We start from the raw sequence: 140,972 nt of genomic DNA, 5'->3' as shown, positions 1-140,972 counted from the left end.
TGAAATATTGACATGAAACTTTAAAAACAGCAAGCACAGCTCGGCTGCAACATGTCATTATTGTAAAGTTCAAATTTGGGACTGCTAAAGGGTAAGAGACAGCCACCGTAAGACACCTATTACTGAACAGCCTACAACATTTAAAGTATCCAGTCAGCAAATGCACGTGTAAGTATCTGAATAACGTAATTAAAGAGCTCCACAGGCTCTACAGAAATATAAGGAATCTTAATGACAGCGATCTCTATACATTCACCTTCACTTCTGTTTCTTACCACATGTCACACCCCATTATTTCCTGGTAGCCCAGGGAAACACAAGGGACTATTAAACAAACAGGTGCAGAGATTTTTAACTGAACTTCTGCTCACTTTAGAGTTAACTTATACAAAGGCAGCTCAAGTGCATGACCTGTAGATGATGTCCTTTCTAAATGTGTTGCTGTAAAACAGGATTATTGGTATTAACATATTCTCAGCATAAACTTTTTTGTTTAGGAATATAAAATTCCAACTGAAGTTCAAAGAATCATAGAATCACAGAATGGTCTGGACTGGAAGGGTCTTTAAAGCTCATCCAGTTCCAAACCCCCTGCCACACGGAGGGACACCTTTCACTAGAACAGGTTGCTCCAAGCCCCATCCAACCTGGCCTTGAACACTTCCAAGTTCCAAAGTATTTTTTCCAGATTCATTTTGACAGATGGACTATCTAGTAAAGTTTGTACTCCAGTAAATCAAACTGTCTTCCCAAATATATTTTTAAACAAACAAAAAAAGCTGAAATCAGCAATTACTGAATGCGTAGAAACAAACTCGCTGAAGTTACAAACAGGTATATGTGGCCAAAAAAATAGATTTTGCTTTTTAATTAGCTACACAAGGATTTTTACTCGCTGTATATCATTATATAGAGATTTGTATCTTAATTTCATGACTACCAAGATTAGATATAAGGCTACTTTTCTTACTTGACCTGCTTCTCACTTTGTGAAACTCAAGTAGTAAGCAGATGACTTCAAACCTGCAGACTTGAACAAACACAGCACAGTGTCATTCTACGGATCTAAACTGTTTCTAAGGAGAAATGAGAGGGGATCTATTACCTGCCTGAGATGTACATTTCTGAGAAAGGGTGATGGCAAGTATTCCCAAATTTCCCATCCACTCTGCAAGTCTCTCCTCACTGCTCCTGTTAGGACTCTGGTGGTCAACATGAGAGCCTTATGTTGGGAAAACTATGTTTTTGTCAAGCACTCTTGATATGCAAGCACTGGAAAGGCTGGGCACTACCAGGCAAATAAATCACTACACTTACTTTAAACTACAGCACTACAGCAGCCTACGCAAATATTACACTGCAGAAATCTCTTTGCTGAATTATTTCCCAGCTCTCTGAAACACCAGCAGGACTCCATGCACCTAGCACCCCTCCAGAGGAACAAAACCCATGTAAACCTCACCCCGTGGCAAGAATTAGCTTCCACCAACCCAAACCTGCGCAGATGTTACCGCCGGCTGTTCCCTACCAGCCTTCCTCCCATCAACGCAGGCCCCTGGGAAGCAGCAGCAGCAGCACAGGCACTCCAGCACGACAGTTGTACACACCAGAGCTCTGCAGCAGCAGATTCCCGCCCCCCCCCCCCCCCGTAGCCCGCAATGTGCTGAACCAGTGCTGTGGCCGCACCTGGCTTACCTCCCCTAACATCGCTGCCATGGGACACACGCTACACGCCTCAGTTACTACACGCATACAGAAACTGTTGCCAAGCTGTGAGTAGCGTCTCTCCTCCACCCCTTGAAGCTGCAGGGCAAAAACAGCAGAAAAGCAGCAAGCAGGTTTCGGGCTGTGGGCAAGGAAACAGCCCCTGGTGACAAACTACCAGCACTGGCAATAAGCAATTACTCCACACAGCTGTTCCTAGACAGAGGAGTCTCCAAGCTGCAGCAACACTATGAGAAACAGTACAAATTGCTTGCCCTTACAAGTCACTTCGTGTTTTCTTCAGATACACACCCTTTCAAACACCTCTGCAGCAACTGAAATCCTCCCCTAGCAAGCAAAGATTACACTGCCAAAAGCCCTGCCACAGAAGTGAAAGAAACACCAAGCTTACATTTTGGGTCTTCTTTCCTTACAACCAGTCTCAGCCATGTAATGTCTGATGTCACTGGAGTACCAGTATGTGGAAGTACTATGGGAATTGTAGTTTTTTCCTCTGCAGGAGCAGCAAGACAGAGGATCCAGGACTGCACTATGAGCTTTGGGAACTCTCTGCTTCATGCAGAGGCTAGCAAGTACAGACCTACTGCTTTATTTAGCCAGGAAACTCTTCTCAGATGGGAAATCTCTCTGGTTCTATTCCAGGAAAGAAGAAACGCCTGTGGGAGGTTTTGAAATGCACCTTCTCCTCCTTCCCACACAAGAAGTCGTTTCTAAGCAATTACTATGAGGTGGTAACAGGCCTCCAAAACCATTTAAGCTGTCAACTTCCTGATAACCCAGTGAGGAAATGTTAATGGTTCTAAATACACATACAATATATGAATAATTACATTGTATTTAACAGTACAAGAGCTCTTATGACAAGTTTGACATCTCTTGTGATTTTGGTATCTCCACATAAAAATGTTTTTTGTCACTGGTAGTGATGCACCCACCACTATTGTTCCTGTCCCCCCATCAAAAGACCCTCAAGCTGTCCTTTAGCATACACTTAAGTCATTTGAGTTAAACCTAAAAAGACGCTGTTCATCCTGAACAGTAAAATTGCCCCTAAATCCATCTCACGGAATATGAGAAAGCTACAAGTTTTACAGTGGAAATGAGAAAACCTCTTACTCTTAAGTTCTTCAATAACTTAATATAGGCAGGCCACAGGCAAAGGATCCTAAAAGTGAGGGGAAGAAAAAATAAATTACAACTTTCTACAAAGCTTTCCTCCATTGTGGAGGCATTTTCACTAAATCACAGCAGCATCACCTTGCTCTGCAAAGCCCCTTCCCTCACCCCAGTGTAAAGTCTGACAGCAAACTGCACATTCCTTTGGCCTCAGCAAGACAGAGGGAACGGGAGGAAACCCAGACACCACTCCACAAAACCAGTTTAGGCATAAATCATTTGCCCTAGCCAGGGAACAGCATGTAACAGAAAGAACAAGATGACCTTTTCCAAAGGGCTCACCATCTATGTGAAAGCAAAACACTGTACAGGGAAACTGTTGAGAGAACAGTTTGAAGTCAAAATGCAGTGTACATCTTTGCTACCATCCAGCAGAAACTGTCCTCACAACCCTACTCTTGTAAAGCAGCTGGAAGTAGTAGTTAGCTGCACCACTGGACGCCCCCTGAAGATTTCAAGGGTTTCGGCAACACCTATACTGAGAACATTAATATCAACGCACAAATATTTATAAGGGTGTTTTAAACTTGATAACTACAAGTAATTCAGCGTGAAGATGATGCCTGCACACAAGCTCCCAGCAGCAACCCAGCCACAGGAGTGTGAATTCATGCAAGTAATAATACACTTAAACCAGCAGATTGCAGCGATGTTAATAACGCAGCAGAACATCTGCTTATACACTAGACTTAAGTATTAGCAGTCATTCTTCCGCACCCTTCCCCACACCAGGGTAGCTTTTGGGAGGCTTTTTACTGTAACAGGAAATATAAAAACTGTAACAATTAAATCAAGAACTGCTGAAAAGGGGAAGGAAAAAAAAATATCGGGAAATATAAAAACTGTAACAATTAAATCAAGAACTGCTGAAAAGGGGAAGAAAAAAAATAATCGGGAAATGGGAGAAATATGGCAAAAAAAATCCAGAGGAAAAAAAAGCAGCAAAAAAAGGAACCTTTTTCCTGAAACCGAACACTTCAATGTACTCCCCTTCACAGCCTCTGAAAAGGCCTCCTGCCTCACCCTACTGAGACTCCAGGCTATATACTACTTGCTTACTCCACAGGTCTTTTTTGCTCTCTTCCCGTGCACAAACCTCTTATTTTTAGTGTGCCAGGCCCTCTCACGGCTCTGTTAACGCCCCAGCGCCCACAGAAATGACAGCGTACCACAGGCAAGTGTAACACAGCCTTGTACTTTAGCAGACATGTCCTTTATTTCACGGTCCTGCCCTAACAGCAGCCACGGGGGCTCACCCCCACCAGAGCCGCAGCACCTCCTCCGCCCGGTTCCTCCCCTCACAACGTCCGCTCACTCCTCAGCTCCAAAGCTCAGGCCGCAGCCCCAGCCCCGTCCCGGCGGCGGGGCGGCAGCGCTGACGCCTCACCTCCGCCCGGGAAGCCCCGTGAGGCCGAACGGCCAGAGTCACGGCGCGACCCGCCACCATCTTATCCTCCCCCTCCCGCCGTGAGGAGCCAGCACCGCCCCGGCCATTGCAACCCCCCCCCAGCAGCAGCCGACCCGAGCATCCCCTCTATTTCCCATGTGCCCGCCCGCGCGGGGGCGGAGGGGAGTTAAGCGCGCACTCGGTCAACGGCCGTCGGTGGGAGAAACCACTGCGCGGGGGAAAAAGAGGGAGGCTGGATAGGGGAGGGGTGAACCATTGTGAAGCGGGACGGGGGAGCCGGCGTGGGGAGGAGAGTGAGGTGGAGCTGAGGCAGCGCAGGGAAGAGCCGAAAACATAGGCTCAGGATTAGCCTCTCGAAGAGCAGAGCCTCTGTTTTCCAGCTGTATTAACTATTAGACGGGCAGCTGAGCAGGTTACCTGACAGCCCCCCCTTAGCTGCCATGTTCGTCTCGTGCTGAGGAAAGCGCGAAAAGCTGACAGAATTGCACCACAAAACGGTCTTGTTTCCCTCACGGGGTGGCAGAGGGGCTGTGTGTGTTTTATCATAGAATCACAGACTGGTTTGGGTTGGAAGGTACCTTAAAGCTCAGTTCCAACCCCCTGCCAGAGGCAGAGACACCTTCCACTGGACCAGGTTACTCCCAAGCCCCGTCCAACCTGGCCTTTTATTTCTCAATGTTTCCTCCTTCCTACAGCAGCAGGTGTTAAATGTGCTGCTGAGGACATTGCACCCTTCAGCTTACATGGTGAGCGGGTGGGTGGTTGTCCATCCCTTGTTGGCTGGTCAGCAGCGAGTTCCTCACTGTGCTTCACTCAGTCCCAACCTTTGGTGAAGGAGGTTTGCTCTGTTGGGGATCAGGAGCAAGGAAGACACCCCTACAAAATCCACCTTGCACTTATACAGCTGTACCCTGGCCTTCCAGACCAAGCTCACCACATAAAGCCATTGATGATGGCTGGTGGTGAGGAGCTGGTAGTGAGGGAGAATGAAGAATGAATGGATAATGCAGACTGGGGCTGCCCTCTCTGACTTCTGCCACATCCTTTCTCTGAAGTGATCGAGTGCAAATCTGTAACCTGCAGCTGTTAGCAACAGAAAAACCTTTCAAATATGCTAAGAAGGCAAACGTGTGTTTAAAAATGTGTTAAGAAAGCACCAGAAGAGATTCAGGACTTCCCCAGACAGAATAAACATTGTGTTTATTCAGGCTGTACGCATACCAGTACAATACAACTGTTCTGAGGAGACTCTGCACAATGGGAGACAGAGGAAAAGCTGCTCCTGGCAAAGCAGCATCAACGCAAGCTGCACAGTCTTGCCTTTGTCACAGTCCAAGGATCCAGAAAGCACAAAGCACTGCACTGCCATTTATTTTTCCAGCAGAAAGACTTCGTTAACAGTCTTCAACCTGACAAAGGGGTGATAAACAGTGTGAGACCTTTTTCCTGTCAGTAAGCTACTTCAAAAAGTGTTGTGTGGTGTGTCTTCACACAAGGTAGAGTCTCTTTCAGGTCAGTAACAAATTACTGATACAATAAACTTTTAATGCAGTATTTCACAGATTCATTTTACAGCAAGCATGTTTTTAACCAATACAAGCATTTTTCAGAGACAAGCTCCCTTTACAGTGACACTGGAACAGTGGCAGAATGTGCTTCAGATGTTTTTTGTTACAAATGCACATGCAAGCAGGGCTTTTTTTTGTCAGAATGGGGTCCTCCCTCCTGCTAAGCTCTCATCATGCCCTTGCACACACTCACCCTTGGTAACAGGTTTGTTGAAATACAAAAATACATAGGGCTCCTATAAGTTGCTACAAGTTGACAGGTTAGGAGGCACCGAGCTGGTTGGCTGTGAGGAAGCAGAGAGGAACACACGACTGCAGAAACAAGGAAAAGCGTGAAGAGGAACAAGAAGTGGGAGCCAGAAAAATGCAGCACAGAAATCCTGAGGTACTGGGCTGCTCTGAAAACCCACAGGGGATGGTGGATGGAGAATAGCGCAGCTGGAGACAGCAGCAGGGAGCCGTGCTGGGTACAAGGGAAGTGGGAAGCAGCCAGAGAAGTGAATGGGGTGCATATCCTCCCTCAGGAACCCCAGGCTGAGCTGAGAGAAGGTCTGGCATTAACTCTTTCTCCAGAGACCTCATCTTAATGCTGAGGGAAGAAGCAAAGGTGAGATGGGGACAGGCTATCCCTTCCTCAGCTTTGTGGAGGGAGCAAGAAAACCCCTGCCAAAGGCTGCAAGAAAGTTTGGAGGATTTTTCTACAACATGACAGACCAAAGATGGAGATGCCAAAAAAACCAACCCTTCAATTGTTGCTGGCAACTGGTGGGCACATGCTTCTGGTAAGAGGTTATTCTGCTACGCACCAGTACACCAATAGTCACCCCAGGGCATGCACTGGTGCACTGTATTTCTGTAAAGTATCCGTCTCCTCTCCCAAACAGTTTCTTAGGTGAAGGAAGCCTGGCTGACCCAGGCTGCCTGCGCTCCCTCTGCTGGCGTTGAAGCAGGGCATGGGATCAAGAAGTTGGAGAGCTTTCTTACCAGGGAGGACTTAAAATCAAGTTCCCAAATGTGAAGGAGAAGGTATTCGTCTTCCTGAATGCAATTAGTGCACCCTATCCGCAAGTTTAGGAAGAAGCTCAATTTGCAGTGAACACTTCAGCCTGAGTATGTATCTTACATGAGGTATGAGCAGCATGCTCTTCATTAAAAAAAAAAAATAATACCACAGAATGGTTATTTCTAACAGAAAAGTTCAGTGCAATGGCAAACTCCTGCTCCCACTGTCACTTCAGTCTGAATGCACCCCACACCCTACACAGGGCAGAGTCTGACTGAGTGACCAATGGTCTGAAAATTCAGCTGGCATCCAACCCAGCGATACAGCACCCCCTGAATAAATACAAGGTACTCACAGGAAACAGTGTGCTTCCCTGCACGTGCTCTGTGGGTCTCTCCATAGTGCTTAAATTATCCTCCCATCCTCAGGTTTGGGTTCCTGCTGTTTAGTCCCAATTTCAAGAATCCTGTCACACACTCCCCACATCAAACACCACAAACAACGGCTGAAGGCAAACACACCTTCCCAAATGTATCACACAAAATACATTCTCAGGAAGGCAAATGCTGGTTCCTCATTTATTTGCTAGCGGTTTTCGGCCACCACTCAGGTATACTTGCAGTGAGCTTTACTTTACCACCTCCACTATTTAGGTAGAGAGCTTCATTTACATTAGCTAACCTCAGAAGAGCTATACCGAGTTCACCTCCTCCAAAACGAAACTTGCCAGCTGACTTTCCTGATTCAGTTACAATATCAGCACCCTCGGGAATGCTGTCTGTGGGAAGAGGAGCTGGAAACTGGACTGGCAGCAGCCGCTTGCGAATGACACCCACATGGTGGGTCCTGGCTGTCAACTCCTGTCCAATGTAGCAGCCTTTGGTGAAGCTGATGCCATTCATGTAGGCCAGGTTTGATTCCAGTGGGAGGGCAACGCCAGGAGGTAGATCTTTCACACCTTCAGGAATTCCTAGTAAAAGAGTAAAACCAATAGGTAAATTTGGAAAATTCTTCAGTATTTAAGATTCCTGCGGCATGCTTCCTCCATAAGTTATAAAAGCAAGGGGCCCCATAGAAACAATGGATAAATAACTTCCAAAAACTCTGGTGCGGGCCTGAGCAAATCATTAGCCATAAACAGTTAGCAAAGATTCCTCTTTAAACGCAAGCAGAACTGCACTGGAATCTGATTTTATGAAGCATACAGAACCTCAGAAGAATAACAGTGAAAATTCAAAGCACCCAGAATGATGTAGAATCCATCCAAATGAATTAATGCTAAATTTTGCCCACTTGCACCCGCAAAGCGGATTATACAATCGTAGAATGGTTTGGGTTGGAAGGGACCTTAAAGAGCATCCAGTTCTAACCCCACTGCCTTGGGCAGGGACACTTTTCATTAGACCAGGTGGCTCCAAGCCCTGTCTAAACTGGCCTTCAACACTGCCAGGGATGGGGCAGCCACAGCTTCTCTGGGCAACCTCTGCAGGGCCTCACCACCCTCACAGGGAAGAACTTCTTCCTCAGATCTCATCTGAATCTCCCCTCTCTCAGTTTAAAGCTGTGGTTTAGGCTCAGCCGGTAGCTGAGCCCAGGACAAAAGCCATTCCCCCTTGTCCTATTCCTACCTGCCCATGTCAAAAGCCCCTCTCCGTCTTTCTTGTCAGCCCCTTTAGGCACTGGAAGCTGCTCTACGGTCTCCCTGGAGCCTTCTCTTCTCCAGGTTGAGCAAGCCCAGCTCTCTCAGCCTGTCTCTGTAGCAGAGGTGCTCCAGCTCTCAGAGCACCTCCATGGCCTCCTCTGGACCTGCTCCAACAGCTTCCAGTGCTGCAGCACACACTGCCGGGTCATGGTGACCTTCTTGTCACCCAACACCAAGTCCTTCTCCTCAGGGCTGCTCTCAATCTAGTCTTCCCTAGCCTGTATTTGTGCTTGGGATTGCCCTGACCCATGTGCAGAACCTTGCATATGGCCTGGTGAATTTCATGAGATTCGCACAGGCCCACCTCTCGAGCCTGCCAAGATCGCTCTTTCAATGTCAATTAAATGTCAGTCCCTCTGTTAATATCAGTAAGAGTTCTTTTCTTCAGAAGAACATAAATTAGACAACTGTTTTTCTTCAAGCTGAAATGTCAAATGTCTGTATAACTAGCCTTTTTTGACCAATGACACAAAGAAATTATATTTTTTTTTTAACCAGGGCTGGACAGAGCCTTTTGCAGCAGTGCAGCAAGACGAGCACTGTCTTTTCAGGAGGCAGCACAAAGGCTAGCCCAGTTTGACCCATTAACAGCTTGCTTTTCCCAACCAGATGGATTCGGGTTTAGCAGAGGATCATCATCTTTCAGTCTGCCTATTGACTTATTATCCAGTCAATTTATTATCTTATTTGCCACTGTCTGCATGTACAGTCAATAGGAGCACTGCGCAGGCACGGGGACTTCCAGAACTGAGCTCCCTCTCAAATCAAGCATACATCCCTCCACCTCCGAGTTAATTCTGTGCAACCATTCATACATTTGTAAGAAAATAAGTTAGTGTTTGCTTCTCCTTCCTTAGCAACAAGGAAAACATAGAAACTGTCCCAAAATAATCAAAATTACTCAAGCCACACAAGTTTTCCTCTAAGAAAATGAATGATCCTGGTTTTCTCTTGCTGTTAGCATTCCTGACTTGCCACCCTAGGAAACTGTACCCAGATTCTGCCACCAGACAGAATTATAACTACCAAATCACTTTTTTTCCCTCAAAGTAGCAAATAATACCTGTGCTTACTAACAAGTTAACACATATAGACCAATGCAGCTTTTATAATTTATTCCTTTGTCTTAGATCAGCATCTGGACTCTCATAATATGAAAGTGTAATAATACATGAAAAAAAATCCCCAAATCCAGTGAAAAATAGATCTTGGCTTTACCTTGTTTATACCTGTGCCTGTGGTAATCCTGAATGTTTCCAACATGACTCCCAGGGATAATCTCTGACAGATTTACTCCTTTCTTTGTGATAACTCTCCAGCCCATGACTTCTGTTCTGGGGTCAGGACTTAAAATTGGAGCCTGGTCTGCACATTTTGCAAGGGAACTGGCAATGTCTCCAGCCTGCTCCCCAGGGATGACAGCCCACAAAGAGAGGTCAAGGCAAGGGGTGATGTTTACTTTCCTCCGGATCTTGTACAGTTTCAGATGTTTTTGTATGGCATCCAGGACGCCACTGTCACACTCCAGCAGGATGTGCGGCTCTTCTTCTGGACTCTCATGAAGCCTAAAAAAAGTAACACTGACAAGGTTAGAAAAACAAACCGCCACAGCAGCGGAAGCCAACATGTTTATCTCAAACCTGGTGCACATCCAGAGGCCTGCGGAGTTTCACCGAAGGCTGCCAGCACACACTCAACTCCCTGTACTAAAATACCTGAACTTTTTCAGCCATCCATTCTTTTCCTAGCAAATACTGCTCTCACTTCTCCTGGGGACAGAAATGAGTCTGACCATGCAGTCTTCCCAAACACTCATGCCTATCTGTGGCGTTCCTCAGGGTGTTCAATATCTTTGTCAGGAGCAATGGACAGTGGGATCAAGCACACTCTCAGCAAGTTTCCAAAGACACAGAGCTGTGTGGTACAGGCAACATGCTGGAGAGAACAGATGTCATCCAGAGGGCCCTGGACAGGCTGGAGAGGTGGGACAGTATGAGTATGAACCTCATGAAGTTCAAGCAGACCAAGTGCAAGGTCCTGCACCTGGGACGGGGTAATCCCAAACACAGATAAAGGCTGCAGGAGGCTGGACTGAGAGCAGCTCTGAGAAGAAGAACTTGGGGTGCTGGTGGATGAGAAGGTCACCATGACCTGGCAGTCTGAACTTGCAGACCAGAAACCAACCATGTCCTGGGCTGCATCCCCAGAGTGTGACCAGCAGGTCAAGGGAGGGGATTCTCCCCCTCTACTGTGCTCTGGTGAGAACTTCCCTCACACTCCTGTGTCTAGTTCTGAGGCCCCCAACATAAGAAGGACATGGAGCTGTTGGAGTGAGTCCAGAGGAGGCCACAAAGATGCTCCGAGGGCTGAAGCACGTCTGCTACGGAGACAGGCTGAGAGAGCTGGGCTTGTTCAGCCTGGAGAAGAGAAGGCTCTGGGGACACCTTAGAGAAGCTCCCAGCACCTAAAGGGGCTGACAAGAAAACTGAGGAGGGGCTTTTGACAAGGGCAGGTAGGGACAGGACAAGGGTGAATGGCTTTAAATGGACAGAGGGGAGATCTTAGGAAGATCTGAGAAAGAAGACCTTCCTGTGAGGGTGGTGGGGCCCTGGCACAGGTTACCCAGAGAAGCTGTGGCTGCCCCATCCCTGCAGTGTTCAAAGCCAGGTTAGGTGGGGCTTGGGGCAGCCTGGTCTAGTGGAAGGTGTCCCTGCCCATGGCAGGCAGGTTGGAATGGATGAGCTTTTAAAAGACTTTTACAGTCCAAACCAGTCTGTCATTCTAAGATCTAAAGCAAGGCAACTTTCAGCAGGAGGAGAAGCTTTGTTCAGCTGTGCTTCCCAGTAGCTGTTCCTTTAACCTGACCCAACAGTTTGCATGACCCTGGTTTCCCACTAATCAACACCACACCTACAGCAGGTGACTATATGGTGCAATTACTATGTGACGTGTCATGCTGCCTTGTCAGTGACTATAGCACCTGTGAGACAGTACAAACTGCTCATTTCAGGTACGTCCCAGACATACCCTCAGATGCTATGCCCAGGGCCTCCCCTGAGGGCTGCCTTAACAATACTGAAATCATTACACTTTTCTGCGCAGGTAACGCACCGAGACCTCTGCTAGTGATTAAAAATACAAGGAGCAAAGGCTTTTTTTGCGCACTAAAGGTAAGCGAGAAACTCTATAGAGGCCGCTGTGTTCCAGTGAGCACGGAGAAGCGCACGGCGTGGCACGCTCCCGTTTCCGTATTAACAGTACGCACCGCCCCCGAGCCCCGCCTCGAAGGGGTGTCGCCCCCCCCCCCCCTTCCCGCCCCTCCGCTTGGTCTCACCTGTAGAGGATGAGGTCATACAGGCAGCGCCCCTGGACATTCAGCGCATGCGCGTACAGCGCGCGCGGCAGGGCCGGCGCGGCGGGGGGGCCATCCCCCACGACCAGCTGCGTGACGTCGTTGGTGAGGAGCCCCTGTAGGAAAACGGCGGTCTCGGCGCCCCGCACGTCCAACAGCGCCCGGCCCAGCGGGAAGCAGGCGGCGGCCCCGGTCCCCCCGCCCCGCCACAACCGGCGCATACCGGGCATGGTCGTTGTTACCGCCGCCGCTCGCGCCCTCACCAACATGGCGGCGGTCAGGCCGAATGCTGTCAGAGGCGCGCGCCGCCGCTAGCTGCCGCCGCCGCCGCCATCTTTTGTGTGTCCGTGAGTAGGGCGCCGCCTGCTGGCGAGCTCCGCCCTCCCCCCACCCCCTCAGCGGCTCCGCCCTCGGCCGCCGGGGTGAGTGGGACTGGGCTTTTGGGGGGTTGGTACTGGGCAACCCCAGCTCTGGGTGCCCTCCCGCTGCGCGGGGTGACTGTAGCACATTCGGGTGCCCCTGCCAGGCAGGGGAGCGCTGCCCCCAGCCATGGAGCGGCTTAAACAGCGCCCAAGTCCCGCGGTTCGTTTTGTGAGCACTGGGGGTCTGCTCAGGCCACCTCTCCCCAGCTCTGCGAATTGCTGCCCACTTAGTCAGACCGTCCCCGCTGAGCCCTTAATACCCTGGAAACCGCGGGCAGGTAGAGTAGTACCTGTGCTCCCCCAGTGAAGTTTTGGCTAACAGGCTGGAAAACGCACCAAAGGTTTCTAGTTTCCACTCCAGTGATGCATTGTTTCTGCTCCTGTAAGATCCATTAGCTGCCCCATCCTTTTTGCGAGGGCAGGTAGTGGTAGGACAAAGGGGAATGGCTTGAAACTGAAAGAGGGGAGATTTAGATTAGATACAAGGATGAAGTTCTTCCCTCTGCGGTGGTGAGGCCTTGGCCAAGGTTGCCCAGAGAAGCTGTGGCTGCCCCATCTCTGGCAGTGGTCAAGGCCAGGTTGGATGGGGCTTGGAGCAAGCTGGTCTAGTGGAAGGTGTCCCTGTCTATGGCAGAGGGGTTGAAACTAGGTGAGTTTTAAGGTTCCTTGAAGCACAAACCATTCTATGATTCTATTTCCCTCTTTTAACACTCTTGGGAAAACTGTCAGTAGCTCTGTTTTACAATAAACAATAAGTGTTTGGCAGTGGGAATATCTACTAAGCAGCACTGCACACAAATAAAATCCCCATGTTATTAGTGTGAGGCAGAAGTTGCTGTTCGCATGCCCCTTGAACATTTGTTAACCCTATGAGAAATGGGGTCTGAAGGGCCTTGGTAGCCCCAGGTTTGGCTGCAGCTCCTTATGCTGGAATTCATCCCACAGTTCAAGAAATGGCCATGAGTCATGCCTGTCATTTGTAATTGCTTTTCTCCAGTTGCCGCAATTTGCTTTAAGGCCATTCTGCTCGTTGCTGCTGTCAGCACCAGCACATGTGCAGCTCTATAGGGAGGGGGCACAGCTGACCCAATATGAACCTTGTGAAAGGAGCCATCGATGTTCACTGAAACAGGCAGAGCTGGTGCCAACCACTGGTGAAACCCCACGGAACCTAAAACCCTGGGTGAAGCTGCTTGGTGTTTTGGGAGCTGCAGATGTGACAGCAGCAGAGCATGATCAGCCAGTTCGCCCTTGGGCAGGACCAGGCTTTCCCTGTGTGCCCCAGCAGTGATAACCTTATCACATATCCCTACGCGTGCAGGGACAGATCTGCTCCCAGTGGTGACAGGCAGTGTGGCCCCAAGTTCAGCACTGGCCCTGCTCAAAGGCAACACTTGTCAGGCAGCTGCACAGGCAGAGCAGGTGGAGAAATAAAGACAGGCAGTGGATGCGATTCGAGGTGACCTTGGCATGTGAACATGCTCTGCCCGGCTGCTAGCAAATGCTGTGAGTGAAAAACAGGGCTGAAGAAACCTGCCTGCCTTTAAACCAGGGCTGAAGATGCAGAGAGCTGATGCCCATTGTGGTGTTTTTCACTCCCTGGATGTGGGAATGTGCCAAGAGTGGGGGCTGCGTGTGTTTTGCTTTTCAGAATTCCAGGAAAAGGGGGAAAGTCAGGACTCTGGAAGCACAGCTGGGCTGAGGCACCATGGTCCTGCACCTGGATCCAGCTTTGGCTCTTCCTTACCTGGTGCCACATCCCACCAAGAGGTGGGGACAGGCAGTGGCCATCCCACAGTCAGCCCTTTGTCATCTCAATGCATGCTCATGCTGACTTTTAACCATCATGCATGTTGTATCAGACCCCACACAGCATATTTGGGAGAATGACAATGGAAAGTAAAGTGAAAATGCGAAGGAAACAGGAAGCCAGTTTGAGCCTTTATATGGTTTTCTACTTTCTACAGCTTTTACACACCTATTTCTGGGTTTTCTTTTAGCACAGAGTTATGGTGCCAGTAAAGTAGTGTTTAAATGCTTCACTGGTCAGAAACTGCAGCTCCACCAGTTTAGTGTATTAAATTAGCTCAGGGAATGATTTAAGAAAAGCCATAGCATGGTCAAGACCTGCAACACTGAATGTCTGGGGGTGTTGTGCCAACCCTCACTCTGTGTCTATCATAACTAAAAGCAGAAGACCTGAAACCTAGTCAGAGGGACAACATGATTCGTAGAGCTTTCCATCAGATTAATTTGGCAGACACTGGGTGATTCTTTCCCTGTCCTCCACATCCATGGCTCAACACTCTTCGGATGCAGTTACAGGGACTTTAAAGCCCTCTAGTGCAGCAGGACCCATCTCCAGTGGGATCAGATCCTTCGACCTTTGCTCATGAGAACAATACTGTCCTTGAGTGATACGCTTCCACTGGACTAATATTGTGGGACTGAGTAATGTCATACCTCTTGCTGCTATCTGTGTTTGGAGCAGAGATTGCATCTGACCTGCTGTGCTTTAGGCAGCCAGCATGGTGTTACACAGACTTGTCTGTTGTGTTTAAAGCTCACAGACATGGTCACAGATCCTCTCCTTCCAGCCTTCTGAAACCACAGTCTCAGCTCAGCAACTGAACAAAAAGGAAAGCCTGATAAAACGAGTCTGTCCTCTCAGTTCTTTTCTCTGCATCTTATGCTTTGAAAGCAGTTGAGGAGCATCAAATGTCCTAGATGCTGAGCCAGACTGACAGAGGCAGGCAGAATTTTGTAAAGTAAATTCTCTGTGATACTCAGTTGAATACTGCCAGAGTCTTTGGTATAAAATATCTGATTTTATACCAGGAAAAAGCCCTCCCATATAGGATTTCCACACCTGAGTGGGCTGGTTTCCTTTGTAGGTGATGGAGATAAAAAGACACTTCAGGAGTCTTCATTTCACGCCAGAGCCTCTGTGTAAGCTGAATCTCATCAGCTACATAGAGGAAAGTGCCCGTTCTTGCCATGGACTCTAAGTAGTCCTGGGGACACCTAATGACAGTGGAGATCAGTCTCTCCTCCGTACCTAAGGCTCTCCACATCATGGTGAGACCATGAAATGTACAGCTCTCCCTTGTTTGACAGCTTGATGAATCATCGCCACCAGCTTCCTCATTTCTAGTGGTGTTTGTTGGAGAAGAGCTGGTGGCACAGGGTGGCAGTGTTACAAGATGCAACGTCCCCGGCTAAGGCTTATCCCAAAGGGAACCTCCTCCAAAATCCCCCCTGGGAATTCTCATCCAGGCATGTGTTCGGGTCAACCAGAAACCCTTCTCACAGCTAAAAAATGGTGGAAAAGGACAAATATTCTCTCCCTGTTCCTCGCCGGTCCCCCGGCAGTTGCACAAGCTGTCATCAGCCTCTTGTTCCATCAGCTTTCCACTCTCTGCTCCCCCACTGCCAGAAACCCTGCTGTGTCTGGGGCTTGCTGGCCTCTGTGGCAGCAGGACAGCCCAAAACTCCCACCTGCAAGGGCTCATCCTTAGCATTTTTTCATCCAAAATTCATCTACACTAGCATAAAGTGGGGATAACTGCTGTCTTTCTGCAGCCAGCCCTGAGGGTTAGCACTCTTAGAATTTGGTCCAGCTTTTTCATGGGGTGCTAAACACAAACTCGCATCCACAAACCCACATCAGCAGTTATTCAACCCTAACCCTGTGCATTAAGTACTCCTGAAGCTACACTCTGGGAGGTCAGTTGCAGGCAGCCAGTAGCCGGGATGTGGGACTGTGGTAAACCATAGTAGTGCTTCTGGCATGGGGTAATATCCCACCATCTTAGAGAGGAAAACATGGATTGTGGCTGGCCTGGGCAATGCAAAGGCCAGTGAAGATAGGGGGGAAATTGCAAGGACAATGGGCTGGAAACAGATGTAAAGCAAAGTAGCAGCTGAGTTTGCAAGGAGTGAGTCCATACACCAAGGGGGCTGTTCTGTGCTAGTGGGGCTGAAAATGAAGGTAAAGCTGTTACTAGCATTTCCCTAGGGGGCGTGATTAGCGGCTAGTGAGATGCTGTTGACAGGAATACTGCCTGCAGCATGGAGCAGCTAATGAAATAGATGAATCTTGAGGTTCCAGAGAGAATGGGACGCTGGAAAGTCAGTGGTATTTTTAGCCTGGCTGTCTAAAGAAATGAGAGGTTTTGCAACTGCTCTGTTCCAAAAATACAGGCTGCTTTTGCCATTCCTCCTTCATACTGAGCATTAGGCTCAAGGGGCCCTGTCACCCTGTTCTCCCTCTGTGGGCACTGTCCGAACCACACTCTCTATCAGCAACAATTTGGAGGTGACCTGGGGACAAGAGGTGAGTCTGCTACTCACTCACTCACTCACTCACTCACTCACTCACTCATTTCCAACCAATGCCAGTCCCCTAAGCCATCAGGACAGGATGGGACTGACCATGGGCTGGGGGCTCAGAGACCTGGAGTGAGCTTGGCTTCAAGGGATGAAGGCTGCTAGTGAGGAAGACTTGCTACAGGGTTTTTTTCCTGCATGACTGTGGCTAGCAGCCACATCAAGCTAAGGTCAGCCACACAGGGATGCTTCTATGTCCGAGTAAGTCTGGTACCAGCCCAGCAGCCAACAGCAAGGGTAAGTTCATGTTATTGCTCAGACTTTGCTGGTCTGAAGGACATCTTGTTGTTTGGCAGTATTTTCCCTTCTTATGTGTGTTTCATGTAGCACTGCCAAGGATGTGACTTATGAGGCTGAAGTGCTTCTGACTATTGACCTTTCTTGTGGACATGGTAGAGTATCCTATTATCTATCTCTTGGTGGGAGCTAGTTCTGCTCATGCCAAAGAAGTTGCAAAGATACAACTTTATCTTTACTATGAGAGTGGTGAGACCCTGGCACAGGTTGCCCTGAGAAGTTGTGGCTGTCCCATCGTGCAGTGTTCAAGGCCATGTTGGACAGGGCTTGACGCAACCTGGTCTGGTGGAAAATGTCCCTGCCTGTGGCAGGGGGTTGGAACTGGATGAGCTTTAAGGCATTCTTCATCCCAAACCATTCTAGGATTCTCTAAGTCTATGATCCTATGAACTGCCAGAGAAACAGAAAAAAACCTGCATGTTCCTGTCCAGAATTTGTTTCCTGAAGACTGTTTGGACAGGGGTTGTGGGTGAACATGCCTGTGATTTAATGGGAAGAGCAAAGACTGAGATTGTTCAGAACTGCATGCTTTCTCACCAGTGCTTTCCCGTTGTTTGCTCAGCTCAAATCAGTTTCTCCAAGGTTCTGCAAAGTTTTCTTGCTTTTGAATGTACAGGCTTTCCTAAGGAGTTTCAGCTCCATGCCTTAAGGAATTGTAGGCAGTGATTCATCAGAGAGACAACACATCCCAAACAACTAGAAGGTCAACTACTCCTTAAGGCAAAAATATTTTGCAGTGATTTATAGCCATATCTGGGAAAATAAAGCTCCTGCATGGTGAAAACAGGCAAATAATAGATTGAGAAGAATTTCTTGTCATCAACTCAGTGCTCTTCTCACAGAAACATCACACTCTTTACATACTGTAACAAAATTAAGTTTTATTCTGTTTTATTAGTAATGGATGTGGAATAGCCAGTTGAAGAGTTGGACTGATGTATCTTTCTCTTTTGAGCAGTGTTTAATATTCTAATACAGTTCAGATGTAACATTTACACTGAAAAATACTTACAGATTCAACCTCATACTCAAAAAATTCCTACTGCAAATACAGTTAGTACAGTAAAAAATGAACAACAACAAAAACAATCCCAGAAACTTTGTAACAGCACAGACTGGTTATGGCCTTGAGTTAAGTTCAAGTATTTCCCAGTGGAATGCAATGCAAGCAACAAGGTAATCTGGCTTTTACATGGGACATTCCTGGCCCTGAATGGTAAGAATAGAAATATAAGTGTGGGCACTTAATCCGACCAAGTTTAGCAAGAGAGTCAACATTTATGATTAGTTCAGCTGCAAAGCTAAACTCCTCTTGTGTGGGAACAAAACTACTATCCTGTGAAGAAAAAAAAGCAAAGCATTAATTATACTACTGGCATTTCTTCTGCCTCCTGTCATCTAATTGAAATTCCTTGAGCTGCCAGTTTAGTTTGTAATGGTTGTGATGGGAATCTTGCTTGTAGTTAGGCATATTTTGCCTATCTTTTTCCTTCCCAAACTGACACAATCAAATAAGGGATCTTTGCTCTTTCCTTGAAAGTAGTCACTTCTGCAGACATTAATTTATGTCTGTCACCTTCATGGCAGTGACTCAATGGAAAGATGCAATACCTGACAGGCTTTAGAGTCCAAGGAGTAAAGGAGGAAGGGGGTAAGTGAGCAACTCGGTATACATAATAATAATAATCCTTTATATTTCTGGGGCTCTCTGATTCATGCTGGCTCCTGTGTATGGCTCAGATGTGATCTGGCAGAACTGAGGTCAGAGGAGTCAGCAGTGTCCCCCAGGCTGGCTGGGACTTTGCAGGAAACTGTTTCTCTCCCAGGCAGCCCACACCACTACAGCAATCCTGCCAGGAATATGCTTCTGTGCTTCTGTCCCTGTCAAAACACTTGGAAAACATGGGGAAGCAAGATTAGCTGTCATTCGGAAAGCATTTTATGCAAAGAAGCATTTCAAGCCTGATAGATGAGCAGGGCTGGCTGGAAGGATGGCTGAGAGAGCAGTTACCCTATCTATCTCCCTGCCCAACGAGTAGGTTGTATTGATTGCCCAAGATTCTGCCCTGGCTCTAGTACTCATCAATATTGCAATTATTGACTCTTACTTTGGAAAACAGTGTGTGCGTATTAAATGTATGGTGACACCAGCCAGGAGGAGGCTGCAAATCTGCTGCAGACCAACAGACCACTCAAAACCCTCTTACTGCGGTATGAAAATAAAAAGGCAGTTTGAAGGATGGCAGGAAGATACTGACTGTACAAGCCCACATCTGAAGAGGGGAGCAATCCCCATGTCTGCAGAAGATGTGGGTTTGGAGAGGACCAGGGTGGCAGATGCATGAATAAAGAGGAGAAGAGTGGGAAGATGTGACCTTGCTGATGGTGGTTCAGAGACACCAAGGAAGACCATGCTAGGAAAGCAGCCCTTGGATAAAAGTTGATGACACTGGAGTTATTTAGCTGACAGCAGACTTGAGGAAGATAAAAACAGCCTTCTAACACCTGAAAGCTTCTGCAGACATTAAAGGCATGAGACATTCTCCATGTCTGCTGAGGAGAGGAGACACGACAGGTTGCAGCAAGGGGGCATCATGTTAGCTATTAAGGAGACATTTGATGGTGCCAAGTTGGCAAGAAGAGCTGTAGTCCTTTCCAGCCCTGTTGCTCTGAATATTTCTGATCCTGCAGTCATGGAGCCCTAGGATCTCCCCTTGAGCACTGGCCAGCTGTATCAGTGGGGCAGGGGATATAGCCCTGGTGTATAAAATAGGTTTAATGAATCCGTCAAGTCTCTGTGACCAGGTTCTGGGGGTTTTGGCTTAAAATCTGCCCCCTGCTTTCCCCATGGTGAGGTGTTGGCCAGGATGAAGCAAGTGCAAGGGAGGCACATGCCTATCCCTCTGTTTGGTGACTTGGTGAATCCACAGGTCAGCAGGAGCTGAGGGGCTGATGTGAGTCATTGGAAAATGCTCATGCCATGGCTGGGGCTAAAGAAAGTTTCACTGTTACGGGCAGGAGCAATCCGAAATCCAGACTCCTGCACAGGACTGGGCCTTACAGCATTGCATGGGAAGGACAAGTTTATCTCGGGCTGTGATACTGCTGCTTATTGGGAAGGAATCTGAAAAACCCAGGCAGCATCCAGCCATCACTCTCTTCAGAGTTTCCATCTTTCCCTTGAGATAAGGACTTTAAATACACACTGTTTCCTATGGGACACACAGCTGGCAGTAAAAGAAGTCACATTGATGTGGAGGACAAGCTTTGTGCGCTGGACAGCTGTAATTATTAAGGAACAAATTTCTACCCAGCAGCACCTCTTCTCTCCTCCCCAGCAGCCCTGGTCTGTGGACCTGCATATATTTGTCTTTATGACAGCAGCACCATCAGCAAACAGCCTCTCCTGCACAGTGCAGCACAGCCCCAGCCCAGAAGGAGCACACATTCCCAAACAAAGAACAAGGACAAACAGCATAGTTGGATATGTTTGTCTCCCCACCACTGTGGTGTGGGCTTTCTGAGCCTTTCATGCAAATTTCATGGCAAGATGGGCCATCCTTGCATGCAGTGGATGTGTATTACTACTGACTGTTGATGCTGGGGGGATGCATTGGTCCTCTTCATGGATGCAGTTTTCCATTTTCAGGGAGAAGATCTGTAGCAGCTGGAGCAGGCAGTACTCCAGGCATTTTATGCCTTCAGCAGGACCAGGAACAAGCCTGAAACTTCCCCAGACTGTTATGCAAAGCCATACTAAATATTTTCAGCTGGATATCTCATAGGATGTTTCTTTGCTTTCTTTTTAAACCTACTTTTTAGCTGCTGGCACTGTACTCTAATGGCATGGCACAGCTCAGCTGAGGTTCCCAGGAGCTGAAGGCGATTCCCAAGTTCTCTGCCTGGTCCCCAGAATGGCCAAAGGGCCCAGCCACCTTCAAAACAGGCATCCTCAGGACTTTCACGGACTGATCTTAAGGACATGAGAAAGATACCCAGTGAGAAGTCATGAAGATCCAATGGATCAGAAATACTGGCATGGAGAACTGCATGAGCCTTTGTGTGGCTGGCACAGCCATGAGGGAACAGCTTGCATAAGGATGGTTCTGTGGGTTTACTTTTTTGCATTAGGTTAGATCTTGGAGGCTTTGCCTGTTTGGGTTCTCCATGGCGGTGAATCAGTCACTGGAATCCTGGGAGGCTGTGAGAGCATCTGCCAAGCCACAGGCATCTTGGGAACATCTCAGGGGTCAGACCAGCTCTGATACATGACAGAATCGGGCAGTTACTGGTTTCAGCCTCTACTATTTGGCAGGAATAAGCACAAGGACATGCTCCTCGTGCTCACGGTGATGATGTTTTCTTTCTATTTTGTGTTACTGGAAGGGAACAAAGCCATAGCCCAGCAGCTGTACAAGACATATGGGATGAAACCACCCTGAAAAAGCATGTCCTTGGCACCAGAAGGAGCCTTGTTGCTCAGCAGCTTGATTTTAACATGCCCCCAGACTCTGTAGATGCATGAAAACCACCCTAAAACCAAGCCAAGCTGAAAAAATCTCCTCATGGACTAGGGAGAAAACTTCTTGCTACTGTCCTGGTCTTGCCCCCACTGAAGCCAGATCACATTGCTAAGGACCCCCAACCAAGTGTGTGAAACCTGCCAGTTCCCCAGGTGAGGCTGGGAGGTAGAAGCCCAAAGGCTGCTCCAGGATGTGAGCAGCCATAGTCCTGGACCAGCTGGGTTTCCCAGGGGAGGTGGAGGGCTGTAAAATTACCAGAGGGTTGATATTACATTTTTATATATATATATATATCTATGTCTATATTCACACACACATGTTCATATGTGGCTGTATATATACGTACATGTATACACACACCATGCATAGACCTGCCATCTGCCACTATTTATAAGGGTTCGATTAAACAGGAAAACAAATTTGCCAACACTGATCTTCCAGTCTCTAGTAAAATTCAGCAAATCAAGAAGTCTAAACCCTTTACGGTTTTGTTTTCCTGGTTGCGTAAAGGCACTTTCTGGTGATGTGAAGCAGCAGTTTGTTAAAAACAATGGAACTGCAACGATTCCCATCACATCCGTAGCAAGTGCTGCACAGGCACCGGTATGACGCTATGTCACTGCTTGCTCCTGCTGTGTAGTGTTTGGTCATTTTGCTTTTTGCTTTGATGCAGAGGAATAAAAGACAAAAACTTTCACGCTGTGCTATACTTTTAGGTCTCCCTGTGTAAGGCAATCACTGTGTTTCTGCCCCATAGCTTGATGTGGGTGCCAGCTTGTGGCTTGCAGCATCCAGCCATGCCTTCATTTCCAGCGATGCCTGCTAGAGCATCTAACAGTTCAGGTGGGACATCAGCTGTAAGTGTGTCATGAAGGTTCATGCAATATGTCAGTTGTTTTTTTTTGCTTATCAAGGGATCAGGAATTAATTTTGATTAAGGATATTTAGTAATTAAACACTGCCTGACCTACAGCACTCTAGCCTTGGCATGGCGAAGAGCTGCTCGCTGCTGGCCTGACTTCTCTTCTGAGCCACCAGCAGCTCCTCTTCCCGTTATAACATGCTGTCCAGTCTCTGAAGGGGGCTCCAGTGGTGACTGAAGGGGTAGGAGATGTCGGGGGGTTGCTGTTTGCTCACTGGAAGTTGCCAGCTGGAGAACGTGTTGGAAAAAGGGAAGAAATGTCTTTTGTTAACACACTGGAAGACAGCACTAAATTGGTCTGAAACTCCTTTTCTCTCTTAACTCTCATATAAAAATTGCGCCTGTGCCCTGTGAAATGAATGCAGTAACCAAAAAACAGAAACAAACCAAAATAAAGCTCCCACTTACACTGCCCTCTCTCTTTTTAGACAAAGCTATATCCAGACTGATGTCTTTCCATCTTTACTGCTTGAGCTTCCTTTCTCCAAGCTGGCCTTGGGTTTAGCACCTTGTTTCTCTTGAGCGATGTTGGCCCTGTTCTGCTCTATCACTGTGCCACCCGAGGCAGGACTGCTGGTTCGAGAAGGTTGTGTGTTGCCCTGGGTGCTGCTGTAGCTCTGAAATGCTATGTCTAACTGCTCCTGGGCCACTCGTAAGTGTTTGTGAAGGGTGGACAAGTCTGCCGGGAGGTTCTCATCTGGGCTGGTGCACTGCTGCTCCTGAGCAACGTTAGCCAAGTTCTGCTCATGAGCCATCAGGCTGTTGGGGATCTTGGTGGACTTCTCTGATTTCACTACCAGGTTGTACTCAGGAGGGCAGGAGATGTTCTTTGGGTAGGCATAATTGTACGGGGGTTGCCTGAAGCTGTTGATTTTCCGGTTGCGAATGGCATCTCGGATGGTCCCAAACCCCAAGTGAAACATCTCACACATGTTCAGCAATAAGCACAGGCAGCTCACCACGTACATCACCAGGAGAAAGATGGTCTTCTCTGTTGGCCGAGACACAAAGCAGTCAACAGTGTGAGGGCAAGGGACTCTGTTGCAAACATAATAGGCTTCTACCTCAAAGCCATAGAGTAAATACTGCCCTATCAAAAAACAAACTTCAAATGAAGCTCTGGTAAGTAGCTGAAAGACATAGATTTTCATCAGTCCTTCTTCTTGGATACGCCTCCTCCCATCATGCTTTTGCTGCTCTTTGCTCTTGGGCTTGGCTTTGGCTTTCTCACGTTCTGCTGTGTCATCAGAGATCATGGGCTCATCTTCATCAGCCTCCATCGCCTCCTCCATGTTGCGCACTGCCTGCCAGTTCAAAGCAAACTGCTTCTTCTTCTTGAATCCCTTGAACTTCTTCTCCTCCTCCGCCGACCGTGCGATCCTGTGGATGGCATAGCCCAGGTACATGACCGAAGGGGTGGATATCATGATGATCTGGAAGACCCAGAACCTGACGTGTGACAGCGGCGCGAAGGCATCATAACAGACATTGTCACAGCCAGGTTGTTTGGTGTTACAGGTGAACTTGCTCTGCTCATCAGAGTAGATGGACTCCCCTCCCACCGCTGTCAGGACAATGCGGAAGACGATGAGCACGGTGAGCCAGACCTTCCCCACAAAGGTGGAGTGATTGTGAATCTCTTCTAGCAGGCGAGTTAGAAAGCTCCAGCTCATGTTGGTCATAAGGGCTATTCAGTTATAACCTGCAAGAAGAGGGGGGAAATAAATAACATAGCTGTTAAGTTAACATCTGTGCTGCAGTCAGTGATACGGCTGTGACACTGGCACATCTGTGACAGATTAAGTAATTTTATCTCAAAGAAGCACCTTTCGCTGCTGTAGCCCATCTCCCTGGAACCTGCAATGGATCATGACATGGGGCTGACCATGAGAGTGCAGCATCAGGGAACGAGCTGTGGCCAGTGTGGGAACATGCTGCACGACTGTAAACAGAGGCAGAGATACCTGCTGGTACTGGATAAACAAAGATGAATAACACAACAAGCCACAGCACCTACTATCTTCACCATTACCAGCTTTGCTGCCTGTTTCAAGATGTTGCTGTTGCTGTAAGAAGGGTTTGGGTGACTGTAAAAGTGAATGCAAGGCACCATGGAAGCCACCTAGGAATGAAAAGGTGGTTAGCTTGTGATAATCTCTTGCCTGCATGCCATGTGCTCAAGCGCCTGAGCTGAAAATGGGAATAGAGGATGCTGTCCACAACACAGAGTTCCACTGCTCAAATATCTTTCATTAGCAAACCCAGAAAAATGCAAAGAATCAGCAAAAGAATGGGAATATTTATGTTTACAGGCCGATGGCCCTTTTAAGTTCCTTTTGAAAAAAATAAAACAAAACAAAACAAATGTTTAATCAAATACAGATTGTTTTAAAAATAAATCTTGAAAAATTTTCAGAGAAAAACATGCATTTATTAGACCTAGAGACAGCTGTGGAGGAAGAGCTTGTAATAACCATTTTGTGTGTAGCTTAACATGCAGTGGGGCCTCAGCCTGGGCTCCTTGGGTAACACCAGGCATCATTAAGGGCAGAAGGCAATTTTACTGCTTGACTGGCAGCAGCCCTGACAGATACCTCGATACCTGGAGCTGGGTAGATTTAGGTTAGATATTAGGAAGTTCTTGCCTGTAAAATTGGTGAGGCCCTGGCACAGGTTGCCCAGAGAAGCTGCGGCTGCCCCATCCCTGGCAGTGTTCAAGGCCAGGTTGGACAAGGCTTGGAGCAACTTGCTCTAGTGGAAGGTGTCCCTGACCATGGCAGGGGGGTGGAATTGGATGAGCTTTAAGGTCCCTTCCAGCCCAAACCAGTCTGTGATTCAATGAGCAATAGGGAAAGCACCCAGACCCAAAGAGCCCTGTGACAGGGAACAGTGGGGCTCTTACCCCAGGACAACAGGGAATGGGCTCATCCTTTCTGCTCCCCTGCATCCCTCCTCTGAATGATGTTCCACCTTGTTAGTGAGTTTACCCACTTTGTTTCCACACAGGTACTTGATAGCAGGCAGTAAATTAGGCATCTGTGTGCCCTATCCCATCTGTGAACTGACACCTACCACTGCACCGAGAACTGCAAAGAGTGTATATGTTGGTGGCAGATGTAGGAACCAAGAACATGAGCATGGACAAGAGCAAGTTAGCACGGGATAGCACATGGCAATGGTGTGTTATGGCTCAGCACAAGCTACTCCCCTGCAGTGCTCCACAAACACGAAGAGGAAGAGGAAGGAACTGTTGTCCATATATTGAAAGAGTATGGACTTCAAACCTACCCCTCTATGCTGGTAAGCATGGCTCAGTGGAGGTAAAATGAGGTACAAGCCTGGTCCTAACCTGGTTTTGCATCTCTTTTATACGGAGACACAAAATTAAGCCCTAGGATCTCCATGGCACAAGCTGGGTTTTAAGCTCATCAGCCACACCAGGTGCAGGGCGGGAGCAGCCACCAGCATCAGCCATGGGCACAGCCCCATGCAGGAGCAAGAAGGGGAAATGTGCCTTGCTCTGTTCTCCATATCAAGCCTTTCTGGAATGCGGTTTTGCTCACGCTGCTTCCCAGGACAGGAGCCAAACAGCCCTGGTTTGCTCAGTGCTTGCCTTCGTGCTGCCCCGGGAGGTAGCAGTGCAGCCCAAGGCTCAAGATGCAGTGAAATTCTTCTGCTGTCAAGGGCTCTCGAGACCAGGCAGATGGAATTTTCTAACTTTGCTATTTCTAGATCAAACAAATCCTCTGCGAACCCAAACCCCCAAGTCTTCACATGCCAGAATGAGACTGTGGGAGTGCTCTGCAGATGGTGTTATTCTTGTCCTGTAGCTGGAGAAACTGAGGCAGGGAGCAAAGAAACAGCTCACTCCAGGCTGGGTAATAACAGCTGTAAGAAGCTGTAATAACAGGCTGTAATAGGCCAGAAGAAGAGGTGGGGAAGTTCTCCTCTCTGCCCTCAACTTACCCTGAAGAACAACAGCCCTCAAAGTTGCTGGGACCAGAAACCCTATCACCTGCACCAAAAGTGATGCCTTGGACCCAATGGTCAGCACAGAAGCACTGCTGCAGATAGGGCAACTCAGCTACTGCAGAAAAATGTGGAAAGCAATCCCCACAGAGCTATTCTTTATTGAGGAAATTGAGGTTACTCAGGGGTGAGATGGGAAAGCATCTCCTCAAAGTGCCTTTTTTGCTTCTTTAAAGTGGATACACTCTAAAGTGTTTAATCCTTCCTCTGATTGGCTTCCCCATTCAGATATGGGCAAATGGGGCAGATATGGGGCGTTAAATGATTTGCAGGATTAATCTGGGCACTCGGCCAAGCTGCAGCTGACAGGGGGCTGGGAAGGGAAGACCCCACTGAGTGCAGCTATGGCCCACTGTGGGGCATGGTGCATCTGTCTGTGGAGCATCCGGGTCCAGCTGAGGCAGGGTTGGGGCTTGGGTTGAGCACACACTGGCCCCAGATTGGCTGGCCACACACCAGCTCCCATCTGCAGCCCCAGCTAGCTGCAAACCCCATGTTGTTCTAAAACGCAAGCTTCAAATGTCCTGTAGAGCAGTTCCTCTATAATTTCAGTGCTCACCTAGTTTGTGAGGTTTGCATCAAGGTTAATTCACCGTTTTGCAAGTGTTACTTAAGGACACAGGGGGGTTGTAACTAGATGATCTTAAGGTCCTTTCCAACTCTGACTATTCCATGATTCTATGACACAATTCCCAAAGCTCAGGCTCACCTCCCAACAGCTATTTGCTGGAGCAGGGGTAGTCTAACCAAGGTAATGAGGGCTTTTGAAGTAAATATTCAAGTTTTGATCTGAGAATAGTCAGGACTGTCAGCAAAGCACCCACATTTTAGAAAGGGGCACCCAATAGCATTGGTTCAAAACACTCACAAACCTCCTGAGTCAAGGAAAAGGAAGAAATTGAAAGAAAAACGCAGAACTGGTAGACAGTTGCTTTGAGAAGACCACCTCTTGTTACCAGCTCCCAGCCCGAGCTGTTGGTCCTGACACTGACCTTGCAGCTCAGCCCTCTATGCACATCTGGATCTGCAGGAACATCTGCAGGAAACAGCCTCAAGCTGTTTCTATGCCCTTAGGAGCCCACTGTTGTCTTTGTGTATGATCACACCTTGATGTTATGCTCTCATGTGTCCACCCACTCTCCTGGCACCGTATTTGAAAGCAAGAACTAAAGGAAACGAGTTAAAAACCCCTCCTGCAACCACTTCAGTTAAACTTGAAGTGCTTTTTTGCAACTTACTATCTAGAAAGACTACTATGAGATTTCAGTGCCATTAATTGCTTGGGGGAAGTTTATTATATTTTGGAAACAATTATAAGGCAACCAAGCTTCCAAGGAAGGATTTGTTCACATTGCTTTTGCTGATGAATAGGATGGTGCTAGGGAAAGATTATATACCTCATCTCCTCAACTATCAAAGCACAAAAAATGGATTTTTGCATCTTCCATGTGCTTGAGACCTAATTCCTCCATGTAGTAGGAAAGTTTCACAGTCCAGCACCCTGGGGAAAAATCCCTGTGTGGGTCTAGAGCAGGTAGGTGGATTAGATTAAGTGGTTTATGTAGCTAAATTATCTGCCAGAGAGATTGCATGAGAGGACCCACCATCCCTCTGGCTTTGAAATCCATTCATTCAGTCCTCTATCTTCACACGTCACCTCCAGTCTAGCTGACATGCAGTGTGTGAAACACACAAGGGGTACAAGTTTCACTTTAAAACAGCTACAAAGGAGGACTTGGACCATTCAACCCACCAGTAACACTTAAAGTACTGAAAACTCTGTAGCCAGGTGCTGGAATGAGCTGTTGGCGCCACATTCTCATCATGGTTACTTCCCAAAACCCACTGATCCCTCTGCGCAATCACAGCCATAACTGTTGGAACTGGTAAAACGTTAAAATCTGAGTCTAACAGAAGCAGAAGAAGGAACAGAATAAACAGAGAAAAACATCTGTGCTAGCTGGATGTCTTTCGTTTCTGAGCAATTCCCACACCCGTGCTTAAATTTCAGGGAAAACAATGGTAGAAACCCGACTTACAGAGACATGGTGCTTCCCGTGGTGGCTTTCCCTCCTGCGCCGGCATTCCTGTGCTGCCAGCCCTCCGCCTTGCCCTAGATAAACTCCTGCTGCCTCGGTCCAGCCATGCTCCAGCGGTTGGAAACCGGAGCTCAAGGGAAGTATTTGACGTGCCGTCAAACTCCGCCTCTGCAGCGGCCAGGCACCCACCGCCGAGGTCCTGCCCCAGCTGCCTGCACCCATACAGCCTGTCCCGCTGCCACTACTGGCCCCCCTTTCCCTCGCCAAGCCATGGGAGAAGGAGAGAAGGTGTTATATGTAAATAGAAATATATATATATCCAGGAAGAATGGGGCACTGGTTTTAAATCCAAACAAGTCACCAGGTCTGGTTTTAGGAACACTGCCTGGAATTTTGCTGCTGAGCTCTTAAGCTGGGTGGAAGTAAATTAATAGCATCAGCTAGTGGCACTGGTAACAGATTTGTAAGACAGAGAGCATGACTAATAGGGAACATGTGGAAAACACATTTTGGCAAAAGTTCCTTGGTTGCTGGGGAAAAATACAGAAAGAGGCAAGGCTCACTGGTGAGGAAAACTGCTCTGAAGCTCCTTCTTTGCTGCAGCTTTCTCTGAAAGAGGTGGTGCACCTCCCTCCAAGCTGGTGCATGGGAGCAGAGAGCAGATGAAGGATGGGGAAAGGTTTTTGAGCACACAGGGAGACTCTTTGGCTTCTTTGAGAAGCAAGAAGAAATAACAAGTATGGGAATGTGCATGAAGCCTAAGGCAAGTAGAGAAGGAAACCTCCATTGTGATGGGCCAAGAATCGCCTTCTCATTCCTGCTCCACCCTTGGAAGCCTTGGCATTGCCAGCCCAGTGAAATCAGGGCTCCAGGTATCTGCTGAGATGAAAATGGAGAGTTGAGGCAGAGTCTCTCCGAGAGACAGTGAGGAGGAGAAGGAAGCAACAGCAGCCAAGAAGTCATGAAAAGGATCAGACTTAACCTTTGAGGGGAGAAAGCATGGGAAGATGGAATCAGCATGGGAAGATGGAATCAAAGCATGGTTTGGGTTGGAAGGGACCTTAAAGACCATCCAATTCCAATCCCCTGCCACAGGCAGGGACACTTTCCACTAGACCAGGCTGCTCCAAGCCCCATCCAACCTGGCCTTGAACACTGCCAGGGATGGGGCAGCCACAGCTTCTCTGGGACAGTTGTGCCCAGAGCCTCACTACCCTCATTACATTTTGATCAAGGGGGTCCTTTGAAACCATATGGTTCACTGTGAGCTTTCATCCCTGGTCCTGACAAAGCAGGATATTCACCCCGCTGTCAGACCTCTGTTTTCCTAAGGACCCCAAAGGGCAACGGAGGGGCAATTCCTGCTCACTGAAGCATCTCACATCAGTGCTCTTGCAAGCAACAGCAGCTCCTGCACTGCTGCATGCTGGTTAACACTTCAGCTATACTGCAGAAAGCTGCTCTGCAAGAGCCAAGGAGTGTGTGAGCCTCTGCTGATGCCAGAGCTTGTCTGGGTAACAGAATTCCGTGACATCTAATGGAGTCTCCCAGGGGGCTGGCATTTCTGGAAATAGTACAGTCATTTTCCTCAAGGTTTTAAGTTACAAACTATATACTTACACACAGTGATAAGTTAATTCACTGTTTGGAAGTACACATCTGTGATAGGGAAGTGGAAAAGCCGCATCAGCTGAGTTAGGTGTAGGGATGAACACACCCTTGGGGATATATGTCACACTAGGGAAATCAGGTTTATTTCAGAGGATTAAGCTTCTAAGGAAGCTAAATTACCACAATCCTTGCTGCATGCATCAACTTAAGCCCACAGCACACCAACAAAGCTTGCACTCTCAAAGAACAGAGGGAGGGAGGGAGTTGGTTTCAGATGAGAGCACCAGGTCTGGAGGAGATTTCTCTTAAGCCTCCATAGAGATTTCCCATTGGCACCCTTCTGAGGGGAAGCAAACATGCAGCAAGCTGAAGCCACATTACCCCTGCATGTTCTGGGGTTAGGTCTGGCCTCCAGCATGCCAGGGCAGTGACCTCCTTGCCCACATGGGTCTTCAAGTCTGCAGTGGGTCACCCTGCGGTCACCTCCACAGGGGCCACTAGGTAGTTCTTGGGTGTGCACCCCCTCAGGCCGGGACCCCATATCTTCAGCACATGTCACACCATATGCTTCTTAAAGACAAGACCTATGAGATCCATCAGACCTGAGGGATGGACACCGAGGTTTCATTCCCATTGAAGAAGTGTGGTGAAACTTCCACCCGCTGCAGCTGGCGCAGGATGGAGCTGCAGAGAAGTAATATTAGTTACTTAAAAATAACTAGCTGAGAACAACTTCCAGGCTCTGCAGGATTGTGGGCAGCAACTTAGAGATAAAAGGCAGCTCAGCATGGTCCCTGTCCCGGTCATGCAGTGTTTCCAGGCCCTTTGCTTTCTAACTGCGTGGGTTATTTATAAACACAGCAATCTGGTCTGGTGGAAGTTTTCTGGGGGCATGTGTGCTCCAGGCAAGCCAAGCAACATCTGCTCCTGCTCCAGCCTCCTGCACAGCAGGTCTGGCCATTGCACATTGTCGGATTGAGTGGTTCCCATCAGCAAACCATCACCCATGGGTCAAACCATCGCCCAGGGAAGGAATCCAGAAGGGTAGATAGAGCCCAACCTATGCATTTTCTCCTGCATGCTTTAGATGGGTTTTCACTGTCCAGACGGCTTGTGTGAATGCTAGAACCTTTGTTGCATGGGTAATAACAGAGGATGGCAGGATCATGCACACAGTTTCTGTTTTCTTGCTCCCAAGGAAGACCCTGGAGTGCAAATAGAGCTTTTCTAAAACAGTAATATGAACCTTTTCACTCCTGACCTACCCATGTCCTCCATTTACTGCTTAGCATTGAGAAAAGGGAATAAAAGATGGCAGAGACAGAGGGGGAATTGATATGCTGAAGCCTTGTATGATTCTGGCTGCTGCTGGGAGTCATGTCTCCAAGTCACCTCTCCACCCAGTCACGACTTGTGTTTTGGATTAGTGATCTATACCTCTCTTAGATGTTCTACTAGAGTAAATAAGTGCTGTCACTAGTGATAATGAGAACTGGTATAATGTCTCCTTGCTATGTCAGTGATGAGTAGCACCCATAGTTATCCACTGTGAACACAGATCTATAAAGCTTTGTACTGTATTGCACCAGCAGTTAATTTTCTTCTCTGATTTTCACCTTTCATATTTAATTCAATCAGTTTGAAAACTAAATGAAATTAAGACACACATCTTTGTTCAAATGGCAAGTCTGCTTTTCAAAACAAGACCCAGGAAGCAATGTCATGCCTGGAGTCTCCAGAGCCTTCAGCAGCCCAGGGACCCAAGCTGTGTCATTGCCCTGGTGATGTGCTGGCTGGGCTTGGGAGTTCTACTGGGACACAGAGCCATGTCTTGTGTACTAAGGTGCTCTGGGACAGGCCAGCACCTTTCAGCAATGTACTGGGATAGGACTTGGGTTTGTGGGTGGAAGGACCATGCCTTGCAATAGCTTCTGTTCCCAGCCACACAAACAACCCATTTCCTCATGAAACAGTATCTGAACCAGCAACACTATTTATGGCTGATGGTATCGAGGCCAACTGTGAATGTCTGGAGGACCCATTCAGGAGCTGTGTTGCAGAGACAGGAGGGACCAGGTGGGAATGGCCACTGTGCTGCTTCACTCAACCACACTGGCCAAGACCCATTCCGGCTTTCTTGTCAGCCCCTTTTTAGGCACTGGAAGCTGCTCTAAGATCTCCCCGGAGCCTTCTCCAGGCTGAACAAGCCCAGCTCTCTCAGCCTGTTTCCTTAGTAGAGGTGCTTCACCCTCGCAGCATCTTCATGGCCTCCTCCTGTTTCACCCAGAGCTTTGGGCATTTTCCAAAATTTGGGATTAATCAGGGCTTGCATCATAAGAACACAGCCAAAACCTTTACTGCCTTAAAAAAAAAAAAAAACAGCAATTCACACGCTGCAGAAAAAGCTGAGCCAGTGCCTGTTGCTAAAATCTGCTTCATCGCAAACCTCTGTGTGGGCTTTTCAGGACAGTGGTGATGACAACCCCAGTGCAAATCTGCCATTTGAATGACAGAGAAACAAGGTCTCTACCTATTCATCATCAAGTTCATTTTTTTCTGCATCCAGCTCTTCTTGTTGGATGAACTCAAGAAGGTTCTGATCTGGATTAGGGTGCTGCGGTTGTTCTCTGGCTTTTGCAAGGAACAAATGGATAAAATCTGGTCTCACACATTTTTCCAAAGCCCGTGGGGATTTTGGCTGCATAATGTAGGGGTGTTTGAAAATGAGGTGAAAGCTGCTTTCTTCATGTACTTTGAAAATGTAAACTCTGGCTCTGAATTGCCATGAAATCTGTCCCACAGTTGTGCCTCAGTTAGCCCAGAAGATAGGTCAGAAAGCAAAAATTCTGCTAGGTTTGCACTGGTTTGTGACTGGAGCAAAAAGCCAATGCTGTTAGCAGAATGAAGGGACAACCATTTCTGTTGAAAAACAGCAAAATGTTTCCTTTGGGTATCATTGACTGACGACTGTGGAAAGATAAAAGCACTTCACTTTGAAGAGGACCAAAAAAAACCCCTGATATGGTTAAATAACAGTAAGATTTCAATTCTCAAGTACAAAAGCACAGAGGAAGCATTTTAAACCTGGGCTGGAGACCAGACGTGGTTTATTCCAGCCCTTCCGAGCTGAACATTTTGCTGTGATGGACACATTCTTGAGATAAATCTCAGTGTTTACAAAACCACACATGTTTTCTGACAGGAACCTTTCTCCTGAAGTTTTCAGGCTGGTGAGATAACACGGGCTGACACCAAAAGGTAGGAAGAGGGGACTCATGGAAAGCCCCGAGGATGTGGCTCAGCAAAGCCCTTTATAGCATTTTTCCCTGTGTCTGTTCCTGCTCCAAAGAAAGCATCTACCTCAATAGTCAGAGGTCAAATCAAGCAATTATTCCCTTCTCTATTTGCTTCCCTTTCCTGAAGTAGCTGGAGAAGCAATGGGAATAAAAGGCCACCTCCAACCGCACCCACTGGGGTTGTCGCTGGTATTAGTGCTACCCATGTCCCCCCTGCAAACCCATCGCAGCATCCCGAGCTCCCATAACAGGAAGCAATAAACTTTCCAGCCCTCATTGCCAGCCATGGCTGGCTGCAGCACAATCCTGTGAAGCCAAGCCAGGCTTGACTTGTTGTAGACCTTCTTGAACTTGTACTAACTATAAAACCCAATGAAAATCAGAGGAAATCCATCCTCTGATGGCAAAAACGGCCATGCAAAAGTTCACGGCACATCACCTCCTGTTGCCCACACGGCCACTCCTCCATCTGCAGTTCACTGACCAGCGGTGCATTAATAAGAGCAGGGGCAGAGGAAAAAGGTCAGGGTGCATGGGAAAGATGCGGGAACAATTGGAAAAAGTCAAGCAGACACATTTTTGGCTGGTCCAGAAAGGTGTGGGGCTTTTTCTTTTTTTCCCTTTTTCCCTAACACCTGTGGATGGACAGTGATGGTGTATTAGGAGGGAGCTTGGAAGAGCCCCAGGGAAAGGGGGCAGGAGAGACGGGAGTGGGAAGAGAGGTTGGGAGCTCAGCCATGGCTTCTGGGCTCCATTCAAGAGCTGCTGGGTGAGGTCCCTGGCTCACTCTGGGAGGACGGGAGGAACATTTTCCCTTATTTTTCAGCTGTGTGAAAACCATATTCATAGTGTCAGTGAGAGGAAGGGCATGGGAGCAGGCAGCAACTCTGTATAGGAATGAACATCTTAGACGCAGCTTGAGGGTACAGACAGACGCCCCACAAAGCAAAGGTAGAGCACTTGTGTCCTCTGGGGATCCACACAAAGAAAGCAGGACATGCTCAGCACCTCCTTTAGGTTTCCTCACCAACCCCTCTTGCAAATACCTGCAAATACAGACAGTTTTGTTTTTTCTTGAGGAAAATATTTCACAACCGTACAGGCAAGCTGCTGACTCTGAGAATTTTCTTTATTTTACTTTCTTTGCAGCAGTTTCAGGGAGAAAAATGATAGTGTCATCTCTGTCATCACATGCCTCATTTAAGACATGGGGACAGCCACTGCAATAGGTGGGACAAATTGTACACACCTGGCCAGGGTGGTGATGTTCAACCAGCCCCATTGCACATAACCCTCAGGGTGGACTCTTGCACCAGGATTTAAATCCTACCAGGTTTATATGGGTTGGAGCAACTCAGGGAGATCCTGCCACTGCCCTTGGCTCTGACTGAAGGGCGCTTTTGCCGCTAGTAGTAAAGGACAGTGCAACCCACCACAAACTATGGCCCCATTTGCCAAAGACTCAGCCCTATAGGTTCAGCCTTGATCCTGGTCTGACATCCACCTTCCCAAATGACAGTGCAATAGGGAAGAAGGCTCTGGATTGCGGATTTAGTGGAAGTTTCTTTCATCCCTGAGTACGGGAGAAGCCCAGCATGAGAACTGGATCCAAAGTTATCTTAATTTCTTTACCACCACAAAAATATCTGTAATTTGCCAACAAAAGTGGAGGTTAAGAGGATTCATGTCTCAACTCTAACAAGGACAGGAGATTACAGTGAACAAGTGCCCCACAAATTGGTGCAGGAACAGGACCCACAAGACGCAGCCCAGGTATCTAAATCAGGTCCATGCTTTACCTGATTCTCAGGATGCTCTGTCCTACAGTCTTGGCCGTACACCATGACCTGCCCTACACTGTTCTTGGGGAAGAATGCATGCCTTACTGCTTTAAACAAAGTGTGGTTTAAGACTATGTGGGGGTGATTTGGAGGAGTTGCTATGCTTGTGAGCAGATTTAAGGTACTTTGTTCTGGGTGCTAAATCCTGCTCTGCATCCTGCTCTACCAAGAACATAATGCTCGTCTCCTAAATCATAATCCAGCACCTCAGCAAGTGGCCTGCATGCAGGACTGAGGTGAAGTTCAGGGAGCAGGACTTGTAAGATAAGACAAAATCTTATCTGAACCAGAATGCCTAAGACACCAAACCTCTCTGCAGATCCCAGCACTCACTGCCATGGCATCTATTTCTCAGTCTTTTGGAGGACTCTCAGGCTTTGGAGGAGCCTCTGACTTGCCAGGTCAGATAGAGCCGTAACAGTGAGGCTACTCCATGGTCCAAGTGTTACGCAAATGGAGAAAAGGGCTGCGGATGACTACTAAACCTCTCCCTCCGCTGCATAAACCCATCCCACTCTCTCCCAGATAAACTCTGTGCTGCAGACCTGCCACCCCAGATCACTAAAACATCCTCCTAAGCTCAGCCCTGGCTATCTGGACACCAGCCTGCCCCTCATGGTAAAAAAATCTAACGTCCCCCAAAGAGAGATCTTGAAGACAAGAAACCAAACACCAAAGCAAAAATATCAGACACTTGGATGTGACTTTATGGCCCAGTTTTCCATTACTAATAAGATTTAAACATAGTTAACTGGGAAGAGAGAGGGACTCGAACATGATAAATAAGGAAACAAATATGCTGGACACGCTCTTGCCAACTGTTCTTTGATAACAGGCAAAGCAGAAAGTAAAGAAAAAAAAGGAAATGTTATAACTACAAGTGCTTTCCTACCCTTCTGGCCGGGTTCCCAGCATGACCAGGGCAGGTCTGCACTCTGCTCACCAAGATATTTCACTACACCAGTATCACCAGTAAATATTTAGATAACCGCTTAGGCAATTACACCCAGAGATAATTACATAGTCACTTTTACGTGCAGAAGAGAGGAGGATGAGTGAGAAATGCTCAGAGGAGTGCCCGGTATCGGGTGAGCAGTACAATACCTTCCCCGGGAGCCCTGGGGACGGGAGCATCAGCAGAGGCTGGCCGGTCTGATCCGAAGGCAAGCGCGGGGCGGGAAAGGAATGGGAGCCTTCCTGGACGTGTTTACATAGGTGGGCCTCCACCCGCTGACACTGGAGAGGTCAGCAGCTCGTGCCTCATATCTGGATGCCAAGAAGGGACACCACGTGTCATTTTGTCCCCAGAGCTCACAGGACTGGAGGAACTGACTCAGTATCCCACCTTTCGCTCTACAGGTAGATTGGGGTGGAGAGGATGCCCTCAGGCTGGTATCCAGGTGGGAACAGAGCCAGTCCCATCTGGTCCTAGACCATGCCGATGCTCAAAACAAAGGTTGACTCTGACATCTGCAGCAACCAAGAGAACCAAGCCCTTGGGCATGTAGTGTGGTGCTGGCAGCACCTTCTCCATCCCCTTCACCACACTGGGCATGAGCATACACCTGCCTGTCTGCTGTGATGGGCATGCAACTGTCCAAAACCTACACCACCACCACCACCAAACCCTACGCAAGCACTGCCCAACTGTACATCAGCACCACCAAACCAAATACCACCAAGCCCCACATGAGTATTACACCATATGCTAACTCCACCAAACCCTACACCACCACCAATCTGTAAACCACCATCACCAATACCTACAGCACCCCTCAACCCATGATGTCTCTAGGTTGGGACCATGAGCCTGAGGGCTTGGCATAGTCCCATCATACCTCATGCATAGGACTAAGGCAGAGACCCCCCAACCTTGTTACATTTCCCCTCCTACCAAAGAACAGATCAAGCTGGTCCCTGCTACCCAGTTGCCTTCACCCCACGTGATGTTGGGGGGAAGGAGGCATGAGATATGGGCTGCAGCCAGGTGCTCTGAGAGGACCCCCATGAGATGGCACCTTCCCCCCTGCAGCTTTGCCATCCCAGCCACAGGACCCACTCTGTGGCCACTGCTGCAGGGGAGCATAATCTCTTACATTCTTGATCCTTGATGAACACACAGGACTGTGCAGATTATCGGTCTCAAAGCGGACAGGCACAGGGAAGCTGTCCCCCAGGAAGCCAGCAGCAGGTTATGTTCCAAAATGCATGCATAAGCTGCTTTGCAATGGGCTGCTCTGGGGAGCGAGCAGCAATTAAAAGCTGGAGAGATGAAAGGGTAATATCAAATCCAGCTGTGAAAACAAAGATAAAAACCCTCTGAGCCTACAACCTCCCTTGGCCAATACGCGGGAAACAACGCGGCAACACTAATTCCTCTCCCCATGTCCATCCAACAGATATTTTTTTATGAATGAGCATGTTGAGGCGGAAGGGGAAGGAAGGGAGATGCAGGAGGAAGAGGTGGACAGCCCTTCCACGCCTGTTACACAGGGGATTCTCTGTAGTTCATGGAGGGGCAGGGCCATGGGTCTGAGCCAACGATGCCTCAGTGCTTGGGGCTGATCCACAACCAAGACAAGCAGGCAGCCACATAAGGTTTTTCTCTTTGCCGATACAACAGACTGGTCCTGAAGGTAGATATCTTCCCAAGAGAGCACCAGGCACATGGGTGCATGGGTGTAGGTTTTGCTAGAGAAGTGAGTGGCTCAGGGGCATGCTACCTGGCTCACACCAAACCCTGCACCACCCACTGGGATGCACTGGGCTCTCACTGTCAGAGCAGGTACCCCTGGCATCACTAGGGCTTGTGTAGGGGTCAAACATCCCCATACAAAGGATCTGTCTGGTTTCCATGCAGGGATGCATGAAGCACCACTGTGAGGCTAGAGTTGCAACACTGAGAATGCTACAGTCACAGTTTAATCTGTAACAATACTAAAATCCGCCCATGACATGGAACAAGCCCTATATCAGTCTCCCAGTCTTCTGCTCACATTTCTTCCATGCTCTCTGCCGGGTTTAGCATCCTCTGCTAATGGGAACATTGCTAAATTTAAAGATGTAAAAAGTATGGGAAATGCCATGGAATGAGGGTGCAAAATCAAAAAAAAAGCCCTGTTCCTCCTTCACTTTGCAATAAATAGCCCTTGGAAATGCCAAGTCAGAGTCTCTGACCTACAAGCAGCTATCAGGACAAACCTAGGTTTGCTGCTAGCCCACTGAGGTTCATCCCCTTTGCTGTGGCTCTGGTGGTGGTCACTGGCTGGGCACCCAGTCCACCATGTTTCAGTATTCCCGGAACGCCCCTGGAAATCTTCTGGAGTGAATAGCTGCAGTGACCTGGCCATTACCAGAAGCTGGAGAAAGAAGATGAAGTTCTGGGAGGCTCTTCTTGAAAATTCACTCTTTCCATTTCCAGTTCTTTCCCTCCCTTCCTCTCCAAGTCATCCTCCCTTTAGCCTCCAGACAGAAATAAATAAGAAACCACAACACCATCTGAGAAAGATTAAGAGGCAACAACTTAAGGAACATGAATCAAAACCCCAGATAACATTCTGCAGTGTTGCTTTAAGATGGATTGGTCTGCACAGAGACAGACAAGGTAGAGCCCTGTGGGCCATGTGTGCAGCCATAAGGAGCTGGAGCCAGGGGAGCAGAGTACCACATCTGACTTGTGGAACACAACTCACTAAGCCATGATTAATATGGAGCCTGTGAGATTCCTTGCATCATCTGAAAGCATATCTTCATCCACCATCTTCTTTCCCTGGCTGCTTTTTGGGCCCATACTGAGCTCAAAGCCTGGGAGCCTTCACGTCAACCCTCTGGAGCCCACATCAGTGCTGCTCAGCCAACTCTCTGCTGTCTCTAGGGTGACTCCAGACAGAAATGAGCAGGACAACCCTATTTCCACTTCTCCCAAAGGCAACAGCACAAGGGCAATAAGTTTTTGCCTTCTGTTGAGCAGTAAGAGTCCTGCAAACCATGAGCCCTGATCACTAGTACCAGACACATCCCTGTGATGGAGGACGTCTGAGACATGACAAGGGAAGAGATTTGCCTGGTAGAAGATAATATCCAAACCAAGCCCAGGAGGTTTCACAGAGGGTCTCTCCCATGGCACTGCTGCCCTGTCCCATGTGGGACTTGACTCCAACCAACTACATCATTGCCTGCTGCTTAGATGTGTCTCTTCCACCTACACCCTCAAAAAAACATCATTGCATTGCTACGCTATGATGCCAGGCTCTGCTTTGCATCCTTCCACACTGCTTTTACCAGTGCTGCTCTCTCCAAAAATGATTAGGCCTTCTCCTAGCACACCTAATATCACATCACACCACTTTTAGGACCGCAGATCCAGATCCCAGACAGCCTTTGATCTGCTGCTGTCCATTCAGAGGCCCTCACTCCATCCCTGTTTCAAAATTTCAGCTGACCAAGTGGGTTTTCTCCTTTGGCTGGGGCTCTTCTTTTCTGCTCTTGATTTAATTGTCCAGATGTAATAGCCAAGAATTTCCACAACCTGGTGGAAAATTCAAGAATCAGTACAGGAGCAAAGCCACCCCTGCCTTGGAGTACAGTGCTTTTGTTTCCTGCCGGCCATCCTCTTTCAGGCACTGAGAGCAAAAACCTCTGTGCCTTTCCAACCACTAAATCACCCTGCTGGACTCATAATGGGGGCAGCTGAACTACACCTAGTTCCACCTATTGAAATGACGGCAGCAGTCCTCATCCTACAGGAACTGACCCCTTTACCATCACTGATGCTGGTGGAAGTGCTGATGACATGTGAACGTTAGCAACCAGTTTTAATTTCTAGTGGTGTTTGCTGAAGTTTGAGCTAATGAAGAGTCAGGGTTGGAGGGGCTTAAGCTCAAGGGACGGGAGAGGGGATACTCAATCCAAGAGTGAAGCCAAGGGCTGCATGGAGGGGGAATTAAACTTTAAGAGTTAGCACTACCAGACTAACCAGGATGCTCTGCATATCAGCATATCTATTCCAGTCATGGAATCATAATATCACAAGTTGGGACCAATAAGGACCATCAAGTCCTTACTCTTTAGTCATCACACTGAAGTCCTGCATTCAAAAAAACAAGTGGTCAGTGGGCTTCACAGGGCCAAGAAATGGGGTCACTACAGAGCAGTGCAGATGCAAAGTCCACACACATACTCAGCCCCATCCTGGCCAGCCTCAAGGAGAAGTCATTGCTCCATCCTGCCACCTCCAGTCTCTGTCCAGAATTCTGTACAACTCCCACTTACGGAGTTTCTGGTGCTTTTACCTGCGATTTGACCAATTTCATCCTCTTTCGTGCCTGTCCACACAACAGCCCCATTAATGCCATGGAAGAGAAGGGGAACAGGAGAGCTTTCAGGCTCTCTGCTGTGCAGTGGAAGGTAAGGTGAAACATGCATCCCTGGACAGATCTGTTTTTGAAAAGCAATTACTGGCAGGGAAGAGACAAATCCCACATTCCTCAGCAAAGGAATCTGGATGATGTCACCTCCTGCCCAGTGGCAGGAGCGTTCCTGCCCGCTGCAGCTCCCTCCAGGCAGCCCCTGCTTTGGCTACAAATATTTTTTTTGGCTTGGGATTTGGAAGCTTCTCATTACAAGGAATAACAGCAGGATGGACTCTCCTACTGTAAGGCTTGTCTCTGTACTAGCACATTAGCACAGGCCACAGGTTAATAGAGGTTCACACAGACCAGCCAAAGTTTTACTGCCAATAGCAGAAGCGGAGGGGGGGGGAGGGGGGGGAGAGGATAGGAATAGGAAATGTGGTGTTTTGTGTGTTTTCGGTTTTTTTTTGATCTGTGCAGTGCAGATTGAGAGAGATCAGAAATCTCTTAAAATAGAAGGCTGCCTGCTCCACTAAATCAGTTTCAACCAAATTTACCATTTTCTAGGCATGTAGACATGCCTCTAATCCTGTGGCTTTCTCTCCCTCCCTTTCTAGTAGGATACATCTAGCAGGATGCACCTAGCAGGATACACCTAATAGGATATACCTGGTACTTTACATAGAATCATAGAACCAACAAGATGGAAAAGGCCTTTGAGATCAAGTCCAACCATTACCCTAGGACTGCAATGACCACAACTAAACCATGTCACTGAGGGCCACATCAACACGGTTTCTGAACACTTCCAGGAATGGTGACTCCACCATCTCCCAGGCAGCCTGTTCCAATGCCTGATCACCCTCTCTGCGGGGAGAGTTCTCCTAATATCCAATCTAAACCTCCCCTGACATGGCTTGAGGCCATTTCCTCTTGTCCTACTGCTTGTCACCTGGGAGAAGAGACCAATTGCACCTTGCTCCATCCTTCTTTCAGGCAGTTGTAGAGAGCGATAAGGTCCCCCCTGAGCCTGCCCTTCTCCAGACTGAACAACCCCAGTTCCCTCAGCAGTTCCTCATCAGACTTGTGCTCCAGACCCTTCACCAGCTTTGTTGCCCTTCTCTGGACCTGCTTCAGCACCTCAATGTCTTTCTTGTAGTGAGGGGCCCAGAACTGAACACAGGATTCAAGGTGAGGCCTCACCAGTGCCCAGCTGATGTACCAGTACATCAACTAGGATGTCTAAAGAAAGGATCTTTCCTAACTAACTGGAATAAAGTGCCCTTTTGCCTGGAAGGGGAGTCCAGTGCATGTTTCTAGGAAGAATGTTGCAGGGGTATGGAGCAATTGTGGAGTGATGTGGAGGCAGGACCATGTGCAGCGTGGTGGCTTCTCCTCAAAAGATCTCCTTATATCCTCCAAGACTGTTTTTAAGGCACTTGGGTGGGATTTAGTCACCTAAATTTGAGTGTTCAGACCTCGTTGGAGCCTGAGCTCAACATCTACCTGCACTCTGAGGGCTGCTCTGGGACAGGGCTCAGTTTCCATCTCTTCTCTCTGCTCCTCTACGTGTCACTAAATGCTCTCAGGAACCAGGAGGCCAGAGCACACCCTGTCCAAAATGTGACAGTATCCTCCTGCAACTCTTCCCCAATAGTTTATGTTTATAACTACTTTTTAAGATATCCATCCCATCAAAAGGTGCTGCTTGCACCCCACTGTTCACCCACTTCTCCTTAGCACCCATGAGGAGGCTGGAGGAGGAAATGTGGACACATTGCTTCATTATGCTCTGAGATAACCCACTGCTGGCATCTGAAGAAGTTTCATACTCTCAGACTTTGACTGCAGGTATAATGTGAGAGGGACAGTCCTGCCCTTTAGTGGAAAACACTGGAGGAGCAGGAGGATGGCCTTTGTGAAACACTTGTGAGCATGGAGTACTCCAAATCCCACAGGTGCTGATAGGATCACACTCAAGTCACTGATTTTGCTAAAACATGAGATGTGCCACTGAAATCCTAGCAATGCCACAGTGAGAGGAGCGATGGGAATAGAAGCCAGCTGCGTTTTTAACACCAGCACAAGGTATTGCCTCATACCTGAGTGCATGGATGTGCTGGTTTGAGTGTTTAAAAAAGCACATTTAAGAAATCGCTTTTGGAGGTTTCTCAAGCTTGGTGCCTCTTGCATCTGCTGACCAGCTTGAGCGTGAGCATGGATGGGAGCCCCAGGCGTCAGTCTGGCTCTGTCAGTGCCAGTCTTCACTGGCATAATGGCTAAACCTGGATGGATCCATGCCATGCTGATGGGTGAAATCATCTCCCCTTCCCCATGGGGACTGCAGGCTGAGCCAGGCAGGAGCCAAGCATTTTGCACAACTTCTGTGCAGCCTGAACCCTAATTCATCCCTTCTCCAACTAGTGCAGGACTTTCACCAGCACTCTGTTGCTTTTAAGCTTTGGTGATAAGAGGTTTCAGTGAATATTTCAAACCGTACCATAAACTACAGCCTGCCAACATAAACACTGTAAAAACACTCCCTATAAATCCTGCATCAGAGCTCACCCTTACTAGAACTATTAGAATGCTATGGAATAGTTAAAAACATGCCATAGGCTGCCCAGGAGGCTCTGGGAGAAAGAGAGATATGCAATGCATGCACCCCCCCCCCCCCACTGCACAGCAGAGCTTCCTCCTCATCCTTCCACCTCGGGATCTCAGGGTGAGCTCCACTCATGGAGCACTCAAGTAAATGAGTCCCACACCCACATGCGTCCTGTCCAGCGCATAAAACCTCGCCTGTGTTTGCCATTAGACACAGTATTTCCTGCAGAAAGCTGCCTGCTTTTCCCTGCCTCTCTTCTGGCCTAGCTGCATCCATCTCTTCCTGTTTTCCAGGGCATCCCTCCCTGCTCTAACAGCTCGGAGTAAGATTATCTTGCAAATCAGCTTCACAAGTGCCCCATGGACCCCCACAGCTCATGCAGACCTTGAGGACTGAAGGAGACTCAAAACCTCCGCATTTGCCACCGGGCTTCCTCTGATCTCCAAGGAGAAACAGCTTCAATCAACCCTAAAGCAACCCAGACATCTGAGAAGAGGGAAGTCTGGAGCAGCCCCCATACAGGGACCAGCCCCAGCTCTGGTCTCTTTGCTGTGGGTCCCACCTGCTGAAGAGATCAGCAGTGCTACAGCATGACTGGCATTAATCATGGGCCATCTCCAAGGCTGGTGCCAAAGGAGAAGGCACAGCGGTCCTTCCTCTCTCTCAAAATGCCAGTCCACAAAGTCCATCTCACCACCCTGGGGATGATGTCCCAGGTCTCCATGCCTCGACTGGGATGGGATGTCTCAAGCTCCACCAAACACCATGTACATCCTGTGTAAACCTCTCGGTCCACTCAACCAGGAGCTGAAGCTATGGCTGACCTTGCCCCTCTGCCCCTGGCCCCGCAGCGTGAAGAATGCTTTGTCCAGGGAGTTTGGAGCCTGAGCATGACCACCTCCTGCAAAGCCTCACCAAGCATGCAACAAAGCCCCATAGAAAGGCAGCCTTCCTCTGGGTGCCTTTAGAGAAGTGGCTACACAGGCACTGAGCAGCTTCTGCCTACCACTGTATAACCCTTCTCTGGCAGCTGGAGCATTGTGTGAGCCAGCAGCCTTCCCCACAGCCCCAGCAAAAATAATAGCTTATGGCATCTTGGATGACACTAAACATGTGGGCAACCAAAACCAGCCCAGGGTGTCCCATATGCAGCCTGTGGAGTCTGTGTGTTGGGGTCAGCACAGGGTGCTGTCCCCAGTGGTCTCCCCTTCCCTGGGGGACCCAACCACAATGGAGAAGCAATGCTATCAAATGAGGTTTTTTCCACAGAAGGGATTGTTTTGCAATGCCTGTGGCATCACGTTTTCTCTCCCTCCTCCCCTCTTCCCCGGCATTGCTTTCTTTTCATTAGCTTCATCTGTTTTGACTTGAAACTCTCCAGACCCACGGCTGGCTCACATCTTCCCTAAAGCCACGAGGTCCTCCTGTCCCACCGATCACAAGAGGAGAGCAAACGGCTGCTCTCGTGCTGCAGAAAGCCCCAGGGGACCTGGCAGTGCTTGCACAGGCCACCGGGTCACCAAAACACTGCCAGAGCGAGCCAGACATCGAGACATCGCCTGCTCTTGCATCATGTCACTAGATAGCAGCTCCTCCCCAGGGCGCTGAGCAGAGAGACGGGCAGGGGGGAGGCAGTGGGGAGCTGCCTGCCCTGGAAAGGAAACGAGGACATTCATTTCTTAGTGAACCTGGTTAACTATTTCTGCCTGGGAGCGCAGAGGAAAGGGCTGGGCAGAGCACTGTGCAATAAATACCATTGTCCCCGGCAGGAAGAAAAGGGCATGATAAAAACGTGCCTGGAGGGATTTGGCTCAAGCTCACATTTGAACCAGCGTCAGGTTTCCAAAGCAGAGGCTTCCGCACGCACGGCAGGGCGTTCTCCAGGCTGAAACAGGTCAGGAATGTCATCTGGGGTCATGGATTAACTGTGCATTGGGCCGGGGGGTCCCATGGACAAGAGATTGAAGCACCCAAAGATACTCAGTGCCAGTCTGAAGCATCATCGCCAGCTTCAGCATCAATGGACAAAGTCATGGGAAAACAGCCCAGAAACACAGCTTGGTCCCCACTGTGGCCAAGCCACTGGGCGGGAACATCACTGTGTTTCTGGCCTGTTTTCCCGTGATTTTGTCCATTTACATCCTGCCAGCAGCCTGCTGGTGGGTTTGCACGTGCCATCTGTGTTTCGCTGCCTTGCTGGCCTCTACCTTGTATTCGAAAGGCACTTTGCATAGAGGAGATGCTTGTAAAGCTCTTTGCCAAACGTGTTTAAGAGGGTATTAAAAAGGGTCAGAAATAACAAAGCAAAGCAGAAACACAGCCTTGGAAGATGCTGAAATCCCTCAGTCCTCGCTATGTTGAAATGGGTCTTGTCTCTGTTGAAATGGTGTGTAAATTCACCCAGAAAATAGAGCCTCATGATCCCAACACAGTCCTGGCCCCCACAGAGTCACCCTTTCACCCCTGGCACTGCCAGTTCCCCTCGCAGCAGAGGCCACTGATGGTGGCATCCCCCAGGGATGATGACTGGGGCCAAGGTGACGGGACCAAGTCTGGGGCTAGTCCCAGTTGAGGGGAGCAGCGGATGGGTAAGAGGTGCAGTGCTGCTGTGTTGGGGGACCTCAGCAGGCTGGAGAAACGGGCTGGTGCGACCCAGGTGAAGTTCAACAGAGCAAAGGCAGAATGGAAAGGTGGCCTCTATGGGGAAAAAGACCCAGGACAGTGGGAATTGGCTGGGGAGCAGCTCTGTAGCAAGGACCAGAGGTCCTGCTGGACAACAATCAGCAGAGCAAAGTTAGAAGTGAAATAGCAATTTACCCCATATGCCTTAATTATTTTATAGAATCATAGAATAGTTACAGTTGGAAAGGACCTTAAGATCATCTAGTTCCAACCCCCCCCCGCCACAGCATGGGACAAGGCTCCTCCTTTTCTACCTGTGTTCCCTGTCCTCTACTGCTACAGCCCAGTGTTGCACTGCTGGAGTGCAGCAACCCACACAAACTCCTTTATTTTCTCTTTTCCTGCCAGCAAGGAGCAGAAACCACTGTGATTTATAGGACCAGGCTCCAAGATCTCCAAGAAACACACCACGTCAAAGGGAGCTTTGCAGCCTTAGAAATGACTCTTGGGCTTGTTGGATGAACCTTGGTGGAAGAGCTCCAAACAAGCTGCAAGTTACGGGTGAGGAGAGTCCTCCGCAGCACTGGGACCTGCAGGAATACTGTGCACGCTGTGTGCTGTGATCCACCTCCACAGTGCATTGCTGAGGAAGGAGGGGTTTCCTTATTACACACACTGAAAAAACTCTCCTGGCATTTCAGTCTTGGACAGCACTCAAGGATTGTCTCAGACACAGCTCTCAGAGCCTGCAGGAGAATACGAGGCGCAGATTCCCCATCAGCGACATACCCCTTCCTCCAGTTCCCACCCGCCCCTGACTCACTTGAGCAGGATTAAACTGGATTTCCTTCCTCTGACTTTCTAAGGAGACTTTGTACAGAGGACGGATTGCCCTCCTGTGGCATTGCAAGGTAACTTGGGTGAAAGAAGCAGCTGCCTGTGGCCTCTTATGACTCAAGGGACTCTTTCCCTCTGTTTGAGATAGGGGGATGTTTGCTCACTCCCTGCCAGGAGAGGACACAGCCCTCTCCCATTAAGCACAACTTAAAAGAATTTATAAGCCAAGCTCCTGTGCTTGGTACAGCTGGAAAGGGCATTTTGGTATAGGGAGCAGACGGAGCTCCCACCATATGAGAGAGAGAAAAGCCCTCCTTCCACACATGGAGCACAGTATGGACCAGGAGAGCTCAAGAGGCCCTTCCAGCCCCACTCTCAAGGGATCCCTTTGGACAAATTGTGGTTGTAACCAAGCCTGCTAACAACTGTACCAGCAATCTAGAGGCAGGAGGGATGTCGCTAAAGGTCACAAGGAAGATACTAGGGTTTTATTGAGGATGGAGCCAAAAAAGGCTATGGAAATGCAACATCATCTCTACGCGAGATTCATAGAATCACAGAATAGTTTGGGGTGGAAGGGACCTTAAAGAACACTCAGTTCCAACCTCCTGCCACAGGCAAGGACACCTTCCACTAGACCAGGTTGCTCCAAGCCCCGTCCAACCTGGCCTTGAACACTGCCAGGGATGGGGCAGCCACAGCTCCTCTGAGCAACCTGTGCCAGTTTCTCACCACCCTCACAGAGAAGAGCTTCTTTCTCAGATCTCATCTAAATCTCCCCTCTATCATAAGGAGAATAAAACCATTCCCCCTTGTCCTATCCCTACATGCCCTTGTCAAAAGCCCCTAAGGACCTAGAGTTGTCGATGGGGGATACAAGCTGGAGGATATCCCACTCCAGAGGAGCATCCTGTGTGTTTGGTAGCCAACGGGAGAGTTTTCTCTCAAGGAAGGCTGGTGGCCAAGAAGATGAGTCCACCAAGGAGCAGGTTCAGCTCCCACTGGTGGTGATGCTGCTGAGCCACTGCCCTCCTCATGCCTCAGTTTCCTCAGCTGTGCAGGAGAGAATTCCTTTGTGAAGTGGTTTGAGATGCGAGGATGAAAAGTGTGCTGACATCCTTGGATAGTATTGAGAAAACAATACAAAAGCACCTTACACACAACATAAACTTATCAATGGACCTTTTGTCCATGGGTTAGAGACACCAGCTGCAAAACTGCATCTTCTGCTGGGGTGAGCTCCTGCAGGCGCCTGTGCCTGGTCTTCAAAGACCAGCTCTTGAAGGACAAGCATGTACCACCTAATCCAATGCTCCAAGAGCAAGCAGGCTGCAGACCCCAAGATTTTCAGTGCAAGCACAAGTGTCAGAAATGTAACCCAAGGGACCGAGAGAAGGACTAGCAGGGAAAACAGACCCCAAAGTGTCTTCCTTTCCCCACCTCTGGTGGCCTGAGATGGGGGGGAGGTTCAGGAGGGGGACTGGCCAGAAGGTCCAAGAGCTCATAGGGTTTTCCACCAGGAAAAAGCCAAACTATCAGTGGTTTAATCCCAGACTCACAGGAGACAGATTTGCACTGCCCTGTGCGACGGGGGATGATTTATGCTGACAAAATGTGCACAAACTGATGCCAAATAGGGATGTTATGTCTCTTACCACCGGCAGGAAAGGCAATACACGAACACTGTAATGTCATGGTAAACGCGCTCCCCACCCAAGTGATGGGGAAAGGACAGAGAATGAAGAGCAGGGGAGAGCAGGAGCAGAGGTGGGTCAAAGCAGAGGGTGGGGGTCTGCAAGGCGCCAGGAAAGCAGCCAAGGAAAACCATCGGCAAAATACCAAAGTAAAGTGGAGGGGGGGGGGGGGGGGGGGGAAGCAGCGAAACAAACCGAACCAGAAGGTAACATACAGAGAATGCTGGGCTCAGTCCCTTCCAAAAGCGTCCCATCCTTCCCCGCCGCGGTGCACACAGCCACAGGCAGCGTCGCGTCCCGTCCCTGCTGCAGCGCTTCTCCTCCCTCCCGCCCCTTCAAACCCAGCTCTTCCCGCCGCACCAGCCTGGAGACGCTGACGTGGAGACGTCCACCGGGGAAGCGTCCCAAGACCGGAGAGCTCCTCCAAGTGTGACGCTGCAGACCCATTGTTCACCAGCATCTCCTTCGCTTCCCTTTTAGTTTTAATTTCCTTAAAAGCGCTCAAAGAAAGACCAGAAAAAACGAGACCGCAGCAATGCTTCCAGGAGCCAAGAGTGCTTAGGGGAAAATCAAGTTATCCAAGGGTTAGGGCTAATAATAGCAGAAAGAGAGCTCCTTGGAGCAGGAGAGGGAAGGCAGGAAGTGGAGGTGCTGCCATAGGATAAAGAAATGCTTCCTTCTCATTTGGAGTTTCTTTTCATTTCTGTTCAAACAGAGGTGAAGCAGAAAGGCAAGTCAGCTGCAAACTCAATCTGTCCCTGCAGCTACAGTGATAACACTGCAGCAGCAGCAAAAACATCCCCCCATTATGTTTATGGCAAAGTCAACAGCCCAAAGCAGCTCCTGTTGCTCAGATTTTACATTCTTAGTATTTTATGCTGGCTGAGGACTCCCCTGCCAGCTCCATCCCAGCCCCTCTTCATCCCCCTGCTTCCTTCCCAGCACCGCCTTATGGGGGGGGGGGGGGGGGGGAGGGCACAGCTGGAAGCATCACACTGCCCTATGGATAACAGCTGGAAGGGGACAGAGGGGACATTATCCCCCTATCCTAGCCCCTTCTGCTGTGTCCCAGAGTTTTGTCCCCATGCAGGTCTCCAGCCTAAGAGGGGGTGATGTTACCCCACACTCAAACACAACAAGCAGGGATTAAATAACTGCCCCCAAGCAGAGGCTACAACCTTTGGCATGTTCTCTGTTCCTTCACTTGCCAGCTTGCATGATTTTATGCTTGATCTCACAATAATTGATATTTTCCTTAAAGGCCCCATGCTGCGAGGTGAAATTTGGCTTCTAGGAGTCCAAATCAGCAAGGTTTTGTTCGCTACAGCTAAAGAACCCCTTCCAAAATTTAGCAAATCCAGTATGAAGGTGGCTCTAAAGCTTTCCAATTTGGGGGTTCTTGAATCTCCTAATCCTACAGGGACCCCATGCATGTCCCCCAAGTAGCACCCACCATGTGCAACTCCTCAAAGTAACTTGTTTTTCCTGTTTTTAAGGAGAAGGGATATCCTTGCTCCACAGCACAGCTGAATGAGGCAGCCAAGTTTTCATCCTCTTATTTAACTTTTCAAGTGGTTTTCTTCTCTCCAGCTGCTCTAGGGGATGAACCAGCTGGGAAGCAGCCTGGCTGACCATTCAGGGGGTATGTGCTCCCAGAAGGGGAAATTAACTCATACGATGCCCCAGGGATGGAGGACGGGGGAGAAGGGAGGCATCACTGCAGTGCTTGCTCCTGTGTCTGATGCTGCCCTTGACACAGTCACAAGCCAAAACTTCAGGCAAATCAGAGGTTTTCAAGAAGATTACTATTTAGGAAAACCCTTCTGTAGGTGCCCAACTTGAAAACAACCTTAAGTATGCTTCTAAAACAAAAAAAATCTCAGCTTACTGTTGCAGACCCAGAGTCAAGTCTTGTTCAGCCTTGTTAATAACAGTGTCAAGCAAAGCCCTGGATCCAAATTTTAAGGGATTGCCCAGACTCCAAGTGGAGTTGGATATCAGTAGCTTAAACATTTTATACAAAACATTTTATAGGAGTAAAATGAAATAAGACAATCTGCACAGCTCTCAATGTTGACTTTATATGTCATGTGATATATAAAAAATATACTATATACACTATATATAATATAATTTATACAAAATATATTACTAGGATCAGTGAAAGAGTGACATAGTCCCCCAGGATGAGGAACAAATCATCCTTTTGCCCACAAAATCCACATTTTCTCCTGGTGATACCCCCAGAGTCACATCTCAGTAAGGAGGTGATTAGATGAGCCATACCTTTCACAGCCAGGAAAAGAGGTGAGTCTGAGCTGCAGGTCTTCACTGCATAACCGGAGACCTTTGCTGGAGAAGAAGCCCTGCAGTGCAACCGGCCACAGCCCTGCAACAAAGCCAAGGAAGAGGCGATTATTCCCGGGCATCTCTCTGCCAGGCACAATACAGCAGCGTTTCAGCACCCGTGCTCAATGCCATCATTGTCCCCTCCAGAGCCGCAGCTCCTGCATGCAGTCACTCGTACGGGCTGAAGCTTCTGCTACTCTGCAATTTCCCAAAAGGCTTCATCCTACGACTGGACAGGAACAGGAGACTTTGTTTCCCTCCTAGGGTGGGATAACAGAGCTAGGGACAGGAGAGATGCTCAGATTGACCTTGCCAACACCATTGTGCTATTGCCTGGTGTGCGGTTCCTACAAGGAAGGAAGGAAATGGGACCTTAGAGAAAATACACTGGGGTATGGCAGTCATGTGAAGATGGGCTGAAAACTGGTGTTAATGGCTCACTGATCAAACTGAGGGATGCTCTGGGTGTTATTTCATAGCAATCCTTCCAGTGCAGCCATTACAGAAGCACACTGAGGAGCTGGGGAGGGTCTGGTGGTGGCCACCAAGGTGGTCAGGGCTGGAGGATGGGATGCATAAGGAGAGGCTGAGCTCGGTCTGGTCAGGCTGGAGAACAGCAGGGGAGTCCTTGTTCATAAATGTAACTATTAAATGGGAAAGTGTTGAGAAAACAGGACCAAACTCTTTCCAGCGGCACCCAGGGACCAGAGAGGCAGCACTTTTGCTGCCGCCAAGACGATGAGAAGGCACAACAAGAGATTTTGCCTGTCTTTAGAAACACCAGAAGGTGCTGCAAGAAGACTGGTGAAGTTCCTTCCCTATGGGCACAGTGGATAGGACAAGGGGGATCAGGCTGGGTTTCAGCAATGAAACCAGTGCAGAGCCCAGATATGCCCCCACAGCAGTGCTGTCTGTTGTATTTTTGCTTCTACGTGCCAGCCCTGGTATCTGCAGGCTGAGAGCAGGTCCTAAAGCCAGTGGGGTGAAGCTGCAGTATATGATGGCCCAAAGGAACAGCACCACCCATGCTTTGGAGGGCACATGGGATAAACCAAAATGCAATACATTCAAATATACATAAAGGCAAATTAAGTGGAAAAGCTGCTGTGCTGGAGCTGTGCTGCTCCCTGGGGATGCTGGCAGAAGCAGGGTGGCAATTGGAAAGCAAGCACTTGGGAGGGAGCAGAAGGGACATTCAGCCTAGGTTTGAGGCCACAAGGATGCTGGCTGAGATAACTGCAGGCATTATGGCTTGCTGGCCTCCACAGGTCAAGCTACTGTAATAATTAGCAATCAGATACTGAATCAATGAACCATGCAAGATCATCCTCCTTGCTCAGGGGAACAGCCTGACAAACTCTTTCATCCCACAGATGCTGGCTATGGCACCCTGGGGACAGCGATTGCTCCACCTACGTGGGCAGTGACACCAATCTCCCCTCTCCACCTCAAACTGGGGGTTGTTTTTGCTCTCCAGTCCACTCTGCCACATCCAGGAGGCACCTGTAGGACCACCGCCACATTCAGAAGCAAGGGATCCAGCTCAAGCTTCCTTCCAACCAGGAAAAATTATCAATCTCCCCTTTTTTTCCCCAGCCTATACCCAGTATACCTAGCTCAGCACATTGCTGGTTGTAACACAGAGGACTGAAGCATTGCATTTGGGTTTTTGGAGAGTTTTCCCAGCAGGGCTCAGCCCCCACCACCTCTGTGCTGGCTTTGCATTACGGAGACAGGGACATCGCTGCAGCTGGATGCCCACCATCAAGGTGCTTTGCTTTCCATCAGTAAGACTTGCTTGACAGGAGCAGTAACCCCTAGGGCTTCAAGGGAATATCTGCAAATGAATGCTGGACTGAGGACTGGTCACTGGGAGGATGGATGCTCCATCTGCTACACCCTTCCCTGTGCCTACTGGACCAGGCTCCCAGTTCAATAGAATAATGGCTTCTGTGAGGTGATGAAATAATATATATATATATATATATATATATATATATATATATATATTTGCAAGTTCAACTGGGGAACCATTGTTTCACCTTTTCAGCCTTCATTTTATCACCTCCTCGCATCCATCCAGGATAGGGAAAGTAAAATCCAGGAAAACATCTTGCTCCTCCCTCCTTTAGTGCCTGGGGAGGGAGAAATCAGGTGTCAGGAAGGAGATGTATCCCCAATTTCACCAGCATCCAGTTGTACCAGTTGCCACTGCACACAATCTGAATTGCAGATGGCTTCTGGCTATTTACAGGGCTGGAGCCACATCCTGGATGAGCGGAGTCACAGCTGCTATTGTTGGAAAAAGCTGAGCCTGTACTGGATATCCTGTGGTTCTGCCCATTTTTGGAGCCTGGGAGCAGGGCTGAGCTCGTGAAATGGGGAGCACGGTGTTGGTGCCGGCATTTTGCCTCAGCCGGTGCTTCTCATGTGCGTGCCACCCCATCCAGAGCCAGTCAGGTTTATGGATTGGCATCCCACGCTCTCCAGGGATGACACAGTTGCACATCCAGTCGATGAGGCTGACCCAAATACAGTGCCCAGCAAGGCAGGCGCATCCCAGCTCCCAGTCCTGCTGCCAGGGAAGCACTTATTCTCACAGAGCCGACAGAGATGGAGACAGCATAACTCCTACGAGCACCTTGGAGCTCCAAGTTCCAATGGGAAGCTCTCCAATACCCTGTGCTAGAGAGAAAACTTGATCCTCCCCCACAGCTTGCTTTCCAGCAACAGTGCAGTCAGGGAAAACACATCCTGGAGGAGCGATGTCTTGGCCAAGGGGTGCCATCAAGAGTCAGGTCAGGCCCGATAAGGGTCAGTTAGACCCAGGGAATGTTATGAGTTGTTGGGGTTCTGCAGGACTTACCTGTTGTCAGTGTTGGTGGTGCTGGTGGGTGTCTCAGTGTGAGGCAACAGCGGGCATGTGATGGTCACCTTGCTGTCCTACGGGAGAGCATGAAAAGGACATCAGCATGCCTGGGCAAGGAGCACATCACCTGGTATAAAACCAGTCTCAGCTGCAGGCCCTACAAATAAGCCCACAGTCTGGCATGGCTGCATTCCTCATTCCCCATCCCACCAAGCCCCCGATCCCAGGGGCACGATCCTCATCTGCTCCAGTGCAAAGTCAGCTGGCTTCACTTGGCTTGCGATATGCCAGAGGATTTTGCTCCACAGGGGGTCAGGGAACACCAGCAGATCTCACCCTGCAGCTTTGATGGAGGGGTGACCCCAGGGAGAGGGTTGACTCTGAATCGCTTGCAATAAGGCTCTCAGCTCCGTTTTGTAGCCATGCAGGCTGCTGGATGATTTCCTAGAAGAGGTCTGTTGCATACCGATGGAAATGCAGGCACCAGATATAGGAAATAATGGGATTTGCCAGAAGAGCTGTAACTGGTGACCTCAGACTCTGCAGCTATGCTGGGTCCAGCCAGCACCAACCCCACTGATGTGCTGCACCTCTCCAGAAGGTCATAAATACACGCAAGGAGCCTAGGCTGGCTCACTATAAGGATTTTCTCCCCCAGATACTTCTGACAGCACTCAGGTTGCTGAAGCCGCAGCCCTATCCATCACACACCATCCCTGTGCGCCAACATGAGCATATCCCATCACACTTCAGCACTCAGTATATTACATCTCCCAGTGTTTGCAATTGGAAGTTCGCACACAGACTGAGCTGGGCATTGATGGGCAAGTGAGAAAATCAGTTATTCCCTACTTTTTTTTTTTCCTTGTTGCTTATTTTATGCACCGGGTGCCCAATTATTTCCCAGGCCGTTTCTGCCCTGCGGTGCCTTTCTGCAGTGGCACGGAAGCAAGCTCGAAAATCAGAGCTGCCTCCAAAAGCACAGAGATACTAAGAAAAGCCAAGGCAAGGACAAGCTTCTGGACTGTAGGATCATTGGAGGGGACATGATGCCGGAAGGAGCCAAGGCAGATGGGCTTTGGGGTAATTTGGGCTGCTTGAAGCTATCCTGGAATACAGCTCCTGCCTTTCATGGCTTCCCCCAGGATGGTCTGGGCATTGGCTTTGGGGGTTGCCTTCCCTCATCCCACACATCCTACTGATGCAGATGAGCCTTCCTCTCCCAGCATCATCCTCCTGCAGGGATGTGGGATGAGGTGCTTCCACACTTCCCAAAGTACCTTTCAGAGCTGAAAAAAGCCAAAATCTGTCCAGTATTATTCCAATCTGAAGGAACAGTGAATATATAAAATCCCTTTTTTTTTCTCCTGACATTTCCACAAGCAATCCAGGAGCAAGCCCATGCTTTCACTTGGGTGTACCCAAGATGGAGCAACTGACCAACATCTCAGCCAGAATCACAGCCACCCTCAGGGGCAGAAGCTCATCCCTGTGGTCCATGAGACAAGGTGATGAGGTTTTTAATGGCTGTTGGGACAGCTACGCAGAAGCACATTTGACAGCGTTAGCTTTCCACCTTCACCCCAAAATGCTCTAAACCTCTTGGCTGGTATGTTCAGCACCTTCCTGTCTGGAACACATCCTAGGTAGGAAATATGCCGGTCCTGGGGGACCATCTTTAATCACAGGGAACCCCGGTAAGGAGACATCTGTCCCTTGCTTTGCTACCGTCTGGTCTCTCCATCCCAGCCCCACACTGAGTACTGGGAGCTGCCATTTGTGGCTGTGTAGGACCCTAAATTCGTCAGTGCTGCTCAGCATGGTCCTTGCCTGCTCCAGGGATGGCTGCATTCCCAACTAGCTAGTACTGAAAATATGGATCCAGAAGAGGATTTATGTTTGTAAATGCAATAAGAGAGACATCCTGGTTTTGAGGATGCAGGAATTAAACTCATTTCAACAGGTGCCTTCACCCACCCAGTCACGAGATTAGGTGCACAGCATGGCCCTTCCGAAACACCAAACATAAGAGGGGCACTCCCAACAGCAACTGAAAACAATGCATGAGAGATGCTCCACAGCTGCATCACCTGCTCAGCAACCAGCCCAGCTCCAGCAACACACTCCCAGTCGCTCTGCTACCCATCTCTGTCCCCACAGCCACCCCGTCACCTCGCATTAGCGCCAGGCATCCAGGCATTCGCTGCTTCAGTCTGTCAGACACAGCAACAGCCGCTCAAACCAGGTCACCCGGCTCAGGGTGGGTTATTTAGCACTTTCCTCTCTGTTACCACCATGAAAGGGGGATGCAGATATCTAAATTACTTGCATTTTCCATATGGCTGAAGCATCGTCCCTTCCCATTCCTAGGTGCACTCACCTCTCCCGGCAGGACCCCTGAAGGCTGGGCTCCACGCAGCTCTCGGGGTGTTGGTGGTGGGCCTAAGCAGGCAGCAGCGGGGCATTTCCATCTGGTGACAGCACCACAGGTCCCGCACGGTGGCTGCAGACCACCAGACTGAGGCCAGCACCGTGTCCTTCACCTCTGCCTTCTGTTGCGCGGGGCCCGGCACTTTCCTGCTGTCGTTTCTGCCATCTAGAGGGGACGCTTCCCCATTGCAAATGCATTCCTCAAAACAGAGCGAAATCCCCCAAATGCAGAAAAACATAAATAAACAAAAGCAGAGCTGGGCACTCGCTATGAACAGCGATAGAGCGATGCACACTGTCAGCATGGAGAAAGCCAGACGTGAAGAAAAATTCTGGGGAGGGTTTTCCTGCCCATTTAACCAGAGCTAGAACAGTGCAACACAAAACTCCTGACAGTAGAATTTCACTTTAATCTAGGAAAGATGTATTTAAAACAGCCCAAGAGAGGTAAATGATCAAAATAATCAACAAATGGTCCTTCTGAATTCCAGTGAGGTACTCGAGGGGTTGCCCAAGACCTGGTTCTGCTTGATGCTGTCCACAACATGGAGCTGTGGACATCTGGTCAGATGTGGGTTTAGGGAGAAAATCTGAGCATGGAGGCAAGGGATGTCATGCAGAGGGACCTGGACAGGCTGGAGAGGTAGGCCCATGCAGGCTTCATGAAGTTCAACAAGTGCAAGATCCTGCACCTGGATCAGGGCAATCCCAAGCACAAACACACGCTGGGGGAGACTGGATTGAGAGCAGCCCTGAGGACTTGGTCGTGTTTGATGAGAAGCTCACCATTACCTGGCAGTGTGTGCTTGCAGCCCAGAAACCAACCATCACCAGCAGCGTGACCAGCAGGTCGAGGGAGGGGATTCTCTCCCTCTGTTGCACTCTAGTGAGACCCTTCATTGCAGTCCTGTGTCCAGCTCTGGGGCCCCAACACATGAGAGATGTGGAGCTGTTGGAGCGAGTCCAGAAGAGGCCACAAAGATGCTCCGAGAGCTGGAGCATGTCTGCTATGGAGACAGGCTGAGAGAGCTGGGCTTGTTCAGCCTGGAGAAGAGAAGGCTCCAGGGAGACCTTAGGGCAGCTTCCAGTGCCTAAAAGGGCTGACAAGCTGAAGAGGGACTTTTGACAAGGACAGGTAAAGACAGGACAAGGCAGAATGGCTTTAAACTGACAGAGGGGAGATTTAGATGGGATCTGAGGAAGAAGTTCTTCCCTGTGAGGGTGGTGAGACACTGGCACAGGTTGCCCAGAGAAGCTGCGGCTGCCCCATCCCTGGCAGTGTTCAAGGCCAGGTTGGACAGGGCTTGGAGCAACCTGGTCTGGTGGAAGGTATCCCTGCCTGTGGCAGCAGGAGCTGGAACTGGATGAGCTGTAAGATCCCTTCCAACCCAAACCATTCTAGGATTCTGTGACTGAACAGTCTAGCTTGATCTAAGTTCAGTTTGAGGGCAGGTTGCTGGAAGCCACCACCTGCAGGATGGCAGATCTGACAGACTCATGTCTTGAGGATCCAACACAAACCACCTGCATCCTCCAGGACACCAGCCTCTGGTACAAGGGACCCCAAGAGCAGCTGTGCTGCATGCCTGTTTGCATCCACCATTTCTTCCTGGAGCCCAAAACCAGGTTAACCACCTGGAGGCACCAGACATGACACTGTTCATCCCCCTCTCACACCTCTGGTGAAGGCTGACTGCTCTGAACACAGGGGCTCAGTGAGGAACCAACACCTCCAAGAAGGCTCAGGATGCGATGTGCTGGAGGGATCAAAGCGCTCAGAAGTTATATGAAAGCATCAACCTTCCGGCTGAAGAAAGCTGGGGAAGTGAAGTGCAAAACATCCTTCCAGCCTGCACCAGGCAAAGTTCCCCGTATCTCAAGCCAGAGACCAGTATGAGGGACAGCAGCTAGATCACATGGATCCCTCTTAGGAGAAGGGTTTTACTGCTGTCCTCAAGCACATCAACAAAAAGGTTGCACAGCCTGGGAAAGGAATCTGTTCTTCCCCAACTTGTAGGTTTAAAAGCATCTAAGGATCTACCCACACCTAAACGCAAGTGGACCAAGTACACATGAATTACAGGATTGCTGCCAGGATGGCAGACAAGAAGCTGACAGTACCTTTCCCCCAGAAAACAAGGCAGCGAATAGATGATATCCTGCAACCATTCCTTTCTCCTATTGGGTTACTAAACAAACCCATCTGCTCACTAGGACTGTGGCTAGAGCCAAGCTGTGCTGCTCTGCTACAGCAACAAAATACACCACCACAGAGGCAGGCACTGACAGGCAGAAATGCCTTGAGGAGCTGTATCCAGACCTGCAAAAAGAAGCAGAAATAAGAGGGAGAAAAGGATGCCAACACTTGTGACACCGGGTGCGCCAGTGAAGGTGTAAGCCCCTCCATTTGCAGGTGTCACATCAATTTAAGTATCTCCCTGTACTGAGCAGCATTAGCTGGCACATGTACCTCCACAAATACTGCAGCAGGATCCAAAGCCATGTGTTAGGGCCACAGCTGCCCAGATAGCTCCTCTACTGCCTTGCAGAATGGCTCTGCCCTTTGGCAGCAGACACCACACAATCACTTCCAAAGCATCCTCCTGAGGTACAAACTTGGGAGAGCACACACCAAGTCTGTGGCGAACACAAACACAATTGTGACTGGGTTTCATTTTCTTTCCTTTTAATAGAAACATCCTAGAGTAACTCGGGAGGAGGATCAGTCTAAAGGGAATGTCTCTCGCAATGAAATGGGTGTCACGTGCTTCGGGAATGATGTGCAAAGATAAAACATCCAAGCAGGCTCAGCTCAGGATTTCCTGGATTCTTGGGTCTTCTTGATTTCCTGCAAGGAGATCAGGAAAACAACTGAGCATCTGCTACTCTTTGGGAACAATTCTTAGTTTCACAGCTCTGGAGGCCACAAGAGATCATCTCCTCAGACCACCTCCACAACATTGCAGGACCAAGCCCAGAGTTTACACATGAGCCTTTAGGGAGAAGGCAAGGCTTGACTTTAAGGCTCTTCAAAAATGGCCACAAAAAAAGTGGACCCCTTCCATACTGCCAAGGGACATGTGTTTATTTTGCCCCCAACCCAGTATTGTACTGGATCTGTTTCCCACTCTTAGGCCACTGATCCACCATTGCTTATACATGATCCATGCTCAGCTATGTCACTCAGCAGCTCAAACCATATCAAGTGTGCGCATGTGGTCACATTTCTGTGGCCGCCTATAGACAAACCTTCACCTGCTCATGCTAGAGGTCATCCCTGCCCAGGAAGTGGGGCAAAAAAGCCCTGAACAACAACTCACCTCCAGGAGTGTCTCTTTCAATTCAGAATAGGCTTTTTCTAAATCATCATTAATAATGACCAAGTCGAACAGGCCAGGCTCTTTACCTGGGGAAAGAGACAGCGATAGGGAGTTAAGAGCTTGAGAATGTGTTTCTGTCCTGAGTCATCTCTTGGGTATGACCTGAGTTCCTACGGCATTTTATTATTCCAGCCCCTCTGTCAACCACTCACAAGGAACTGCAGCGGGAAACAATGCAGTATGGTGCTTTGATCAAACTCAGGTGATGTCCGAGCCCTGCCAGCACTCCTTTCAGAAAGCAAGTCGGCTGTTCACGCAAAAATCAACTCCTAAATCAGCAATGCATCTCCCTTCTCCTTGTGCACATCACTCAAAGGCCCCTGCACTTACTAAGTTCCAAATCTATGCGGGCTGCAGTCAAACGCTTCATCAAACTTTCTTCTGTCTCAGTCTTTCGATCACGTAGTCTTTTTTCCTGAACACAATGACAAAAACATTTAAGAAACGTGTTCCAAATGCTGTACACAGAAACCACCACCCACCCCACAAGCCACTGCCATTTCCTACTGCCAGCGACCACTGCAGATGAGATAACACTCTGCAAAGAGTGAGGGGCTTTATTTACAGCCCAGAGCAAACTAGTTGCCAAGCTGAGTTTGGGTTCAAAATCTCCTACCCAGAGCTCCAGCTGCCAGTCTCATTTTCCCCCTGCTTTTGGGTTGGCTTGGATTTTTGCAGGTACTCCTGGGAGATGAAATCACTCTGCTGGATTCTGGCAACTGGTGCTGTTGGCTTTCTCCTCCGCAAACTCAGTGAGAGCAAGAGGGAAGAGCTAGAGTTGTGGCCTTTACTGCCCATACTCCTTGCACAGCTTCAGCAAGTTGTATATATATGTATGCACATGCATCTCTGCACCATGGCAATGACTTCACTTCTGTGAAAGGCACATGGCAATCACTATTATATAGGGCCCCATAAGGCCAGAGGAGTACAGGATTTCCAGTGCTGCAGAGAGCCAGCTTCCCTCGGTTTAATCTTCTCCTCTCCCCAGCATTAAGCACAACTAATGCATTTAAAGGCTGGCCATGCTGCAATGGAGTCTGTAACCCAATGCAGGCAAACACACCAAGGTGTGGAAACTGTACAGGAGGGACTCGAAAAAAGAGCACAGGAAGATTTATCCCCTGGGGGCCAGACGCTGGGGAGCTGGACTGGGCAGAGGTAAGGGTGTGCTCAGAAATGTCCTCCCCACCTCTTCTACAGCCCTTAAAAACATACAGATGAATCAATGAGGGGGGTCCCCCCTCGCTTCAGAGCAAGACGCTGATTACCTCTAACTGCCTAACGGCAAAGGAAGGCGGTCGCTCACCAAGATGTCTATGGACGGAGGTTGCACAGAGATGTAGATGGGGTTCAGGTCCGTCTTCTTGATGTTCTTCACGCCCTGGATGTCGATGTCAAGGACACAGATCTGGTTCTGGGCCTGGACAGCCTGCACTGCACCTTTACTGGGGACAGAGCAAAGAGGGAAGGGGTCAGAGCATCCAGCCACAGCAGTGGTGGCTTGGTTTGTTCCCCCCTAATAGCAGGTCTTCACCTCACAGGACTCCCATGTGCCCAAACTGGCAGGAGAGGAGAGCCTGTTCTGTTCTTGCTGAGCAGTTCTCTTTCCCCAGATGTCCTCTGGATCCCTGGGGCAGAGCAGGGACCTGCTATCTTCTGCTAGAGAGGCTGGCAAAACCACAATGGAAGGTGTGGAAATAGATAACTCATGACTATCCCATGAGCAGACTGTCTCGGGCGCAAGCTGTAAAAATCCTGCCTTCAACAAACATAGGAGCAACTTTCAGCACAGAGCAAAACCACTATGAACTTCCTTCCTCCTGTTTCAGAGATCCACCAGTTTCTGTATCCACATGCTCTCTTGAAGAATGTTTGAGATGGAAACTCCTGCCTGGGTCACAAGATGCACAGTTAAAATATTTTAAGTGGCACTTCTCATATATCATTACATATGGTATCTCTTCCCCAGCATGGGGGAATTGCCTTGAGCTTGTTCCTGAACACCTAAAATTCTCCACCCCAAATCAGCAGTGCCACAGGTACCACAGTTACATGACAGCTCACTGGAAAAACACCTGGAGAGGACAGAGCAGCTCACGCAGAAGGTGCCTTGCAGGAATAGGGAACAGAGCCCAGATAGAGAAATCTGTAAAGACTTCTGGGAGCCTGCAAGCCCAAAAAAGCCCCAGCAAACTGAGATGATGACTGGAGCAGCCTGCCACAGTGATGCTGTGAGCTCCTCAAGACAGACGTGGGGAAGAGCAGGCAGACAGGCACCCTCATGGCTCTGCAGCTGGTGTGGTCAGTGCAGCAGGGTCTACTGCCTGCAAAGACACCACTATGATGGGGTCATGCAGGAGGACGGAGGTGGCTGGTGACTTTCCTTCTGACGTGGGAGTGCAGTAACACAGGTCATGTCCCCAACAGGAAGGAGAAAGCTGAAGCGAAGCTGTGAGACCAGCTATGTACCCTATACAAATACAGAGGTTTGCTGCATTGCCCAATCAGGGAGCAGCAAGAGCCCAGATCTGAGCATCATCCACCACAAATTCACAAGCACTCCCCCAAAATGGCTTGGTTTGCCTTGTGAAAACTGCAGGCTTCATGTGGTATCACCAGGTATCAACTAACTACTGCTACAACCAATCAAGAAACACAAACATGTCATTTAATTTGGTTGAAGTATTGAATTACTACAAGGAAATTGGCTGAGGAGAGATGTTTTTTCACCACCCACACTGAAGTAAAGGCACCAAAATCAACTCCACCTACATATCGGGCAATGGAGAGCAGCTGTCTCCTCCGTGATGTGGCCAGCTGGATTAAGCAGGACCCACGTGAGGGAAGGAAGCCTGTCCTACACAGGATGAAGTCAGGGATTAAGGAGCTTGAACTCAGTCTCTCCTTGCTGCTGGGTATTTGGAAGATGAGCTGTCAGCTTTCCCTTCTCTTACCAAACAAGCAACACTGGAACTATCAAGGCCAGGGCAGAGGGGATTGTGCCCCTCCACCAGCCTCAGAGGGAGCATGGCCAGACCCCTGGCAAGACTACCCTTAGCTGCGGTGACAGCAAGTGACCCCTGTGCACGTCACACTGAAACAGCTCACCATTTCACACTGAAATGCAGACTCACCAAACGTTCCTTCACAGCTGTACACCTACACCACATTCAGCTTGGGGGCCTTATGTTGGGACCTCCCATGAAGAATGCCATCTCCAACAACTCCTCAAGAAAAAGCACATTTAGCTTTTTAAGGAATCTAGGTCTTTCTGAAAAACATTGCAGGAAAGTTTCTTTAACGCAACTAATTAAATATCTCAAGAAACTTTTAACTTTCCTCCTTAGAAGGTCCTTTACTACAGTGACGCAATTTTCTCACAATAATTATATAAGATATCTGACTTCTAATTAACATTGCAGCTTAATGTTTTATTGATCACCAGCTCCAACGCCGAGGGCAATGCTATTTTAAAATCCACATAACCCTTTAACCACAGTTAAGAGTGCTGTGCAATTTATCTGCTCATAGCAGCCACTTTACCAAAGCAGCACAAGAATTTGTTTCACAACAGCCAACACAGTTACAGCTTCTGCTCCCAAATTCATCATATTCACATCATTAGAAAGTAATTCTCCATTCTGCCCACCATGCTCTGCAAGCACCTGGAAAATACTAAGTAGCATAAAAATCACCCCTGTGCAGGAGGAGTGTTAAGCGTATGAACAACTTCAGCAGCCCTCAAATACTGGAGGCTATAGAGGATCTTTAACACAATGATGATTTAATTACAACGAGCTAACTCTCTGCATGAGTTAATTTTGCCATCTTAATAAAGCTGATAAGGACGTCACTGCCAAAATTAAAGGCTTTGCTTATTGGCAAGAATCTGTGTGTTTGAGAGAAAGAGAGTGTATCTAAGTCAAAATACTTTTTCCTTCACCATTATCTCAGCTCACAGCACTGCCTGGGTTCAGCAGCCACAGTGTCTGAGCCACGTACCTTGTTCCATACATATTTCCAGAGAACTCTGCATGCTCAATGAATTCACCAGCATCAATTTCTTTCTGCATTTCCTCTCTTGTCACAAAGTGGTAATCTGGATAGGGAAAACAGGAAAACCAGGCAGGAATTAACAGCTTTGAAGGTAAAGTTTATGGTCAAAATGACACCTGTGGGTGCTTAGGGGAGAAGCAACTTAAAACCTGCTTTGGATAACACTGGCAGACTGCAGATATCTACTTCCTAATTACCTTATACAGCATCCCTTCTCTATACCAACTGCTCAGACACCTGTTCAAAATGTCCTGGAGCTTTCTGTGTGGCCAAAAATGCTGCCGTTTCATACCCTTTATGGTGCAACAGAACCCCCCCAGTGTGCCCACAGGTACCTGGAACACATTACAGCTGGACTGCCAAGGCTCTTAATTTGAAAGCGTTTATGATTAAAGACTATAATGGGACAACAGAGAGAGAGGCAGATAAAAAGGAACATCAAAATCAAATGAACTAAAAAGGAACGGTTCCCTGGTTTTTGTTTAAAATCCTCCCTTTCACTTTAAATGAAAATTGTGATTGGAAATTAAAAACGAGCCTCACCTGATTCTTTACAAAACATGCAAACAAACCAGGAAACAGAAAAGTAGCTGGACACAAGCTATTAATACAAATAAGGACATCGCATTAAGCAGGTCTATATTTGAGGTATCTCACAAAAGCTACCTGGCACTATGGAAAATCAAGACACTCCAGGCCAAGTATGGACTCAAGTGCTTAAATTGAGCCATGCTTTGATAACTCTGGTTAGTGAGTCACAGAGACAGTGTCTAGAAAAGAATACTGATGGCACAGGCTCTGCCTCTGTTAATGTATCACTGCCTAATTAAATTTTGATTTTGCTCTGCCAAGTACATCCCTCCTCATTATGTCCTCTCCAACACCTGGCATATGCTGCAGAACAGTAATGGCTATAGTCTCACTGCCACTGAGACAAAGAACAAAAGTGTGTGCATCATAGAATCCTAGAATGGTTTGGGTTGGAAGGGATCTTAAAGATCATCCAGCTCCAACCTCACTGCCACAGGCAGGGACACCTTCTACTAGACCAGGTGGCTCCAAGCCCCACCCAACCTGGCCTTGAACACTGCCAGGGATGGGGCAGCCATAGCTACTTGGGGTAACCTGTGCCAGGGCCTCACCACCCTCACAGGGAAGAACTTCTTCCTCAGATCCCATCTAAATCTCCCCTCTGTCAGTTTAGAGCCATTCTGCCTTGTCCTGCCCTTGTTGAAAGCCCCTCTCCAGCTTTCTTGTCAGCCCCTTTAGGCACTGGAAGCTACTGTAAGGTCTTCCCAGGGCCTTCTCTTTTCCAGGGTGAACAAGGCCAGCTCTCTCAGCCTGTCTCCATAGGAGAGGTGCACCAGACACTGGAGCACCTTCGTGGCCTCCTCTGAACTCACTCCACATCCTTCTTCTGTTGGAGACCTCAGAGCTGGATGCAGGACTGCAGTGGGGGGTGTCTCACCAGAGCAGAGGGGGAAAATCCCCTCCCTTGACCTGCTGGTCATGCTGCTGGTGATGCAGCCCAGGACACGGTTGGTTTCTGGGCTGCAAGCACACACTGCCGGGTCATGGTGAGCTTCTCGTCAACCAACCCCCCAAGTCCTTCTCCTCAGGGCTGCTCTCAACCCAATCTCCCCCAGCCTGTATTTGTGCTTGAGACTGCGCTGCACAAATGCAAGGCAAGACCTTGCACTCAATCTTGTTGAACTTCATCAGGGTCCGCAGAGGCCCACCTCACGAAGTTCAACAAGGCCAAGTGCAATGTATATATGCATATTTATATACAAGTATACATATCCATTCTAAAATATGTTATTACTGAATGTCTGCCTAAGGAAATGCACCCTATAAACATAAATGTAGGACTAACTTAGTTACTAGAGGGGATCCATGGACATAATTCACAAAAGCTTAAACATTTTCTGCAGGAATTATTTGCAGAGCCTGGTGAGACAGGCCCAGCTGCAGCACATTCACCTTTGCCATTTACTTCTCCAGGTCTTGGCTGCCTTGTGGTATCTGTAAGGAAAAAAAACAGCTTTGTAAATATTGTAGATCACCCAAGGATGTAACAGTATCAAAGAAATAAAAGCACTATGCAGCAGATGAACCCAATCATGTAGTAACCTGATCCTCTACTTAAAATTCCTAAAGCTCCCAGAATCAGCTAGTTTAACAAAACAACAACATGCAGGATTGGCCTGTAATCGAAGAATCCTAGATAATATGAAAGCAGCCTACATTGTTAGGGGCTGAATGGTCAGTGTGGGACTTAACAGGCTGGGCTTAGTTTCCAGCTTTGCTAGAGCCTTCCTGTGTAATGCTAGACACGTTACTTGGACCTCTGCCTCAGATGAGGGGAATTATCGGTGCTCTACTTCACAGAGTTACTGTCATTTGAAAAGATCATGCATCACCTACACAGGTGCTTAAAATAGCCAGATTTAATGAATAAGGGCAAACTCCTGCACGAGGTGAATAAATCAGACAGCCTTTGAAGCCTGCTGGAAGTCATTCAAACTGGTGTTATTTTAAGCACATGCTCTGTAAAACCAAAAAGGAGCTGACAGTCATCATGGAGGGCAACATTGATTATTTAGGACCATCAGGAGTTAACCTAATGCAATAAGGCTCTGATCACCTGGTCAAGGTTTTTATAAAGCACCAGTTGCCAAGGTCTAAGTGGCCTATGGAGATTTAGGAAAAAAAATAACCACCAAGAGGCAGCCTTGGGGAAAATGGTAACATTAGTTTGGAGTGAGAAGAGAGATTCAGTTTAATCAAGACCATAGGATGAAACACAAAAGGAAAGATAATTTTAAGCTGTGGTGTTTTTTTTTATATCTCCAGTAACATTAAATCTTTAAACACACAGTATTTGCTCTTTCATGGAGATCACCCAGATCTCAGAGCAAGAATTTCAACTGCAGTATCCAAGATGGTCAGGACACTAAAAACATTATGGTAACGTGCTGAAAAATACACTGCAGAGCTCCAGGGAAAATCAGGTGAATGAGCTGGTGACACAGCCCAGAGTTACGGTAACCTTTAATGTATCACTCAAGAAAAAGAGAACAGGATTAGTATTGCAACAGGTAACCTGCCAGAGGAAAACCCCATGCATTTACATCCTCTGTTGTGGACACAGAAGGACTTCAGCACTGCTGGCAGGTACGAGCGGACCAAGCCGATTGGCCAGGGGTTATTTTCACCTGACAGGGAAACACCCCAGGCAGAGAACAAAGGACCCTTGGCCAGCACTTAAGTGACCAATGTAGAAGAGGTTAACAAACCACCAGAGTAATGGCAGGAGAAATGTATGCAGGTGATGAGGTGAACTGTTTCACTGACAGACCTGGTAATGAGGCAGGCTTCACAAAACTCAAGTGTAAGACTCTGGCATGACACCCTTGGGCTGTTAAAATCCTCATCAGCGTGCACAGGTGGATGGAAAGAAATGGCTTTTGAAGGACAGGTGTTAATTCAGAGTCAAGAATCACTCAGAAAAATCTCATTACCTCCTTGAGCTGTGTTTAGAGGCATTTGGGGTCATGAGACCAGGCAAGATTTGTCTGCTATTCCAGACAAATCTTAAAACTTGCCATTCAATACCAGTAGTAAAAGGCATCCTGACTTATTTTAACACCACGAAGGCCCCACAGACAAGGCCCTAAGATACAGGCAAGCCATGGAAGCGCATTACTTGGGGCATGAACACCGCAACAAAAGCAGGCTTTGGGCTTACAGCCCTAAACTCCACTGCCCTTCGGCAGAGGCATATAGATACTCACGGGAGACGCTAAAGCCAAATACGTTCTCATAATCTTTAAGCAATTTCTTTAACAAAGTGCTCTTCCCTGCACCTGATGGACCACTCAGAACCACTGGCCTTGGTCCCTGCATGGCTAGAAAGACAGAAAAATGTGTTTGGTTAGAAGCATCCATGAAAAACCACAGCTATGGATTGCCAGGGGTGCTTGGCCCCACAAAACTGCATCTATCTTTTATACCCTTGGATGTAAGTTTCTGCAGGCAAATCTGCAATTATGAGAAAGCATGAGCCTAGAGCTGATAGAAAGTAACTGGAAGTGGAGGATATACAAGGAAAATTCAAACAACTATTACATTCACAAACTGGCAGCAAACAGCGGGAGCTGCCACCTCTGTGCTACTGCAGAAGACCTGAGCTAGGCGCCCTGAGCAGGGAGGCAGCAGTATGGAAAGCAGAATGCAGTGCACCAGCAATTGTAGGGTAGCTTCACCTTGCTTTGCTGCTGGCCCCCATTCTTACCTGGGGAGCAAATACCTTGGACAAATAAAGGGCATGTATCACTGCAGCATGAACACTCATGCTCAAGGGACTGAGGTTAAAATCAGACATAACCCAAAGGAGAGGAAACTGGGCTCCAGCTGTCATTAAGCTGGGATAATTCAAGCCAGCTCTGTCCTAGCTCTGTTCTCTGTGAGCAGGGTTGGGTCCCTCTGGGACCCAAATCCTAAGGAAAGCTATTTCTCTAAAGTGAGGAAAACACTGTCTGTGCCTTGGTGGCATGTGGAAACATCACAGGACATCCAAATGTGCTGGGCAATGCCAGCAAGTCCTTACTGATACATGTATAGTCACAGCTGCTTCTCTCTCACAGGGAGAGGCCTCAAGAGGAGTTTGCAGGAGATGCTTCAAGAAAAAAGGACAGAAATCCACCAGTGTTACATATATGCAGCTCCAGGCGAGGATGGGATGCTCATGAGACCCCACACCTCTTATGTTGCCCATTTACATCCTAACAAGTACAAACTGTGAGCCCAAGATGGGCAGTTAAAAGTTCACTATCAGTCCTGGGATAAATATCCCCATGCAAAGCCTTTACCACAAGCAGACAACATACTCAAACCTACAGCCAGAAGCCCAGCATGTCCTTCACCACTAAACCCCAAAGCCTTCTACAGCAGTCTGAACATGAGTGTGATAGGGGACGCAAACACGCTTTTAGAGTTTATTTCCACATTCCTTGGAACACTAACTCCAGCCCAAGAGAGAAGGGTTTGGTTCCTAGTCCAGGAAAAAAAAAGGCAGCCTGGGGCCACGGAAACCTTTCTACAGTAGTTTCTTCAACCAGAAAGAAAACAACTGGGCATTTTCATGTGCCTGCCTCTCTGGGATGAAGAAAGTTTAATCACCAACATGTGAATAAAGAGCAAAATCCCGAATGACAGCGCAGGGGGTACGGCTGGGGACCCTCATCCATCGGCAATTCAGCAGCTCCTAAACCAGAAGTGATGACGAGAGCAGAGCAAATCAAACAGGCCGATTTTTCCTATTAAGAAAAAAGCCTGAACCACAATTCCTTTCTGCAGCAGCAAAGCCCCTGGAAATGCATATTTTTAACCGCGGTGCCTGGGTGTGGCCTTGGGAGCAATCAGCCAACAGACAGTATAATGCCCTTCCATTTTAAATCAGATCAGAGCATTGTCACCCTGACCTTACAAATCACTTTTTAAACAGCCTTAAGCCAAACTGGGCCTCTCCCAAGGTCAGGCAATGATGCTGCAGCAGGGTAACCTCACCGGGCTGACTCCAGCCTCCATCCCTAAACCACTTCTGTGCAGCTCTATGATCACACAGGCATCCACCAGCCAGCACCACAGCTAGAAAATGACACCAGTAATGCGTGAAAGGACAGAGTATTAATACACAAAGTCTAAGTAGATGCAGCAGCAGCTCATGTGGGCGTAGAATGTTTAATCACCATCCAAATGGAAACTATTTTTTATTATTCTTTTTTTTTGCCATTAGCTTAGCATACTCCAGGTGCCACAGCCTGAGATGCACCAGATCCAACACTGCCAAGTTGTGCAAAGCATCTCCCTCTCCTCTGCCCCACCAGCTCCTCTTGCCCACTTAAATACAACGGGTGAGCCTTAACCACTGCTTGACAAACACTCCAGAAGAGGAGCTACACAAAGCCCTCCCGTCACTCCAGCACGCTTTGCAACACGTCTGCTCCCAAACAATGCTCCTTCATTGAACACTGGCTTCCTTGGCCACCACTGAAAAGCCCCTGCAGGGGACATTCAGATGCCAGCACTGACTCTCTCCAAGAGCTTCACAGCTTCTGCTGTGATCTTGCTGTGCCAGACACATAAATCCTGGCCCCTGACTACACTATCCAGCCAGGACACTCCCATCCCAGCCAGAGGGAAAACAGCTTCCCTTTCTTCTCCCTCAAAATTTCATTTGCCCTTCAGCAGGCACTGATAGGAAAAGGGGAATTCAAGGCTGCCCAAATCCCTTATAATCATTTCATTCAACCCCAGACAAACTGGGAAAGGACTCACTGGGAGCATGCTCCTTACCTTTAGGATCCTTACCCTTAGCATCCTTACCTTTAGCTTTTACTCCCTTTCAGCTCAGGTATGAAGTCCAGCCCCTTGTAGCAGCAATATGAGCAGCTGGCAGAAAGCTGGGCTTTTTTCGAGCTGCCTAAAGCCCTAATTACCGAGCTGCAAGTTTAAGATGGCCAATGAAAAGCTGGTCTTTAATCTTCTCTCCTGGTTTCTCCTCCTCTCCCTACTCTCCCAGCTGGTAAAGCTATAGGCAAACAGCAGCCAAACTGTCCCCGGCTCTGCAGGAAACCTCCAGGATCACACAGGCCCCACAGTCACCAAGGTGAGGGACTCACTCAAGGTGAGGTGAGGTGGAGGGGACCCCAGGAGGTTTCCAGCCCACACTCCTTCTCATAGTGCAGCTGGTGCTCGAGCAGTGCCCACAGACACCAAAAACAGACGGGCTCTGAGGTGACACTGATGCACAACAGGCACAAACCCAGGCTAAGAAGCTGCTGCGCTCACATTACACACCCAACAGCTGTGCAGTTGGAAACTCTTCTGGAAAGGCATTTGCTCTTGTTTTTAGCCAGGATTTCTGCAGACAACACTCCTTTTGGACCAAAGTTCACACCACTGCTGACTCCAGCCACTGCTCAGGTCAACAATTAGGCTACTTATCCACCACAGAGGCAACAGGGAAACTCCTCTTGCCCACAGATCCAAACCCAAGCCTCCAGAGAGCACACCTCAGTACCTGTGGTGTGTCCCCACAGGGTCTCTGCCACCTGTGTGTAAATGCTCATGGTGCTTTTTCCCCTGAAAGAGCACTGGTGGGGTGTCTGGGGAAGATAGAGACACTCTCCTTGACCTTATTCCCTTTTTTCTCCCCCAGATACTCAGAACTAAAGTCAGAAATGACACATAAGTTACTATCACAGGTCTCACTTCTTTGAGAAACAGGCTAAAAATAAGCCAAAAGATTTGCAAGTGCTTCCTCTTGCCTCCCTCCACATGTATCCCCCCTCTTTTCCTGAGGATCTGCAGAGGAAAACAAGAGTTAATTTAGAAGAGAGGGGGATAAATAAAAGGCATTTCCACTGGCAGATGAAGGGGCTGGGCCCTTGTGTGCAGCTGACATCAAACACCCGCCTGGCAAACCATGAATCTGTGCCAGAGCAGAGCAAAACCTGCTCCCACAGAGCACTTTCGGAAGGCACAGTGCAAGATATGGGGGGCAGCTGCTTGGGGCTGGAGAGGCAAAGGAGGAAAAGGGAGGGTGAGCAGATGATCTCCGCCTCAAGACATGAGCAGCACAGACATGGAAGCAGATGCCCTCACCTCTAGCATCACAACCAGTTAAACACATGCCCCAACTCCGAAGAACCGCTCCTAATGATGAATGGGTCTCCACAGCAATAGTACTGCCCTCACTGAGCCCCTCTGCTTCCCTCATCCCACCTCCCCCAGCCCTGTTGAACACAGTTCTGATCCCTCTGGCAACCTGAAGCCTTCAAAAACCACAGGCAAAGTGTGAAAAAACCCAGAAAACCCAGACCTGGTAGATCTGGGGCTTTTCCAATCTCACGTTTGGTTCCCAGCTCAGCAAGGCAGCTACAAATCACATTTTCAAGATATTTGCTGAAGCAACATTACATTTATGTTCAGCAAAAACTCATTTTCCCCCCTCTTTTCTCAGATTCTGCATTTTCAGAGCAGATAATGTGCAAATATCTAGCACAGAGGATCTCTCATCTCCACTGGCTTACTCCTAAAACTGTTTCGGGTCCAGCCTAACTACACGCACCACCAAAACCACAGCAGGCTGGAGCTGATGAGCAACAGAGCAGCACAGCTATCTAATCAATATCCTCAAATCTGGGGAGGTGCCACAGCTGGGACTGAGGTCAAACAGCTGCAAAAAGGCAAGGTGGTCACTGAAGGAGGAGAAATGTTCCTTGGGCCATTCCTACCTGCTAAACTTGCCCTAGATTTTGACTGGGAGGTGGCAACACAACCAGAAAAGCAAAGGACAGACATCGCAGGAGTTAAAATTAATGCTGATTAGCAAAGAGGCTTTACAGAGAAGGTAAAGCCCTCTTATAAAGTCGAAAAGAAGATTAAAGGACAGTTTCCCTGGAGCCCCAAGAAAGGTCTCCTGGATTAGGATTATAATCCCATCCACTATTTTTAGCAGGTTCATTATGAAGCCACCACTCCCACCTTTCTAAGTTTTGGGACACTTTCTGAAAGCCAAACCCAGCCCAGCCAGCTGCAGTAACACAGCAAAGCTTAGCATTGTCCCAGACCAGACAAACCCTTGGCATCTTGATGTCTGTGAAGAGCCCCATGGGCACCATGATGCTGCTCCAGCAGCCACAACCCCAGACCTGTCATAGAATCAACTAGGTTGCACAAGAACTTTAAGATCATCAAGTCCAACCATTACCTCAGCACTGCCTAGACCACCATTAAACCATGTCACTGAAGGCCCCTTCTACATGGTTTGTCATCACTTCCAGGGATGGTGATTCCACCACTTCCCTGGGCATCCTGTTCCAATGCCTGACCACCCTCCTAGTGAATAAATTGCTCCTAATATCCAATTTAAACCTGCTCTGGTGCAGCTTAAGGCTGTTACCTCTTGTCCTGTCATTTGTTACTCCGGAGTAGAGACCAACCCCACTTCACTACAACCTCCTTTGAGGTAGTTGCAGAGAGCAACAAGGTCCCCCCTGAGCCTTCTCTTCTCCAAACTAAAGCCACCCAGTTCCCTCAGCCATTCCTCTTCAGACTGGTGCTCCAGATCCTTCACCAGCTTTGCTGCCCTTCTCTGGACCCACTCCAGTATCCCTCTTATAGTGAGAGGCCCAGAACTGAACACAGTATTCACATACTCATTCACCTGGGGAATGGGATGGCTGGACTGCAAGGTCCTGCCCGGCCAGTGGGCTGCTTACATAAAGGAATTACAGAAATACTGAAGCAGGAGCAAAGCATCCCCACCACAGAACCCAGATCCAGTGGGAACACAAAGCCACCTTTATCACAGAAGCAATTACCTAAAGAGCACAGATTACCCCGTTGCTGACTGCAGTGTGGGCATGCCTGGCTCTGCAGGGAGCAATGATGCTGCAGGAGGCAAGACCCAGTTGCTCAAGGTGATTTCATTGCAGAAACCACCTGGGGCCAGGCCAGATGGCCAGCAGTCATTACAACGTGGTGTCCTGCAAAACTGGACCAGTTTAACTTAACCACCGGGTCCAATCCAGTTGATGCAGGCGGGTGCACTTCCACAGAGATGAAGCTAAGGCAGCTGTGGTTTTGCCATCCACCTCCCCACATACACAGAGTGTTTCACCACACAGTGCTGTATATTTGAGTACCTGCAGGCTGCATGCCCCAAGCGCCCTTTCTCACGCACTGATGAAACCCACGCGAAATAGCACACACACCCCTGGTCTTATCTAACGGGGAGCATCCCGGAGCCATTCCCAAGCACCACACCGACGTGGCTGGAGAAAAGGGGACCACGGCACCAGGGACAGACCCAAGCATGTCCCACCGCCCGCCCTGCCTGGACTCAGCACCCCATCAGGCCCTCAGGGGGGAGATGGGCGAGCTCGGCGTGCCCGGCCAGGGGCACCTATGCCGGGACCCGCACCCCTCACAGGCACCTCAGCGCGGCGGGGCCGGCTGTGCCTCGCCTTGCCTCGCCTCGCCCCACCGGGGCTGGGCCCTGAGGAACCGACCCCGGCGCTCACCCGCCGCCCGCGCGATGGCTCCGCGCAGCCGCTGCCCGATCATGAGGATGGGGGCGGAAAGCGGAGGAGGAGGCGGTACCAACAGCTCCCGCGTCCCCACCGCCGCCACGGTGACGCCACTGACGTCAGGCGGACGGCGAAGAGGAGCGCCGCGCGGTCACGTGAGCGGAGGGCGGTGGGACAGACCACGGGAGAGGGAAGGGGGGGGGAATAAACGGTCAGTGTGGGGGCGCCAGGACTGAGCAGTGCGGGTTGGGGAGCGCTTGGGGCTGCTTGGGGGGGGGGGGGGGTGGGGGGTGTCAGCTCTGACCTGGCCATGATGAGGGTTAAGACGAGCCACAGCGCGGTGGGGAGAAACGCGGTACCCTGGGCTGAACCATTTGCGGGGAGGGGTGGGGGAGGCTGTCTTGGATCGAGCCAAGATGGGGGTAGGTGGGGAGTCGTTGTGGGGCTGAACTACGGCGGAGCAGAGGGAGCCAGTATGGGGCCGAAGCATGGCAGGAATGGGGGGGAGCTGTCATGGAGCTAAACCATGGGGAGGGAGGAATCATTATAGGGCCGAACCATGGCGGAGATAGGGGGAGTCAATAGGGCGCCAAACCATAGCGGGGATATATGGAACCATTATGGAGCTAAACTATACTTGAGGGGCCTTTATTGGTCTAAACCATGGTGGGGAGGGGGGGAGCCAACATGGGGCTGATGCATGACGGAGAGGGGACTTGGGAGGTTGCACTGTGATGAGGACAGGGCCATCACCCTACAGCCATGCCATACGAGCTCTGTGTCTCCTAGGGTGTCCCTGGGAGGCTGCCGCACCTCCTGCTGTCTGCCAGCTCCTTACATGCTTGATCTGCCCTCACTCACTCAAGTAAGATGGCAGCTGCAAGCCGGGCACTGAGGTGAGTTGGTGGCAGAGGCTGCAGTGCCCCGGCGGAGAAGCTGGGCCCTTCGTCAGGAGCCTTGCTGGGGACAGGTTTTTTGGGGTGATGGAGGTTTGTGTCTTCCGTAATGAAGTCCAGCCCGGCCAAATACAATGTCCTGCACATGGATCGGGGCAATCACAAGCACAGCTACAGGCTGGGGCAGATTGGATTGAGAGCAGCCGTGAGAAGGACTTGGGGGTGCTGGCTGACAAGAAGCTCACCATGACCCAGCAGTATGTGCTTGCAGACCAGAAACCAACTGTGCCCTGGGCTGCATCACCAGCAGGTCAGTTCTGCTCTGGTGAGACCTCCTCTCCTGCACTGCTGCAGCTCTGGGGTCCGCAGCATAAAAGGTGCAGAGCTGTTGGAGTGAATCCAGAGGAGGGTACAAAGATGCTCCGAGGGCTGGAGCAATGGAGACAGGCTGAGAGAGCTGGGCTTGTTCAGCCTGGAGAAGAGAAAGCTCCCGGGAGACCTTAGGGCAGCTTCCAGTGCCTAAAAGGGCTGACAAGCTGAAGAGGGACTTTTGACAAGGACAGGTAAAGACAGGACAAGGCAAAATGGCTTTAAACTGACAGAGGGGAGATTTAGATGGGATCTGAGGAAGAAGCTCTTCCCTGTGAGGGTGGTGAGGCCCTGGCACAGGTTGCCCAGAGAAGCTGTGGCCGCCCCATCCCTGGCAGTGTTCAAGGCCAGGCTGGATGGGGCTTGGAGCAACCTGGTCTAGCAGAAAGTGTCTCTGTCTATGGCAGTGGGAGTTGGAACTGGATGAGGTTTAAGGTCCCTTCTAACTCCAACCACTCTGAGATTTAACACACCATGATGGCATCTCTTGCTCTCACAGCCGTGACTGACCTCACTTCTCTTTTACCTTCCCACCAGCGCCCTGCGCCTCGACACCATCCCCAGGCTGCCTCCGGTGATCGCCCTCTCCAGCCGCAGCAACTCCAACCGCACTTCAGTCTCCCACCTCCACAGGCAGCTCTACGGCCGCCTCTATCCCGTCCTGCTGGTCAAGACCGACGGCTCCACCATCCGCCTGCGCTACAAGGAGCCCAAGCGGATCCTCATGGTGAGGCGGGCGGCGGGCGGGGCGGCTGAGGGCGCGGCTGAGGGCGCGGCTGGGCCGGGGCTTCACGCCGTTCCCTCAGCTGCCGGTCGACAGCAACACGCTGCCCGAGGCGGAGCGCAAGGCGCGGCTGCGGAGGCAGTTCCCCAGCAAGCCCAAGGCCGAGCAGGAGGACACCTTCGAGGGCATCGACCTGGGCACCTACGAGCGGTTCTGGAAGAAGTGAGGCGGCGGAACCAGCCTTTAATAAACAAATACAACCGGCAAACGGCTCCTCGTGGTGCCGCCGTAGGCGGGCTTTTCCTTCGGGTTCTTCCACCCGCCCCCCCGCCTTCCTTGATGCAGTGGTACGGTCCGCCACGCAAGGCCACTCTCCCCACCGCGAGCGGTGGTAGCGGCCGGGGCGAGCGGGCTCCGCAGGCGGGAGCGAACGCGAGGTGCGTGCGCGGGTGGGGGGGGGAGGAAGAGGCGTGTGTGATCCCAAGGTTTGAACCCGCACCCCCCCCTCCCCCGCCCCAGTCCGGTCATGGGGGGATCCCCGAGGCTGGCGTTCACACACCTCGGGGACGTGCGAACACCCCTTCCCCCCCCCCCCGGACGTGCAATCGGTCTTCCGGGTCGTGCGACCGCCTCCCCCCCCCCGTTCTCCAGTGTGTGTACCCTTCTGCTCCGTACAACTCCCCTTAAGCCGCCCCCCCCCCCCCCCCCCAAGCTCTCCCATCTCCTCCTACCCCGTGGTGTCCGCCCCCCCTCCTCCAGGCCCTGCAGCTCCTCTCAGGCTGTGCAACACCCCCCACATAGGCTGCAACCCCACCAGCTCCTGTGGACCTGTGTATTAATCCCCACGCCGTCTGTTCTCCGTCCCCCCCACCAGGCCCTGCCACCCCTCCCCAGGCCGTGTATCCTCCACCAGGCAGCATATCTTTTCCCCCAGGCCCTGCCACCCCAGTTCCAGGCCGTACAACTCCCCAGGCCAGGCACCCCCTGCCTTTGGGTTGTGCACCTGCCCTTCCAGGCTGTGCAGTCCCCTTCTCCAAGGATTTGCCTACCCCACCAACTCCAGAGGGGGCACATTTGCTTCCCCTAACTCAGTGACCCTCCATCATCCCCTACATGGAGGAGCTGGGGGGGGCTAAATCTGGGCCTGGCCCCTTTGCAGGTCACCATCGCCCCACCACCACTGAGGGGTCCAGCACCATGTTTGGCTCGTCCCGAGGAGGAGTGCGAGGGGGCCAGGACCAGTTCAGCTGGGAGGATGTCAAGACAGACAAACAGCGTGAAAACTACCTGGGTGAGGACCGACCTTGGCCAAACCCCCTTTCCATCCCCATCTTCCCTGTCCCTCCAGCATGGTTTTGGGGTGCAGATAGATGTTTTGGGGTGTTATGATGTCTTGCCCCCCACAGGAAACTCCTTGATGGCGCCGGTGGGCCGGTGGCAGAAGGGGAAGGACCTGACATGGTACGCCAAGGGCAAGAAGGACACAGCCCCTGCGCTGTCCCGTGAGGAAGAGCTGGCTGCTGTCCGCCTGGCTGAGCAGGAGGCCATGCTGGCAGCCCTGTGAGTCTACCCCCACTGCCACCGCAGAAACACAGGAGGTGCAAGGTATCCCCCACCCATATACGCATCACCTGGGTTTTGTTTTATAGGGGCTACAAGAACCTCAAGAGGCAGCCCACCGGGCTCAGCAGGGAGGTAAGGGGGGCCCATGCATCCCGTGTCATCTCCCCTCAGCTCCGTGTGGTGTTTTATGGGGGGACACACACACACTGAGGACATTCTTGACCCCCCACAGGACCTGGCCGAGGTGTGCAAGCGGGATGGCACCGAGCGGGATGAGAAGAATGTGGACCGGGTGGTGGGCTTGGGCAGCTCGAGGTACAAGGAGCCAGTGGGGGTCCCACACCAAAATGCCCCATTTCAGGGCAATGCGATTGTTTAATTTTGCCATTTTAATGCTTTTTTGTTGTTGTTTCTGTGGGGTTTGTTTTCATTTGGTGACTCGTCTCTCCCCAGCGGCAGTGCTGGCCGGATAATGCTGTCCAAGGAGGACAAGGAGGCTGCCAAGATGGGGCTTTCTATCTTCACGGTACGGTGCTGTCATCTTCCTTACCAGGTTTAAATCAAAGATTGAAAAAGGGCAGAAATCCCTTCCCCACGCTCAGGGTGTTTTATTTAAAACCAGAGCTGATGGCTGTAGCACAGAGGCCTGTGTCCTGTCTGCACAGAGGTAATTTGTGGGGTTTTAATTAGAAGCAGCTCTTGTGGGTATTCAAATTTTTTCTGAATTTAATTTTTATTCAATTTTCTTTTTTTTTTTTTTTTTTTTTCCAAATTAGATTTAATTTTTCGTAGAATCCCAGAATGGTTTGGGTTGGAAAGGATCTTAAAGCTCACCCAGTTCCAACCCCCTGCCATGCACAGGGACACCTTCCACTAGACCAGGTTGCTCCAAGCCCCATCCAGCATGGCCTTGGACACTGCCAGGGATGGGGCAGCCACAGCTTCTCTGGGCAACCTGTGCCAGGGCCTCACCACCCTCACAGGGAAGAACTGCTTCCTCACATCTCATCTATATCTCCCCTCCGTCAGTTTAAATCCATTCCCCCTTGTCCTGTACTACAAGGAGAAGATCGCTGCTTCTTGTAATTCAAAGCTATGGCCTTACAGACTCGCTCTTTTTCTCTTTTTCCAACCCTAGCACCAGAAAGTCTCCAGCAGCCCCGAGATGCCTCTCTCCAAGAAAAAGCAGGAGAAGGAGGAGAAGGTGGAGGAGAAACGGTGAGTATGGAGACTGCCATTTCAGTGGGGAACTACCAGAAATGGCCTATTTTTGCAAGGAAGATACTTTGCAAAATGCTTCTGTGACTCCTTTTGGCATTGGGCTTGTTCTGCATCTGCCTGAATCATCCCCAAAACCTCTGGTTTGCCCCAAAAACCTGTTTGTTGAGTTGTTTTGGATTTTTTTATGGGCACTTCTTCTTGGCCAAGGATGGAAGTGGTGAGATGCAGCTGGAGGGAGGGATGGGGATGAGTGTTTGGAGGAGCCAGATGGATGTGTGTGGCAGGGATACTCACTGATCTCTTCCCTGCAGACCAGAAGGGAGTAAGAAATCCAAAAAGGAGAAAAAAAAAAAGAAAAAGAAAAAACATAAGAAGGAAAAGAAGAAGGATAAGCATCACAAGAGGGATGCTGTCTCATCGTCTTCCGAGTCGTCTTCAGACGAGGATGACAGGTAGCTCAGGATTGGCAGAGCATCATTGCTGGAAAATGGGCTGAAGGATTTAGGAGAGCTGCATTATCATCGTGGCTGGCATCAGGATGCCCCATCAGCATCTCCTGGCTTTCCAAAATCCATTTTTCATCCCCAGAATCAGCTTCTGGATTCCCTGTGTCCCCACTGTCCCTTACTTTTCCTTACCTGTAGGCACCATCGAAGGAAGACCCAGCAGCACCCTGAGCCATCACGGCACAGCAGCCGGCATCGACAGGACACGGATTCCTCCAGCAGCAACAGCGATTCCGGTAGGAGCCCCTCGCGCCACCCTGCCCGTCAGCAGAGCCAGAGCAGGGATGGCCATGGCTGGCACCCATCCCCACGGCGCAAAGGGAGGAAGAGGAGCAGGAGCCGGTCCCCTCCGTCCCGTGGGGCCAGGCAACGCCATGACACCGATTCGGACTGAGAGGAAGCTTGGGGGTTGTTTCCCAGGGAGAGCTCACAGAGACTATCTATTTTATAAGGTTATTAAATTAAAGAAGCCACAGCTCTGCTGTTGCCGGGGCTGAGCCCAGCGAAGCTCGGTGTGTGGTGCAATGGCAGCTGCCCCTTCCCTGCCCACAGCCCCTGCCTTCAACATGGGACAGCCCCACCAGTGGTGGGGGGCAGCAGGGGGCTGGGTGCCTCCCTCCTCACTGCCTGGATCTATCTGTCCAGCCATGATTTAGCTGTGGGGTGGGTGCTGGCACTGGAGTGGTTCTGGCTGCAGTGCTAGAAATGCTGCAAATACTTTGTGTTTATGTAAAGAGACTTATTACTATGCGGATATTGTGTTTTTAACATCTTCTTTCAAAGCCCTCAAGTAGCTGCCAGTGAAGTGGCTGAAGGAGGATTTTTTTCCTTAAGTTTACAGCTGTGAAATAAAACCCAGGACTCATGCACTGCTGGGAGGGTTTTGCATCTTGGGTCCAATGGGTTTATGAGAGCCAGGCTGTCGGGCTCTCCACAGGACCACCTCTGCACTCCATGGGCTGATGAGTGCTCCCCACATGGTGATGGATGCTCTTCATGTCATAAGGGTGCTCCCCATGGGGCTACACATGCTCTCCATAGAGCAGTGATGCCCTCCATGCGCTATGGGTGTTTTCCAAGGGTCATGGGTGTTCTCCATGGGTTGAGGTAGGCTCCCCATGGGCCATCACACACTCCATAGGGCACATGTACACGTGCAAGCAGGGGAGAACTTGCGATGTCAGTGATGTCAGGAGGACAATGTGGCACCTCTCTACAAAAAGGGCAGGAAGGAAGACCCTGGGAACTACAGGCCTGTCAGCCTGACCTTGGTGCTGGAGAAAGTCATGGAGCAGATGATCCTAAGTGAGGTCATAAAGCACATACAGGAAAATGAGGGGATCAGGCCCAGTCAGCACGGGTTCATGAAGGGCAGGTCCTGCTTGACCAACCTCATCTCCTTCTGTGATAAGGTGACCTACCTGGTAGAGGATGGACATTGTGTATTTGGACTTTAGTAAAGCATTTGACACTCTCTCCCACAGCATTCTCCTGGATGAATTGGCTGCTCATGGCCTGGATAGAAGGATTCTTCACTGGGTTGGAAACCGGTGGGATGGCCAAGCCCAAAGAGTAGTGGTAAATGGTGTCACATCTAGTTGGTGACTGGTCACTAGTGGTGTCCTTCAGGGCTGTGTTGGGGCCGGTGTTTAATATCTTCATTGATGATCTGGATGAGAGGATCAAGTGCACCCTCAGTAAATTTGCAGATGACATCAAGCTGGGTGGGAGTGTTGATCTGCTGGAGGGTGGGAAGGGTCTGCAGAGGGATCTGGAGGCTGGGTTGATGTGCTGTGGCCAATTGTATGAGGTTCAACAATGCAAAGTGCTGGGTCTTATACTGGCTGGAAATCTGCTCATTGGAAAAGGACCTGGGGGTGCTGATGGCCGCTGAACATGAGCAGCTTGTGACCAGGCAGCCAAGAAGGCCAATGGTATCCTGGCCTGTATCAGCAGTAGCGTGTCCAGCAGGGGCAGGGAAGTGATTGTCCCCTGTACGCAGCACTGGTGAAGCTGCATCTCAAATCCTGTGCTCAGTTTTGGGCCCCTTGCTACAAGAGAGACATTGAGGTGCTGGAGTGGGTCCAGAGAAGGGCAATGAAGCTGGTGAAGTGTGTGGAGCACAAGTGTGATGAGGAACTGCTGAGGGAACTGGGGTTGTTCAGTCTGGAGAAGAGCAGGCTAAGGGGGGACCTTATCGCTCTCTACAACTGCCTGAACAGAGGTTGTAGTGAGGTGGGAGTGGGTCTCTCAAGTAACAAATGATAGGACAAGAGGGAATGGTCTCAAGCTGTGTCAGGGGAGGTTTAGATTGGGTATTAGGGAAAATCTCTTCATGGAGAGGCTGATCAAGCATTGGAACAGGCTGCCCAGGGAAGTGGTGAAGTCACCATCCCTGGAAGTGTTCACAAACCGTGTAGATGTAGCATTGACATGGTTTAGTGGTGGACTTGGCAGTCCTGGAGTAACAGTTAGACTTTATGATCTTAAAGGTCTTTTCCAACTTACTGATTCTATGGTTCTATGATTCTTGATGCACTGAGAAAAGGGAAATTCTCATCAATAAATAGAAATACTGATCCGAATGGAAAGGGGTTGTCCCAGGCAGCTCTGGGCCGGAGCATCGCTGGCTGCAGGAGTGGCTGTGCCAAGCACAAGGGCCCCGTTTGTGAATTAATGATGCAACATGTCCTGCTGCACACAGGGCGGGTTTGTGTGCCTTGGCACACAAGAGCTCCGGGCTGGCCACCGGCCTTGCTCTGCACTTTGGCAGCGCTGGGGGGGTTTCTGTCACACTATGACAGCCGGGCGGGAGGGATGGGGTGTGGAGCGGCGCTGCTGGTGCGGGGTGGGACCAGGCGTGCCCGGTGTGGAACAAGGGCAGCATTCATCATGGGGGGGGGACACAGCAGGACCGGGCTGAGGAGGTGAAATAAAGCCCTTCTGTCCTGCTGCCCGGCTGCGAGCACGTGCATAACCCTGCCAGCACGGGCAGCAGGAGATGCTGCGGGGCAGTCGTAAGCTTCAGTGCTGCCCCAGCACACCCCAAGATGCTTTCTAGGGGGGTTAACAACCTCTTGGCAGCATCTCAGGGCTATTCCTCTTGGTTTGAGCAGCCACAGCCCCACAACCAGCCCAGCGACCCACTGGTGGCTGCCCACATGCAACTCATGGGGTGCAAGTGGGGTATCCCTGAACCCCTGTGCTCCCTGGCTGGAGGCTCTGACCTGACCAGCACTCCCCAGACCAAGCTCACCAAGTTAGAAGTCACCTCCCCCCCCGGGGATGTTTGGGGTCCAAGCTGTGAAAGGGGCCTGCTGGGAGCATCCCAGTGCAGGTCTGTGTTAACAGGAACTCAGTGCCAGGAGATCCAGGCTGAAAGGGGAACTTCGGAAGAGCTGAACAACCTCAGCAGGCAAAGAACAAACCCAGAGTCCCCACAAATCCCAGCACTCCACTTCAAATCATGCTCCCTGCACAGGCTCCCACTTCCCCTTCCTCCGTCTCCCACGCAAGTGGATGGATGCTTCCAGCAGGGCTTGACTCTGCCAGGACTATTCACATCTGCAGCTCTAAGCAGTCCTAGGCATGACAGGCAAATGTGGGTTTCACAGAATCAGAGAATCCCAGAATGGTTTGGGTTGGAAGGGACCTTAAAGTTCATCCAGTTCCAACCCCCTGCCATGGGCAGGGACACCTTACAGTAGACCAGGTTGCTCCAAGCCCCATCCAGCCTGGCCTTGGACACTGCCAGGGATGAGGCAGCCACAGCTTCTCTGGGCAACCTGTGCCAGGGCTTCACCACTCTCACAGGGAAGAACTTCTTCCTCAGATCTCATCTCAATCTCCCCTCTGCCAGTTTAAAGCCATTCCCCCTTCTCCTGTCCCTACCTGCCCTTATCAAAAGCCCCTCTCCATCTTTCTTGTCAGCCCTTTTAGGCACTGGAAGCTGCTCCAAGGTCTCCCCAGCTTTACCAAGCCCCATGCTGGCAGGGCTGTGGCACAGCCATCCTGGGGCAGTTCAGCCTGGCCAGGAGAGCTCCCTCTGCCCAGCTTCCTCTGCCTCCCCACGAGGTTGCACCTCTGGCTCCCTGCTCCTGCAGAGAACTCCCACCCATTTACTATGGGCTGTGAGCAGATGCCTTCCCTGACTCCACAGCCAGCTGTTTCACAGCTCAGTTTCTCCCACCCTCTCTCCTTTGAAACCTCTGCCAAGGCTTTACCCCCTGCCTGTTGCTGGTCCCGGCTGGACTGCGGGGGAACCACACCAGAACACAGTTTTGTGCTCACGCTTCCCGTGGGCATGAGACGACTTCTGCCTGGATGGGTGGCTAAAACTCCAGGGCTGGACTTAGTCCGGTATACAGCAGAGGGCACGTCAGGGTCTCCCAGCTTGCTGATCCTGGGGAACCACCAGTGCGTTCTGTTTTTTTCAGCAGTGCAAAGCGTTACCAGCAGAAGAGTTCAGAGTTCAAGTTCAGAGCAGCTGTGGCTGCCCCATCTCTGGCAGTGATCAAGGGCAGGCTGGACGGGGCTTGAAGTAACCTGCTCTAGGAAAAGGTGTCCCTGCCCGTGGCAGGGGATTGGAACTGTACGAGCTTTAAGACCCCTTCCAACCCAAACCAGTCTGATTCAAGTCCAATGACCTCCCAGACCAGGAACAGACATCCTGCCCTATTAGGCATGTGGAGATCCTGATTCAGAGCTTGAAACTCAAGGCAAGAATAACCTGACCTGCAGGAGTTTTGTAATCCTGTTGTTTGCCCAGTAGTATTTACCCTTCACTACTGAAGCGAGCCCAAGGAACAGACCTGGGGCTCAGGCAGCACTTACTGAGGAACCTGAATCAACCCATCCTCCTACCTGCCACTCACCCAGCCAAAGACAGGGCAGACAACATCCTTCATACTCAGTGAGCCTCTGCCCAACAGGTCAGCCCCAGAGAGAAGCATGCTCAGGCTGAGGGCGGTTCTGTGTACACATGCTAAGCAGCTATGGTGCTGCTTGAAGGATTCAGAGAGGAAACAAAACCTGGGGAGCAAGGGGGAGTGTGATCTGTTGATGAGAGAGCAATCATCCAAAAAGCCAGCTCTTGCTTCACAGCGAGAAAACCGATGCCAGGTCAGCAATAGAAGGAAGCAGCATTCCTGCTGTCTCCAGCCGCACTGCAGTCCCCTCTGACAACCACCCAAAGTCTCAGGGTTTGGGGTGGATTGCTCTCTAACCTGCATGATACACCTTCCACCTTACAGATTCGAGCCTGTGAAATGGTCCAGAGGGGACTGTGAGAGGTGAAAACACACAAACTAAAGTGTTTAAAAAGGCAGACTTTGTATTCCCCCCTGCAAAAAAAAAAAAAACCAACAAAAAAACAAACCTGCTAATTCACATGTCCTACCCTAAGTGGGATCAGCAGGAAGAACAGATGGGACTGCTGCAGAAGCTCAAGAGATGCCCTGAGGCAATTAAGGGACTCCAGCAGAAGCCAACCATCAACCAGCCAGCAAGACCAGAGAACTGCTACCCACCTTTTCACCTCCATGAGTCCAACCAGGAATGACAGATTTGGGAAACACAGGAGATGTCCTGAAACTCTCATGCAAACTGACACAGCAAAACGCTGGTTGGGTGAGTGTTAATCCAGCAACAGGTACTGTACAAAGATGATGATACAAAACAACATGATACCAGTGCAAGTTTCATGAAACTTTTTATTCAACAAGTATTTCATTATGATTCTGCCAAGATGATCAAATGAACAGCAAGGCATAAAAACCATGAAATAGTTAAGAGATTTTATTCTAATAGCTTTAATTACAGTGCTTGTTTGTCGAAATGAAAACTGAAAACAAGTATACAAAACAGTTGATTACTAAGTGTGTATTGAAAGCAATAAAGGTTTCCACAACACTAAATAAACCAGTTCTGATAGTTCCTCGAGTTAAAGTTTAACAGCTCCAGCTTCTTCAGTGTTTTATCAAAATACAAAAGAAAAGGTCTTTTTTCTGATGGCAAATCTGAACCTTGCAGTATGAGGGATGCCAAGGGTTTTCACACATATACAGATATGGGATTGTTCCAAAATGGGATTGAATACTTCTAGAGTGGAATGACTCTCCAAACTCATGCTTTTTTTTTTTTTTCCTAGACGCTATACATAGATGTTTGGTGTTTTTCATGGCAATTCTGGCATTAAGTACAGTACTTTCTGCCTCTAGAGCTTAGGACTAGTACAGGCTGTGCTTTCTGTGGAAAGGTTTGCCTTCTGGAGTGGTTTACACACATGAAAAGTACAAAACACTTGTGAAAAATATGACAAAATGCTGACTTCTGGAAATTATTTCAAGTTCAATGGAAGTGATAAACTTCACCTTAACCGAAAGTCAGATGTTTAGCATGAGTCTGCAAAAGCTCATCTAAACCAGATCTGACAAATCTATGAACAAATATGAGCACACACTGTGACCTACAGAAAGAGCCAGAGATGTACTGGTTATGATCTGTTCTTTAACCAGATGAAGCCAATTGGGTGTCGATCGTTGCTTCACCATCTCGAAAGAATCAAAAGTCATCACTCAGAGCTACAACAGCAGAAGCTACGTCAAACGTTGGTATGTTGAAGTGTTTTTACTTTTCCTTGACTATTTAAAAAAATACAGAATTCAGGTTAAAAACCAACCACCAAAATCGATCTCACAGAGCTCACAACCCAGCCGAGATAGTATACAGCTCTACTGCACGAGGACCACTGGCAACCCTTGTGTTGACCCACTGAAATCCCTTCCAAGTACTAAACAGTGAGTTGATTCTTTACAATAAAAAAGCTGAGTAATATTGCATAGGAGTACCAGAAACTGCCTCATTGGAAACAAAAACTATTTACATTAAATAAGAAACCTAACTGTTTTCAGGCTTGTATTTGCCACATTTACAGCATGATGCAATATATACTGTGACAAAAGAAATGAAAACAGCTTCCGGCACTCAATACCACAAAGTAGCACAGTTTGCCACATTAGAGTAAAGCGAAGGGCGAATAGGAGGAAATAAGAGGGAAGGGTGGAAAAAGAGGGAAGAGGAAGATTTATGGTTTCATTTCTGGTTTCGGAGCTGATTGGACAACCAGTCCAGTCCTTCATAGAGACCGTCTCCACTAGTAGCACAGGTTGCCTGGATATACCAGTTCCTGTGACGAAGAGAATGCAGTCCAAGTTTGTCTGTGATTTCTGCTGCATTCATCGCGTTTGGCAGGTCCTGAGGGAAGGAAGAAGAGTCATTTTCTCCCCTACTCACTAAGAAGAAATGCCCACCTCCCTCAGCTGTTTTTGATCATTAGTTTTAAGAAGAAAGTTTTAAGAGCTCTTAGAACTTCTCTTTAAGAAAAACTTGGTGGATTACTTCTATACTTGAGCTATTTCCCCTCTACTGACAGAAGTGTCAAAGGCTGAACAACACCATCAAAAGCACGTACTACAGAATATTTCTCTTCAGAAAACAGAAGGAAGACAGCTGACATTTGGATCAAGTCATCAGGCCCCTTAGTGCTGACCCTGAACTGCTTACAATTCAAGGCCATTTCATTCACTTTCCACTCAGGAAAGTGTTTCTTTTTTCTTTTTCGTGACTGCAGATATGACTTAAGGTCAAGTTTTAACATAAAGTAGTACTCGGCTTAGTAGTGCTAGTGCACTGTCCTCCCCTCCAGCGTACACAGGTCCCTCTGAATGACATCCCTTTTCCCTCCAGCACATCAGCTGCACCACACAGTTCAGTGTTGTCAGCAAAATTGCTGATGGTGTGCTTGATGGCCGCGCAGGATGCTGTTCCTACCGGAAGTTTACCAGCCCTGTTTAAGGCCAACTTCTGGGTTTAAGCTACCAAGGCCCTTACAAGCAGTAAGGGGCAGATCTCTCAGCTCACTCTGTGGCCTGGAAGTGTTCAGCTCACAGGTCAACACAAATGGATTAAAAGCAGAGTGCTTCCACCATCACGAGCAGTGCCCCTCAACACCCCAACTGACTAATTCAGGGAGGTTCTGGCATACTGCCCTTCATCTCTGTTTGGAGGAAGTTTGAGCAGGTGCTGTACTTGAGCCAAGCCAACCTTAAAAATAAACTAGTAGAATGCCTTCCCAACACTGAAAATGCAAGTTTCTATCAGCTAAGAAAGATACTCCTCCAGATGGGAACAGGGTAATTCAATCTACAGGCTTGCTGTCTTCAACAGAACTGAATGGACAGTCACTGAGAGCTTACCTATTATTACAGTGAAGCCCCAAACATCTACATTCAACATCTAGCACTTACAAGTATATTGTACATTTCCAAGAGTTCTTACAAGCAAGACATCATTCTGGGCATACCTGTTTGTTAGCAAACACTAATAAAACAGCATCTCTAAGCTCATCTTCTGCCAACATTCTCATAAGCTCTTCTCTGGCCTCATTCACTCGTTCTCTGTCATTACTGTCAACCACAAAAATCAGACCTAGAAATAAGCAAACAATCAGAAAAAGCACATACCAGAAGTTATTTACAAATGATAAATACCTCTGGAGGTCAGAGCTAAGCTTTAAAGATAAATTAATGCAAAACACTATTACTAGAAGAACACAGATTTCTTATTACTGTAATCTCATGTCTGAGAGAATGTGTTCTTGCTGAAAGCTGGTGAAAGAAAGTGCTAGTTTGCATTTGCATTTTTGGAAAGTGTATGATTCAACTACATAACCACTTAGTATTTTCCAGTGAGTAGCAACTCTTGAAATCCTGTGACAGGACTCAAATGCATGCACATTATAAAGGCACAGCAGCAGCAGAAGTGATAAACTCTCAGTTCCCAGGGTTGTTAAAGCCTGTAGTAAAGACTTTGAAGTGAGGGCAGAGAGCTGTGACGCTTACAGAAGAAAAGCAGAATTTGGAACTTGCTCTGAGTCAGATGAACAAGGAAGACTGGTTTCTAGATTTCCTCCCATCCCTCTTTGAACCTGTGCTAGCTTAACAGAAGAACCAGACCAGCACACAAACACACCCTTAACAATAATAAATATTTCCACATACCCTCAAGAAACTTGCAGAATTATCCTAGCAAGGACATTAAAAAAAGCTTTTGGATTCTGGAAACCTGCTTAAATTGCATTTGGACTCACCTTGTGTGTTCTGAAAATAATGGCGCCAGAGTGGTCTGATCTTATCCTGACCACCTACATCCCACACCGTGAAGCTAATGTTCTTGTATTCTACTGTTTCCACATTGAAGCCTGAAAGAGAAATTGTGGCAAAAGTCTCAGTTAAACATAGGTGGCCCTGGATCTATTGTATTTACCTAGTCATGCTCAGAATGTTAATGTTTAAAAAGTTATCTCAAAATTTAAATCTACTATAAATAAGCAGAATTCTACACTGAAGACCTCGAAGCAGACAAACACGGGTTCTGTGAAGCTCCTCCTCCCACCCTCACTGCAATAAAAAAAACCAAACAACAGCTCTAATTGCTATCCAAGCAGCTACAAAATGCAGAGCAAACTATGTTTCATCAAAACCCCATGAGCTTTAAGGGCTACAAATAAGGTATGTCTCTGATAAGGCAGTCACCCTCAAAAAATCATCATGGAATGGTCTGGGTTGGAAGGGACCTTAAAGACCGTCCAGTTGCAACCCCCTGCCACAGGCAGGGCCACCTTCCACTAGACCAGGTTGCTCCAAGCCCATCCAACCTGGCCTTGAACACTGTCAGGGATGGGGCAGCCACAGCTTCTCCAGGCAACCTGTGCCAGCACCTCACCACCCTCACAGGGAAGAGCTTCTTCCTCAGATCACATCTAAATCTCCCCTCTGTCAGTTCAAAGCCATTCCCCCTTGTCCTAACCCTGCATGCCGTTGTAAACCTCCTCTCATACCAGAACATCAGGCTGTGCCATTTCCATACCATGGTTTTAGCAACTCTTTTTTCTGACAGCCAGGTTACTTAAATCAGCAGAGTGGCAACCAAGATAAGATACTGCTGCAAACACTTAAGACCCAAATCTCAAAGCAAGCACCTATAAAAACGTTAAGCAAAAAAACCCCACAAACAACCCACAACTTACCTATAGTAGGAATAGTAGTTACTATTTCACCAAGTTTAAGTTTGTACAAAATAGTAGTCTTTCCTGCAGCATCCAGACCAACCATTAAAATACGCATTTCTTTTTTGCCAAAAAGGCCTTTGAAGAGGTTAGCAAAAATATTTCCCATGCTTGAGCTAGGTTCTCACTGGCCAGTGAAGTCTAGAGGAAAAAGATCAAAGTATCACTCATGAGTTACCAATGGCTGTGGGTTGACTAAAGAAACCACCAACAAAAATATCAGGTAATACACATCCTTTACAGACACTACCATACATGTTTTTTCCTCTCACTGAAGCAATACAGAAGGAACAGATATACCGAAACTAATAAAATGCTAATAAAACAACATGACTTTGAGTACTTTAAATCTTTCAGCTATTCTTTCAGAAGTTTTAGTATTAAATGCTGTTCTCAAACTTTTGTTTCCAGAATATATGGTTTGCTTTCAACACAGCTGACCGCTTCAGGTACTTTTTGTCCCACAGGGTCATAAGATAATTTATCTGCAGTCTAAAGTGTCGCCAGAAAATACACTTTTTAAAAAAATCAACCTGCAGTTAAAAACATTTAAATGTGTGCTCATCTCTTTGCTACTCAGCACACCAATAGCTGGTCCTTCTTTTGTGAAGGAAATTCGGAATACAGCTTGGATTCTCTCCTACTCAAAACAGCTTCCTTCCTCTCAATCCCTGAGGAAACAGCCTGTGAAGACGACGTAAATAAAAAGCAGTATTACTTACAATACCATTGAAATGAAACCTCTAGGAAGCAAATCCACATTTACTGAAACTATGGAAAAATAGCCACATTAAAAGATAATTAAATTATCTTTTAATATTTAATAATTTGTTTCCTTCACTGCCAACATTTCTGCTTGGACACTTAGAAGCGATTCAGATCACCAGGAGCTTACTGTTTAGGAACTGGAGGAACTACCTATCCATTCCAGCTCTCACAGACACTCTCCATGCCCTTGGGACAGGATTCACCCCACCACAAATTTCCTGCCTTTCTAAACTTATTTCTACATGGTTTACAGTTTGAGGTCACCAAGAGAACAATTATTCTGCTCATATAAAGCATGAAGAAGCAGCCTGAAAGCTTTACAGTGAGGCACAGATGAGCATGTTACATGGTGATAGTGATTCACCCCTCTACTGATGGAAGCTCTCAGATGTCAGCTTAAAAAGAAAAGACTGAGCCCAGCTGAAAATACATGCTTAAGACAGTAGAAGAACATACAGCCAAGATGTGTTAACAGTCAAAGGATGGGCTTTCCGTAAACGAAATCACACAATTTTAAATGTAACATGAAGTTTGAATCATCTCTTGAAGACACCCTGTATTTCATAATGCAGCTCTGTGCCTGAAGCAAAATCCTTGCTTGAAACAGACTTTACAAAATACATATTTAAGACCATTAAAACAAGCTTTGAACCAAAGAACAATAATCTGTCCAGCTCAATTTAACGCCCTGCTAGGGATGTATTAAGTCTGACTTCCTCACTCTACTCTGGGAAAGGTCTAAGCAGTTCTGCTCTTCTCAGGAAGCTCTGCTGGATGCAATTTTTAACCCAAAACTTCAGCACTAACGTTAACCAAGTCACATGTCTTAGCACAAGAAGCTCAAGCTCCACAGTGAAGGTCAGAGTCCACTCCAGAGTTCCTGAATGACATCACCACTTCAACTTGCTGAAGTAACTCAACTCAAAGTTTCATTTATTTCACATGATTAAAGGTCAATGTGATCAAAACTTGAAAACTAAGTTCCTCTGTAAGCCAGACAGCGTAGCCTGCGGATTACAACCAAACGGAAGGTTTAAAAGTTCTATTATTCCACCATTTCCTTCATATTTCTGTAGCACAACCATGAATATTCAACTCCCACTTGAATATATGAAAGCTGTATAAACAGGAAAGTTAATTAGGAAGTAGAGAAAACAGTTTTGCTAGAGCTCCCATTTATCCAGAACACACACACAGCAGGAAATCTCACTCCCCAGCCCACAACAGCAGCTCTTGCAGGGCTGGAGGGGAGGAAGGCTGTAGAGCTTTCCTCTGTTCAGCCACTCTCATGTCATCTCTATCTTGTACTTTGCCTGAAAAGCAACAGTCAGGGTTGAACCATATCCTTTTACTAGAACTCTTGTAACGCTCCAAAATGACCATAAGAACTTTTGTAGCAACAGAACCTTAAGAAGCCCTGTGAAAGAATGAACTTATTTTGTTTCTGCATATTTAAAAGCATAAAAGGTTATTAAATGCTTTGATCAATAGTAGTAACATAGCAAAATCTTAGTGTTTAAATTCATGGCATCTTCCCACACCCTGGAAAAGTCATAGTCTGTTGAACAAGTTGCTTACACTTTGCACTAACAGTAGTGAATCCCATTAGATCCTTGTTTTCCTGCCAGCTATTTCCAGGTCAAGTCTGCCTTCCACCACTGAGGAAGTCTTTATAACCACTGTTTTTATACTCCTCTCCTCCCCACAAAAAGTAAAAATAAGATACATTAAAGCACTTGTTTCCATTTTCTTGTTTTCTTCCACATTCCTACTGTCCAAACCACTTCTGTAACTTATCTGATACTCCAGGGCAGGCGATGTTGCATAAAGTCCGATTTATTTTTATAGGCAGTAAAGTGTAGTTTACAGCCCACCCCCTGTAAACCAAGTGTGTTATGCTGAATAGAAAATAGCAGAATCATTGCTGTCTAAAAGAAAGACACTAGGTGAAACCCATCTGTTGAACTGCAACAAACTATTGTGGTTCCCACCACTGACTTGTTAAGATACTGCCGGGGCAAAAGAGAGGGTCTCCATCTTCACCATCCTCTGACCAGCAGCTAAAATCACGTTAACCTATTGCCACAGAAAATCATACTCCCATGGTTTGCCCATTACTCTCCTCTCCCTACACTGTCCCTGCCAGTATTTCCTCACTTCCTATTATCTAAGCAAAGTACCTCAAGTTCCTTCCTCAGTATCATTAAAACCCCCAACCAAATCATCATCACATCTGTGACCAGCCATCAGGTCTCTGCTTTTTTCCTGCCATCAAACATCACAGACACTATCACAGCAGAAACTGCTGCTGCAGTTTAGAGCTGCTTCCCAGGACTTTGCTGCCATCCATTAATACAACTCAGCTGAGAGATCACGAGATTACTTCTGCTGTACTTCAGATCTGAATCTGCTTACTTTAATTCTCGTATCAGTCCACTAGTTGGACTATGAGAACATACACAGTCTGAAAATACAAGAAAATTTAAGACCCTTCTAGGTTAACTAAGCAATCCTCTTACTTTTCAGGCATCTTCAACACTCACAGTATCAAGATTTGCCAATATATTGCCTATATGCTATACTGAAGCTTAACTTTCTTTCAACCCAAATGTTGTCAGTAATAGCTACACCAATCATTTTAGAAGTCCAAGTTCAATAAAATGCTTGGAAACATAAAAAGACTACGGCTTGTGAGGTGCTTGCAGTACTTCAGCACATCTTCAGAAGAGGCATCTATATGGCTAAGTAGGAAGTGTATGAAGGGGAACAATTTGAATCAACAGCAGATTATTTTTGCAGTGCTTAGTGTGCATGTGCTCTCTGTACAATATCAGCTTGTAGAAAAGGAAGCCCACCACCCCCTAGATCACCCCAAAACTGAACTGCCCGTATGACTTGTTTCTCCCTGGCTATCAAAGCCCTGAAGCACACCTTAACTAGTTTACTCCACCTCAAGATCCTCACTGCAGTAAAAACCTGTTAGGCAGGTTCAAGTAAGATTGGTAAATAGCAAGGCACACACTCACTGGTAAGACTGCAGTTTTGCTTCAGGAAACAAGGTATTTTCAGCAGCTTGTTTTCTAGTAAGTGATACATTTAGATAAGCAATTAGGAGAACAGGCAGCCTTTTTCAGAAAGGCTCAGTGAGTTAAAAATGAAGAGTGTCTGCAAGAGCAGGCAGTCTTGTGTCTGCTAAAGCATGAGGGCCCGTGAGTAAGAACTGGAATTTGCTTTTATTAATTGCAGGTGGTTAGAATAAAAGCTCTGAGGAATATTCTCAAGGCTGAAGATTATTCAACACTTAATCTTCTGCAGCATTTGATATTTAACCATATGTTAATGCACTTTAATGTCATTTCATTCAGACTGCTTATCTTGAGAAGTCAAATGCACTTCTTGGATGAGCTGTTAGTTAACAAGCTACCCTGCAGAACTATGACCAGAAGGGTATGCAGTACATTAGAGACAACTACAACTACATCTTGAAGACTCTGCATAACTGTAATTTTGCACCTCTGGAAAAGTTCTTGTTAACCACATAGTGATTAAACTTCCCTAAGCCAGGAATTGTGGAAAACGCCACAATTTCAGCTTCACATCGTTTCTTTAAACATACTAGAGCAGACAAAATCTGAGACAGAGGATGCCATATGCATTACTTAGTTAAATTACACCTACAGTACAGAAATACATTTATTTAGCTTCTACATACCAGCACTTATCACGTAAGGCTCCCACGGTGAAAAAATTAACACTCAAAATTTATCAAATGGAATAACCAAAAAGTTGCTGGGCACAATCATGTCGTCAATCTGTAGCCAAAAAAATACCAGCAGCCATGAAGTCAAGTCAAGAAAACTTCATTCTCTGTCTCCTCTCTGCACAGCACAGCAAGATAGAGGCACAGAAGGCATCTATTGCCTCTGGAATTATGTCTCCCTAGGATGTTTGTATCTTGGTTTAAGTGCCTGTTTCAAGGAGAGACAAACATGGTGCTGCTACCAATGACATACCACATTACGCAGATAAAATCAGTCAAAATACTAATGCTAAAGCACAAGCTAGCACCCCTAGCAATTGCAAGTTTACCAGAAAGCTTTTTCCTAGTAGCTTTCTGCACCTTGTTTTATTTGCTTAGACATCTATGGCAAGTAAAACTGGTGCGCTTACAAAGACAACTGATCTACTACAAAGAGCATGTCTCCATTTAAAGGGAAGTGTACTTGACATTGGCCTAAGCATTAACTCCACCTCTAATACAATTAGAAAACCCCCAAACTCAGAATTCCTAGCCTGGTATTAACACCCCAGTTTTATCAGTCAAAGGAGAATAAAAATTGATCAATTTGTTATTTACGTCCAAGATAATCCCCTTGTGAAGAAAGCACCTGGTGTATTTGTTAGCTACTCTTAAATTGTGTGTACTCTATGCCTAGTGATGACAGTATGGTCTAAAGTAACCCAACACAATACTGACTTGAAATCTAGTCAGTTATCACTAACTGGCTTGTATCATGTTTCTACTTTATAGCAGTCTAGAAAGTTTAAAATTAAATGTCAAGAAAAGCAAAATATTCACACAAAGGATCACCAAACCCACGGTGCAAACAAGAAATGAGAAAGCTTTTTCTTAAAAACAAAAAGAAAAAAAAAAAGAAAAAAATCAAGCTCAACAGCTGTTACTGGTGTTAAATGCAAGAACAACTGGCAAATAATTTAAAGTGCAAATCTAACTTGGCAGCTTGTTCTTCACAATATAAAGCATGATTTAAAAGAGAATACGAGAAGTGATCCAACAAGAATAAGACACTGATAAAATTTAGGCTTCCTCTAGGGCTGCAGTACTTCATACTACCAGTCAGCAGCCACAGCCAATTAAGGACAGCTGCATTGTTTGGAATTTGAAGTAATTTATTTACAGACTAAAGTACAGTGTTCTGTTACAGCAAAATCTGAAAGCCAGTCTTGGTCAAAAAACTTCTTTATATATATCCAGAGTGGCCCAATATACAGCTATACCAGTAGAGTTATATTTAACTATTTTTAGAAGCTGTTTGCTGACCCTCCACAGCTGATAACCTGAGTGAAAGATAACTACTTATTAACTCAAGCCCTTTAACTTTGGGGCCTCAACAGTGGAATTTAGCCTAAATAATTTTTATTTGAGCTACTTTAGACTATACTAACATTGCTAGGCATAAATTACAAGCAAAATTTAAAAGCAGCTAACAAGTAAGCCAGGTTCTTTCTTCACCAGGGGATTACCTTGGACTTAAAAAACACTGTAATAAAGGCCACTCCAAGAACCTCTTCTCAGTGCAATTCATTAACAGCAAGTCCCAATTTCCTTATAGTTGTACCCATCAAAACTAGGAAAATAAGAGATCAAAATCTACCGCTATGACAATTTTCCCCCAAGCACGAGATGGAAAAGGTGCCCTAAATTATGTCTTTTAGGAAAGGTTTTAGGAAAGGTTTGAGGAAAGGTAGTGGCATTGAAGCATCACGTAGAATAAAAGATAAATACACTTGCATCTGATGAGGCATGGCTGGCCACCAAAGGCTTGCAGTGACCAACTAAAAAGTGCCCCAATGCACAGGACATTTTCAATGCAGACAGAGAACAAATCAACTGCAAACAAGAAGCCAGGTGAAAGAAAATCCAACAGAGAGCTGCTCCTTATGAAGCACCTTCGTTCAACCTAAGCAGGTTGAACATCTTGCTGTCTATACACATTACCCAGATAGCGCATTTTCCACATGCTGTAATATTCTCTTGAGAGCACTGGGGTCAGAGTCACAGGAAAACAGAAAATATTTCCACTTACAAGATCAAAACAAGGGCAAAAGAGAGAAAACTTTCCTTTTGGGTCAGGCCTATTTCTTAGCCACAAGAATTCCTAAAATACTGGTCAGAATAAAACAAAGAGTTGGTATCAAGCAAAGATGGCAGGTTGCTTGGCTTCATACTCAAAAATATCAGGTTTCATAGAACGGTTTGGGTTGGAAAGGACCTTAACACTCATCCAGTTCCAAACTCCTACCACAGGCAGAGACACCTTCCACTAGACCAAGCTGTTCCAAGCCCCGTCCAACCTGGCCTTGAACACTGCCAGGGATGGGGGCACAGCTTCTTTGAGCAACCTGTGCCAGTGCCTCACCACCCTCACATTACAGTTATTCCCTTATTTTCACCTTCAAGCAGGGGGGCAAGCTACTTCTATTTCATACCTAGTGAGAAAAATATTCTATTTAAAGGATAGGTGGAAAAGTACTGGAGCTGTTACTGTTCATGCTTTTAGATAAAGCACATCCATCACATCCTTGCAGTCTGCCTGTAGCTGCACAGGAAATAAAGAGGTAACACTGAAGTAGCTGTGACACGCAAGTACAGACTGAGACTTCATATTCACCTGTTCAACAGTGGGTACTTGCTGCTGTGAGGACCTGCTATTTCTTTCCAAATAAACACTGCTTTTTTTTTTTGAGGCTGAACTATTCACAAGTTAAAAATCTTCAGTTTTAAGCCAAATATCCTGTTATTCATTCCCAGTGACTGGGCAGTAAGTCAACATTTAGACTCATAGTAGAAACAGCAAGAATTCACATGAGAGCTTTGGTAATAAAATTGGCTTTTGGTCAATTTTGGCCAATTTTTGTCAAAGCAGAGCCCACGCAGCTAGTCACTGCTACAAAATCAGTGTATGAATAAGAGCTATATTAGACAGGGGAGTTTTATTAGAACTGAAACGTCAGCAGAAGTAGTACCACAGTCAATGTTTCAATGTTTGCATGTGTTAGAAACAAGAAATAAAACTGGATACTCGCAAGCAGAAAGAAAAAAACCATGCTGAATAACACAGAAAAACAGCTGCTGCAGTAAGGAAGCTGATTATGAACTTCTTTACTCATCAGTTAAAGAAAAGAGAATAATGGCTGAGGACAATGCTAGCTCTAATACAAGCTCTGTAGCATTCCAGTAGCAAAACTTCCAAGAGATTTCTAAAAAAAGAATCAGAACTATTCCTTTTCAGAAGTTAACATATAATCACATTTACCCACTGTCCGGCAATCTAAAGGCTGCTGAAATCCATCGAAATTCTTGCTTGAAAGTCCATCTTTACACATATCAGCAGCTTTTATTTCTAAAGAGATCTTTTCTTTTTAAAGAAAGATAGTTCTTTAAATGTCACCACTGCAAATTCAGTTGGAATCTTGGGCTGTGAGCTTCTCCTCCGTCCACCAGTTAATGCAACCAATAGGTTATCTGATAATAGTGCCTCAGCGAGATGTAGAAATGCTACTGCTTAAAGCAGGCTTTCAAACAGATGTAACTGGAGCACACATGAGAATTTGCTGAATTACAAGGACTAGAATCCAGCCCCCTACTCCCACACACACTTTGTTTGCTTTGAAAAGCTGTGACTAGTCCTGCCCCCTGCTTGGTCAGTGTGATTTAGCACACACAGGAAACTATGCGCACCGAGCAAAATTGCACCACCCCCTGCCCAGTCCCTTTTCAGATTCCAACTATTTCACAACTAGGCAATCTCAAAAATTCAGCAAATGTCTCAGACCATCGGGGACTGACTTTGTGTTTGCCTCTTAACACAATCCAGCACCTACTAAATACATCAGAGACCACGGCAGAAGCAAAGGCTTTTCTGAGCAACAGATCTGTTTGACACATTTTTACCCCTGATGCTCTACCACGGGAGAAGCTTCAATAAACTTGGCAAAGCAACTGAGTTTAAAAGGTTCAAGTGAGGCAAGTTTCCTCACCCTTTCACCCAATATAATTACTACAACAGGGAAAGCAGTCCAACAGGGTTCTCAAGCACTGCAGACATGTTTTTAACAGAGGAAGTCGGTGGCATCACACCAACCCTGTAAACTTTCCTTTTGGAGAATCCCTTTCTATATTCCTAACACTGGGAGCACTTACACTGACAGTATGATTATAAAACCCATGAACAAAAGCCAAGCAGCGATCCTCTGGCTCAGCTAGAGTTCTTTTTACCTACAGATGTGCTCCAAATCGGTGGCAAATATAACGATATTGCTAAATGACCTTGGACAATTTACTTTGACTTGGTTTCTCTGCCTGAAAAATAAGATTAACGGAATAACCTGGGAAAGGGTGTTGTAAGCCTTGTGGCTTGCAAAACAAGAGTTCAAAGTATTATATAAATAGTTCACATTTTAGTTATTGACAAAACTACGTTTCAAAACAAGACTGCTGAATACAATTCTAATCAACCTGTGGAATTTGGTTTGGCAAGAGACTAGCAGCAAAGAAACAAGGTCAATGTCAAACACAACATTTAGGCAGTTTTATGACCCAGCCGAATTTTAGTTGTGCTCTGCTGGGGTAAATACTCAGTGAAAAGGTTCACGTATGTCGCAGATCCCTCTATCAAACAGAGGTTATCAGCCTGAAGTATCACGTTAACTACTCACAGAGACGGGATATAGTATTTTCAGACAGAATATAGTATCATCCCCACCGGGAGCTGCTACGCTGAAGAAAACTGATCTTTTAGACCATCAAACGAAGCCATGGACAGCACACAGTTTGCTCCAGGCTAAAGCTCGACTTCTTGCCATCACCCCCTCACCACAGCAGAAAGCCCTACTCAGCAGCTAGCCAAGGGCTTAGTTGAAAAAAACCTCTCTCATACAAGCTTCATTCAAGCCTCTTTTCCCCAACAGCGCTACCAAATCTCTGAGGTCCGCTACGATGAGGGTTCTGGAGGAAAGGAAAACGAGGAAATACTTCCCTCCCCAGACCCGTTCACGGGCGGGGCAGAGGCCGGAATGAGAGAGTTTGGGGAGAGAAGCCCATCCCGTCTAATTCCTCCGATAGGGGGAGCGGTGCCGGGCCCTATGCAGCTGCAGGGGGTCGGCGCGGTCCCCCTCGCCAGTCATAGCCCACGCCTCTCCGGCAACGAAACGATAGGGCTGGCACCCCTCCCGCCCTGGCCCAGTCACCCAACCCCAAAGGCGCGATGGAGGGGAAGGGATGGGGCAGCGCCCCTGCAAAAGGCCCGCCGCTCCCCAAGGCCTGAGCTGCGGTCTGGCTTCCTTCTCCCGCCGGCAGCCGCAGTGGGGTGGGAGGAAGAAAAAGGATGTGAAGAAGCGACCGGGCCCGCTCCCCCAGTGCCCGCCGCCCGCTCTTCTCAGCGCCAAGGCCGCGGCACCTCACACCCTGACACGGGCCGCCGCCTCCCCGGGCGGCCGCGGGGTTGTGGGCGGGGGAGCTCGGCGGCGGGCTGGGGCTGAAAGGAGGGAAGGGGAAGATGTGAGTGAACCCACCGGCGTCGGCTGCTGCCCCGGGCAGTGTGTGTGTCTGTCCTCGCACCGTCCCGCTCGGAGTCGACTCCCCCCCTGCACCTTCTCAGCCGCTCTCTGCCCAGGAACACAAGATGGCGGCACTCGCCGGCCACGTCAGTGCCAGCCCCACGCGCGGCACCATGGGTAACCGAGGAGGGCAGCAGGGGGGCGGGGCTAAGAGGGCGGGAATGGGAGGGGCCACGGCTCCCTGCATAGGCGGGCGGGATTCTAACGCTGGCCACGCCTCCATAGAAACCACGCCCCCTAACGTCCCGCCGTGCACTGCCCAGCATGGTCGTGACCGGATGTGGGCGGGGCATGTGCGGTTTTGGAGCGCGTCGTGTAGTGGGTTTCGGTCTGTAGTGCTGTCGTCTGTCGTGCGCCAGATACCGCGCGTGGTGCACCACGGTGCGTGCGCGTCGTGCGTTCTCCGCTACCGGCGGAGTGCCCTTGTGGGCACTGTGCAGCATTGCCCCTTGCCAAGGCAGGAGAGGGACCGCGCTGCTGGCTTGCTCGTGTTGGGCTGTTCGGGGGTGCGTGCGGCAGCCATTCCATGCAGATGTGTTGCGCTGTGTGCTCAGGGACGTGGTCGTGCCTTACACTGAGAGGTATCCGTGCACCCTGCGCGGGGTTCATGGGCGTCTGATAGTGCCCGTGTGCTCCATGCCTTCAGCAGCGTCGGCTGGGCATCGACGTCTTTACTGCATAGGCACAAAGCGAGGCAAGGGAAATCCTCAAGGCTCGTTATCCAAAATAAAACAGGACTACGGGGAAGGACGTCCTTTCCCAGACAGCTCTGCTGCCACTTCAGTTTGAGACAAAACGGTTTCATAGAATCACAGAATGGTTTGGGTTGGAAGGGACCTTAAAGCTCACCCAGTTCCAGCCTGCCTGCCACGGGCAGGGACACCTTCCACTAGCAGGGACACCTTCCACTAGACGAGGTTGCTCCAAGCCCCATCCAACCTGGCCTTGAACCCTGCCAGTGATGGGGCAGCCACAGCTTCTCTGGGCAGCCTGTGCCAGGGCCTCACCACCCTCACAGAGAAGAACTTTTTCCCAGTACCTAATTTGATGAAAATTTTATTGTTTCTGGTGCTGGAAAGGCAAAATGGAGAGGACCCGCAGGATGGAGTGGTGCAGCCAGGTGCTGCTCCATCACCTCCATGCCTCAGTTTCCCCATGCAGAGAAGAAGCCTTTTAATTTTTTCACCATGGGTGAGTGGGGTTGAATAGGTGAACACAGAGCAATTTTTCAGCTCCACATGGAAAAAAACGATAATATTGTTCAAAAGCTCAAGAGATTGGTGTACAAACAACTGCTAGTGCATGTGCACAGTAAATTTGGGATTATTTCCTTTCTGGTTTGTGTGAAGATAAATCTAGGTCATGTGCTGCTCAGGTTAAATACTAAATGCTTCCTTTATTAAAGGCAGGAAGAGGGGTTTTGAAGGACACCAGGAATCCATGAAAACTGCTTATTTCTACATTTTCCTGAACACTTGTAGGAAACAAATATCTTGAAGACTTCCATCCCCACATCAGATGGGGTTGAAATTGCCTGGCAGCTGAAAACATTATACAGAGGCGAGAGAGGGCAGATGGATGTGAGGCCAAAAGCTTCTTTTCCTAAAAAATTGGGTCACATGCAAGAGGGATGGCAGCAACAGGGCTAAGAAATGCCAGGAGGGAGCCTGGGCTGGAAGGGAGATCTGCCCTGCGTGTTTTCCAGGGAGGTACTATCCCTGTGGGTGAGCGGGTGTGAGTTAATATCATTATCACTATACTTAAGGAAGCACATAAATTGCATTAAGTTCTCCCCAGGCAGTCAAAAATCATCCAAAGCACTGTAGTCTAACAGTAGGCAAAACATGGCAAGAAAACAAATTAAATGTTTGTTTTTTTTTTTTTTTTTTTCCCACATTGGAGAAGCTGATCTGTCTCAAATGGGATTTCAGGAAGAGAATTACTGTTGCAGTGAACAGATTGCTGCCCACCTCAGTGTCCAGGCATGGGCAACTACCACTGGGATGGCAGATGTCCCCATCCCTTCAGTGCAGGCTGTTGTGAACCCCGTTGAGCACAGCATCCTTCAGGACCTGGTTTAAGAGATACCAAGTTGAGCCTAAAATGCACAGTGGATTTTAATCCTTCAGCAACACCTTTGAGAAAGGAAAGGAGCATTTGCCTGTCTTTGAGGCTTCTGGGTAATGTCTGCCTCTGCTCCTGCTGTTTGGAGACATTTTGGGTGAGCCCTGGGGCAGGAGCTGTGCTGGGAGGCCATGCTCTGTGTGTGAGTAGACTGATACAGGGAAGCTACTCTTAAGACGACAGCAGAATCCTGTTAATGCATTTATCCCCCATCCCCATATCCTCTCCTGGCCATAGCTGAGTCCAGCAGCAGCCCAGTCTGCTCCATGATGGGATGGTGAACCAGGTCAGGTGCTGATCTGGGTTAAAAATAACCTCTCTCTCTTCTTTTCTTTCTTTTTTTTTTTTTTCTTTTTGCTTTATTTTTAACTCAGAGCAGTTGCTTTCTTTAGCTCACAGGGCTGGGGGGAGGAGAGAGCACGCTTATCCCACCATTGCATCACCTACCCTCCCCAGTAAAAATCTGACTGATAGAGGTGCCAGCTAGGGTGCAAAGCGAGTCAAGGGGGGTTTATTTCATTATTATAATCGATGATGTATTTTCTGTGATGTAGGATTTCATTTTTATTGTCTTGGTGGGGACCTGAATTGACGCTGTGCATGAGGAGCCAGTAGAAATTTGGCCCTGTTGGTCTGATTCATTAATGATATCTGCCGTGATGCAAGGTGAACACTTCACCCAGTGATTCGTGACATTTATAGGAAGAAAGGGGCCTTGGTTTGTTTGCAGCTGAGAGAGCAGATGTGTCGCTTGCTTTCTCTTCTCTGTGGAAGCCCATGTGGGAGAAGGATGAAATGGGGAAGGATCCCTTGGGGCAGCTTGGTTCGTTTTCTGGGTACTCCTGGGATTGCAGAAAGTCCTTTGGCTGTTCCTGGACGGCTGCTTTGGAGCTGGAGAGTTTTCTCCCCCGCTGGGAGCCTCAGATGACGAATCCGCCGGCTGAGCTACACCCTGTTCTCGCTGCCTTTTGAAAGAAAGTGTTTGTGTAAAGCAATTTTCTGAGGTTATAAAAATACCACCAGGAGTCACCAAGCACTTGCCCAAATGATGCTTTTCCTTCTGCATCTGCCCTAGGAAAGAATACCACAGTCTGGATCTGCTCTGACTCCAGGGTTCTCCAAGAGAATCTTTTCTCCCACTGTGGACAAATTGTCTGTATTGAAATGTTACTGCTTGATGATAACCTGCTGGTGTCTGGTATCAAGGGGTGGTGAAGACCTCAGAGCTGGCAGCAATGATATCCAGTCACTAGATCCCTCCTGGTTGTGATGGTGAAGACATTTTGGGGTATTTTGGAGTGATGCTGGGGTGGGCACCCATGTAGAAGGGGCTGAAGGGCACCAGAGTCAATCACTGCTCTGTCTTCTGCTGCCTTAAAGCTCCTGCTCTATGGGGCTGTGCTGTCAGCTTGGGAATTTTTCACCTCTGAGTCTCTCACTTTGAGGTGGGCGTTGCAATTACTCACAAAAGCTAAGAAATCCTACCCCCTTCATTTCATACTTTTATCTACCAAAAAAAAATAGTAATTATTCCTTGGAATTGTGGTCCTGGAGTCACCTACAGATGGGCCCGGGCTATTGAAAAACTGACAGATCTAATCTTCCTGCTCATGCTTTACCATCCTGGCAGCAAAAGGAAGGTGGAAATGGGGAGAAAAGCAAGTTAAACTAAATGGCTTGCTTGATGGGCACCAAAATAAGAATATTCGCATCAAGAGCTTTTAGTTTAGCATGGTTTCTCCACTCAGAGCTGCCTTAGGTGGCAGAAGGACCCACGCAGCCAGAGAATTTTTGAGAACATCTCAGATGTGGGCCTGAAGCTTGGGAGAGCAAAGGAAGCAGATGATCTCTCTGCTCATGACACTGACTCCCCAGGGATGTTACGTGAATTGCTGCAGCTCTCTCTGCCTCACTTTTTCCTCCTTAATTTGGAAGAAGCTTCACTTCATGACTCAGTGTCTAGTGTAACCTTCAGTGCGAAGAGCTTTGTATAACATCCGCGTTGCTAATTGCTGACACCTCTGGATAAAGCTCTTAGCTGCATCCATCTGCGGCAGGATGATGCTCTGAGCAGCCTCGGTGATGTCTTCTAGTACCCAGGGAAGACAGATTAGAAAGGACAAGTTGGTTCCTCTACTGTCATCTATCCATCCCTCCTCCCTTCAGCTGCTACAGGGCAGATGTCCCAGCTGAGTGAGTCCTTTGGCTCTTCTTCAAGTCAGTGGAGATAAAGAGGAGTGATTGACGCATTCACCTCCAGTAGGTCTCCATCACCTATTGAGGGAGGGCTGCAGAGATGTCCACGTTCAGCCAGTGGGATCCCTCCTGTGATGATGGGCAAAGATTTGCTGTGCCCCCCACATAACTTCAATGTCAAGCACTTCATTTACTCAGCATTCATGTTGGATAATGCATACTGGAAGGATGCTTTGCCTGCAAAATGTCCTGTGACCTGCTCATCCTGACACTGCAACTCAAACATCAGTGATCAGGGGGCGCTCACTGGCTACATCTTCTCTGTGGAGCACTTCTAATGTAGAAGTGTTACCACTAGTCCCAGTTACATCTGACAGTGTGTTGGGGACCTGCAGCAGCAGTAGAAATGTGTTCCTGAGCACGCACCTGGGCTATCTTCACAAAGTACTGCTGTCCTCTTGGAATCACAGAATGGTTTGGGTTGGAAGAGAGCTTAAAGTCCATCAAGTTCCAACCTTCCTGCCACAGGCAGGGACACCTTCCACTAGACCAGGTTGCTCTAAGCCCCATCCAGCCTGGCCTTGAACACTGCCAGGGATGGGGCAGCCACAGCTTCTTTGGGCAACCTGTGCCAGGGCCTCACCACCCTCACAGGGAAGAACTTCTTCCTCAGATCTCATCTGAATCTCTCCTCTGTCAGTTTAAAGCCATTTCCCATTGTCCTGTCATTACAGGCCCTTATTTAAAGTCCCTCTCTGAGTTTCTTGTCAGCCCTTTTAGGCACTGGAAGGCTGCTCTATGATCTTCCCATAGCCTTCCCTTCTCCACAGGTATGAACTGATGGTCCAGCTCCCTGTGGGCTCAGCCTGCTTAGCCTAACTCTGTGGACAAGCCTGGGTCAATACAACTGAGTTCTGTGGGCAGCACTAGCCTTCCAGTGAAGTGTTCTGGGGTGTGCTGAGTTGGGTCTGGTATCTGATACCAATCTGTTCTCTGGGATGGATAGTTCAGCAATGCCAAAACATATTCCGTTGCCTACTCCTACCCTCAGCCCGTCAGGCACTGCCAGAGCTATCCTTAGTTTTCTTCTGGAGGGGAGATGCTCTCCGAACGTAAAGGCAAAAGGTGGGAGCATTAAAACATTCCATTTAGAAAGCTTTGTGCAGTTTTACAGAGCTCCATTAGAGAAAGCAGTCTGTGCATCACCAGGGTACAATGCTGCTGTGTAGGATTTGATGTGGCACATATCCTTCTGCTAATAACCGTGCACAGAAAACCTGAATACTTGGCTGAAATATTTCACCTCTAGCAGCACAGCACTCTGAAATCCCTTGGCTTGCTAACAGAGCTGCCACCTCAGAAACACTAATATTGCGTCCTGTCACCCTTGGGTTTTTCCAGTGAGGATTCCCAGTTAATGAGCTGTAAAAGAGGAGAGCGCTCCAGCTTTCCGTATGAAGTCACTTTGCTATGGAGATCTAGAAGAAAATGTAGCACCAGACGTATCAAGGTTATTATCACAGTGTTTTCCTGGATGGGAATGAAGTTTTGGCTGTTCTCCATCATCAAAACCTCATTAAGTTCCGCAGCCACTAATTGATATGCCCAAACCTGACAACTTGCGTCAAAGGAGAAGACGGAGGTCACCCTGGGACCTGCCAATCAATGTCACAGACATCCCAGGCCCATAGTGAACTTTGACCGCCTGCAAGAATGACGGCGATTGTTTCATTTGCTAGAGAAAGATGGAAACCAGTCTAATTAAAACATCAGTGTCAGGTCACATACCCCCACTGGACACCTGCATGATGGAGAGAAAAACCCAGACAGCGGCTATTGGGGTCCAGCTTCTGTGAAACTGCCCGAGATGTTGTGGCTGCTCTGGGTTGTTCACCTTGAAGAACATTCTTCTTCCAGCATCATTTTTATGGGAATCAAAGGGTGACCATTGCAGGAAAACTAGAAGTGGTGTAACGGCAGGAGTGAGAAATGCCAGTGTGCAAGAGAAAGCCTCAGCTGTTTTCAGCAAGGTTTGCAAAGCAAAAGGAGTCAGGAGGCTGCTGGAAGAAGGACCATAGAGAAGGCTTTGGGGTTAGGAGAAAAGTATGGTATGGAAAGGAGGTAAAAAGGTGATAAATGCCTAAGTCACTGCAGGACAGGATCATTTAAACTCATTTTGCGTCTCTTTGAGGTAGCAGTCCTCCACCAAATTAATTCCCTGCTTCTTTTTATCATAGAATCACAGAATGGTTTGGGTTGGAAGGGACCTTTAAAGGATATCTAATCCAACCCCCCTGCCATGATCAGGGATATCTTCAACTAGATCAGGTAGATTGAGATGAGATCTGAGGAAGAAGTTCTTCCCTGTGAGGGTGGTGAGCACAGGTTGGGCACAGGTTGCCCAGAGAAGCTGTGGCAGCCCCATCCCTGGCAGCGTTCAAGGCCAGGCTGGATGGGGCTTGGAGCAACCTGGTCTAGTGGAAGGTGTCCCTGCCCATGGCAGGGGGTTGGAACTGAATGAGCTTTGAGTCCCTTCCAACCCAAACCATTCTGTGATTCTGTGCTAATGTTAATCTTGTACATTTGCAGCTTGTGCAGCACACTTATCTCTAGGGAAACAGCTGTGATTTATCTCCGAGAAATAGATTGCAGTTAACATTTAAGCCTATACCCGTGATGCATTTACAAAGGCAATATAATGAATCAGTCTTTTAATAATAAGCTCTGTAACCTTTGAAAACTCACCCGGGTGGGAGCTGGGCACCCAGCAGATAACATCATCACTGATGCTGCTGCTGTCAAAATCACCCCCCCCTTCCCTGATCCACTGACTGTGGTCTGAGGGGCACATGCTGGTCACTAATTAAAGCTGATGCTGTGAAAATAAACTAATGCCTGTGCAGCCAAAATAGAGGTTGGTTCCCTGTTTTATTCTGCAGGGGTAGAAGTGATCTGGCCACACGGGCTTGTTCCTGGATTAGGTCCCTGTGATACAAGATGGATAGGCTGGAGGGGACTGTGTGCCTCTTCCTGTCACTTTGTGAGAGGCAGGCATGGAAAAAAGTTGGGAAAAAAAGGAGATTTGGGGCCCTCAGTGATGAAGGTGCTGGGTGCGGGGCAGGTCTCCTAACCCACTTGTTGCCAGAATCCAGCATCTGAAGACACACATCTCTGGAGGTGTGAAATCTGTAATTATAAGCCAGCTAAAGAAGCTACACTTGCCTGGTGGATTATGTACAGCTGGAAACCAGCAGAGCCCATCATGGGCTTGGCCCTCAGGCATGGCATGAGCATGGTAGGGACATAGCTTTGTGAAGGGTCACTTTGCTGGACAGAGAGATGAAAGATGAATGGAGATAGGTCTTCCTGTAGACATCTTTTTCCCCTGCTCCAGGTGGGAAGGTTGGCTTGTGGCTTCAGCAGAGGGGAAGATGTGAGTATGGGACATGTCACCTGGAATTTCTTCAGCTATAAAATGCTATTCTGCTAGGCTCCAGTCCTCTGAAAGATCTTTCTCCTTGGGTGTAGACTGTGCCTTTCTGTGAGGAAACATACCATCTGGCCATCACAGGATGCAGCTGTTCATCTGTAAGGTTCTGAGTCGTGCTGGAAACTCGTCCAACCTGCTGGCTCCTGTGGAGGAGCTCAGACTGACCATGTCTGACTTCAGCTGCTCCACTGAATACCTCCCAGGAGGAGTCTGGGCTCAAATCCTTTTTTTTCCAAGGAACAAACTACAGCAGAGAGTTTCCTTGGCTTGAAATCCCTCCATCAGCTGCTCCAAGATGTCCTGAAATAAATAGCTTTCCACAACACTTGTCCTCATGGCATCTGCTAAACCAGAAACCAACATCCTGATTTCTCTCATGGTACCCAAGGAAGCCCCTGAATTCAGGTCAAATCCTGCTTGCAGGAGACAGGAGGTGGTGCTCAGGGGATGCTGGCTTCTCCCCTGGTTTCAGCGAAGTCCCTAATGGCTTTTAAGTCCTTGATCCAGCTGGGGCCGCTCTTTGCATTAGAGCAGGGCAAAGGCAGGACTTTTCTGTGAGAGGTTCTTGCCGTTTCATTTCTTTTTTGTTATTCCCTTATTTTTACCATATCCTGTACAAACTGAAATGAAAGCAAAAGCAAGAAAATTAAAATTAAAAAACCAAATAGTAATGACTGGCAGCTCCTCACAGTACCAGACCAGAGGGCACATCCTGGATGTGGCTGCCTTGAGATCAAGTAGGATACCATGGAAAACTGGTGGAAAAGAGGGGAAAAAATGAAAACAAGCAGGCAGTTCAAGAAATGCCAAAGCTGAACGTTTTGACTGCTTTCTCCAGGGAGAAACATCATCAAGTGTATCTTGTTTCTGCTCATTTTGCTTTCCATGAGTTAAGATGCGCACTGGGAAGGACTTGTCTCGTTGGAAAGTCTCTCTATTCCCTCCTGAAGCGGGAACAGATGAGCTGCCCCTGGTGTTTAATACATTCAAAAGAACAAACCTTTGATAACGTAGCTATGCCAGCTATTTCAAGATGCAGTTGATGCTGAAACCCAAAGCTGTGTGAATTCACACTCCAACCAGGACAGACACACCCCCCCCGCCCAGGTAAGCTGAAGCACAGTGGCCTGCCTAAAATGCAGCAGCAGAAAGGCTGACGCTGAAAAGGTTTTTCAGCTCCATTTGATTTGTGGTTGGCTCCCAAGGAGGTCTCTTGCAGCAGATGGCAGCAGTGGGTTTACAAAGACGCCGTGGCTGGGACCTGCTGGGTCCTGAGCAGCACCTGCACCCAGCCCCAGCATCCGGGGTGCTGGTGAGGTGATCTTGCACAAAATGCCCCATTGATGAACTAATAGCCATTGCATTCAGTAACAAAACGTCAAGCCCCAGTTGTCCGGATGAGTTAACCTGTGTGGATTCTCCAGTGTCTAATACAGGGGTTGAACAGCCTTCCCCTTCCTTGTGGAACTGGTGTGCACATCTCTTCTTCCCCCAGACATTAAATTTTAGAAGGTCTATAGTGCTCAAACGACCCCAGAGACTTCCATGCGTTTAGTGCTGAAGCTGAATTGCAATGTCTCAAAGCTGGAGTGGATAGGCAGACTGACACTGCCTGACTACTTTATCCTTATTTTTCTGCAGTGGTGATTCCCTTAAAATCTGAGAGTCTTTTAATAGTCTGTGCTTCCTAATGAACCTGTTTTTTCCCCTTTTCCTGTTTATTTTTTTTTCTTTTTCTAACTTACTTTCTCAAATCAGGGGGGGCTCTCACATAGTTGGTATGTGTCCCCTCCACAGGATTATCAGTACATGGGCTCATTTCAGCCCAGTTTAGCGTCAGATGGGAATATGCCGTTCCCAAACACTGGATGAAATCCCTGTGGGAGCAGCCGTCCAGCCCCTGCTTACACCCTCAGGTCAGACGTGTGCCTGGTGCAAATGTGGGACTGGGGGGTGACAGGGACAAGTGATGTGCCCAAGGCCACACAGACAAGACTGCAGTGGCAGAGATGCCCTCTGGACCCTAGAATGAGGGAGGTGAAACTTTTCTCTCCATTTGGGGTGCCGGTGTGTTCATGTTCAGCATCCCCTGTGTGGGGATCGGGCTCAATGCAGCCAGACAGCCAGGGCAAGGGATGCAGCTCAGCCCTCCTTTGGGATGGTCATGCTTCTGCAACAGCTAATTTATGTTTCTGGGCAGTTATTATTAGGAGGGTACAGGGAGCTAAGTGTGACCTGCTACAGGGGACAAGGAGGTAGGAGAAGGGGAGGCTCTCCAGCACTACTCCATGTGGGCAGAAAAGAGATGATGGATAAAAAAGAAAGGTTTGATGTTTTTCTCTTAATATACATTTCTCTGTATCTATATACATAGATTTGCATGCATTAGCTGAAAAACGCCTCTGCATGGGCACAGCCATCAGGGACGAGGTGGCAGTGAGGGGGTGATTGCCTATGTGCAGCCCCTAAAAAATTAATCCCTTTGCCTGCTGCCTTCAGATCATACTGGCCGTGGAGCCAGCAAATCCCCAGCGATGTCAGCTTCCCCTTCTGCATGTGCCTTGTCCTTGTGCAGTGCGTGGGGCATGTGCATTGCCAGGCTGAGGCTCCGAGCCACGTCCCTGTCCTGAGATAGGGGGAACCACTGCAGGACCATCCATCCATCACTCCCAGCCCTGGTCTGCTCTGCCCCTCGCAGCGGGTGTGAGGGTGGCTTTGTCCTCCTGGCGCCTGGGTGGTCCCCCCCCCAGCATCAACAAGTGAAAAGGTTTCTCTGAATCACTGTGTTGCTTTATAGCAATAACTGCGGGGAGTTATTCTCCCCAGAATTAAGTCCATGACTGGTAGAAGGGTGTTAAGGTAGCGCCTTGCAGCTCCAATTATCTTGGCCCCTTGGAACAAAAAAGAAGATTGTGTTGCTGGACAAAAGGCGTTTTCTATGTAACTTCTTGTCTCAAAGCATTCATAGTGTGTAATGCTGATATAAATACCCAAGGGGTAGGCTATCGTACGTTGTGGGCAAACCTCCCATTCGAAGTAACCATTTGCTGGGGAATTGTCTTCAGGGAGCCAAAAGCAAATTCAGCCCTGGCTGGATGCAGCATCTTTAGGGCTTGACCTGGATAAAATCCTTGGTGGCATCAGGGCAGATAGGAGAGGAGGTTTGTGAGGCTGGGCCAAGGAGATGGGATGTGCAGAAGGCCTTGTGCAATGGTTGGGGACCCTCGCAGCCGCTAGTCCTGAAGCTTTTCCTCCCTTTTTCCCTATTTCTAGAGCAAGAAGCAATGATATACATCATGTGCCACTAGACACCTGGACCCCAAAATTCACTACTTCACTCCTGACCCTAGGACACCAGGAGCTAAGGATCACTTGCCATGTGAGAGTAATGCCAGCATCCCCCTGGTTACCCCATCATCTCCTGTGCATGGCAGTCCTATCCCCAGGGCAGGTCACAATGCCAGGGGTGACCAGGGAACAGCTCAGTGACAGTCAGAAGCTACACAGGCCCCAGGAAGCCATCACACTGCTGTGTGCCTCCATTTCCCACTGTGAGCTCTGAACTGTGTTTTGGGGCTTGGAGTTGCTGCCTGTACAGCATCCTCCACCACCACACCACCACTAGCTGGGACAAACTGGGAAGGTTGATTATCTGGGGAGCAGTGGAGCTCTGCTGGGGGAAATTATAGCCCATGCACCATTCAGGATCTGGTCAGGACAAGGCAATGTGACCCAGAAACATCCTTCTAGATGTGATTTTCCTCCTCAGACAGTGCAAAATGTACTGCTCTTAGGTCCGCACAGGTTTGGCTTTACCTGTGCATCAGAGGTTGGAACTAGATGACCTTTTAAGGCCTCTTCCAATCAAAACCATTCTGTGATTCTATGATGATTCTGTGACTACTGTGATATGTGGAAGCAGATGCTCTACTGAAACCACTGTGTTTTATTATGGTGTTCTGAGGATGGAGGGGTCTAGTGTCTATAGTCTTGGATTTAATTCTGCTGATGGGAGAGATTATGTATGTCCATGTTCCCTTCATTTCATCTTCCCTGGGAATAAAGTAAAGGGCAGAGTGAGTCTTCATGGCACATAGGAACTAGCCTGTTCCCAAACAGTAGCCCTGATTGCTGCTAACAAAGCACATGGCTTAATCCCTACTAAAACTACTGGTGTTAAGTGATTTTGCTCTTAAGCACAGCCATCCCCACCTATGAGTCTCCTTCCACCCATGGCCTCAACAGCCCTCCAGCAGCAGCAACCTTCACCATCTGCTGACATAGCAAGGCGTTGCTGCCCAGAGAAGCTGTGGCTGCCCCATCCTTGTAAGTGTTCAGGGCCAGGTTGGATGGGGCTCTTCTTGTTTTGATGATAGCTGGAAGGTTTAATCAAAGAAAAGAGCCATCACCTTGGCCTCTATCCTGACAGCTGGGATACTTCTGTAGGTTTTGGAGGAGGTCCTGTTCTGGCAGCAACTCAGGTCTAGGTGCTTCCTAAATAATTAAAATTTCATTGCCATGCCATCATTTTTAAAATTTCTGTGAAATGTGTAATTTCCTGTTGCAAGCATTTTATCAAAACAATTTGGAAGCCATTTATATTATTTTCAAGCTCAGATACCTTGGAGAGAGGCCGAACTGCCTTCTCACAAGGAAAACCTGATAACTCTGAACCCTACTGATGGCATTTCTGCTTGTCATGGGCACAGTAAACTCCTCCACTTTGTGGCAGCACTTTCCCCTTAACATGCTTTGCCAGAGGGTTTTCCTGATTGCCCCTGAACCACAGTAACTTCGTCTGGAGATCAGGGTGTCATGTATGAGATGCCGTGTGGGTGGGAATAAACTGACTGCCTATACTTGAACAGATATGGTCACTACACTACACTGTCAGATACAGTCAGATACTTCGGCTCCTTTCACAGCCCCTTTGCAGATCACCTGGCAAAGCCTTTGGGATGTATAAGAGATAAGAGACAGCTCCTCCTGGCAATAAAAAGAAGAAATCCAAGGGGAACAGAATCACCAGGGCTTTTTGTTCCTCCAAAAGGGCTTCACTGACCTGTTTTCTAGGCTGTTGGCCTGTCCCTGCCCCGCGGTGACACTGCTGATGGGGAGGCAGGTGCTTCAGGGACATTTCTAACACTAGATGGAGCAGTGACCCTAGACATGAAGGAGCAAAACCATCCTGCTGTTACTTAATTCACTCCTTTACTTAATTCACTCCTTTCGTGCCTTGCAATCTCAGCCCCGAAGGGGATTTGGGGCAGAACAACTCTTTTTCAGCATTCAGTCAGGTTGCCAGCCCTTGGTGCATGCTCAATGTCCTGCTACGGTGACTCCCTTGATGACTGTGGTGGCTGAGGGATTAGGGTCTGGCCGCTGGGGAACATTGTCCGTCCTGGGAGGTGAAGCAGGGATCAGGGGGATCAGACTCTGGGTCATTTCCTTGTTGCCTTAACATGAGCGTTTTTTCCTCGGCTGCACAAAGGCAGAAGGTCAAAGGCTGGGGATTAAAAGGTGATGGATGGACATCTGTGGCTGAAACGCAGTGTTAGCCCCTGCATGTCTGGTGGCAGCGGCCGTCCTGCTTTATGGACTAGCTGGCTGCAAGGAGATGTGGGTCTTTCTTCAGGACTAAGGGGGATCCTTGGATTTTGCATTGGAGCCCACATGGGTGCCACAGGTCATGGCCATGCGGCTTGGCCCTGTCTGCTGAATATGCAGAGCAAAGGGGAAAGCAGTTTTGCATGGTCCTCCTTCTCTGACATACTTCCCATCTCCCTTCCAGGTGGGAAATCTGTGGGTGGACCTAATGGGACAGATTTAGCCAACAAAATGCTTTTTCCCCAGTGATTTGAGGGGACACACATGCTGTGGTACCTCAGCCCTGGTTGTGTCTGTAGAGAATACCCTCCTCAGTAGGTGAGCAGGAGCCTCCAGAACGGAGCTCCCTGCAACTTGGTGCCTCAGTTTACCTCTGAGTGTGAAATCTATAAGCAGACACCCAGCTCTCCAGTGGTGCTGTGGGACTCATGACACGCCGAGAAAGTGTTTGGAAGGCCCTTCAGTATTATTACAAGGCTATGTCAACATTAATGAATGGTAGATGTCTTACCTGTGTGCCTTTTCTTCTCATCTCTTGGCTACAGTGCCACCTGTGGGCTGTATATCACCTGGTTGGTATCTCCATGGCATGATGCACTGATGTGAATTAGAGGAGAGCCTTTACATCACCTTTTTCGGGTGCTGGTGTACCAGGGTTGTGTCCAAACATGTTTGGTACCAAAACAGTCTCCTCTCTATGCTGCAGCAGGGCAGATGACCCTGATGGTAACAATTGTCCTTGTCACCTCCATGAGGACGCAGATTTTAATGGCCTTGTGGAGCTTTACAAAGTCTACCCACACCTTCCTCAGCCCATGGGCCCATCACCCTCACCACCTTGAAAAGAGCAGGACCAAGAGCTGACTGATCCTTAATGGCCCAATGAAGGTATATCATCTACACCAGCATGGAAAGCCCAGGGTCAAGACCTGAGCTGGCTGAGCTGGCTGCAGGGTGAACAGCAACAGGTCTCTTCATCCTGTTGGCTCAGTTTTTGATCCACCCTCCTGGAATTTGGGCCCTTGGCAGCTGTATTTGTGTTCAGTTCTTATTTGTCCTTGACAGTTGATGGAGTTCTGCAGCTCAGTTGGAAGAAGGTTTGGTCTCTGGAGATGCCTCGACTCGAAAAAGTGTCCAGCTCCTGAACGAGGCAGCTCAGCCAAACTTCTGCTCATTGACGGGTGGATCTGAGCATCAATATGGCTTTGAGAGGTTTTCGCAGTGGATAGTTCTAGAAACATATCAAGGAGCAGCCAACCAAATGTAGCACCTTGTGCCATGTCCCATGCCATCCCTAGGACAGACCCAAAGACCACATGCCTCTGACCCTCAGCCAAAAAGGGCACCCACCCACCAGACCCTGCAGGAGATGGAGCTTGAGTTCCTTCTCAGGCTGGACCTCTCCATGAAGGCAAATATGGGTCTGGCTTCCCTGTCCTGGACCCACCACCCAAAACCTTCCTCTGGGGTCAAGGCACATGTTTGGGACACCAGACCTTGCATGCTTCTCCGGCATGCTGGGTTGCAAAGCCCAGGGCAGGGAAAGCCATGCTATAGCCCTGGGTGGTGGGAACTTGGGCGCTCACCTTAACTGAGTGCTTCTAAAGTCACTCCCAGTGCTGGGAAGGTGGCTTAGCTTGGTAATGACCAAATTCTCAAATACCTGAGGCTTGAGTCATGGCTCAATGAGGAAACATGCATAAACAAGCAGCAAGCCAGGAAACTACACTGCTGAGATGGACAAAGGTAAAAGTCAGTGGCTTGGTATGTCTGCACGATAGCAGCAAAACCCAAGGCAACAGGTTATAGCTGATAATCACAGCACCCCAGGCTGTGCTCTTGGGAGCAAAGTGAGGGCAGATTCAGACAGCACTGCTGAAGAACACCCAGGCTGCTGGAGACTGGCGGAGTGGTGGGTGAAATCACAGCACACTCCTGGGATTTCTAATGGGGGAAGTGAATAAAAGCAAAGTTCACACACAGGGAGGTCAGCAGGGTGGAGAAACTGAGGCAAGGAGAATGCAGGAGGTGGTAGCTCATGTTTCTGAGCCCTCACCGTGACCCCAGTTTCTCTTCAGCTGTCAGGACTGGATGCCAGTGAGGCTTTTCACATCCAACCCCTCTGAATTCCCACTCCAGCTTGAAGTATGAGGGCAAAGAAATTTCTCCCAGGGAAAGTCAGGCATCACCCCAGGAGCTTCCAGCCCATGTTCAGGCTTGGCTGCAAGTCCCATGGTTGGAGGTCCTCCTGTCTCTTTTGTTCCTCAGTTTCCCCTTATGCAAAACAAGACCTATCAAACTTCAGCTATGATGCTCTGAACCTAGGTACAACATTCTGAGTTTTTCACTGATATCTAGCAAAGAGAGTGAAAATCAGTTTGGTGGTTGGAGATGAATGGAGGAGGCCTGGTGCACCCAGGGAGGATGGAGTGCTGGTGAAGATCCATTATTGCTTGTGCCTGGTGGCTCTAGGCCAAGCCAGGGGCAACCCCGTGGTGCAGGGTGAAGCTGAACCACAGCCTGCTTTTCCATTCCTCATCGGTGCTGGGGCCTTATCTCATGGAAGTAAGCCCTGAGCAGGCAGAATCACTTCGATCAGGGCGCCCGACTGACCGGTAAACAGCCAAGGAGTGATGGGCTCGCACTGAATTTGGCTTCCTGGCTGGAGCACTGTTTATCGCTCCCCCTGCATTTCCCGTTTTTTCTCCTGCAGCACTTCAAGCACAGGAGAGACATTGTCACTATTCCTCGAGCTACCAAGCAGGGGGAACAAGGTGGGGAAAACACCCTTCTTGGCCTCTCTCTGCCTGTGCCTCCATCTCTATAAATCAAGTGTATTTGTGCTGCTCCCCAGTCAAGTATGGGCATTAGCACTGTGATGCAAAGTCATTTCAGTAATGTGCACCCAGGAATGCACCTTATCTGATTTCCCTCTTGGATTTTCTTTTCCCCAGTCCTGAAAACCAGGGCTGTGTCTCCCCTCCAGGCTCCCAGACTGAGATGTCCCCGGGGAGCATCCGTAGGGTGACAGTGGGATTTATTGGAGCCTTCCTGGCAAGTGTGGACCCAAGACCACTCCGCAGCACTGGGTGCAGCTGCTCCTTTTTGGACACTAAGCTATTTCCCAGCCGGGACAGGGGCCGTCCCACATTACTCAGGAAGGCGAATGAGATGATGACAGACCCTGCCAAGCAGGTACTATCTGGGGCTTGAAAATTCAACCCCTCTGCTTTGCACTGCCAGGCAAGGCAAGGACAGAAAAATTGCCCTGGAATCTCAGATATAACCTATGCATGTGTACAAATCACCCACAGATTCCCCTCTGGATTATTGCATATGGGGAGCTTTACATGCTGGATTTCTTTTGAAAAAGGAGCTTTTCCTTTACCGGAGCAGGAGGGGGCCGGTGGCCGGGGGAAACACGCCTGGAATGTGACAAGCCTGTTCTCCTGCTTGTTTGTGTAAACGAGTTGGGTCTATTCCCTTCCTCTCAAAGTGCACGTTTTTAAGCTTCCTTGCAAAGCAAATTTACTTTCAGAGCACATGGATGCCAGCACGGGGAGGGGGCATGGTGGTTGTTGATGATAGTAATTAATAATAGTAATCATTGAGAATAATAAAGGTTCTTTTTTCCCCTTAGAGTTGATGGGTGGTGGACAAGGGCTCCATCCAACACTGCCCGTCACCTTCACGTCCACATTTCTTCTCACCTATCTCCTACGAGACCATCTGGCCATCCCCTACTGGGAATTTCTTGATGAGATGGTTTTCCATCAGGAAAAGCTCAGGTGCCCACAGCTGACCCTTTTTGCATGTCCAGGTTGCAGTGAAGAGCTCCTCATCTCCTGAGTCCAAGCTGCAGCAAAGAGCTCCCTATCAGACAACAGAGCAACTGATAACTCACTATAAAACCTAGAGATACGGACCCTGAAGGCTGGTGGGTGGCAGCATCCTTGATGAGTGAGGGATCTGCTCATCTCCAACAGAACACTCCGTCTGGCCCTGCTGCTACCTCAGGAAGAGCATCTTTCATTCCCACTGCTGATGCAAACCTTTGTGAGGGCCCTGTGAGGCAGTTTGGAGGACAAAGCCTGATGGTTTTGGCCTGAAAAAGTCACTGTTTCCTCCTTCACTGCCACCTTCAGTTATATCTTAGAGCAGTTATTGACAGCAATACCTGAATAATTATTATTATTAATAATAATGTTAATGACAGTGATGATCTGTGGTCAGTTATGGTATCCCTGGGAATTTCACTTCTCTAGGAGATGCCAGCAAGTGCCTGGAGAATAAGCTCCTCTTTAAGAGATGCGCTAAGACCCGCAAATGTCCCCTCTCACTCACCACCCCTATCCTAGTTTTGTCTGGGATGTGGGTTTTCAGGGTTTTATCCATTAAAACTGTCCCTGGAGCAGGAGACTGGGTTTTGCTGAGTGATGCTGGGCATGTTAAGGAGCTGTGAACCTCCCATACTCCATGGCCAGCTGATACATGACCAGATGCTTCAGATAAAATCTGTGGACATCCTCAGTGTCTTGCCTTTCTCCCAGGACAGGCAGCCAGCTGTACTCCTCTTTCTCCGTCATGCTTGGCTGTCAAACTGGGTTGCTGCTGGGCAGGCTGGCAAACAGCCTTGGCATCATCTTATCACGTCCTCCCAAACAGCGTTTTAACTGAAGCTATGCAGGTGAAGACAGATGTGGAAAGGCACCTTCTGTCTCCAAATGGTGCAAGGTTGGGGATTTTGTTCTACATGTACGGGTAGGGAAACTGAGACACTGAGACAGCTAGAGGCAGCTTGCTTGTGGCAATTTAGAGTAGCAGCCCCATCTCTTGCGTCCAGACCCCATGGACAACCTGCATGCATTTTCCATGGCTAGATTCACTCTGACTTCACTCTGGGCATGAATTGAGCAGTGGGGTCACCTTCTCCTTCTCTCCCTTTGGGTCCTGCAGATTTACCTGACTCCAGACCCTGTCTGCAGGATCATCAGCTTCACTGCATGTGCAGTCCCTGGCCTTTCACACTGAATTTGTCTTTTGATGCTATTTGGAAAATTCCTCTCCGTAACCACCTTGTTGATGGGGCATCAGCACCATGATCCTGCTGTGTGCTGACAGGCCATGTCCTGGGATGGAGCCAGTGCAGCTCCCTGGGCACATCTGGGTGCACTGGACTGAGTGGTCTGGTGGTCAGCAGGGCTGGGAGTCCAAGGGGGCACGTTGGGACCTCCTTGGCAAAGCCAGCTGGGACCATCCTGACCTCCGTGGGAAAATGGACCTGTGGCACTTAAAAACATCCTGAGGAAAGCTGGGGAGACCAAGGGTTGGGAATATGGGAATATTGATGATTTTCCTGAATCACTTTGCAGGAGCAGTGCATGGGTACTTTTAGTATGTGCATGGCACATTGAGGAGCTGTGTCTTTTCCAGACAGCTCTGCTGGTGCCAAAGCACATTACCCACCTGACTGAGAGAAAGGAAGGAGGTGACAAGTGGGAAAGGAGGGAGGGCTTGCTTTGTCTCCTGCACATTAATTGCACAAGTGAATTTCCCATCTCTAGATTTGGAAAAGCTCTCCAAACCCATTTCCTGCAAGCCAGTGATTAAGTCCCTTTTTGACTTGGCTTGTTCCTCATTGTGGTCCCCGTGGGAGTGCTGGATGGGCTTAGCTTGGCCCTGGCCAGCAAGACTGTAGCATAAACTACCTTCAGTGCAATTCCTTGGCTTGACTTCTTTGGGACTTGAGAAAGGGTGATCCTGTTGGTTCCTCTAGTTTTGCATCCCCAGTTGTCTGTGTCTCCTTCATGCTGATGCAGGTGGAGATGATTATTTCTGAATGAGCTGTTTTTTATTCAGCTGTACCTAGGGTACATACAGCCTTCTTACAGCCTGAAGTCTCACAAGGTGTTGAATCTATGCCTGCTATACTGTGAGATGCAGTTGGGAGCGTCCCCTGAGTAAGGGGTGGCACTGACACATGTCCCACCCCATCCTTCTTCTCCACCCAGCAGCCTGCTCCACCTAATTCTCTGATACTGGCCTAGTCTACCTTGTGGTTGACAAATTATTTCCAAGCCCAAAGTGCTTCCATGCATGAAAATTGTTTTCTTTAACTTTTGTCTTTTTACTATACAGTGCTTTTAAACTGAAAATGGCTGAATGCAAACACCAGAGGAAAACAACACAAGGTCCATTGCCCACCTGCCTGCCTGCCTCTTCTCTGCTCCAGAGTGCACCCATCAAGGACCAGATCCATGCCCAGAGATAGAAGCAAACCCTCTCCCTGGCCATGTTCAATGGAGAGAGGGACTTTCCCAAGGCAGCTTGTCCCAGCAAATAATCTCTGGCTTCCCTTATGGAGATATTCCCATTTGGGCAACTGCCACAGTCAACAGAGATAAGAGCTTCCCAAGGCAATTTGTCACACCAAATCTCTGGCTTCCTTCTTGGAGATGTTCCCATCTTGGGTAACGGTGCTAGCAAACAACATAGTCCTTAAAGCCTTTGAAGTACGTATGATCATCTAATTCTGGGTGGACCCCTTTTCTCATGCAACCTTTGGTTTCTCCACTGGAATTCCCCGGGGAGATGCTGCTGCTAGTTTGAATGGATGCCTGTCCACTCCAGGCCTTTCCAACCCCCAAACTTGGTGTTAAATGCTGCAAAGTGTGTCAGGCTTTGAGTTTCATGTCGGAACACATCTAAGGCATTAAGCTCTGAATGCCATGTGAAGATCGGGAACATTTTTGTGGCAAGCTGCCATCTTCCCCCAGATCATTTACCTCTTGAGTGACAAACCCGGCTCTGAAATGGTTCTAATGTTTTGCAGTGCTGTGGCTTCTCTCGTGTGATCATCTCTGAGCGCGGTACAGACATCCATCTAATTATGGCCCTCCCTGAAGCAAAATGGGGCGATTCCTGGCATTTTCAGCATGCTTGTGTTTGTATCATATGGAGCCAATCTAGGCAGACAGATAATCCCAAGCGCTGGTGATGCTTGGGTCTACTTCTTTTCAGGCTGCTGTTTTCTTGGATGATGGTCGGAAATGACATTTGAAAGCAGGGCACAGGTTTACAACATCTTTGCTCAGGCATTCAGGTCATTAGGGAAAAAGTCCTTCAGACTGAATTCTCTGCGGTTTAGGTGCCTGAACAAAACCCAGCATCTCCACTGGTTTCAATAGGAGCTGAGACACCAGGTGCTTAAGCAGACATCTACAATAGGCACCTCAATTTGCACGTCTTAATGACATTTATCCCTAATATTAGGTGGGATGAATCCTGCTTCAATTGCAACTAGTAGTGCTGGGACCAGCTGGAGCATCTGTGTTCATTTTCTTGCACAGATATAGGCTGGACACGTGGGCTCTGCATGGGGTGGAAAATGTTACACCAGCTGTGTGGGTCTGGGGTTATTTTCATTGGTTTCTGACTCAAAAGATGAATTGCAAGGCCGCTCCTGGAGCTGTCAAGCAACATGGTTATTTAGACTTGAAATCAGGAGTTGATTTTTTCCCCTTTCTTTCTTCCCCACCCCTTTTGGCCAATACACTTGGATCACTTACTGATGCCGATCTGCCAGATTAAGTAATTGATTTGATGCCTCTTCAGTGCCAAGGAGGAAATACTCTGTATTTAAGAAATAAAAAATGTGCCAGCAAATCCAGCCCTATGTACTATTTAAAGGCTTCTGAAAAGGCTGGCTTGGCACTGGCAGGGACACCCAGGCTCCTGTTCCTGTGTCCCCTGCTCCCGTGGCCTGGGAGGATGCTCCACAGGAATGAGAATGGGGTTTTATTCCCATCCCTTTCAGGGGCCAGTGGGTTGTGTAGGGTGTGTATGTGCCTTTCAGCTTGAACAATGCAGGAAATCATTATAATAGCAGAAATTTTCCCATTCCTCAGCAAGGTGAGCTCCAGGCCATAAAGAAAAGAGCAAAGAGCAACACTATGGGAGGATGACTGGTGGACAGATCAGCCTTCCTAAGGTCAGAGATACAAGTTCAAGACTCTTTTTACCCTCTGCCTTGCCCTTACCATAAACTCTTTAAGGATAGAGCAAGTACTTAATTACTCATTAAGGTGGGTGTGAACTACTCTTTACATTTGTTTTTTATTAGCAAGTTGGGACAAAATAGTATTTTCTGGCATGCTTGATGTGAACTGAGATGTGCCTAGGAAGGCATTATTACTTTATGAAACAAACAAAAAAAACAAACAAAATCAAAATTGTCCAAAATACAACCTTACACTCAGCTGTTCTCTGACTAGTATTTTTGGTGTCCTAAACTGGGTAATAGTTTTGCATGGTAAGCCCTACCAACAAAGAATAGTATGAAAATACTGCAAAAAGCTTTTGTCCCTTCTGGATTTATGCAAAGAAAGGTTTGATTTAGCCCATGGCAGAAATATTTCAGTGGGCATCTTTGGTGGAGATTTCAGGGAGGATAAAATAAATTGAGCACAAGAAGTTAAATGGGGATGGGAACCTCTTCCAAAGACACTTTAAAAGATAACAAAAGATGGAGTATCATCTGTAAAAGAAATTGCTGGTAAATCTGATTACTGTATGGCAGCCCTTTCTGAAATATCATCGAGATAAGGATGAGAAATTCAGGGGTTGCTTTAGCCATTGTTGCCTAAATCATTGCATTTTGGACATAATTCTGCAGCTGAAAAATAGCTCCTGGTTTTAGGTGCATCATCAAAGCTGACTGTAGCAATCTATCCTAAGGCAAGTCCAAATAAGAGCAGCCAGAGAGCCCCAAACAGGAATGAAAAATGTATGGCTGTGCTCAGAAACATAAGGTTTCATCATTCTGGACCGCAGTTTCCCATTTGCAAAGAATGCTAGGAGCAGTTTCAAAGCTTCTCGGTTATTCTGAATGGCAAAATAAACACCAGTGGTTTAGGGAAGACCTCAGTAGGGCCATCTACTTGCTATTTTGGTGGGGTTTTTTTTGTGGGTTTTTTTTTTTTTTTTTAGTGTTTACTCCACTTTTTTTGTTTCTAGGGAATATGGCTTTAGTGTTGGCAGCTGCTGTGCGATTCTTGGGGGTCCTGGTATTTCTCCTCTTGTTGTGCCAGTTTCTGGGCTTCTGAAATTCGGGGGAAATCACAACTTTCTTCTTAGGAAAATAGCATCTTATAGCTCATAAAGAAGCATGGCAGACCTTGAAAAAGCTGGACACTGCAAAATCAAAGTTGACTGAAAGAAAAGGGTGGCCTCCAAAGTCTAGATGGCTAAATCGATTACACGTGTTAGAAATGCTCACTGCTCCCAACCCGCTCATCCATCTCGGGGCTGCCCTGCTTATCAACTGCTGAGTATTTGAGTTGCCAGCCCAGTGCTTCTATGAGATGGTTAAGACCTGGCAACTGAAGATGATAATTGCTAAAAAATTATGGTTCCTCCAGGAAAACAAACAACAACAACTACAAAAAAGAGGGAAAAGAATGGTATGATTGGAGCTCCCAGCTTGTGTTTGGCTTGTTTATCCTTGGCAGTGTATCTTTGTGTTTTGAGAGTCCCTCAGAGAGCTGGTGAGCGCCCTTTATGGTCAGGACTCTAATTAGCCACTTGTTTCTCCCTGCAGGCATCTGGATGGTCTTCCCCAGCTTGTTGTGCATCCTTCGGTAGTGCTCGGAGGGGAGGCTGGCAGCCACTGGGCTTCACAGGGTGCAGAATTTGCCTCGGCTTAATCAGAGGTAGTGGAGTTGGCCTGTCTCTATTTTTTTCCCTTTTTCTCCCCCTTTGTTTTGCTTCGTGAAGGGCTGCTGAATGCAGGAAGCAATGCAAAATGGTTTGATTTTATTAATCCGTTTAAAAAATATACATCTGGTGTTTGTACATTTCCCCAGCATCTCTCTCGACAGATTGTTGGCTCTCTGCTCTGGCAGGCTTGCAATCCAGCAAACTCTTGCTGCTGGCACAGCTACCTCCTACTTTCTTCTGGCTATACGTTTATGATATAATCAGACTTTCCCTAGTGGTGTGATCATCTTCTTGGGAACAGCACTGTGCATCAATTTCCTTGCTTTATATACCTCTTCTTGTTGTAGTGTATATTAGCATCCTGGGGATGCTGCAAGCCCCCATTGCTAACCCAGCAGAAGTGATGGACAAACCAATGTGGACATCCCCATGGGAGCAGGGCTCTGTCGGACATCCATTCTCTGCGCCAGAGTGGTTCCCTCATAACTCATCTTAATTTTCCAGCAAGGACACAGGTCAAGCATGAGGGATCTGGGTGTACTTACTCATGAAGCAAATTATTACCCAGGTTGAATAACTGGCATCTGCCCAAGAGGGAATGAGAGCACCTTTCTGGAGAGATTCTGCCCGTCTAATGCTGGGACCTTATCAGGGCTGGACTGCATTGAGGAAGGATGTTTATCCATTCAGACACTTTTTGTTGAAGAGATTTCTCCTCCACCAACCAAAAAAGTCTGTGCTCGTGTGGAGAGCTTCCTCCTCTGCTGTGGCAAATGTACTTGACAGCATGTACCTGAGCCCAGCCCTGAAAGCAGCCACTGTGCTAAAGTGTTTGCTTGGCTTCAGAAATGTTAAGAGAAGGAATTTCTCTTTAGGAAGCTTGAAGATGTTGGTTTTCAGTTCGCCCTGTGCCTGGGCTTTGAATCAGGCTCTGAGCCCACAAACTCATACCTGAGCAGGTAAAAACCAAAACAAAACAACTCCCCAGCCCCCAAACCAGCAGATATCTCCAGATGAAGAAAGATCTAGTTTCCAAAATCCCACCCTGAAATGCCAGCCATTGGAGGGCTCCTCTCCCTGCTGGGCACCAGAGAGTTTACTCTTCTGCATCTCCATCTGTACTGATGTCCAGTTTGCTGTCGAAACCTGCTGAAATCTTGTCCTCCATTCCAACAGGGCAAACACCCATCTTATGCAAAGGTTTATTTTTCTAGTGATTCCTTTCTTATCCTTTCCACTGATACATAGATGTTAAATCTGTCCCTGTGAAGCTTCAGCAGATTGTGTTCAAGGTAATAACTGTGCCTTTCTTCTCCAGCGCTGGTGGGGTGTGAAGTTGGTGCAGTGAAGGTTGGTGCCTGGCCAGTGTGGCCAGAAGTCATCTGTTGAAAGTCTTTGAAGTCCTGCATAAGGGGATTCTTCTCTCTCTTGCAACTGCCCTAGACTCATAGGATAATCATTTGGGTAGGAAGGGACCTCCAGAGACCATCTTCTCTAACCCATGGTGGAGAACTAAGCCATTAACTTCACCTGCTAACTAGCAGTATTTGAGCACAGGATGGTGACTGTTCCCAGCAGACAGCATGGATGGGACTGCTTGCAGTTCAGGGTAACTCAGTTCTTCATGATCTGAAATCATTTGAGATTGTCATTGGCATGGTTTGGACCAGGGTCAGCCAGGACTTTCCTAGTCAATCTCCAGGGGAAGGGACTGCAGGCACTGGCCTCGACCTCAGAGGCAGTTTTGTATGCAGTTCCCTTTGCTGGAGTGTTGGAGAACTGCAAGGCATGGAGGCAGGCCTGTTCATTCAGCCCCCAGTTCCCATATGGATTGTTTTTGGCTGCCCAAGCACCAAGGAGTGAGTTCTATGTTCTTACTGTCATCACATGGGGCTTTTGGGGATAGCATTAGAGACAACTTGGTGTAGTCAGTTCATGTGCCAGCTTTGCAAAGACATAGTCTTTGCTTGGAAGATGTTGTATTGCTCCAGCATGGAGTTGACACAAAACCAGGGTGACCCTCAGGGTGTGGGAGCAAGAGAAGAGACAGAAGCTGGGAAAGGGGGATGGTGGTACATGAAATGGCCCCAGGAGTGGCCAGGCTTGGGAACCAGCCAAGAGTGAACACACTGCACTGCAAGAGGCCTTTGGGTGGTATTGGGATGGCATAAGCAATGTCAGAGGACATAACTCCCTGGTCTGGGAGCGAACAGGGCACACTGGGGAATGGGAGGAAGGAGATGGAAAAGCTCCGGGGCCCACTGTGGCTCAGATGAGAGCAGGCAGGGCTGCCTGAAGAGGGGCTGTGTCTTGCAAACAGCTGCAATCCCAGGGCAGTGTGTTGGCAACATGGAATATGTCAACAGCCAGCAATTAGGGCAGCAGTACAGAGCCCCACCGACCACCAAAGGAGATGGCCTGGCTGGGGGACTGGGGCCAGCCCAGGTCTCACTCAGCGCCTGCCCTGGGGACAGAACAGCTGGATCTGGGCAGGTCTCTCCCCCTACCTTGGCGGCATCCCCGAGTGCTGAGTGCCCCAGGACATGGACATGGCCCCAAGGTCCCACCACGTGCCTCTGACCTCTCCACGTGTGAGAAGCATTTTCCTTCCAGTATGCGCCCTGGTGAAGATCGAACGCTGGTTTCTGTTTTGAGAAGGGAGTCCTGACCACCTAGCATGGTTGAGAGAGCAGGGGGCAGAATCTTACACTGCATCATGGTTTCTGCCCAACTCAGGCAGAGGATGGCCTGAAACTTCCAATTAGAAGACGATGTTTCTGGTTTCTTTGAACTTTCCCAGATTTTAAGTACTTGGGAATAAATTTTTCAGGCCCATATCTGCCTATTTGCCACAGTTCAAAGCTGAGATTGCAGTGGCTTGTCCCTTTGAGGCACAGCTGCTAGTTTTGCTGGTGTGATCTCATTGATTTTGGAGGCAAGAACATCTAGCCAGTTATCAATGGTGTTAACGTAAGCATTTTGTCCTCCTGAAAAAGCAAAACAGAAGTGTCTTCCCTCATGGGGAAAACCCCCTGTTTACACATGACCAGGAGAAAACAGTTAAAGCACAGAAGATAAATCCTGCAGTAGTCCACCTTCAGTGATAACCCATCAAGCACACCACTGCTGCGACATCCTGCCTGATCCTAAGAAGTACTGGTCTGTCTTTAAAGCTTTCCATTTCAGTGACTATCACTGGTGGCTCAAGAAAGCCCTTGAGATTAGGAAGGCTTGACAAACCTCATGGGGATATAAGTCTTCATTTAGATGGTTCTCAGGCCCTGCAGATTGTGGGGATGGAATTCCTCAAGCTCAGGATAACAGGAGCTATAGCTTATTTCCTTCAATTGTGCCATTTCTGGACTGAAAGTGTTTCTCAGAGCGCTGAACAGAGCCAGCTGCAACCACCTGCTTCATGCAGGTATTGCAAGGACATGTTTCATTCAGCGCTGGGAACCTGTCTGGGACAATATCATTGCTTGCTCTTCTAAGCCCTTATGTTCTTTCTTCCCCTCTTTAAGGGTGGCTGGAATGGAGCAGCTATTCACTGGGTATGCTGCTCCGGGGCTGCTCATCTCCTGCAAAATCACTCACTCACCAGTATCAAACCCCACATTCCTGTGTGCAGACTGACACCTTGGGCTCTCACAGGCCAGCGGTGGAAAAGCAAATTTTCCTTCTAGGCATGCTTGAAAGAAAGCATCAGAGAAAAATTTCCAGTGGAAAAATACCAAACTCTTGCACTTGACTAAGAACCAAAATAGATTGCAACAGTGCTTTCCTCTGGGAGGAATTTTCCTACCTGGGGGCAGCAGGGGGGAAAGGGCTTGAATGAACAGGTATGAGGTTAAAAAAACTTGTCAGATCCTTTCTTTGCACAAGCAAAAGGGCAGGTTGGTGTCAGGGTATCTCTCTTCCACATGCTGTGCACCAGGGATTGATGCTGCACCTTGCTTTGGACTTCTCATTGTGTGTTGGCAGAGCTGGATGGATTGTGTCCCATCAGCCAAGGAAGGACTGGAATACATTGTGTTCCACCATGGTATATGTTAAACATTAATTTGCTGCGTATAGTTGTTGTATACGTATCATCTCATAAATTAGTGGAAGAGTTGAGGTTGGCAGAGATCTGTGGAGATTGTCTATTCCAAACCTCTGCTCAAGCAAGGGCACCAAGAAGGTTGTCCCGAACCGTGTCCCATTGGGTTTTGTGTATGTCCAAGGATAGAGGCTTCACAGCCTCTCTGGGAAAGCCAGTCCACTGTTTGATGATCCTCACAGTGAAAAGTTTTTTTCTTGCATTTAAATGGAATCTCTTGTACTTCAGTTTGTGTCCTATTGATTATTTATTTTGAAGGTCCACCAAGGTCTTTGAAATGAGCTTCCTTTCCAGTGCTCCTTCGTGTTCATCACTCTGCTGGCCAAAGGTCCAAATTCACGTCCAAATTCAGACTCTAAAGCTCTGGGGATGATGTGCAGACCTGACCTTACTCTATGGATGATCCCACCTGACCTACTCTGTTTGCTGGGAGACAGTGAATAAGCAAGGCCACCTTTTTAGCACCTTTTAAACACACCTCCCACTGCCTAAATATGTCACCAACCATCCTTGTGTCCAACACAGGTGTTGGGACATGGCCTCAAATTGGCTTGCCAGCACCAAGAAACGGATGGGGGCTCATCTGGTGACTTCCTACTGTCTCCTGCACGGCAGGATCTGGCCCTGCAGCTGACAATGGGCTGCTTGTTGGGCTGAGGCGTTCAGCAGGACCCTGCCATAAAGGGGAGACTCCCTTTTACTGCTTCTTGCTTAATAACAGGCTTGAGGATATTAATTACCTTAATTAGAGCTGGCCAAACCTGTTTGGCTTGGAGCTGGGAGTCGGTGGGGACCAGCTCTCTCAGCTTTTTTTTTGTTTTCAGGTCTCATGATGTTCCCCAAAGAGCGAGACCTGTCCTGTTTCAAACATAATTAAAAGTCTTTTGAGAGGCTCTTTAGATCCTGCAGCTTTCCGAGCAAGGCATCCTTTCTTCAGTAAAGGACTGCCTTGCATAAACAGCGAGAAAAGTGGCTTTATCTTACTCCCCTCCACAAAACAAAACCAGATGGTTTTAGTAATGCAGGGAGGCACTGAGCACCTTCTTAACCATGGGCATAAGGTACCACAACTGAAAAAAAACTCACTCTTGGGATTGTAAATCCCCTTCGGAAAGGTGGAAGGTGGGTTTGCAGGTGAAGAACCTGGACCAGTCATAGGCTGCAGAAGACTCAGTGCCCTGCTTCACTGGCAGTGCAGGCAAAGCCTCCTGCCTCAGTTTCCCAGCTGCAAAATGTACCTTGACTCATCTAGTCATCACTTTTACTGGCACATAGGTAATATTTATCTGGGGCTGAAGGTATCACAAGTAGTAAAATTTGGTGACTCAGTTGCTCAGAATTTGCCCAGAGAAGTGACTTCATGGTGAGAAGACTTGACCTTCAATGTAAGGTGAGACACTGGCTTCAGGTAGCCATGTGGCTTCTCTCTGTGTTTCCCAGCTTGTTATCACTCTCCCAGAAGAGGTGGTGTTTGCCGCTGACTTGTTGTCATGATTCACCATTCCTTTTCCCTTTGGCTCACCTCATGTTGACCTCCAAACAGTGTTTTATACACTTGTGGGTCACATTCTGCCCGTGGCTGAGAGAGGATGTTGATGCGGGTCAATCTATAATTTGTCTTGCAGGAAAGCAGGGCTGTGGAAGCACAGTCCTTGCAGTATACGTGGCCTCCCACAAGCTGATAACATGTCACACCAGGGCTGCTGGTACTTCTCTAGAGCCCCAAAGATGACAGAACACATGCTATATACCTCCAGTGCTCACTGTGTTTGAGTAATGACCTTGGCTCTCTGCATCCTATGCTATCCCATGTGTGGTCATCAGTTCCAAAGCTTCCATCTTCTCTTGAGAAAGCACGAGGACATGGGCCAACCCTCCTTAGCAGGTGTCACAGGGCCAACACTAGCCAGATGAAGGCATTTTGGTGAGGTGGTTGAACTACTAGCTCATCTTCTTGAGGTCCCTCTGTCTTCAGGGGAGAACTTCCTCCAGAAGGATATTTGGAGCTCCTAAGCTGGGTTTCTTCCCTGACTCACCTTCCAGAGGACTCTGATCATTTTGCAATCCTTCTGAAGTCTCTCAGAGATATTTCCTTGATGGTTATGGTAGTTGGAATCCGCTGTGCCTCACCATGGTGCTGTGTGTGGGATCAATACAGCTTTCAAAGAAAGGCTTGCCGTAGCCTAAAGAAGAGATGAAACGCACCATTTCCCTGCACTGACTGTACAGGGAGCATGAAGTTCTTCATGAAATATCTCATGAAGGGTTGAACCCATAGAGGGTTGTGTCTTCTCCCCCTTTCAAGCTACCAGCTGGAGAGGATCCAACAGTGGTGGGGTACTCAGACCTGTGACTGAGGTGCCCACATTTATACAAATCTGGACTGGTAGAGTGTTTATTATCTTGTTTAAACCTTTCCTCTGCACCGCAAGGAGAATGTTCCCTCCTTTGGTGGAACATCATACTGCCTATGAAACATAGGTAAAAAATACAGAATATGGTGCATAGTTTTGGTCCACCTGAAACAGTGTTGTCAATGAGTAAAATATTTGCACTTAGAAATACTTTTGCTTGGTGCAGATGCTTTTTAGCCATTTAGCCAACTGGCTTTTGCAAGCCAAAGGGACATCCTAGTCCTCTTCCTCTTTTTTATTTCTTGATTAAGGGTGAACATCCAGAGGTACCCTGTCTACCAGGTATCCCTATGACATATTAGAGAAAGCAGCTATCACCTTCATTATTTTAATCCTGACTCAAAGTTTGAGTTGTGGGCTGTCCCAGTCCTGAGATGTAATTCTTGCATTTGCTCAGTTAAAGAAGAGATTCAAACTGAAGGTCTCAGGAGAGTTATTCAGTTTACTTCTGTGTGGGCACAGCACTTCTGTGGCCACTGAGTGGGGCAGTTCAGGGAGCCAATGGATGGAAGACAACCCCTCCAGCAAATACTACACTGATTGATGTGTTTACAACTTGCAGCTCAGGCTGCAGAGTGGTGTCTTGTCTACCTATGTGAGAGAGATGTGAATATGGCAGTGCTGCTACTGAAAATCTGTGTATATTGGTGTAAAGATAAAACAGAAACATGGATCTTAGCACTAAATGGTGTCAAGTTAGGTACTGAGGGACCTATTCTGTAATTTTAAGGGGTCTAGAATATGTGCTAAAACAGTATTTATTAATATAGCTGGATATTAAACATTAGTGTGTTGTCACTGTGGCCACCTGCTCCCTTCCCCAGACCAGCTGACCTTCATCTTTGCTGTTTGGCATCCCCTGAAGCTGAGCTGCAGACTTGGTCCCAGGCAGTCTGGCATCTCCAAGACAGAGGCTTCAAGTGAGCTCCAGGGGGTCTCAGTCTGTGAGACCTCTTCAAGGTTGGTCCCATCTCCTCCATCACACTTTGTGCTCACCACTGAATTAAAGACCCTTCTCCTACATCCCCTTGATTACAAATGGTGCTCAAGACACTTCTTCACCTCTCTTTTAATCGACTCCCTGAGTATGGAGATGGCTGCATAGATCTCAGCTTGCGCAGATCTTTCCCCTGTTGCTGGTGCTTTAGCGACATCTCCAACCTCTTTCAGGAAATGTGTTCTGTATTTTGGCTTACCTTAGGAGCAAAAACTTGTTGCTTAATCAGGTTTCAGGCATCTCAGCCTGTGACCTTTCTGTAACTATCTGAATGAGTGTATTGACTTGTTCTGTGAATTATAAACTCTGTTAACTCTTTAGTGACTCTCCATTGCTTGGTGAGAAGAGCTCAGATCCACAGCATATCTAACGTGCCAAAGTCTCTTTGAGCTTATGGGAGTGAATAGCTTATTCCTCATTGCAGACCTGGTTCAAAATACCTTTTTCAGTGGCAGAGGCTGACAGAGTCTGGTTAGAAATTCAGAATTAGTGACTTCATCACCCAGCACTGTAATACCTTTTATAAAATGCTTTCCTAACACTCAGTGTATGAGAAATGAATGTACTGCGCCTTTAATCTTGCCCTGCTAACATTTTCTTCTTAAAAAAAAAAAAATAGAAAAGCACACAACCTAAGCGGACTGCACTCCAGCAAACACCTGTATTGCCACTGAAAGGCCTTTTGCTAATATATTTTCCCCCCTGTTCTTCTTGATCACACCTGTCTAGCTTTGGGCAAAATAAAATATTCACATAGCTGCCAGAAGTAAAGTTCTTTCCTGGCTTGAGCTACTGTGTGTAAAGATCTCCAAAGAAATGTCAGATCACTTTATTGAATCCTACTGAAAACTTGTTTGACAGTAACATGCAGAAAGGATCAGGACCTCTCTGTAATTGCCAGTGGGTTGAAAAGAACGTTTGTTTTGAAGGCTTAAATTTTTTTTCTTTTCTTTTTTCTTTTTATTTTATTTTTGTACTGCTATTTGAATGCATTAAAACCTGCAAAAAGCTCTCCATGCATATTGCTTGTGTATTTGCCTAGATGCATAAGCGCACACTGCTTGCACACTAACACATGGGGAGGGTTGTATCTGCAGCTGGGTTACAGCCACCTCTGGGGCAGGAGGCCGAGCCAGCCAGCAGCATGCATCAGCTCAGCAGATTAATATATGCAGTTCTTCAGGTGCTCTGAGCTTCGCACGGGAGTTAAAAGCACCTTTATGCAGAGGACTTCTGCCCTCATGAAGTGTGAGCAGGTCAGAGCTACTTCAGAGAGGCAAATTCCACCCTCTGCACATTGTGTCTTAACAGCCTCATCTTCCTGTGAGCAGAAACAAATACTTATTGTAGTGAGGAAAATAATTAGGAGCAGGTGAAAGCATATTTTTAATGATCTCTAACCAACTGATATTTAATTTACAATAGGAATATTTGCCTCTCCAAATCCTTGCTTGTTGCTCCTAGACGCTAATTATGCTCTGTCACTCCTGCGTCTGCTGTGTAAAATACATGTTCCTCTGAGCGAGACCCAGTGCTAACCTTTGCCTTGGCATCCTGAAGAGCATTTCTTTAATTGTTCTTTAATTTGAAAGGAGTAACCTGAATTACTAATATAAGTGATTGAGCTCCCGCCTTTGAGATGAGAGAGGCTGCTGGAGCATCACTGGAACCCCTGAAACCTCCGTTTCTATCTGAGCTTCTCATATAACTTTAACCTGAGCTAACCTGTTTTAAGTATTCTACCAGACCTCAAAATCTGGTTTGTGGTAACACTCGAATTCCAGCTCTGGGTCTCTCTTTTTCTAAAAGGCTGTTGTTTCTGCTAGTCCAAAATCAATTCTCCATCCTCAGAGGTGGAAACTCACTTTGAGGTCTGAGTTTGCCAAACATCCCACTGCTTCTCAGGTTGTCTCAGAGTGCCAGGTGATGCCACATCCAGGGTTTTTGAGACTCAGACCCCGGGCCCAGATTTCTGATGTCTTTATTCTTCTATGGTCATTTCCCTAGTAAATGGCACTCTGGATTTCATGGGTCTTGTGGGAAACCTGAAGCCAGCAGTTGCAGCAACTCAAAATACACAGAAAAATCTCAGCTCCCTTGGCTTGAACTGAAGTCCAGCAAATTCATTAAGGATGGTATCCATCTCACCTGCCTGATTTGGCAGCCTGAGACAATTACCCCCATCTCACTTTGTCACCTATAAAGAGAAAGGGGAAGCTCTTGAGGAAAGGTTCAGTCTGTGTCGGACAGGGACTGCAGACACAACGGAGAAGTTGCCACCTTGCTTGCATGTTCAGAGTTGGGTTACACCATTCCCAAGGTCTTTATGTCCTGACAGAGCTTTTAATCTGTCCAAAGGGGACTCATTTCATTTTTGGCAGTGAAGCAAAGACAACTCGGTTATACTTGGGTTCTTGGAGGAGGCAGGGTGACCGAGTGGCTGGATCTGGTTTGTATTGTACGCATGGACACACATGTTTATCACACTCACTTTAACACTGTTAGCCAGACCTTTGGGGCCCCAATACACGTTTCTGTGTTGCAAAATGAAATAGATCAAGGCAAAGAGGCTTGCCCAAGGACATAGAAGGAGCCAGACCCAAAACAGGACAAGATGGAAGAGTTGGTGGAGGCAATAATTTCAGCTTAGACACATTAATAGCATAAAGTGTGGTTGCTGATGGGGGTGATGTTTACTGTCCAGCTCCTCTACACATCTCATTTCACAGCATGAGGGAATGACCAAATGCTTCCTTGGCTTTGCCAACAGGAGCCCTACAGTTAGCCAATATGTAAGCAGAGCCTCCTTGTACAACCAGCATGGGGTCATCCAGGACTTCCTCCTAGGAGGGACTCCACACCATGTTAGTGTACAGACACCAGTCAAATGAGCTGCTTTAGAAGATGTCTTACGTTCACAAGGACTCATGAAGCATCATGTTGCAGGGATTGACTGGGAAGGATAACGTGCCCTCCACCTCCCACCCTGTGCTAGTGACAAAAGGCTGGTTTGGCATTGGCATCCCTCATATATTTTATTTTTCAGGCGCAGGTAGGGTAGGGGAGATGGGGGATATCTGAACAAGCTTCTCCTGGTGATAAGAAACCTGGAGTTTGCAATGTCCCCCAGTAAGAGAGGTCTTTTCCTATGGGTTTGGGATCACTGGATGAGAGAAAGCCACATGAATTAGAAGCAGGTCCTCCTGCATGGCTGACCTCCGCTATAGGAAGAATCTCAGAGCAGGTCTACCTGCATAAATCTCATGCCAGCTTGCAACCTTGGTTGGGCTGTTAAACCCTTTTTGTACCAGTCTTACAAGAGGGAGGCCAAAAGAGTCTTTATTCAAAGACATCCAATGTCATTGGAGGAGCTGGGAGTACCTGATATCAGCCAAAACACTTGTTTGCCCATTTTTGGGGTATCTCTACCTAGCCTCAGGAACTGCTAGGATTGCTTGGCTGGTAGAGCTTTCTAAAGAGACCTCCTCCTTCACGGAGTTAGTGTTTCTGGATCTCATCCATAGAGACATCTGCATTAATACAGACTTCTCCCTGTGCTGCCCAGGAGTGCAAACCCAGGATCAGGCTGATGCATGCAGGATCCCGCACTGACACGCTTTGGTGTGTGTAGGCATCTATGCTCATGCTGGTGGGGTGTCCTTCTGCATGGAGATCTGCCACCACCTCTCCACCTTGTATAAGCTCATTTAGAGCCTCTGCTGTTGGAAGTCAGACTATTGCAAACCCCCCTGTCTTGGGCTCTTGCTTCCCCCTCACAATTGTCTATGCATACAAGCATGTCCATGTCCATGCATAGATATAGGTATGGAGTCTGTGTCCTGTGTTAGGGACTCACAGCCCAGCACACCTGCAAGTTCAGGATCTGGAAGGAGAAGTTGGGAAACTGGATTGTATTTCTTTTTATTCTAAACTAGGGTAAAATTTATGTCCAGATCTCTCATACCTTACTGAAACCTGGCATCACCATTCCCTTGCAGAGGCACAGATCTCTCTGATAGCAAGTCAGATATGGAGTGGCCCAAGTTGCCCATTGGGATGAGGTTTCTCTTTCTCCCCACAACTGTAGATGAAACATGGTGCAAAAAGGGTGTGATCATGGGTATCCACAGAGTATCTGTTCTTAATGGGGAACAAGCCTAGGGGATATTCAAGCTGTATCTACAGGTTGCTCTGTAAAGGTGAGAAAGATTAGCAAGCAGGACTTGAAATCTCTAGTCTGTTTTGAAACTGGGGAACACATCTGGAATTTAAACCAGCACCTCCAGCAGATCCCTGAACAGACACGTGATCTGCACCGGGTGCCTGTGTCTCCCAGGTGCTTCCCATGCAGCCCTTCATCTCTGCCTGTGTCCATTCCCCATCAGCAGATCTTCCCTGTTCCACTCTTGAGGCTGAAAACTGTTTTGGTGATGGGGTGATGGCCTATTCTGCACACTGTCAGCAGCTAGCACCATGGGGGCTTCATCTCATGACAGCAAACTCCATGGCTTTGCAGCTTCACCACTCACTAATCACTACTAAATCAGAAAAGGGGCAGGAAGGCCACTGAACTCATAACAGGCATGTTTAAATCAAGGAAAGAAAAATCAGAGGCCAAAAATTAAGGTTCTTTGATCCTTGATTTTATGTCAACAGAGACGAAAGAAGAACACTGAGTCTTTTTACTTTTTACCAGCTGCTGCTTGAAACAAAATAATTGGATAATTAAAAGGCCTTGCCTTATGTCAATTTTATTTAGGTGCCTTGATCCACTGATGGAATGTGTCATTGATAGAAGGTTTAAGAGCTCATTAGAAAAACCCCAGAGATAAACCCAGGGCCCAGGCCCTTCAAAGGCCTGTCAGCTGGGAGGGGAGCAAGGATGATGTCCCAGAGTGGCCCAGCATAATGGTATCACAAGGGAGAAACTATGCTGGACAACAGCTGTAGAAAAATAGGCTATGCCTTTAGCACAGCCAGGCTGCAGGTGTTGCAAAACACCCCATGCCCTCCCTCAGCACCTGATTTGGGTCTGAAGGAAGAAATTTGCTTTCTGTGATGGCGTGGCATTTCTCCTTGGCAAGGTGGTGAAGTTTTGGTGGGGTATGACTATGATTTCCCATCTGAAATGCAGTGCTAGATAAGTGTGGCATTCTCCTAACCAAAGCTACCTTCCCATCCCTGCTTCCCACCAGCCATGTCCTGCCTTGTCTGACTGAGCCCTGGGTCTGAGACCCTATAAACCCTATACCCCATGGCAAGCGTACCTTCCCCTCCTCCACATTTGTTGGCTCCAAAGCTGCAATACTTTTTCTCAAGACTCATTTGCCAACTATAATGACTCAACAAACTTTTTCCTCTTTTGAAAACACCATCATGTTTAATACACACATTTAATGCCTTGCAAGGGGTGCTACCTCTTTTATAGGAACTCTTCCTTGTGTAAATGGCATTTAGCGAAATCTGAGGAAGATGTACAGTTCTTGCCTGGGAAGATGGTGCCTTTGCAATGGTTAAGCTGTTTGGGACAAGTAACAATTTCTTTCAAAGTATTTCTTCACCTGATGGATTTTGGGTGAAAGATTCCAAAGGCTCCTGAGTGGGAACCAGCAGTCCATCAGAGGCACGTCCCTGACTCTGGCTGCCATATGAGCCTTATCACCTTTGGAAATAGAGTTCAGGGTGCTAAGCATGTAGATGGTTTTGAAAAAAATGAACCTTTATCTTAAATATCTGCATAATTTGTTAACATTAACATGATTACTGTCCTTGCCAACTCTGTTTCCCTGTTTATTCCCTTTGCGACCACAGTAAACTGTAGTTCTTGGCCGAAGAGAGATAATACTGTGTTACCTACACTGGGTAGGACAGATTTCAAGCTGCCAAAAGGGAGTCAGGTAGCTTAAGCCACTCCTTTGGCCCTTTCTAGAGTCAGTATATAGAGATGAGCATCTTCAGAGATGCACATCCTGGTTAAAATAGGTGCCCCAGAGAGATGTGAATGACTTGCCCTCTGAAACCAGTGCATTGATAGGAGAGATGTGCGACCCACATTTAGAGGTTAAAGTGAGCTGAGATGAACTGGATCCTCTTGCAACATGACAAATTCAGGAGTCCCAGAGAAAACCCGCTGACCTGCAGCCATGCCTGCAAAATTCTGTGGTCTCAGATCTGCCAGTTGGTCTGCAGTTGCACACTGTGCACACTTCTCTGCATGCATATAAGTAAAGAAATAAATAACCCATATATGCAAATATAGCACATAAAGCTGTATATAATGGGCATATGTGTACACACACAGAGAATCAAAACTGTGTATTCACAATTTCTCTGGTCCCAGAGCTAAATTTCTGGAGCTTCTGGGTGTGTATATATGTGGTGTATGTGTGCTTGTCTGAGGTCTGTGTATATAGCTATCTTTAAATAGCATGAAGAGCAAATAAATACATATAACTCAGGGCCAAATGCAGCCCGTATGGAAAGGGTGTATGTAGCTTTGCAACCCAGTTACATTGTGAAGGGAAGCATAGGGGGAAAGGGCTACAGCGGGTCTGGGTTCTGACTGTAAAGGAGCAGCAGCAGTGCAGGCAGCTGCCTGCATCGCTAAAAGTGCTATTAGCAAAACTAACAAGCGGAACCCCATCCCTGGCGCTGCTCATGCTGGCGGTCAGATCAGGTCTCCAGCATGCCGAGCACTGTGTGAATCCAAGGAGGCTGTGATCCTCACAGCAGTGGGTGGTAGAAACCACAGCATGTAAGCAATGCTTTCTGCTTTATTTGATTTGTGACTGATTTATAGGCACTTCTGCGGTGTAATTGGCTTCACTGAGCCCACTGCGGCTTTGCGCTGCCATGGCCGAGAGCTGGGCTTGGCTCTAATCTGTTCCTCACCCTCTCCCTGGAACGGTCTGTGCACTGCTCTGACATGTGGAGAGATTATGGTGTTGGCTTAGGAGCTGATTAGTCTGAATGATATCTGCATGATAAATATCTTTATAAATAGCTTTCCTGAGCAGATTTCATTAGGCGTCCCTCAATAAGCACCAGGACCTGCTGAAGGAGCAGCCACCACCTCACAGCCTTTTGGCCAGGGACAACTGCCTTAGGGGTTCCACGTTACCCCATAGACCGGTTGTACCTGGTGCGTAGGGTCGTGGGGTGAGGGATCGCCATGGGGCAATGCTGTTCCCTGATGCCATGCCTTCTAGTACCTTGGCTAAAGGGCATAATTCCACTGGTGTTCCCAGTGTTCAGCATGAAGCATCACAGGCTTTTCTTGTTTTAGATGCCCAGCATCATGGTCAGCTTGCCTTCCCCCTGCTCTCCCTGGAAGGGGATGGCTGGTTGACAATGACATCCACATTGTTGAGACCATGAAAGTCCAGGTCCAGGCCAGGAAAAGAGCCGGTATGTGCTAGGTCCTCTACAAGCAAAATGCAAAGAAGAAATGCTCTATGGGCAAGATATAGGAAAGATTAAGATGGTGCACGGCAGTGTGGGGAGCATCCCCTGCTCCAGAGGACTCCACTCTTGCAGAATTATCTGATTTTGGTGGGTTTACCCCTCCAATAGATTTTGTCCTAGAGCTGAATTCCTGTGGAGCTTCTGGTTGTTTGTGTATTAGGTACAATAATAGGAATGTTCCTAAATAACATAGTGATAAGACTAAATATTCCTTAATATAGTTACCATTGAATGATTTGAGTTGAGGCTGCTCTAAATGCTGTACAAGCCTGAAAACGGGGCTGAGCAATGATGGCAGATGAAATAAGAAGGCAGGTGGATGAGAGGCTCGTTCTCAACAGATACAAGACCAAATCTGCCATCTGTAATGCTCTTGTGAGAGAAATGTTGCTGTTTCATAGAATCATAGAATCACAGAATGGTTTGGGTTGGAAGGGACCTTAAAGCTCAGCCAGTTCCAGCCTCCCTTGCCATCAGCAGGGGCACCTTCCACTAGACCAGATTGCTCCAAGCCCCATCCAACCTGGCCTTGAACACTGCCACGGATGGGGCAGCCACAGCTTCTCTGGGCAACCTGTGCCAGGGCCTCACCACCCTCACAGGGAAGAACTTCTTCCTCAGATCTCATCTTAATCTCCCCTCTGTCAGTTTAAAGCCATTCCCCCTTGTCCTGTCCCTACCTGTCCTTGTCAAAAGCCCCTCTCCAGCTTTCTTGTCAGCCCCTTTAGGGACTGGAAATTGCTTTAAGGTGTCCCTGGAGCCTTCTCTTCTCCATGCTGAACAAGGCCAGCTCTCTCAGCCTGTCTCCATAGCAGAGGTGTAATGGAGTAGGCGTATATGCATGCATATACAGAAAGAAGGAAAGAAAATGTGAAGAATACAAAGAAAACCCTCCCTTGAGAGAAACAGTGAGAGGACTTCTGAGAATTGTCTCGACAGGTGTAATTCTCTCTCTGTGCAACAGACAACAAATTCCCATATAATGTGGATGTATAGTTGGACTGGGAATGTAATGATGCTTCCATGGTCTGAAGAAGCAACCCAGGGGAATCAGCTGCCTGGAGTGTGGGGTAATGAGGACATCTCATAAATTCAACATTTCCTCCTTCCTGGCATCCAAGAGCACTAGACCTTTCAGCAATAGACCCCAATTGGAATCAGATCAGGTTGCCTGCCATCATGTCCAAGTCTCTTCTAGCGTTGCTGCTTCCCAAAAGGGAGAATATGGCCACATTCTTCACTTCTGCACATTTGCCTTTAAATTCGGCCTTTATCTACTTGCATCTGGCCTGCACCCATCTTAACAAGCAAGCCCTTTTGCTCCATACCTTTAACCTCAACCTCATCCTTATGTGCTGATCCAGTAGACCTTGTGCTGCCATCAGCATATTTTTGTAGTTTTTGTTTTTCCAGGACATAGAGAAAATATTAAAATGTGTATTGGAGAACTGTTCCCTGTGGGACCTGACTAGAAACACACCCATCTGGCGGTGATCCTTTGTTTAGAGTTACGCTTCAAGACCTATGTTACCCAGTTTTTAATCCCTTTAATGTGTGCCATGTTTGGTACTCCAGTTTCTTAATCATAATATCATACAGTACCCAGGCAGTTGCCTTGAGGAAAATCTAAGTAAAATTACATCAACACTCTTCCCCTTATTAACCACGCTTGTGCTGTTATCAGAAAATGCATCAAATTAATTTGACAAGATCTATTTTTCATAAACCCAAGTTGATTGGCAGCAATTATATTACCTTCCTTTGATTCCATAATAAACAAATCTCATATGAGCTATTCCATTATGTTTTTCTGGGATTAATGGCAGGCTTGCAATCTAGAACCCATGTTGTCCTGTCTCCTCTTTTAAAACAACAGCAGAACATTCATTTAATGCTGGTTCTCTAGAACTTCCCTGGGGTTCAAAGACTTTTGAATTGGCTCCAATCTCTTCTCAGCCAGCTCTTTAAAAACTCCGGGATGTAAATGATCTGAATCTGCAGATTTATTAATGGCTAGCTGTGGGAGATGTTGATTACCATCTACCTTGCTTATGGTTAGAACTGTGTGATCATCAGCAGTGTGTGGTAGAAGTAGCTTGTGCAGCTTTTTCTCAAAACGCAGAACTGAAATCTTCATTGAACACACAGGGCTTTTCTTGGTTATTATCCATGGTTCCACCATTCCCCTAGAGTAACAAATTAATGCTCTCATCAGGGTTTCTTTTGTTGCTTGTACAAGAAAAGCACCTTCTCTTCAACCTTGACTCTGCTGACTATAAATATTTCTTCAAGTCCTTTATTTCCCTTATTGATTTTTTCAACTCCTGAACTCTAGTTATGACAAAAATGTCTTTCTTTCTCCACGCATTACACTGGTTTTATTTTAATACAACAACTCACTTAATTTTATTCCTTATCTTAAATGCCTACTTTTACTTTCCCTCTTAATCTGGCTTGAAGAAAAGCTAGTATGTTCTCTCTCCTAGTTGATAAGGGTTGTAGATTTTAAATCAATAAGTAGAAACACTCTTGAATAGTTCACATATTGACTTATGTAAAGTCTCTCCTGTTGAGGCTACTGTTATTTGACCATTTGGATCTGTTCCTCCTTTGTTGTAACACGAGGCCCATAAAGAATTCCTCTCCCTGGGATGCAGTATGTGATATATAGTCCTACCATCATTAATGTTCAGAAATGTTAAATGTTTTCATCTGGTTTGTGGTTCAGACTGCATCACTCAGGTCGCAGTTTATATTGTGCATGCACCCAGTTTCCCTTACAGAACAGGAAGGTGCTTGAGGACATGGTTGTCTTGTTCTTTGCTGAAACCTGGTGGTGATTAGTTCATGCCAACTTCTGATCTGCCTTTCCTTCTTGTGTGGTTATGAAGATTACCTGATTCCTTCCTTTTCACATCTCACCAGTAGACAGTTGTCATTGTGGTTATAGATGGTTATCTGATGTTGCTGTTGCATACACATTCAGAGCTCCCCCTTACATCTGAATGAAATATTTGACAGAGACGTTGGCAATCAAACCGTGCTTCTTAGCACTGGACCTTGTTTTGTGATTTTATTGTTAAAGACTTTGCCATACTGAGGTTAAAGGGTTTGTGATTTTGTAGTTGAAGCAGTGTGGTCTGACCTCGTGGCTGGTCTTGCTCTGAGCAGAAGATTGGAGTAAAGATCTGAAGTCCTTTCCGAGCTGAATTATGCTATAAGCCTCTGATCCTTTTCAAGCTGAATTACGCTATAAGCCTATGATTTCTTTGGTTAATCTCCTCACTTAAAATTAGAAAACAGTACCTGAAAATCAAATTTTTCAATTTTGGCTTAATTCCAAGATTCCCTCTTCTCATTAAAATATGTTTTCTGGTAAGCTTCACCACCAGAGAGAGATACCTACATTGAGATGTCTACATCATGTAAGCTGGTGCCTGTGATTTCCCAATAACTGATAGAGATCCCATTACTGGAGCCAACAGAGCAATCCAGCCAAACAAAGTTGTGGGTGAGCTCACTGGCATCTGCTGCTGAGAGGTTCATCTGAGTTGCTCTCGTGGTGGATGCACAGGGCCACATGGGATTGCAGACTCCTGAGCAGGGCTGACAGGCATGGCACAAGAGCTTGGAGGAGTCCAGTGCCCTTTGCAGTCATAGCCTGAAGGCATCTCACTTGGCATGAAACACCATAACATGGAATGCAGCTGGGCCCTGACACTCAGCACC

General features: G+C 48.1%; 6 protein-coding genes across 11 annotated transcripts; 2 read left to right on the top strand and 4 right to left on the bottom strand.

Moving 5' to 3' along the window:
* Nucleotides 1–7,436: 7,436 nt before the first annotated feature.
* On the bottom strand, nucleotides 7,437–12,277 carry IBA57 (iron-sulfur cluster assembly factor IBA57). Its single transcript, XM_061474313.1, has 3 exons — nucleotides 11,917–12,277; nucleotides 9,801–10,147; nucleotides 7,437–7,850 (listed from the first exon to the last, which is right to left on the bottom strand). The coding sequence occupies exons 1-3, from the start codon at nucleotides 12,201–12,203 to the stop codon at nucleotides 7,459–7,461; spliced, it is 1,026 nt and encodes a 341-aa protein (XP_061330297.1). The 5' UTR covers nucleotides 12,204–12,277; the 3' UTR covers nucleotides 7,437–7,458.
* A 10,408-nt stretch (nucleotides 12,278–22,685) lies between these two features.
* GJC2 (gap junction protein gamma 2) lies at nucleotides 22,686–56,216 on the bottom strand. 4 transcript variants are annotated; one of them, XM_061474418.1, is made up of 4 exons: nucleotides 56,014–56,216; nucleotides 53,631–53,707; nucleotides 50,702–50,804; nucleotides 22,686–24,189 (listed from the first exon to the last, which is right to left on the bottom strand). In XM_061474418.1, the coding sequence occupies exon 4, from the start codon at nucleotides 24,167–24,169 to the stop codon at nucleotides 22,922–22,924; it is 1,248 nt and encodes a 415-aa protein (XP_061330402.1). In that variant the 5' UTR covers nucleotides 24,170–24,189; nucleotides 50,702–50,804; nucleotides 53,631–53,707; nucleotides 56,014–56,216; the 3' UTR covers nucleotides 22,686–22,921. The 4 variants fall into 4 exon arrangements, with proteins under 4 accessions (XP_061330402.1, XP_061330403.1, XP_061330405.1 ...); XM_061474419.1 differs by lacking the exons at nucleotides 50,702–50,804; nucleotides 53,631–53,707; nucleotides 56,014–56,216 and adding an exon at nucleotides 48,631–48,762; XM_061474421.1 differs by lacking the exons at nucleotides 50,702–50,804; nucleotides 53,631–53,707; nucleotides 56,014–56,216 and adding an exon at nucleotides 36,408–36,504.
* A 2,516-nt stretch (nucleotides 56,217–58,732) lies between these two features.
* Nucleotides 58,733–75,525, bottom strand: GUK1 (guanylate kinase 1). 3 transcript variants are annotated; one of them, XM_061474539.1, is made up of 8 exons: nucleotides 75,394–75,525; nucleotides 67,300–67,413; nucleotides 65,486–65,527; nucleotides 63,449–63,545; nucleotides 60,753–60,891; nucleotides 59,774–59,858; nucleotides 59,384–59,469; nucleotides 58,733–58,911 (listed from the first exon to the last, which is right to left on the bottom strand). In XM_061474539.1, exons 2-8 carry the CDS (start codon nucleotides 67,409–67,411, stop codon nucleotides 58,876–58,878), a joined length of 597 nt encoding a protein of 198 aa, XP_061330523.1. In that variant the 5' UTR covers nucleotides 67,412–67,413; nucleotides 75,394–75,525; the 3' UTR covers nucleotides 58,733–58,875. The 3 variants fall into 3 exon arrangements, with proteins under 3 accessions (XP_061330523.1, XP_061330524.1, XP_061330521.1); XM_061474540.1 differs by lacking the exon at nucleotides 75,394–75,525 and adding an exon at nucleotides 73,907–74,020; XM_061474537.1 differs by lacking the exon at nucleotides 75,394–75,525 and adding an exon at nucleotides 73,597–73,720.
* On the top strand, nucleotides 74,386–75,859 carry MRPL55 (mitochondrial ribosomal protein L55). Its single transcript, XM_061474541.1, has 3 exons — nucleotides 74,386–74,498; nucleotides 75,405–75,594; nucleotides 75,674–75,859. Exons 1-3 carry the CDS (start codon nucleotides 74,473–74,475, stop codon nucleotides 75,815–75,817), a joined length of 360 nt encoding a protein of 119 aa, XP_061330525.1. The 5' UTR covers nucleotides 74,386–74,472; the 3' UTR covers nucleotides 75,818–75,859.
* Nucleotides 75,860–75,905: 46 nt separating this feature from the next.
* CUNH1orf35 (chromosome unknown C1orf35 homolog) lies at nucleotides 75,906–80,094 on the top strand. Its single transcript, XM_061474536.1, has 9 exons — nucleotides 75,906–76,028; nucleotides 76,751–76,882; nucleotides 76,998–77,151; nucleotides 77,241–77,286; nucleotides 77,387–77,469; nucleotides 77,608–77,680; nucleotides 78,293–78,372; nucleotides 78,687–78,827; nucleotides 79,020–80,094. Exons 2-9 carry the CDS (start codon nucleotides 76,789–76,791, stop codon nucleotides 79,273–79,275), a joined length of 927 nt encoding a protein of 308 aa, XP_061330520.1. The 5' UTR covers nucleotides 75,906–76,028; nucleotides 76,751–76,788; the 3' UTR covers nucleotides 79,276–80,094.
* A 4,478-nt stretch (nucleotides 80,095–84,572) lies between these two features.
* ARF1 (ADP ribosylation factor 1) lies at nucleotides 84,573–99,245 on the bottom strand. The gene is made up of 5 exons (XM_061474423.1): nucleotides 99,091–99,245; nucleotides 88,969–89,148; nucleotides 88,030–88,140; nucleotides 87,244–87,368; nucleotides 84,573–86,135 (listed from the first exon to the last, which is right to left on the bottom strand). Exons 2-5 carry the CDS (start codon nucleotides 89,114–89,116, stop codon nucleotides 85,974–85,976), a joined length of 546 nt encoding a protein of 181 aa, XP_061330407.1. The 5' UTR covers nucleotides 89,117–89,148; nucleotides 99,091–99,245; the 3' UTR covers nucleotides 84,573–85,973.
* Between the last annotated feature and the right edge of the window lie 41,727 nt (nucleotides 99,246–140,972).

Source organism: Pezoporus flaviventris, unplaced genomic scaffold, assembly GCF_033815535.1.
Source record: "Pezoporus flaviventris isolate CSIRO_AGI_PZ_B2104156 unplaced genomic scaffold, CSIRO_AGI_Pfla_v1 ptg000079l, whole genome shotgun sequence".
Taxonomy (NCBI): domain Eukaryota; kingdom Metazoa; phylum Chordata; class Aves; order Psittaciformes; family Psittacidae; genus Pezoporus; species Pezoporus flaviventris.
Note: the sequence above shows the minus strand (reverse complement) of the source record. Positions and strands in the feature narration are given on the sequence as shown.

Bases quoted from the DNA above. Each gene is read 5' to 3' on its own strand.
- CUNH1orf35 (XM_061474536.1), top strand. From the start codon at position 76,789: ATGTTTGGCTCGTCCCGAGGAGGAGTGCGAGGGGGCCAGGACCAGTTC. The intron at 78,373-78,686 runs GTGAGTATGGAG...TCTTCCCTGCAG, and splicing joins GAGAAGGTGGAGGAGAAACG to ACCAGAAGGGAGTAAGAAAT. The intron at 78,828-79,019 runs GTAGCTCAGGAT...CCTTACCTGTAG, and splicing joins TCTTCAGACGAGGATGACAG to GCACCATCGAAGGAAGACCC.
- GUK1 (XM_061474537.1), bottom strand. From the start codon at position 73,639: ATGATCGGGCAGCGGCTGCGCGGAGCCATCGCGCGGGCGGCGG. The intron at 65,528-67,299 runs GTGAGTATCTAT...TTTTCCTTACAG, and splicing joins ATTTGGCTTTAGCGTCTCCC to ATACCACAAGGCAGCCAAGA. The intron at 59,470-59,773 runs GTAAGTGCAGGG...CTCTTTCCCCAG, and splicing joins CCGCATAGATTTGGAACTTA to GTAAAGAGCCTGGCCTGTTC.
- GJC2 (XM_061474418.1), bottom strand. From the start codon at position 24,169: ATGACCAACATGAGCTGGAGCTTTCTAACTCGCCTGCTAGAAGAGATT.
- MRPL55 (XM_061474541.1), top strand. From the start codon at position 74,473: ATGGCAGCTGCAAGCCGGGCACTGAG. The intron at 74,499-75,404 runs GTGAGTTGGTGG...CCTTCCCACCAG, and splicing joins GCTGCAAGCCGGGCACTGAG to CGCCCTGCGCCTCGACACCA. The intron at 75,595-75,673 runs GTGAGGCGGGCG...CCGTTCCCTCAG, and splicing joins AGCCCAAGCGGATCCTCATG to CTGCCGGTCGACAGCAACAC.
- IBA57 (XM_061474313.1), bottom strand. From the start codon at position 12,203: ATGTTGGTGAGGGCGCGAGCGGCGGCGGTAACAACGACCATGCCCGGT. The intron at 10,148-11,916 runs GTGAGACCAAGC...TACTTTTTTTAG, and splicing joins TATGACCTCATCCTCTACAG to GCTTCATGAGAGTCCAGAAG. The intron at 7,851-9,800 runs GTAAAGCCAAGA...CTCTTTTACTAG, and splicing joins CAGGCACAGGTATAAACAAG to GAATTCCTGAAGGTGTGAAA.
- ARF1 (XM_061474423.1), bottom strand. From the start codon at position 89,116: ATGGGAAATATTTTTGCTAACCTCTTCAAAGGCCTTTTTGGCAAAAAA. The intron at 88,141-88,968 runs GTAAGTTGTGGG...TTTCTCTTTCAG, and splicing joins AACTACTATTCCTACTATAG to GCTTCAATGTGGAAACAGTA. The intron at 87,369-88,029 runs GTGAGTCCAAAT...GCTTATTTCTAG, and splicing joins TTATTTTCAGAACACACAAG to GTCTGATTTTTGTGGTTGAC.